The 144,179-nt window shown below is 47.7% G+C and overlaps 1 protein-coding gene and 1 long non-coding RNA gene across 7 annotated transcripts; one reads left to right on the top strand and one right to left on the bottom strand.

Annotated features, from left to right (window-relative positions):
- Positions 1-50,015: 50,015 nt before the first annotated feature.
- TNC (tenascin C) lies at positions 50,016-115,400 on the top strand. 6 transcript variants are annotated; one of them, XM_075579428.1, is made up of 24 exons: positions 50,016-50,310; positions 67,800-68,360; positions 70,938-72,251; positions 73,555-73,818; positions 74,346-74,461; positions 75,199-75,352; positions 79,216-79,479; positions 80,829-81,014; positions 81,370-81,459; positions 81,565-81,828; positions 85,606-85,878; positions 86,993-87,265; positions 89,032-89,304; positions 95,550-95,672; positions 96,163-96,306; positions 98,888-99,007; positions 99,139-99,282; positions 100,651-100,781; positions 106,183-106,315; positions 108,765-108,916; positions 110,224-110,320; positions 111,807-111,968; positions 112,698-112,861; positions 113,433-115,400. In XM_075579428.1, exons 2-24 carry the CDS (start codon positions 67,898-67,900, stop codon positions 113,541-113,543), a joined length of 5,415 nt encoding a protein of 1,804 aa, XP_075435543.1. In that variant the 5' UTR covers positions 50,016-50,310; positions 67,800-67,897; the 3' UTR covers positions 113,544-115,400. The 6 variants fall into 6 exon arrangements, with proteins under 6 accessions (XP_075435543.1, XP_075435545.1, XP_075435544.1 ...); XM_075579430.1 differs by lacking the exon at positions 85,606-85,878 and having other exon boundaries at positions 113,433-115,399; XM_075579429.1 differs by lacking the exon at positions 89,032-89,304 and having other exon boundaries at positions 113,433-115,399.
- Positions 107,569-133,461, bottom strand: LOC142472360 (uncharacterized). The gene is made up of 3 exons (XR_012789664.1): positions 133,322-133,461; positions 108,083-108,143; positions 107,569-107,742 (listed from the first exon to the last, which is right to left on the bottom strand). It is a non-coding gene; the product is annotated as an uncharacterized LOC142472360 (long non-coding RNA).
- Positions 133,462-144,179: the final 10,718 nt, after the last annotated feature.

Genomic DNA, 144,179 nt, shown 5'->3' with positions numbered 1-144,179 from the left:
GAGGCCAAGGTTTAAGTATGAGGTGTAAAGTATCAGCCATGGAGCTACTCATATGCTTCGTTAAGCTGTTGTGTTGTAAGTTGGGTCTTAAAGGTGGATAGAGAGGGTACTAGTCGGATATTGAGGGGAAGGGCATTCCAGAGGTGCGGGGCAGTCAGTGAGTGAGGTTTAAGGAGGGAGAGGACTTTGGACACAAAAGAGGGTAGAGAGAAGTCATCCTTGAGCAGAACGCAAGAGTCGAGATGGTGCATAGCGAGAAATTAGGGCTGAAATGTAAGGAGGGGCAGAAGAGTGTAAAGCTTTAAAAGTGAGGAGAAGAATTGAATGTGTGATCCTGGATTTGATCGGAAGCCAGGAGAGGGATTTCAGCAGGGGAGACGCTGAGACAGATTTAGGAAATAGTAGAGTGATTCTGGCAGCAGCGTTTAGGATAGATTGTAGGGGAGACAGGTGAGAGGCAGGAAGGCCGGAGAGCAGGAGGTTATAGTAATCGATATAGGAGAGAATAAGGGCCTAAGTCAGTGTTTTAGCAGTCGAGCAGCAGAAGAAGGGCGTATCTTTGTAATATTGCAGAGGACAAAACGACAGGTTTTAGCTACCTTCTGAATGTGAGCGGAGAATGTGAGAGAGGAATCGAGTGTGACCCCTGAGCAGCATGTCCTGGGTGTACGATAGTGCTTCCAACAGTAATGTGGAAGGAGGTAGTAGGGCCAGGTTTGGGAGGATTCACTTATACAAACTAGTCACATATCGCAGTGCCCACTGCTGGGGGCAAAGTGGACAGTTGGACACCCTTATTTCCACATGTTACAATATATTAGGGCATTTTGACGTCGGTTGCCCCCAAGTGAAGAATTGAACCTGATACGTTGCAACTTCTATTTCGCATTGTGTTACGGCAGCCCAGCACATGGCAAAGCCATCAGATTTCTAACTGTATTTTGCTTCCCCTCAAGATGTTTGCTTTTCCACCTCCCTCTCCCCTTTGAAAACAGTCATTAAAAAGCGTTGTAAATCGCGTTCCATTGCATTAACATGTTCATTACACATGTCTCCATGGCTGTTCCTTTTTATAAGCACATTCCTAGAAACTTCAGCTATCCGTGCAAAGGAGCAAGTGTACGGTTGTTTTGTTGGACTCCTGAGGCCTGCAGCCGTTTTATCTGATGTTTCTACGAAGTCCTGCAATGTTCTTTTACAGCCACGTCTCTGTTTGAACGACTTTTTCAATAGCCCGTCTCCCAATACTCAAGACACAAAAACGTTCCTTTCATTCGTCCAGCGCAGTGATTCCCCGCAGGGAGTTTGTACCCTCCCCAGGGGTTCGTGAGGGTGTTTCCAAAGGTTGTGGCAAACGAAATCTGTAATGGTGCACGCAATGCAGGTCTGTATCTCTGGAAGCAGGGGGTCCCGGGAGCTGAAATGAATGGGGTTCAGCGCTGGACGCACCCTGCTCCAGTCCTATGTTAAAAATAAAACAACATTAACATCGTCCAGTTTGTATTGTCTCTTTGAGTGTGTTTTCTGTCTACAAGCTCAGGACACACTTTTTTTTTTAAGCCATAAGTGAGTCAGGAATAAGATTTATTAATTAGGAATTCGCGGAACCACCATTCCCTACCAGGGGGTGCACAGTGGTTGGAAATCCACTAGTTCAGAGAATCGGGGTGCCGTGAGGGAAGGGAGGGTCATTGCTTTCAATATCCACGTATGCACTTCAATTATCAAATGTAACTACAGTACAGCATGCTGTGTCCAAGATCAAAGTTTTGCATTACTAGGTCCACTTGTGGCTATTAGATACTCACACAGGTATAAAACACTCATATGTTTTAAATATATTTGAGCTCATAATGCTCCTTTTCTGCTTAACATTATTTAAGCATTTCCTACTAGGGCCTAGGATAAAAACACTCTGGTTTTATTGGAGATCTGCTGCAGTGTCATATGGCGTGGCAGTATCAACTGACAAAGAGTTGTGCAAGCCCTATAAGTTCATAAATACTCCACATTTTATGGGTAGAATATAATTCTCGTCAGCTTTTCACTCCGTTTCTGAGGACTATAAAAAAAAAGGAGACTGGAATGTCTGAAGAACCATTTTTATGTCATTAGGGAAGCTTAACAAACTTATTTCAGAACTAGAACTCAAACGCATTTGTCTGAAGAATACAAAAGTCTCCATACAGTGCAGTAAGTAAGCAGGAAAATACAGTATATGAGAATAACATTCTACTTCTCTACCAGGTGTCATAAAAATGATCCCATCTGCGTTGTGTTGGTTTCCAGATGTGTGTTGTTTACACTACCCCTGAACAACGTCTAGATCAGGAGTGGCCAACTCCAGTCCTCAAGGGCCACCAACAGGTCAGGTTTTTCGGATATCCCTGCTTCAGCACAGGTGGCTCAAGTCAGTCTTTGACTGAGCCACTTATTGAGCCACCTGTGCTGTTCTTGGCCTTTGAAGACTAGAGTTGGTCACTCCTGGTCGAGTTTCTTAGAAGAACCTATTCTGCGTACACAAACAATGATTTATTCCCAGATATCAGGGAAGGAATGAAAGAATACTTACCTACAGTACAGTGCATATCCCAATGTGCTATATATATTCTCTATCACACACGCATAAATGGCTCTTATGGCATTGTAGTCACATTTGTACAACATTAAAGTTTCCTTAGTAACAGAGACCCCGGGATAACCACAGCCGCAGGGGACACGGTGCACAGATCTCAAAGTTGCAATCAGTCCAACTTTATTTGGACCTTATGAGAAATCAGACCACCCAGGACTAGTTTTCTCCGTGCGCACGGCGGGCTGTCATACGCAGACACGTGTCATTATTAGGTTGTCTACTTGAAGTACCCCAGTGTGAAAATTGGGTGTAGGGAGATTTTCATTTATTGATATTTTATTCAACCAAGTATTTCAGCTGACTGCTAGTTAGTGCGTAAACTGCCCCAATTCCCATCGATAAATACCCGCACTGCTGTGTAATCCACCCTTCCGCCAAATTCCAGTGTGGTCTAATGGTTTGATCCTAATTTAACATATCACTAGCTCCTTGATGAGAAGCCCTACATTAGCAGGAGCAACGCACATGGCTTGGAAGATGCAGTGTATCAGGTTGTGCTGAGACAGGGGTACCAACATAGTAACCAAAAGTTGTTGGTGGCACAGCAGATGACAGTGTGCACGCAGTGATAATAGGGATCTCGGGAAAACAAAGGATGCACACGCCCTTGTAAAACCAGAAAGCACAGCACAGGTCTCTAAAAGATTCAGGTCCCAAAATGGCAAGGGTATGAGCTTTGCCTGGGTTAGTAAGGTGCCACAGGAGGTGGTCACGTCTGTGTGTTTCACGCTTATCCCTGCCTTGCAGGGCTGATTGCATTTCAGAGGCATGTTAAAGATCCACCTAAAAGCAAGAACAGAATGATTTGAAGAAGAGAGAAGGACTGGCACTGAGTGTGAAGCAGGGGAACCTGGGAGAAGGAGCGGCTCAGTGAGTAAAGACACTGACTGGCACTGAGTGTGAAGCAGGGGAACCTGGGAGAAGGAGCGGCTCAGTGAGTAAAGACACTGACTGGCACTGAGTGTGAAGCAGGGGAACCTGGGAGAAGGAGCAGCTCAGTGAGTAAAGACACTGACTGGCACTGAGTGTGAAGCAGGGGAACCTGGGAGAAGGAGCAGCTCAGTGAGTAAAGACACTGACTGGCACTGAGTGTGAAGCAGGGGAACCTGGGTTAGGGAGCGGCTCAGTGAGTAAAGACACTGACTGGCACTGAGTGTGAAGCAGGGGAACCTGGGAGAAGGAGCGGCTCAGCGAGTAAAGACACTGACTGGCACTGAGTGTGAAGCAGGGGAGCCTGGGAGAAGGAGTGGCTCAGTGAGTAAAGACACTGACTGGCACTGAGTGTGAAGCAGGGGAACCTGGGAGAAGGAGCGGCTCAGTGAGTAAAGACACTGACTGGCACTGAGTGTGAGCAGGGGAACCTGGGAGAAGGAGTGGCTCAGTGAGTAAAGACACTGACTGGCACTGAGTGTGAAGCAGGGGAGCCTGGGAGAAGGAGTGGCTCAGCGAGTACAGACACTGACTGGCGCTGAGTGTGAAGCAGGGGAACCTGGGAGAAGGAGCGGCTCAGTGAGTAAAGACACTGACTGGCACTGAGTGTGAAGCAGGGGAACCTGAGAGAAGGAGCGGCTCAGTGAGTAAAGACACTGACTGGCACTGAGTGTGAAGCAGGGGAACCTGAGAGAAGGAGCGGCTCAGTGAGTAAAGACACTGACTGGCACTGAGTGTGAAGCAGGGGAACCTGAGAGAAGGAGCGGCTCAGTGAGTAAAGACACTGACTGGCACTGAGTGTGAAGCAGGGGAACCTGAGAGAAGGAGCGGCTCAGTGAGTAAAGACACTGACTGGCACTGAGTGTGAAGCAGGGGAACCTGAGAGAAGGAGCGGCTCAGTGAGTAAAGACACTGACTGGCACTGAGTGTGAAGCAGGGGAACCTGAGAGAAGGAGCGGCTCAGTGAGTAAAGACACTGACTGGCACTGAGTGGGAAGCAGGGGAACCTGGGAGAAGGAGCGGCTCAGTGAGTAAAGACACTGACTGGCACTGAGTGTGAAGCAGGGGAACCTGGGTTAGGGAGCGGCTCAGTGAGTAAAGACACTGACTGGCACTGAGTGTGAAGCAGGGGAACCTGAGAGAAGGAGTGGCTCAGTGAGTAAAGACACTGACTGGCACTGAGTGTGAAGCAGGGGAACCTGGGTTAGGGAGCGGCTCAGTGAGTAAAGACACTGACTGGCACTGAGTGTGAAGCAGGGGAACCTGGGTTAGGGAGCGGCTCAGTGAGTAAAGACACTGACTGGCACTGAGTGTGAAGCAGGGGAACCTGAGAGAAGGAGTGGCTCAGTGAGTAAAGACACTGACTGGCACTGATTGTGAAGCAGGGGAACCTGGGTTAGGGAGCGGCTCAGTGAGTAAAGACACTGAGTGTGAAGCAGGGGAACCTGGTTCAATTCCCGGTGTTGGCTCCTTGTGACCTTGGGCAAGTTACTTTATGTCCCTGTGCATCAGGCACCAAAATCATGGATTGTAAGCTCCACTATGTAAAAACTAGCAGCGCTATACATGAGCAAACAATTATTATTAATTATTTGCAACAAAACGCACAAAATGATGGCAATGTTTTCCTCCATTGTAACTATGGGTCTAATCCTAATAATCTGTTATGGGGGTTTCTGCCTTTATCGGACAGAAATCCCCATTGAAATCCCAGAGATTTTCAGCCCTCAGACTATATGGAATGACTCCTATTGTCCATCACGGAAGGATTAGAGCACTCTCACACACACACATCTCCCTCCCCACTGACACTCTCTCCCCCCCACTGACACTCTCTCTCCCCCCACTGACACTCTCTCTCCCCCCATTGACACTCTCTCTTCAACCACTGACACTTTCTCTTCCCCCCACTGGCACTCTCTACCCCCCCGCACCTCCCACTGACACTCTCTTCACCCCCACTGACACTCTCCCCCCACTCCCCCACTGACACTCTCTCTCCTCCCACTGATACTCTCTCTACCCCCACTGACACTCTCTCTCCCCCCACTGACACTCTCTCTCCCCCCACTGACACTCTCTCTCCCCCACTGAACCTCTCCCCCCATTGAACCTCTCCCCCCACTGACACTCTCTCTTCCCCCCTCCCCCACTGACACTCCCCCCCCCCACTGACACTCTCTTCACCCTCCTCCCACTGACACGCACACCACAACAGAATAGATACACACAGGACAGCAACAGAGCGCACAGACGCACAGACGCACAGACGCACAGACGCACAGACGCACAGACGCACAGACGCACAGACGCACAGACGCACAGACGCACAGACGCACAGACGCACAGACGCACAGACGCACAGACGCACACCTCCCTCTAGTCCATGCTGCTGCCTCCTCTTAATTGGCTGCATTAACCTGCAACAACCAATCAGGATGGAGCAAACTACCCAGCCCCCTAGCACCAGCCCTGCTCTCTCCCTGCTCTGGGAAGTCCTGCGGCCTGGGCTGCCAGCCCCACATTCTGCTGCCGTAGGCAGCCGCCTAGATCACCTAATGGTTAAACCGGCCCTGCCCACACCCACCCCTCTCTCTCACACGCACCTCTCATACAAACACCTCTCTCTCACACCAACCCCTCTGTCTCTCTCTCACACACACACACACACACCCAACCCTCTCATACACACCCACCCTCACACACACACACCTCACACACACACACCTCACACACACACACACCCCTCACACACACCTCTCACACACACCCACCCCTCTCTCTCACACACACCTCTCATACAAACACCTCTCTCTCACACCAACCCCTCTGTCTCTCACACACACACACCCCTCTCTCACACACACCTCTCACACACACCCACCCCTCTCTCTCACACGCACCTCTCATACAAACACCTCTCTCTCACACGCACCTCATACAAACACCTCTCTCTCACACCAACCCCTCTCTCTCTCTCTCACACACACACACACACACACACACACACACACACACACACACACACACACACACACCCAACCCTCTCACACACACCCCTCTCATACACACCCACCCTCACACACACACACCTTTCACACCCACCCAGCTCACACACACACACACACCTCTCACACACACACACCCCTCACACACACCTCTCACACACACCTCTCACACACACCCACCCCTCACACCCACCCCTCTCTCTCACACGCACCTCTCATACAAACACCTCTCTCTCACACCAACCCCTCTGTCTCTCACACACACACACCCCTCTCTCTCTCTCTCTCTCTCTCTCTCTCTCTCTCTCTCTCTCTCTCTCTCTCTCTCTCTCACACACACACCCAACCCTCTCACACACACCCCTCTCATACACACCCACCCCTCACACACACACACACACCCCTCACACCCACCCACCTCTCACACACACGCACCTCTCATACAAACACCTCTCTCTCACACCAACCCCTCTGTCTCTCTCACACACACACCCCTCTCTCTCTCACACACACACACACCCAACCCTCTCACACCCACCCAGCTCTCTCACACCAACCCCTCTGTCTCTCACACACACACACACCCCTCTCTCACACCCACACACACCCACCCCTCTCTCTCACACGCACCTCATACAAACACCTCTCTCTCACACCAACCCCTCTGTCTCTCACACACACACACCCCTCTCTCTCTCTCACACACACACACACACACACACACACACACACACACACACACACACACACACACACACACACACACACACCTCTCACACACACACCTTTCACACTCACCCAGCTCACACACACACACACACCTCTCACACACACACAGCCCTCACACACACCTCTCACACACACCCACCCCTCACACCCACCCTCTCTCTCACACGCACCTCTCATACAAACACCTCTCTCTCACACCAACCCCTCTGTCTCTCACACACACACACCCCCCTCTCTCTCTCTCTCTCTCTCTCTCTCTCTCTCTCTCACACACACACACACACCCAACCCTCTCACACACACCCCTCTCATACACACCCACCCCTCACACACACACACACACACCCCTCACACCCACCCACTTCTCACACACACACACCTCTTACACACACGCACCTCTCATACAAACACCTCTCTCTCACACCAACCCCTCTGTCTCTCTCACACACACACCCCTCTCTCTCTCACACACACACACACACCTCTCACACACACCCACCCCTCACACATACCCACCCATCACACACACCCACCCTTCACACACACCCACGTGGTTGGGGTAAGCAGGGGGTGCCATTGCAGACCACAACGCCTGTTGCCCATTAAGGGATTAGGGAGAAGACTGAGAATGTGTCGTTTTCTGTATTCAAATCCAGCCCAAATCCCTGCTCATCTCTAGGAATAATGTTCTGTCAGGACAAACAGGCTGCGGCACCGTCCCGGGACGTTTTGTGGGTGACTTCCAGTCCATCAGAGGGGCCTAAGTTACTTGAAACCAGCAATAAACAAACTTTTCCATGCACTGATTTATTTACAAAACCATTAACTGAAACCAATTAGACTACAACACACAGAATAAAAGTGACAGACACATAATGAGACGTATCAGACTCTGCGTCTCGCACACACATTTTTTCCCCTTCTTATATTCACATTTTTTTTAAAGCTGCCAGGTCTGAAGTGCCGAGGATAAAAAGGGATGGAAAAAGGAACGTCCCGCGGAAAACGAATAAAAGAAGAAGAGAACGGGAGCATGTGTCTAAGGTGGGAAACCCGAGAACACCTACAGCAGCAATAACACTAGAAATAAAAGAAGGCACCGCACACCAAGTAATACAAAACTCAATGATGTGCTGAAAAAAACTGAAAACAGCATAAAAATAATACAAAATATAAAAGTATTATGGCCGCAAAGCAATATACTATAACAATATTAAATACAGAGTTTCAATATACCCTTTGGGTGGGGATGAGCATAACGTTTCGGGGTACAACACCTCTGGTGGGTGACATTTGATTATGGAGCTGTACCCCGAAATCTTATGCCAATGCATTAATACACCCGCACTCTCTTTACATTGATACCCTCTCCTGCTAAGTCTTACCACGGAGGTTTACAACAGTGACAAAATAAGGGGCACTACAGTGAAATAACTAACAATAAGAAAAAGTGATTATTAGATTATAATCTGCGTAAAGGTTACCTCAAACAAGAAGATTTGTGGGTCCTTGAAGAAAGCTGGTGTTCTGCAGCCGGAGTAATAGGCGATCTCGATTCCCTTATAAACAAATAGGGGAAAAAACCCTGGCGCATAAACACAATTATCTCTGATGAAGCATTCAAAGCAAGTATATAAAGTATGAAAGACAGGGAGAAGGAGCGGCTCGGTGAGTCAAGAGGAACCTGGTTCAATTACCGGTGTTGGCTCATTGTGACCTTGGGCAAATCGCTTGGCACCAAAAACATAGATTGTAAGCTCCACGGGGCAGGGACTTGTGCCTGCAAAATGTCTCTGTAAAGCGCTACGTATAACTAGCAGCACTATACAACAACATGCTATTATTATTATTAAATACACATTTATTCAAAAATACACAATCAACAGTAAAAATATCTAGAATAGTAATTGAGATAACTGAACCGTACACAAGCTGAATGATATATAGCAATATTATGATCTAATATACATCCTACTTAATATATGTCCATATATCCTTAATCCATAGTGACAGGAGGTTACCCTCCCGATTTATCTACACAACATTTACCTCTTGTCACTATGGATTAATGATACATGGACATATATTAAGTAGGATGTATATTAGATCATAATATTGCTATATATCATTCAGCTTGTGTACGGTTCAGTTATCTCAATTACTATTCAGATATTTTTACTGTTGATAGTGTATTTTTGAATAAATGTGTATTTCATACTTTATATACTTGTTTTGAACGCTTCATCCTTAGGCCCCCCGGCACAGTAGGCTCTGCATTCGTTAGAGATAATTGGGTTCGTGCGCCAGTTTTTTTCCTAGTTACCACGGAGGTTGTTTTGCCGTATTTCTTTAATCTATTTTGTGCTAAGTTGGAGCCTGAATCTCCCGGGACGTTTTCCGTTCTTTCTTCTTTTTCTTAAAAAAAAAAAAAAAACAGTTCAAATATTTTTTTACAAAGTATTTATTTTTGACCGGAATCAAACAGATGTAAAATGTACTTTAGAGAGATTTCATTTTTACAAGGAGGTGGGGCATGTTCCCCGTGTTTGGCAGGGCTGCTGCTTTAAAGTCACTAACATTATACTTAGTATATTGGTATAATGCATTGGAGATGCTCATATTATTTCCAACATTCCAAACAAAATGTGCCCTCCGGGCTACAGCAGAATGCAAATCCATTTCTATCGGCCTTGTGCTTTTCCAGGACGCTTTGACAATTCTTAATTGTTGAAAAATCTGTTTTGTATATTTTTAACATTTTATTAATGAAATGTGTGTTTAAATGGAGGGAGTGTCTCGGGGTGAGAGTGATGGGATAAGCGGGATGTTAGGAGGATGGGAGCAATGTAGGTGAGTGATGGGATGAGGGGGATGTTAGGCGGATGGGAGCAGGGTAGGTGAGTGATGGGATAAGCGGGATGTTAGGGGGATGGGAGCAGTGTAGGTGAGTGATGGGATGAGGGGGATGTTAGGCGGATGGGAGCAGTGTAGGTGAGTGATGGGATGAGGGGTGTGTTAGGGGGATGGGAGCAGTGTAGGTGAGTGATGGGATGAGGGGGATGTTAGGGTGATGGGAGCAGTGTAGGTGAGTGATGGGATGAGGGGGATGTTAGGGGGATGGGAGCAGTGTAGGTGAGTGATGGGATGAGGGGTGTGTTAGGGGGATGGGAGCAGTGTAGGTGAGTGATGGGATGAGCGGGATGTTAGGGGGATGGGAGCAGTGTAGATGAGTGATGGGATGAGGGGGATGTTAGGGAGATGGGAGCAGTGTAGATGAGTGATGGGATGAGGGGTGTGTTAGGGTGATGGGAGCAGTGTAGGTGAGTGATGGGATGAGGGGGATGTTAGGGTGATGGGAGCAGTGTAGGTGAGTGATGGGATGAGGGGGATGTTAGGCGGATGGGAGCAGTGTAGGTGAGTGATGGGATGAGGGGGATGTTAGGTGGATGGGAGCAGTGTAGGTGAGTGATGGGATGAGGGAGATGTTAGGGGAGATGGGAGCAGTGTAGGTGAGAGTGATGGGATGAGGGGGGTGTTAGGGTGATGGGAGCACTGTAGGTGAGTGATGGGATGAGGGGGATGTTAGGCGGATGGGAGCAGTGTAGGTGAGTGATGGGATGAGGGAGATGTTAGGGGAGATGGGAGCAGTGTAGGTGAGAGTGATGGGATGAGGGGGGTGTTAGGGTGATGGGAGCACTGTAGGTGAGTGATGGGATGAGGGGGATGTTAGGCGGATGGGAGCAGTGTAGGTGAGTGATGGGATGAGGGAGATGTTAGGGGTGATGGGAGCAGTGTAGGTGAGTGATGGGATGAGGGGGGTGTTAGGGTGATGGGAGCACTGTAGGTGAGTGATGGGATGAGGGGGATGTTAGGCGGATGGGAGCAGTGTAGGTGAGTGATGGGATGAGGGGGGTGTTAGGGTGATGGGAGCACTGTAGGTGAGTGATGGGATGAGGGGGATGTTAGGCGGATGGGAGCAGTGTAGGTGAGTGATGGGATGAGGGAGATGTTAGGGGTGATGGGAGCAGTGTAGGTGAGTGATGGGATGAGGGGGGTGTTAGGGTGATGGGAGCACTGTAGGTGAGTGATGGGATGAGGGGGATGTTAGGCGGATGGGAGCAGTGTAGGTTAGTGTGGGGATGAGGGGGATGTTAGGGGGATGGGAGCAGTGTAGGTGAGTGATGGGATGAGGAGGATGTTAGGGGGGTGGGAGCAGTGTAGGTGAGTGATGGGATGAGGGAGATGTTAGGGGTGATGGGAGCAGTGTAGGTGAGTGATGGGATGAGGGGGGTGTTAGGGTGATGGGAGCAGTGTAGGTTAGTGATGGGATGAGGGGGATGTTAGGCGGATGGGAGCAGTGTAGGTGTGTGATGGGATGAGGGGGGTGTTAGGGTGATGGGAGCAGTGTAGGTGAGTGATGGGATGAGGAGGATGTTAGGGGGATGGGAGCAGTGTAGGTGAGTGATGGGATGAGGGGGATGTTAGGGGGATGGGAGCAGTGTAGGTGAGTGATGGGATGAGGGGGATGTTAGGGAGATGGGAGCAGTGTAGGTTAGTGTGGGGATGAGGAGGATGTTAGGGGGATGGGAGCAGTGTAGGTGAGTGATGGGATGAGGGAGATGTTAGGGGGATGGGAGCAGTGTAGGTGAGTGATGGGATGAGGGGGATGTTAGGGGGATGGGAGCAGTGTAGGTGAATGCTGGGATGAGGGAGATGTTTTGGGGGTGGGAGCAGGGTAGGTGAGTGATGGGATGAGGAGGATGTTAGGGGGATGGGAGCAGTGTAGGTGAGTGATGGGATGAGGGGGATGTTAGGGGGGTGGGAGCAGTGTAGGTGAGTGATGGGATGAGGGGGGTGTTAGGGTGATGGGAGCAGTGTAGGTGAGTGATGGGATGAGGGGGATGTTAGGGAGATTGGAGCAGAGTAGGTGAGTGATGGGATGAGGGGGATGTTAGGGGGATGAGAGCAGTGTAGGTGAGTGTTGGGATGAGCGGGATGTTAGGAGGATGGGAGCAGTGTAGGTGAGTGATGGGATGAGGGAGATGTTAGGGGGGTGGGAGCAGTGTAGGTGAGTGATGGGATGAGGAGGATGTTAGGGGGGTGGGAGCAGTGTAGGTGAGTGAAGGGATGAGGGGGATGTTAGGGGGGTGGGAGCAGTGTAGGTGAGTGATGGGATGAGGGGGGTGTTAGGGTGGTGGGAGCAGTGTAGGTGAGTGATGGGATGAGGGGGATGTTAGGCGGATGGGAGCAATGTAGGTGAGTGATGGGATGAGGGGTGTGTTAGGGGGATGGGAGCAGTGTAGGTGAGTGATGAGATGAGGGGTGTGTTAGGGTGATGGAAGCAGTGTAGGTGAGTGATGGGATAAGGGGGATTTTAGGGGGATGGGAGCAGTGTAGGTTAGTGTTGGGATGAGGGGGATGTTAGGGAGATTGGAGCAGTGTAGGTTAGTGTTGGGATGAGGGGGATGTTAGGGGGATGGGAGCAGTGTAGGTGAGTGATGGGATGAGGGGGGTGTTAGGGTGATGGGAGCACTGTAGGTGAGTGATGGGATGAGGGGGATGTTAGGCGGATGGGAGCAGTGTAGGTTAGTGTGGGGATGAGGGGGATGTTAGGGGGATGGGAGCAGTGTAGGTGAGTGATGGGATGAGGGGGGTGTTAGGGTGATGGGAGCACTGTAGGTGAGTGATGGGATGAGGGGGATGTTAGGCGGATGGGAGCAGTGTAGGTTAGTGTGGGGATGAGGGGGATGTTAGGGGGATGGGAGCAGTGTAGGTGAGTGATGGGATGAGGGGGGTGTTAGGGTGATGGGAGCACTGTAGGTGAGTGATGGGATGAGGGGGATGTTAGGCGGATGGGAGCAGTGTAGGTTAGTGTGGGGATGAGGGGGATGTTAGGGGGATGGGAGCAGTGTAGGTGAGTGATGGGATGAGGAGGATGTTAGGGGGGTGGGAGCAGTGTAGGTGAGTGATGGGATGAGGGAGATGTTAGGGGTGATGGGAGCAGTGTAGGTGAGTGATGGGATGAGGGGGGTGTTAGGGTGATGGGAGCAGTGTAGGTTAGTGATGGGATGAGGGGGATGTTAGGCGGATGGGAGCAGTGTAGGTGTGTGATGGGATGAGGGGGGTGTTAGGGTGATGGGAGCAGTGTAGGTGAGTGATGGGATGAGGAGGATGTTAGGGGGATGGGAGCAGTGTAGGTGAGTGATGGGATGGGGGGATGTTAGGGTGATGGGAGCATTGTAGTTGAGTGATGGGATGAGGGGGATGTTAGGGGGATGGGAGCAGTGTAGGTGAGTGATGGGATGAGGGGGATGTTAGGGGGATGGGAGCAGTGTAGGTTAGTGTGGGGATGAGGAGGATGTTAGGGGGATGGGAGCAGTGTAGGTGAGTGATGGGATGAGGGAGATGTTAGGGAGATGGGAGCAGTGTAGGTTAGTGTGGGGATGAGGAGAATGTTAGGGGGATGGGAGCAGTGTAGGTGAGTGATGGGATGAGGGAGATGTTAGGGGGATGGGAGCAGTGTAGGTGAGTGATGGGATGAGGGGGATGTTAGGGGGATGGGAGCAGTGTAGGTGAGTGATGGGATGAGGGGGATGTTAGGGAGATGGGAGCAGTGTAGGTTAGTGTGGGGATGAGGAGGATGTTAGGGGGATGGGAGCAGTGTAGGTGAGTGATGGGATGAGGGAGATGTTAGGGGGATGGGAGCAGTGTAGGTGAGTGATGGGATGAGGGGGATGTTAGGGGGATGGGAGCAGTGTAGATGAGTGATGGGATGAGGGGGATGTTAGGGAGATGGGAGCAGTGTAGGTTAGTGTGGGGATGAGGAGGATGTTAGGGGGATGGGAGCAGTGTAGGTGAGTGATGGGATGAGGAGGATGTTAGGGGGATGGGAGCAGTGTAGGTGAATGCTGGGATGAGGGAGATGTTTTGGGGGTGGGAGCAGGGTAGGTGAGTGATGGGATGAGGAGGATGTTAGGGGGATGGGAGCAGTGTAGGTGAGTGATGGGATGAGGGGGATGTTAGGGGGGTGGGAGCAGTGTAGGTGAGTGATGGGATGAGGGGGGTGTTAGGGTGATGGGAGCAGTGTAGGTGAGTGATGGGATGAGGGGGATGTTAGGGAGATTGGAGCAGAGTAGGTGAGTGATGGGATGAGGGGGATGTTAGGGGGATGAGAGCAGTGTAGGTGAGTGTTGGGATGAGCGGGATGTTAGGAGGATGGGAGCAGTGTAGGTGAGTGATGGGATGAGGGAGATGTTAGGGGGGTGGGAGCAGTGTAGGTGAGTGATGGGATGAGGAGGATGTTAGGGGGGTGGGAGCAGTGTAGGTGAGTGAAGGGATGAGGGGGATGTTAGGGGGGTGGGAGCAGTGTAGGTGAGTGATGGGATGAGGGGGGTGTTAGGGTGGTGGGAGCAGTGTAGGTGAGTGATGGGATGAGGGGGATGTTAGGCGGATGGGAGCAATGTAGGTGAGTGATGGGATAAGGGGTGTGTTAGGGGGATGGGAGCAGTGTAGGTGAGTGATGAGATGAGGGGTGTGTTAGGGTGATGGAAGCAGTGTAGGTGAGTGATGGGATAAGGGGGATTTTAGGGGGATGGGAGCAGTGTAGGTTAGTGTTGGGATGAGGGGGATGTTAGGGAGATTGGAGCAGTGTAGGTTGGTGTTGGGATGAGGGGGATGTTAGGGGGATGGGAGCAGTGTAGGTGAGTGATGAAATGAGGGGGATGTTAGGGGGATGGGAGCAGTGTAGGTGAGTGATGGGATGAGGGGGGTGTTAGGGTGATGGGAGCAGTGTAGGTGAGTGATGGGATGAGGGGGATGTTAGGGGGATGGGAGCAGTGTAGGTGAGTGATGGGATGAGAGGGATGAGAGCAGTGTAGGTGAGTGATGGGATGAGGGGGATGTTAGGGGGATGGGAGCAGTGCAGATGAGTGATGGGATGAGAGGGATGGGAGCAGTGTAGGTGAGTGATGGGATGAGGGGGATGTTAGGGGGATGGGAGCAGTGTAGGTGAGTGATGGGATGAGAGGGATGGGAGCAGTGTAGGTGAGTGATGGGATGAGGGGGGTGTTAGGGGGATGGGAGCAGTGTAGGTGAGTGATGGGATGGGGGGATGTTAGTGTGATGGGAGCAGTGTAGGTGAGTGATGAGATGAGGGGGATGTTAGGGGGATGGGAGCAGTGTAGGTGAGTGATGGGATGAGGGGGATGTTAGGGGGATGGGAGCAGTGTAGGTGAGTGATGGGATGAGAGGGATGGGAGCAGTGTAGGTGAGTGATGGGATGAGGGGGGTGTTAGGGGGATGGGAGCAGTGAAGGTGAGTGATGGGATGGGGGGATGTTAGTGTGATGGGAGCAGTGTAGGTGAGTGATGAGATGAGGGGGATGTTAGGGGGATGGGAGCAGTGTAGGTGAAAGGGATAAGATTAGGGGGACGTTACGGAGATGGGAGCAGTGTAGGTGAGGAAAGGGGAAGTGCAGACATGGAAAGGGTTTGGGAACGAAGGTCTCTGTTCTAGTAAATATAAAGAACATTTATTTATTTGGAGAACACATTTGATTTTGATTTGCTAGAACACTGTCAGACTTTTATTTGAACAAATGTATCGCGATCTAGATCGTTATTGCAATACATTTCTTAATATTGTTATCGTGGTGAAAATGTTGATATCGCCCAACCCTCGAGTCACCAAGTCCCACATGGTACCTTGTCTGAACCACTGGAATGTTAAACACCTACAATATAAGCCACATGGCCTTTTTAGAGAACAGGTTGTCTGTTTCATACGTACAGCTTAACATACTACTGGCAGTGACAGATTTTACAAAGATGAAACCATAACAGAACAGAAAAACAAGAAAGGAGCGCAATGAAGGATCGAGTAAGTAAAAAGATAATTTATAGACAAAAATAGCAAAATATTAAAAACTCACATACATCATTAGATTCATCGGAACACCCCCAGTAATCATCACACGGGCTGGTGTTAGTACGACCTCCTCGCACTGCGCGTCCCACATGGAGACGCAGGAACACTGAGGGAAACTGTCTCTAATGGGACAGTGTGGCAGGACGGCCTCCCAGTGTGGTCAGTAAGAGTCCCAAACAGTGGGTGAAGCTTTTAACTTCAGTGGGGGTTTTTTTCCCATCAGTCAAATCTACATTAGGCACACCGTCCCTTTAAGGCAAACACAAAACATAAAAAGAACATCTACTCCACGGTTGGGAGGCTAACTATACATATTCTGGAACCACAGGGAATACGCTGGGTAATATATGGCCAGATAGCTTAACTAGTTCCTTTTACAAGCACCACAAGTTCTTTGTCTTTTCTTCACTTTATTGAAAAGCAGCAGGTTTACAAAGTTACTTGTAGATGGTGATGTAATGAGAGAGAGCTTCTCTACAGTGAAAGTGCTTACAGTGGGGAAAAAGTAAAAACGATACTCTTACCAAGAGGTGTAAGGCATGAGTAGTGCTTGCTTAGCCTGCTGAGATTGAAAAAGAAAGAAAATGGAGGGCATCTCACAGGAACAGAACCTGGGCTGAGGAAACTGTAAATGCAGGCAGGGGGTAATGGAACAGTCCACTATGCAAGGGGAATAACAGGGGTTGTCATAGCAACCAATTTCAGCAAGCTAGGAGATAGAGAAAATAACTAATGTATCCATTTCACCTGCACTGGGAATAATAACTGCAGGGAAAGTACTTCTACATAAAGGGCAGGCAGGCAGGCAGAGCTGCAAAAAAGGGGGAAAAGAACAGAACTATGATTCTTGTTCCAGGACAATACAGTATAAAGCTAACTACGAGTTGGCCGACTAAACCGGTTACCAATGTAGCACTGTTTCCCCCACCCTCTGTGAGATGTACTGCTGGCTACAACGGTTGTTGGTGTGCATTCCTGTGAGGGTCAGGAGAGCTGAGCTGATCTGCGATGATAAGAAGATCAGGACAGGCTTTTGGTGTCATCTGGGTTCTTCATCTGTGGTTCAGCGCCTCCAGCTTCGGTGGGCTCCATGTAGAATGGAGGCAGTCCCCCTGAAGCACATCTCTCATACACCCTGCTACTGACTCAGATCCAGGCAGGTGTAAAACTAGCTGATGAAAAAAGAACAACGTTCTGTTGATCAGTGCTACAAATGTATGGTTGCAAAGTGTCAGTTTATGAACTGCTGTAATAAACTTGCTTGAAGACAGGATTCTAATGGCATTGTGAGATCTGGTGCATATTCACAGATAAATGCTCAGAAAAAGGGAAGGTATTGTATACATGTCCTGGTTGATATTACAGATGATAACTGTTGTGTGCAGCCCTCTCTGGTTCTCTTCCTAAATGGACTCCCTCCCTAGAGCTTAAAATAGTAATGTCCAGCAAAGTACTCCCACTGTATGTCACGGTTAGAGAGAATAAACGGAGCACAGCAGCAAAGAAGGGGCTACCATACTAGGGTGCTGTTAAAATCAATTGAATGAAAAAATGACACCGTGGCGTACAAGTGGTAGAAACACTCTAACGCGTTTCACGCCTAGCCTGGCGCTTCATCAGAGAGTGTCTCTCTTACCGGATTACTTGCAGGTGTAAAACTAGAACGGGCTTTATTAGGGCATTCTCTGCATAGATGGCATTACATTACAGTCTAAGGCCTCGTCCAGGGTTGCTGCTTGCTGGCGGAGGTGCGCTGAAGCGCGTTTCCGCTTGGTACTGAGCCCCTACAGCCGCAATTAGAGTGGCTTTAGTAGGGGCTCGCCTACGCTTCCGCAAGCGCGCAGAAGCGCAGGTCTTAGCAGATTTTTACATTTCAGCGCTCGCCGGAGCGCAGGTCCGGTCACGTGAGTGGTTCGCCCAATGAGGGCGAACCAGCTCCGTGATGTCACTGGCCCGCCCCTGACACGCCCCCTGACGGCGCACTGTCTAAGGCCAGGGAAAGCAACCGCTTTCCCTGAGCCTCAGCGCGCCTCAGCACGCCAGCGGTGAGCTTGGCCGAGGCCTTAGATGACTCCAGACATCTAGATGGTGCGTAACCCCAGATAGTACAGTGTCTCTTCTATTAGATCAGTTGTTACCCCAGCCCCAAGGGCTGGTGGGGAACACGCTCATCCCTGATGGGAGCGACTCACAGCTCTACTGGTCTCTTCCTCCTCCAGATCAGGACTGATTAAATTGTTCACTCCTTTCATGAGGAACCAGAAGGGGCGGGCTCATGGGCTGTACCTATACCAGATAGGCTGCACACAGGCCATGAGTCACCACCACACTTCTGTCACTCATAAGAGGAGCATGAGAGGGGGGTCAAAAACCCACAGATTAACCTGTCACTGCCCAGACTGCTTAGGACTGATGTGACAGGTAGGAGAGACAGGTAGAAGGGACTTACCATGTTACACCAACTTTAAAGCAGCAGTTCAAGCAATATCCTATGTGTGTTTTAATAAATCAGTTCTGTACTATGAGAAAATAATTGTAGCATTTAAAAAAAAAAGGAATGTTTTTAAGACATTTTTAATGTTTCTAATGTAGGAAGCATTTCCAAAGTGACAGCCCCTTCCCTTTCTGATAGGCTCTGGCTCTTGAGCCCCGCCCTCTGTCTAGCAGTGCACCAATTGTATCTAGTAGCTGCCAAGTCAATCATATTCCAGAACTACATTGCCCAAAATGCTGTGCAAGAACTGAATTAAATAACCCTGAGCAAGCGATTGATTACAGGAGAACAGATCGATCTGCAGTTTAGCTAATCACTTGTCAGTGTGCAGATTGTATTGATGCACGTATTGAATTTTTAAACGCCAGTTTGAACTGCAGCTTTAAATGACAGATTCTTTTATATATATATATATATATATATATGTAGTCAGGTCACCTCATGGCTACTATTCTGCCCTTGGGCTGGCAGTAAACCCTGGTACAATCAGGTTGCCAGTAGTTGGTATGGGGGTTTCCCCCTCTCCTTTGGTCCTGCACTTGAGTGATAGCAGAGGGTGGTACATCCTGTTGTAGCTGGGACAATGGGGTGCCCACCTCCTGGCTTTACTTAAGGGCAGGACCACCCTAAAGTTATCAGTGGCTTCCCCCACTTGAGGAAGGCAGGTCACACAGTGGAAAGGCTGAGATTGGGCCTTCTCCAGCCCTCTTCCCTCCGGAGGAGAGTGAGTGTGGACCATACCTCTGCCTCTGCTAGGGAGGTGGGGAAGAGCTAGGACAGCTGCGGGTGCCCTTGGCCTGTAGTGGCGGTCCAGGGTCCATCATCCGGTGAATCCTGAGAGACTGTGTTGAGCAGATTCTGCCTTGTTCCTGTTTCTGCAGAGTGTAGTAATAAACCCATTCCTGTTTGCAATATACCTCCTGCCTGGTGCGTGACCTTACTGGGGGGAGAGGTAATAAATTCTACCGTGGGAGATCACCTTCAGCTCCTGGAGCCTACGGCAGATGGAGGCGCTGAACTGCTAAAGAGATATGTGGGGTATGAACCACAGAAGCCTGTTCCTGTGTCCCCACTACCACCATTGCCAGCAGGTATATGCACCACACACCCTTTAATGGCCCCTATCTGCGATAGGGTGGGGGAAACACCGTTACATATATAAAGAAGAACAATGTCTTATCTCGTTTTGTGGGGACTCCTGTCCTTAGCGAGCATTCAGTCAATCTTTCAGGATTCAGCAGCCCAGACAGGACAGCTCGGGTGTATGAGAGAACCCACCTACTACCAGCAGTAGCCTCCCTATCAAGCTGCCTGACAGCTGTGTCAATTCAGCTCTGATTGTTCAGGTACCTCTAACTGGGTTAACCCCCTGACTGCTGGCATACTCAGGAAAAAAGAGAGATCCAGCGCTCCACGGATTTCAAGATAAATGAATTTATTGTGGCACAATAAATTCATTTATCTTGAAATCCGTGGAGCGCTGGATCTATCTTTTTTCCTCAGTGTACATTGGAATTTGCCTGGCAGGTACTTCCTAGAACCAGCAGCACCGGTAAACTGTATGTATTCATTATATTGTGGTGTGCAGCCAAAACCCTTTTACATTGGTCCTAGGCATACTCCTCAGCAAGTGACTTCACCCTGTCACAGACAGACAGTCAGCAGCCAAGTGGAGACACTAGTAGGATGACGTACAGGGTGCAGGTGAGGCTGCCACTACGCGTTTCGCATCATGGGGCAGTCTCATAAAACCACTTTAGCCGCCATCTATAGGGACTATTAAAGTGGTAACACATGGTAATCAATTGCAAAGAAAACTACAAGACCCTTCACAAGAACAAGCATTCAGCACACGTGATACATTGCACAACAACAGAACGACTGTTTCATATAAGCAATAAAGGCAACTCAGGACTCAGCACTGGCTTACTTCAAGTACAGAATCAGCAGCAACTTAACAAGGAGTTCAAGGGGAAGCTGCGAGGAAAGGAACCCTCCTCATCCAGTCCCTGGGCTCAGATCTCATTTCCGTCACTAATTTTGAAGAATAAGCAAGTTCACTCTTCAGGAATGCTGCGCAGACCACAGAGCCGGCCTCAGTGAGCGAGTCCAAGTAGAGAAACAGACTGCTCGTTCACAACGAAAGGAATACATCACACCCTGGCAAGGACTGATACCACACAAACACCCACGCCCCCGGGAGGGAACCTGCTGATGTTCATCCATAAGGACATGACAGCTATGATTCAGAGCACCAGAAACCACAGGTTACCGAGATGTGTGTCTCAGCTTCCAGTGCATCTTGGGCCTCATTCTCAAAACAGCGGCTGATGCAGTACCTGGGGAGAGAGGTATCCCCCACACAGATACCGCAGGCTATACGGATTCTATATATTGTACTAGCTTAGTGGGTGGAGCAAGTCTGCAGGTAGATATTTTAACAGGCCAATTAGTTAAAAAAAAAAAATATATATATATATATATATATATATATATATATATATATATATATATAGCAACTGTAAATATTACTGTATGTTCATTTGCATATATATATATATACACAAAAAATGAAACAGCGCCTAATTGTCAAACATATGTTGGGTGCCGGCTAGGGGTTGTGATGGCTAAACCCTAGTATTCAACCAGTAAAGAAAATAAAACCTGTGAGGAGTTAGCCAAATGGAATAATTAATATTACTAATTGTAAAACATAAACTGATGCAATATTCTAAATAATGAATTAAGGTTAAATCTGCCAATAACAATGTACGTAAAATAAATTCAGTGAAAACAATTGTAACGGGTATTCCACCCCACCCAATCGCAGATGTAGTGTGGGTGCGGAGAACATACAGTGTTACCAGGTGTGGTGCTTTACCTGTTAAGCTCACAGGAGGGCTGAGCTTCCGCCACGGGGAACCTGGGGCAATTATATTAGTAGTACTCTGTACTCGGTGCAGCGCCTCCACCTGCGATGGTTCCTAGCAGAGCAGGAATTGTTCCTCGCAGGACACATACAAAATAACTCGCACACCGTAATGTATAATAACTAAGGTCTTTACTTGAGAACAGCATACGACACAATACCATACAACATAACAACTGGTGTCCCTCTCTAGAGGCGACACTGACTACGGCGTCGCGCACAACGCTTTCCCAACACCGGGTGATCCCCACCCTGTGTCCATATGATCCCCATCCAATATCCCGCACTCTTGTAGAGAGATAGGATATGGGTGACTGCGCAGTCACTATTAAACTACTGGGCCCGTTGGTGCACTTGTAGATCTAAAGTACCTGCCCGAGCACTCCCGCGCTCGGATCAGCAACTGGCTTCGCAAAGGATCCGGCGACCGAAGAACACAGGAACCACCTCCAGGACGATCTCACCCGGAGAACTGCTGCAGCCGCAACGACGAACTGCGCCCAACCTTCTGCACGGATGCGCAGCGTCAAGGGAGTCCCTAACTGACTCCGTGAACTAACGTGACACTCGCTGTACTATAGGCCGTCCCTATAGCACAGCAACCTCACTAACTTAAGGGCAGCGTCCCTAACCTAGGACCGTCCCTTGTCAATTACCCACTAGCCTGAGAGTGAGTTGGGCCTACCTGGGATATGGGGGACCTTACGCGGTGCAGGAGCTTCACTCGCTCCTTACACCCTTCCTTCCCCTTCTGCTCCCAGCTCCAACTGACGTAAGTGACAGGGTCCCTATCCTGAGGGCTATCCCTGTCAACACTCACTCTACTAGGTGAGTCAGGGCTATCTCGGTCCTTGGGGGTTGCTGGCCTAGTACAGGGAGTCACTGACTCCTGTACCCTACCTCCTTCCCTTGGCTGCTCCTGGCTCTGACTAACTGCGTAGTCCCAAACCCACACAATGTATCTACTTGCTCCTGCAGAGTCATCCTCCAGCCCTATTGGCTCCCTGGGGTCATGTGGCTCTGCCCCTATGCACCCTGGGGGCTGACAGTCCTGCACTGCGCATGCGCGAGCTGTCTGTAGGCCTCCCGCGCTATCTGGCTCCTGCGCATGCGCAACAGCAATCGCAATGGCGGCGCCCTGCTTCCTGAGCCGCCGGGACTCTTGCGACGCAACCGCGGCCCTAGCAACGGCCCGATCGCGTCCCCGGCAACCGGCCGCATCTCGGAGGAAGCGCGCTACTCCCTGCTCCGGCCCCCACCTTTGGAAGCAACCGTCGGGTCCGTCGCTGGCTCCGGCGGCACCCGCGACCACGCTGCTCAAAAGGAGGGGGGTCTCTAGGAGCTGCTGGAGACCAGGGCTACACAATAAAAATTGTAAATGTGCAAAAATGTAACAAGAAAAATATGTGTGTATATATATATATATATATATATGTAGAAGTATCAGTACCGTGTTAGCCGAGCTTCAATAATCAAAAAATAAATAGATGATACCGTTCTGTGGCTAACGAAATGCTTTTATTTGTGCGAGCTTTCGAGATACACTGATCTCTTCTTCCGGCGATGTTACAATACAATACAATACAATATATATATATATATTACAATGCCATAGGGCAGGGGTGCTCAACCCCAGTCCTCATGAGCCCCCAGCAGGTCAGTTTTTAAAGGTATCCCTGCTTCGGCACAGGTCACGCAATCAGTGGCTCAGTCGAAGACATTGAGGAGTGAAGTTGGCCAACGACTGGGCCACCTGTGCTGAAGCAGGGATATCCTTTAACCACGACATGTTGGTGGCCCTTGAGGAGTGAACATGGCCAGTCAACGACTGAGCCACTGATTTAGCCCTCTATGCTGAAGCAGGGATATCCTTAAAACCTGACCAGTTGTGGGGTCTTGAGGACTTGAGTTGAGCCCTTCCCTAGGCATTATTGTAAAACAATGAATTGGTTGTCATTCGGTCTGTAGTGATATAGAAATGATTTGCACAAAGACCTAATGCATTTTGACATTTTTGCTACAAAAAGATCTGTATGTTATTACTAGGGAATGCTTTTTTATGTCGCTCAGCAGTGAAACAGTCAACTTGACTACAGAATTATTCATGTGTGTCAAAGTATATGTAACATGTGGCCAGCGTGGTACCTTCCAGCCAAACATAAACAACTACTGAACAGAGCAAACAGTGACAGGTTTGTATTAATGGATGAGTTTCGAGTTTCACACCCCAAGCCCTCCTGTACTTCCAACAATGGTCTACTGGGACAGAACTCACCAATGCAAACATGCACTGCAGAGGATCAGCCTCTCCATTGTCGAATGACGGGAACGAGGACATAAGACTGGTGGCAGTCTATGGCAGAGACTCACCAAGGTGATCACTGGCATTGGTCGTGTTTTATAATGGCTTCGAGATGAATTAACAGTTCCGTTGACTACAACAGGTTCCAGACATTACAAACAATGACCTCTTGCATTCAGTAGCTCTATCATCAGGTGGCCAAAGGAAAGACTTTACTAGGAATATATACCTAAACTATTTCAAAACCGGCCAATCTATAACGAAGTCGCCTCCAGACCGGCTCCTCTCTGTTTGATTTCAGATTCATATAAATAAAATGCTAAAGTGGCGTTTAAAACGTTTTAAAAATATTGTCAGTAACACTTACTGTAATTTCCAATATAACACACAGAATAGCACCTAACAACCAAACGCAACTATTCTTTATTTCACCGACCCACTTGATAATTCTTAGAATATTACAGCTCCAAAATAATCTCATTGGGAAAACATCTCTTGTTTATGGATGGATTGGACCTGGTTTTTTTCAGTAGTCAGTGACCTCATATAGAGTCTCAACAGAAGAACTCGGGGGAAGAATTGTCCCTTGATGATATTCCCGGCATATGAGGTTCGGAACAGCTGTCCAGAAGTAGTGTCAAGTGTTGAGTAGTCATGTCTCCCCCATAAACCGCACATCCTGTTCTCTCCAGCTGTCTAGGGTTAACACTCTCGTCTCATCTCCTGAAGGCATTCCTCATGGAATATCCATCACGGATCAGTGATTGATGCGCACAGAGGTAAATTCTCCATTGGAATTGGTGAGCGCTATTTCCAGGATTCAGAGGACAATACTGCCATGTGAATTTATCATTCACAATACTCTCCAAGTCTGTTTGCTACAGAGATACTTTAAGGATGAAGTCACAGAGCATATTCCCTGACTACGATGAAAGAATGGAGCCTGACTTACACATACAGTCACAACACAGCCAACTTCAACAGAACAAGGAGCAGTCAATAAAAGATGCATCCACAATCACATCCGGAGTCTTGCAGTGGCCAGAAGTTTGGCATAGAACTGGTTTTGGACCAGACAGCCGTTGTGATCCAACAGCTATAAAAAGTAGTACAGAATTATTGTTCGGTTGTCTGTTTAAGGGTTGATCGATGCTAAATATACTGTACTACACATTTTTATCAGCAGATGTTTGATCCAGTTCTTGCCAACAACTGCAACATCTAACAGCTGACTGGTTTCCCAAGTCGAGAAGGCAGATGGAAAACACACTTAACCTACAGCTTACATTTCAATGATAATATAGTGCATGTGCTTCTATTTAACCAATGCAGCCACTTACACCAAAAAAACGCTTATGGTACATCTTGGACCCCAATCTTACATAACATAGAGCATCCTGCATAGTTTCAGGGATATATGGCTCGATGCAGTAAGCCCCGATAAAATCTTTTCGGCAAGTGTGGCGGATAGGTGGCGGATAGGGCTTTTTTTGGCGATTTGCCCTCGCGGTATTCAGTAAGGGCCGAATCCTTCCGATCCCTGCCGAATCACTGCGAAAGCAAAGCTGCCGATGAGCCTGTGCCGATACAGCCTGGCTCCCGATAAGCCTTCCCATACGCCTTGTCTGCCGATACATGTTTGCAGCAGAGAGAGACAAGCCGCTCTCTCAGCGCAAACATCGGCAACAAATAAAGTATTTATAAACAACTTTTATTGATAGTGTACATGTGCAGGGGGTCTCCGGAGCTGAACTGCATTGATTTCAGGTCCGGGGACCCCCTGCTTCCCGAGATACAGGCCCCAGGGTTAAGGTGCATAGCCAGAAAACCAGAAAACCACCCACAGACAGCTGTTTCGACCTTGATGGGTCTCATCAGTGTGGGGTTGATTTTAACTGGATATGCATAAGAGGCTATGGGATAGGCTATACCATAATATACCATAATACTGAGTTAAGTTATGGTGAGTAAAAAAAGTGACAAAAACCCTGGCTGTGCTCAAAGCTGTGACCATGCAGCAAGCTTAAGCCTATAGGGAACCATGTTAAAAATGGTTTTTGAGGCAAAAAGTGACACTGTGTGCTCATTTGCATGTCATTTCCCAGAATCCCTTGCTGCAGTGGAAGTGCTGTATGCTGGGTGATAATGGGGAAAGGCGGGGTTGCAGACCTGCCTAAGACATGCAGATGAGCATACAGTTGTATTTGCATATATATATATATATATATATATATATATATATATATTAGAGAAAAAGAGAGAAGAAGCGCCCGATCCTTGTGTAAAATCAGATGAACAAAGTTTTAATATCTCCTCGGTCTCTTCTTTGTGTGTGAGTGTCAGTATCCCCTGATGAAATCCGCAGAGTCGGAAGAAACGCGTAGGGATATCTGGCAGTGAGCCTACGGTGACAGGGCAGCTCCCAGCACCAGCGTGAGGAGGCAAGGACTTGCCTGAAGATTTTTTTCCGGTTTCAAGTGTGAGAAGAAAGGCTAATGGCGGCCGCATGTGGAGATTGAATGCTCACAAACACTAAGGATTACTCCCCTGGAGACAGAAGCTGACAGCAACATCCTTTTTGGAGCCAATACTGACACTCACACACAAAGAAGAGACCGAGGAGTCCTCAGTTGGTGCATGGGCAGGTCCCATAACATGCTTTATTTTATCAGACAAATTGTAAGTGTGCATTTGTCTTGTCCATGAGATATTAAAACTTTGTTCATCTGATTTTACACAAGGATCGGGCGCTTCTTTTCTCTTTTTCTCTAATAGGTACTGTGGGAGTTCGGTGAGCCCAAGAAGAAGCAGCCTGGACCTTTTGCAAATCAACTTATCATGGACACATGTGGACTTAAGTATTTTTAATATTCACTGCATTTATGGGTTCATAATCGTGTATTGAATTTTTCATTGCTTATCACATGAACCCATTTTTTATATTTGCATTTTTTAGTTAAGTCCCAGTGACACTCAGTGTCATTTTTACCCACATTAATTGGCAATATCTTTTTTATTGCTTTTTTTATTTTTATTTTTATATGTTATGCACACTTCTTTTTTGCTTTTGTGTTTTTATCTAATAGTCACTTTTAGTTTTTCCTGCCAGAATACAATTAGTTATTTTCACACCACTGTTTATTGGGCATATTTGCCTGGTGCAATTTCTTGCCACATCTATCAGGGCTGCAGCAATTTAGGTGTAGTGTGTGAAGGGCGCTGTCTATATTTTCTGTCACACTAATATATATATATATATATATATATATATATATATATATATATATATATATATACACACACACACATGATGAACCAATATACAAATAAATGTAGAAGGGTTATCAAAACCATACTGTACTACAAATAACATTTCTCCATAAAGACACACTACAATAAAATTAATTTCCTTTCATAATCCTAACTGATCTTACAATCACAATCATCAAATGCCAATCAAATACCTCTAATGCCAATCAATACATTGCATTTACATTGCATATATGATGCATACAATCTATGCATCATATACATTCTGCAAATGAATGTTAACAATAAAATTGCAATCAAAATAGAAATACCTCCAAACAAGTAAACTATTTTATCCAATCCAGTAAACATAAATCAATTACCATTCATTAATGAAATCCCTAAACAATTTACATTCCATCCCTAACAATTAAACAATTAACAATTTCAAGCCTTTAACATAACAATGTAGCCCGAGAAAAAATATATGTACCAACAAGAATACAAAATACAAAACGAAGCCTAACCCTGACCTCAAGAACACAATACAATATCAACAAATACATCTATCTAATTGTAAAATACTATAAACACACAATAAAGCATAGCAGCATAGACAAATTATTTAAAAACACATCAAATCAAGCTTTTAAAACAACATCATTTCTTACCCTGTATGTATATATCTCTCTAGACATACATACATACATATATACAGTGGCAAGAAATTATAAACCACCAAAAAAAAAACCACATGTTAAAAAAGCTTTAAAAAAAATTAACAAGTTAAATAAAATACATTTCTTTAGTTCACTTACCATTACTTGGCCCCACCGACTCCCGTTGCACACTTTACTCACGTACAAAACCACCAGGCACAGGAGCCCATAAAATAAAAAACCATAAAATAATAAACATTACACTAAAAATCCAAATCAATCCACGGGTCTTCTATTTGTAATCCATCTTCATCTGTATTCTTCTTTCTTCTACCTTCTTCCGGGGTCTTCTTCCCATCTTCGGCCACGCCCTGTCCTTCTTCTTCTGTAGGAGGTCCTTCCTCCTCGGCGTCTGGCTTCAAAATGAGACGACATAGGCTTTTAAAGGCCTATGACGTCACATTTTCGTCATGGTTCCCACGGTCCTGATTGGGCCGTGAAAACCATGTGTTTTGGCCGATAAAAAAAAAATGGTGACGTCACTTAAAGGCAATGAAAGCACAGCCAATAAGAATGGCTTTGCTTCAATTGCCTTTAAGATGACGTCATTAAAAGAAACATGACTGGCCTCACATGGTACGGTAGCCAATCAGAGCGTGGGAACTCCATCCCTACTCTGATTGGCTCTAGTATACCATGTGACAGAGGCTTGGGGGAGAAAGGATGTGACGTCATTGAAAGCCTGTCACATGGTACGGGAGCCAATCAGAGTAGGGATAGACTTCCCACCAACAGGCCTCCAGAACCTGTTTGAAAAGGGCTGCTGGTACCCTGTAGGTCTGTCAGGTGCCCCGCCAGCCCACCGGGGACTCACGTGAGGCTGCGTTATGAACCCTGTATGTAAAAGGATAAATCTTGTATTTATGGGGGGGCACAGGGGGTGGGTAATGTATTTAATAAATATAATGATGTTTATTATGTATCACTGTATTGTTTTTATTGTGGGTACTGGGGGTGGGGGGTATGTGGGTAGGCCTCCCTTGTGGGTAGTGGGTGAGGGTGGTTAGGCCACATGGGGTGGGGGGTTAGTGTGGGAGGGTATGTAGGCATCCCAAGTGGTGGGTGAGGGTGGGTTAACCCCTTAATGACTGTAGCGGTTAATAACCGCTATGCTGATTAAGGGGTTAGGGGACATTACTTTGGATGTTTTCATTCTTGTGTCTGTTTTGCAGCAGCGGAGGGGACCATGGGCAGGATGAAGAGGAGGATGGCCTTCATCGTGGCAGCCGGACATGGGTGGTGAGTACTATATGTATTTAATGTATTTATTGCTGTTTATGTATTTAAAATGGGCACATTCACTATTATCCCTTTGTGGATAATAGTAATTGTGGCCATTACTATACTGTATGTTAGGGCGGGGGGGTTATTTCTTTATAAGTATGTATGTGTTTAGACATTAATTTGGGGGGGCACATAATTGGTACTGCAGGCCTGCGGGTAACACCCGAGGGCCCCGCTGGCCTATAGTATCATTGATTAGCATATATGTGTATGTTAGGGGTTGTTGGGGTTATATATATATATTTATTTATTTATATAGAGATATTTATTTATTTATATTTATTTATTTATTTATTGTGGGACTGGTGTGTGTGATTATTTTTTATTGTGGGTAGTGGGGGTGGGTGAAGGAGGTATTAGCTCCAACGGTGGTAGTTTAGGGATTGCAGGGGGGGGGGTAGCGGGAGGGCTTAACCCCTTCATGACCGTAGCGGTATTAACTGCTACGGTCGTGAAGGAGTTAAGTGCACCCGCAACCCCCCCGCAAGCCCTAAACTCACACCCAGGGCCAAATACCCCCTTCACCCACTCCCGCTACCCACAATAAAGCTGGCACGGTGGGTTAACCCCTTCATTGCCTTAGCGGTTAGCCGCTAAGGTAATGAAGCGGCCTGTACATGCATTTTTCCTGCCTCGGATGCATGCCGGGGGCCTCCGGTGCGGGTATCAGCTCCGGAGACACCCGGCATCAATCACAGACAGGAAAAAGGGCTGATTTTTTCTAAGTGTCGCCCGTGCCGATGCTTCTCCTCCACCAACTTGCCAACTTTAGTTGGCGGGAGGATTTCCCGATAAACTCTCCATTCCGGAGTGCCGATCAGCACCGAAAAGCTGATCGGGGCTACCTGAATTCAGCCGGGTTCAAAAAGTGCCGATAAGTGGCTTATCGGCAGCCGGATCCCGATAATTTGTTATCGGGATGAAAAGTTGCCGATAATTCCCACTTATCGGCGCTTACTGAATCCAGAGGGCAAAAAATGGCGAAAAAATGCCGAAAAAGCCTTATCGGGGCTTACTGCATGAGGCCCATAATCCTTACACATGCAGTTCTTTACACTACTGGTCAACCTTATTCACTGATCGGGTCATGTGAATAATATGTTTATGTAGCCTCCTTTCCCCCATGTCTAGGGAAACAAGGTGTGGTGCGTTACCTGGTTGGCTCACAGGAGGCCTGATCCTCCGCTGCAGAGAGTCCTGGGTGTACCTCATTCTATCTGGTTACAGCGCCTCCACCTGGGAGGGATCCAAGCGCAGTTGGATAACCCCTTCCCAGGAACACCCAGTGGAGAATAATTATACACACAATGATATAATAACTGATCTTTACTGGAACATACTAACTGATAATACAGAACCGTACAAGCCTTGCACGGCTGTACCCACACAGTGCCCCACTGTCCAATCCCCACCTTTTCCACACCCTGGTGAGGATCCCCCAAGGCCCTGGGCACCTAACCACCCGGTCTCCACAGAGCTGATCCCACCCCAAAGTGTTCAGTAGCACTACCCACAGAATTAGGGTTGCCATGTGGCTTCTCCAAAAATACTAGACTCAATACTGATAGGTGCGTCAGGTCACTATGTCCAGGGAGGAAAATACCGGACACATACATTACAGTACCTCTCATTTTTTACTGGACAGAGTATCCAAATACAGGACAGTCCAGTTCAATACCGGACACCTGGCAACCCTACACAGAATGTGTGTGTGGCCGGTGCTCCAGCACCTGAGTACCGCCGACTGATGAAAGGATCCGTCTGATCCAACGTATATATGTCCGCCTCTGCGTGGGGTGAACTCCCGTTGGAGTGTCTCACCTTTAACAGTCTCTCACTTGTGGTGGAAAAGAAAGAAACACAAAAACACAGCGCACAACGCTCATAGTGCATTAAAAGAAATATTATTCAAATTACACAGTAAGGTGAGTATTATGCGTACATCAGGGAAGAAAAAACCAGCATGTCAAGGGTTAATGTTACCCATGCGCCAACCGGATCTCCAACAAGATGTCATCGGGTATTTCATGGCTTGGCGCCTCTGGGTCTTTAAGTCCTTGAACAATGTCTGTAGTTTCGTCACTAGTCCTACTCGTGTGGGTGTAGATATCCCAGCAGACTTGCTGTATATTGGTGATGAGGATTCCGTTGGTGAGAGTAGTCACTCACGGCGGTTTACTGCGTACCTGCAGCCCTCCGCTTCTCCGTCTCACAAACGGTGACGTCACTCCGCGGCGACACCGTCAAGTACGCCACAATCTTCTCACCAGTTTGGGGATCGTGCCAGCAGCAAATGTGGATGAAATGTTCACTGAAGTATCACATCAAAAGTACTATCCAACGCGTTTCGAAACCGCAAGGTTTCTTCATCAGGGAATAGCATATATTAATTCGTATGGCATTGAAATACCCCACGCTCGACCAAAATTGGTCCGTGGCTCGTGTCCTCCAGCCAATCCAGGACGAGCGGGGAGGAGTCAATGACCCCACATCCTTGTACACTGGGCAGTGTCAAACAACAATAAAACACACAATCTTTATTTAGATACAAATACATATTCAAAACCCTAAATAGCAACAATAATGTGCTAAAGGGAGCTAGAATGGAAAAGAAAAAAAGGTTAAAAACATAATTTAACCAAAATACAATAAATAAGCTTAACTAAAACAATATAAAATTAAAATTAAAAATTAAAGAAATTGAAAAAACAAAGCACAAAATTATATATAAAAATGGACAGAAATATATATAATGTATAATGATCAATATCAATCATGAGACAATGTCATCTCCTCTCAGATTCATGAATTATGGATGAATAAAACTAGTTCCCTGCATATCACAAGTAAACTCAATATAGGGACCAGATATCAATATCCTCATTGAGACCCCCTGGATACAAGGTGTTAAGCCTTTGGGCCTCATGCAGAGAGCAGCGCTAATTATAATTGGAGAGGGAAATAAAATTTACCTTTATTGGAGAGTTTTTTTCTCCATATGCAGAAAGGGCATAAAACTGCATTTACAATCCTTTCTGCATATGGAGAGTTTCAACCAGCGCTATAAGCGCTATAAGCGCTGGTGAAACTAGTGGGGAAAAAATCGATTTATTTTTTTCCCCCTCCACCGGCCGCGGAGCGCCAGCTGCTTGGTGGAGAGGAAAAATGTTGAAAATCGCGCCATTTTTTTGGCGCGAACAGCCACTAGATGGCGTTCGCGGCTCTCTGCATACGGCAGAAAAAAACACTGGAGAGATTAGGATCTCTCCAGCCGCGCGGCGAATTTCAAGGGAAAAAAAAATGGCGCTTTTTTTAAAACTTGCCTTTTTCTGCTGCTTTCAGCTCGATTTTCGCCGTAAAATGGCGAGATTGCTATTAGCGCTGCTCTCTGCATAGGCCCCTATGTGTCCAGAAGGTCTCTTGCATAGACAGTTCTTTCACCCTATCACCACCCTTTCCATTTCTTGGGACATACTTGATACCCCTAAAAAGGAGTGATGATGGGTCTTTGTTATGATGCGAGGCATAATGTCTAGAAAGGCTGTGTTTGACATATTTTTATGTTCCGTATGTGTTTTTGGATGTGCACTTTTAAACAACGTTTTGTGCGGCCCACATATTGTGAGCCACAGGGGCATTCTATTAAATACACAATATGGTCCGAATTACAATAGATGAAGTCAGTGACCTCAGAAACCTCTCCAGTGGAACTGCATGTAAATGATTTTTTATCTGAGTGAAGATATTGACACACTGAACATTTCCCACATTGGAAGTTTCCCACCGGTTTGGTAGTGAGTCACATCTTTCCACCTAAACAGTTGTTACTAGTGTTAATATCTCACTTGTGGTGGTGGTGTGGTCCCAGACCACAGGCCGCCCGTCACTACACGGCGTCTCTGCTGTGTCCCTGACACTATTGGGCTAACGGGGCATGTCCCTATCTGAGGGGCCCTTCCCTAATGCACGCACAAGCTAATGGGGAGTCGGGGCCTAGCTGGGGTCTGAAGGGGGACTCTAGGCCTAGTATCATGGCCACTAGAGACACTACCTCACCCTTCTCTGTCCAGCTCCCGACTGGCGTGGTCTCGCAATCGCGCCAAATGTATCCTTTTGCCTGCGGGAGAATCCTCCCACCCTATTGGCTGTTGCGCGCCCTATAGCGGCGCCGCCGTGGATCTCCGGTGAGCCGCTTGCCCCCTGACAGTCGCGGCCCTACAAAGGGAGGGTCCCTACTGTCCGGCTGGTCTGCCCGCAGCCCCGGCAGCACCCGCACACCTCGCCGGCCAGCCACAGCCTTTCCCTTCCCCGCAACCACATAAAGGTACGGGGAACCAAGAAACGGGTCTGCATATGTTTATCAGAGAATGATCCTCTACATCCTCTACATCAGGGGGGCTCATCTCCAGTATTCAATCCCCCCCCCCCCCTAACAGGTCAGGTTTTCAGGATATCCCAGATTCAGCACAGGTGGCTCAATCAGAGGCTCACTGATTGAGCCACCTGTGCTGAAGCTGGGACTGATTGAGCCACCCGTGCTGAAGCAGGGATATCCTGAAAACCTGATCTGTTGGAGGGCGGGGGGGAAGGCTTGAGGACTAGAGTTGAGTCCCCCCTGCTCTACATTACCATACCCCCAACAGGACAGGTTTTAAGGGTATCCCTGCTTCAGCACAGGTGGCTCAATCAGTGGCTCAGTCAACGACTGAACCACTGTTTGAGCCACCTGCGCTGAAGCAAGGGCTGATTGAGCCACCTGTGCTGAAGCAGTGATATCCTGAAAAAGCTGACCTGTTGGGGGGGGTGGGGGTCCTTCAGGAATGGAGTTGAGAACCCCTGGCCTAACTAATCAGAAACTGATCATGATCAAAGCCTGACTCCTGGGAAGGAAGAGGACTAAGAACTAAGCAAACGTTTGCACCTCCACGCAGCCGCTTGGGCTCTAGGGCACATCAGGAAGGACGCCCCTGCCTGCTGCAGAGGTCATACTGAGATGTATCACATGTGGCGTCGCTTGCGTGTCAGGTTTTCTTCCTTCAATCTGCAGGGAAACATGGCCAGGCTCAAGGTGACATTAGATACTGTAGCCCTCCGTACAGGTGTACGGACCAGTGCACGGATAATCGTGTACGGCCCGCTTTCTCTGCCCCAGCACTGCAGGAACCCCGGAGAGTATCTTCAGTCGCTGTCCTTCAGATTCCATTTCCAACGGAGAACTTGTACTGCACATGGTACCATTATAAGGCGGGCTGATGGTGCCTATCAGGTGGAAATATTTCAGCGTTGGTATAATTAGATTGTAAGTTCCACGGACCAGAAAAAATTTGCCAGAAAAATTCTACACGCTGAGGCAGTAATGTGTGATATTTATGACTAGTATTATTACAGCGGCTTCTGTGTAAAACACCGCAGAGTATAAATAGCGTGTAGGGCAGCTTCGGGCTTTTTTGAGGACAGAGTTGGTGTTTAATATCAGCGCACCTCCGCCTCTCCGACACTTCCAGTCCTATAAATAACATTGCAAATCCAAAGTCAACTGGCTTCTGGGTTATAACACACACACACACACACACACACACACACACACACACACACACACACACACACACACACACACACACACACACACACACACACACACACACACACACACACACACACACACACACACACACACACACTGTAATATATTATTTGTATTGTTATTGTTCTGAAACACTGTGCAGATACAGCATTTACAGTAACACGACCAAATGACAATAATATCCCAAAATACCCAACTTTTTAAGCCCCCGATTGGACTCTAGGACATTTGGCTGCGGCTGTTTCGCTGCTACTCCCCCACTACCGGCTACTTCACCGCTAAGGTAAGTGCTTAAACCCCCTACCCTATGCCCCATACCCTACAACCCCTACCCTAAGCCCTTACCCTAAAACCCCTACCCTAAGCCCTCACCCTAAATCCCCCTACCCCAAGCCCTTACCCTAAAAAACCCAATACCTTAAGTTCTTCCCCTAAAACTCCTACCCTAAGCCCTCACCCTAAATCCCCCTACCCCAAGCCCTTACCCTAAAAAAACCAATATCTTAAGTCCTTCCCCTAAAACTCCTACCCTAAGCCCCATACCTTACAACTCCTACCCTAAGCCCTCAACCTAAAACTACTACCTTTAGCCCTTATCCTAAGACACCCTACCCTAAGCCTTACTCTAAAAACCCAATACTCTAATAAGTCCTTACCCTAAAATCCCTTACCCTAACCACTACAACCCCTTAAATTAACCCCCTGTTCTAAACTTTAATAAAACTTCATTAAAGACTCTGACCATTTTGCCTGATTCTTTCCTGTAAATCATGACACTCTCTGCACTCCAACAGCTCACAGCGAGCAGCGGTGGCAGCATCGTCTTCCCAGCTCCTGGAACTTGGCTCTTGTCTTCTCTCAGATACTACTTCATTTCCAGTTGTCGGATCCCGTGAGCGGGGATCTCTTGGCCAAAGTGATTGCGGTTGAAGACATGTCATTATGTCAGAGGTTCTCAACTCCAGGCCTCAAGACTCCCCCAACAGGTAAGGTTTCCAGGTTATCCCTGCTTCAGCACAGGTGGCTCAAGCAGTCCCTGCTTCAGCACAGGTGGCTCAATCAGTGACTCAGTCAAAGACTATCATTAACACCTGGCTTGTTGGGTGGCTTGAGGACTGGAATTGAGAACCCCACATTATGTAACATTGTTACTTTTGTAATAATATACTGCCAAGTACTGGATGCTGGCACCATAGGAAGAGTAGTAACAGCTTTCAGTTGAATGTGATGCAGAATTCAACCTCAACAGTTCAGCCGAGAGCCTGGAATAAAGGACTGCGTGTCACTGCAGAGAAATTGGAATAACAGCTCCGGCCGTCATTTGCAGAAGAAAGGAAATGAAAAAATATATAGTTGTAACAATGGTACCAGCTGTTAGCAAAATTCCATTTTCATCAGTGATGTTAGAACCAGATACTGTACGTTGTTTATTTAAATGATAGGGTAGATCGTCCTTTTCATTATAGGAAAGTCAACGCTCACGGAGAGGCCAAGAGCAAAAAGGAGATTTAATACACAAAGGCATCTATGGCAAAGAAGGATGGATCACCCGGTGGTGCTTTCTTCCATAGGAGGGAGAGGGAGTAGGGGGTATGAGACCTTTTATTGGACAAACAAGTACAGGCTTTCAACGTCTCAGGATCAGTTACCCGATGAAGGACCCTGACAGGTTCGAAAGCTTGTAACCTTTCAACTACTGGTTGGCCCCAACAAGGAGGGAGAGGGAGTGGGGGTATGGGACCTTATATTGGACCAACAGAGCAATACGCACAAATCTCAGAGTGAAGAAGGGGAAGATTTAGGCCGCGGCCCCAGTACCTTCAAGGCGTGCGCTGTGCGTTCAAGCTCCGCCCCCCCAGTCAGTCCGGTCCCAGTTACTACCCTGTCGCACACATTTCCCCAGCGGTGTGTGACAGGTTTTCACTGAGACAGGGGAATATAAGCTCAGAGTTTGCGACGGAGGAGTGGCCACGCGCCCGCCGGCGGTTCAGCCAATGAGGGCGAACCAGCCATGTGAGGTATACAAAACGGGTGAATCAAATTACTGACCCTCCAGGCGCTCAGAATAAGACACAGTCCTGCTGATAAGAAAGTCTGAAATAGATACTGAGACCCAGGCTATGGACAACCGTGATAAGGTAAGTATAATGCACTGTCTTTTCCCCCAACCGGCTCACCATGAGCACCATGAGGTTGGGACACGGAAAACTCACGTGTTAATCATTGGGGTTGTATGAACCGAGCCTGTCTGGTCTTCCAGCGATGTGAGAACTCCTGCTGGTGAACTCCTCCTGGATAGAGATGTGGTGCCTCGGCCTCACGAGCTGTCCTCTTCACCGCCAACCCGACATCCGCAATAGGCCGAATGCGTCAAGAGGACTCGCTTGCACCTTGTGCAAATAAAGCTTTTTTATTCCCATACATCAGCCTTCACTATTTCATTTTCGGCTGTGCGGCGTTTTTTCTCCCATCGAGAGGTTTTTCACAGCCATGTGAGGTGATGGTCACAAGCCCTGCAACCCCCCCCCCCCCCCGCCATGCCCACTCCCGTCGCAAACTCTCCCTCTGTCCCAGGACCGCATATCGCGGTGCAGCGCTGTGCACGGGCCGCACCCCCGCCGGGCGCGCGTGCTACAGTGCTGACTGGGATTGCAGCCTTAGAGTAATCTTCGTGGCATTTTGCATACAGTAGTCACCTATATATTTGCCCTATTTTCTTTTTTTCAAGAATTGTAATCAGTTTAGTGTTAGGAACTGCAATATTTGGTCATGCTTTGAAGTGGCTTGCAAGCTTAAAATGCTTTGGCCAAAGGGTTTAACTAAATGACCCATTTTTCAAGAAATATATACAGTAGGTATTTCACTGTATATTTTTGTCATATTGGATGTAGCTGTGGGCTTCTTTGTTTTTTATTAAATAGAAATACAAGCAAATAAAATAAATTCAATGCACGATGATGATGATGATGATGATGATGATGACGATGACGATGACGATGACGATGACGATGACGATGTGATTGTCCTTGTATGAGAATCCTAACGTCAGTGCCATCATTCCCATTGCAGAGCTGGGATGACCGAAGAAAAGAAGCTTGTGTTTTGCAGATTCAGATATAATCTGTATTCAGAGCTGTCCCCTGATCCTGTTTAGCTTCTCTGTGAATAGAAACATGGGGTGGGCCGTAGTTGGCAGAATACCAACGTGAGCAGAGCTTCAGTCGTGGTGTCTGTGGCATCACAAAGGCGGAGCAGAGCGATGCCACCACCCATACCATACAACAATGCTGGGGAGGAGGGTGAGAGACGCGGCCTCTCCCAGCACAGTACCATACAATGTCACTGCACACTGCCTGCTGCTGGCACTGCTGGGGAGGAGGGTGAGAGAAGCGGCCTCTCCCAGCACAGTACCATACAATGTCACTGCACACTGCCTGCTGCTGGCACTGCTGGGGAGGAGGGTGAGAGACGCGGCCTCTCCCAGCGTGAGAGACGCGACCTCTCCCAGCACAGCACCATACAATGTCACTGCACACTGCCTGCTGCTGGCACTGCTGGGGAGCAGGGTGAGAGACGCGGCCTCTCCCAGCACAGCACCATACAATGTCACTGCACACTGCCTGCTGCTGGCACTGCTGGGGAGGAGGGTGAGAGACGCAGCCTCTCCCAGCACAGTACCATACAATGTCACTGCACACTGCCTGCTGCTGGCACTGCTGGGGAGGAGGGTGAGAGACGCGGCCTCTCCCAGCACAGCACCATACAATGTCTCTGCACACTGCCTGCTGCTGGCACTGCTGGGGAGGAGGGTGAGAGACGCGGCCTCTCCCAGCACAGTACCATACAATGTCACTGCACACTGCCTGCTGCTGGCACTGCTGGGGAGCAGGGTGAGAGACGCGGCCTCTCCCAGCACAGTACCATACAATGTCACTGCACACTGCCTGCTGCTGGCACTGCTGGGGAGGAGGGTGAGAGACGCGGCCTCTCCCAGCACAGTACCATACAATGTCACTGCACACTGCCTGCTGCTGGCACTGCTGGGGAGGAGGGTGAGAGACGCGGCCTCTCCCAGCACAGTACCATACAATGTCACTGCACACTGCCTGCTGCTGGCACTGCTGGGGAGGAGGGTGAGAGACGCGACCTCTCCCAGCACAGTACCATACAATGTCACTGCACACTGCCTGCTGCTGGCACTGCTGGGGAGGAGGGTGAGAGACGCGGCCTCTCCCAGCACAGTACCATACAATGTCACTGCACACTGCCTGCTGCTGGCACTGCTGGGGAGGAGGGTGAGAGACGCGGCCTCTCCCAGCACAGTACCATACAATGTCACTGCACACTGCCTGCTGCTGGCACTGCTGGGGAGGAGGGTGAGAGACGCGGCCTCTCCCAGCACAGTACCATACAATGTCACTGCACACTGCCTGCTGCTGGCACTGCTGGGGAGGAGGGTGAGAGACGCGGCCTCTCCCAGCACAGCACCATACAATGTCACTGCACACTGCCTGCTGCTGGCACTGCTGGGGAGGAGGGTGAGAGACGCGGCCTCTCCCAGCACAGTACCATACAATGTCACTGCACACTGCCTGCTGCTGGCACTGCTGGGGAGCAGGGTGAGAGACGCGGCCTCTCCCAGCACAGTACCATACAATGTCACTGCACACTGCCTGCTGCTGGCACTGCTGGGGAGGAGGGTGAGAGACGCGGCCTCTCCCAGCACAGTACCATACAATGTCACTGCACACTGCCTGCTGCTGGCACTGCTGGGGAGGAGGGTGAGAGACGCGGCCTCTCCCAGCACAGTACCATACAATGTCACTGCACACTGCCTGCTGCTGGCACTGCTGGGGAGGAGGGTGAGAGACGCGGCCTCTCCCAGCACAGCACCATACAATGTCACTGCACACTGCCTGCTGCTGGCACTGCTGGGGAGGAGGGTGAGAGACGCGGCCTCTCCCAGCACAGTACCATACAATGTCACTGCACACTGCCTGCTGCTGGCACTGCTGGGGAGGAGGGTGAGAGACGCGGCCTCTCCCAGCACAGTACCATACAATGTCACTGCACACTGCCTGCTGCTGGCACTGCTGGGGAGCAGGGTGAGAGACGCGGCCTCTCCCAGCACAGTACCATACAATGTCACTGCACACTGCCTGCTGCTGGCACTGCCGGGGAGGAGGGTGAGAGACGCGGCCTCTCCCAGCACAGCACCATACAATGTCACTGCACACTGCCTGCTGCTGGCACTGCTGAGCTGTGCCATGGCAGAGAAGGGACGTCTGCCCAAGTGGCGGCTCACAGGGGTCCTCTTTCTGTACCTCATTATGCGAGTACAATATCTTCAAATACCCTATAGCTACAAATACCCTATAGCTACAAATACCCTATAGCTACAAATATTCTACAGCAGAGGCATAGGTGCCCATCCATACTGCACACTAACCCAGGGGGGCTCGACTCCAGGCCTCAAGCCCCCCCAAAAGGTCAGGTTTTCAGGGTATCCCTTCTTCAGCACAGGTGGCTCAATCAGTCCCAGCTTCAGCACAGGTTGCTCAATCAGTCCCTGCTTCAGCACAGGAGGCTCAATCAATCTTTGCTTCAGCACATGTGGCTCAATCAATCTCTTCTTTAGCATAGGTGGCTCACACAGTCCCTGCTTCAGCACAGGTGGCTCAATCAATCTCTGATTCAGCACAGGTGGCCAACTTAATCTCTGCATCAGCACAGGTGGCTCAATCAGTCCAGCTTTAGCACAGGTGACTCAATCAGTCCAGCTTTAGCACAGGTGACTCAATCAGCCCCTGCTTCAGCACAGGTGGATCAATTAGTCTTTGACTGTGCTGAAGCAGGGATATCCTTAAACATGACTTGTTGGGAGATCTTGAGGACTGTAGCTGAGCCCCCCTGCACTAAGCCTTGCCTCTGGCATTATAATTACAGCATGCTCCTATGACAGTAGAGGAGCACTCGTGGAGGCATGTTTACTGAGCAGGGCTTTGCCATAAGGCTGCTTCAGCACATTCGCTTGAACAGGTCATAGCGAGTTTTGCGGTGCAAGAAGACCTCATGGAATAGCACTGCTTAATAAATATGGGCTTTAGTCCCCTGTACAAGGTGTTTGTTACACACATTGCAACATGACACTAACACTAAAGTGACTTACACAACACCGCACAAAGATGGCGCTGCCCTAGAGCGCGGCTCTCACGCTTCAAAGGTTATTACGTTACTGGCTCTAACAAGAGAGAGATACCCGGCTCACCCACATAGGGCTTGGTAAGTGGGTAAGATAGAGGGGCTATCAGCGGGTAACGACTGAGTAACGACTGAGTAACGACTGAGTATACAAAAAGAACCCTATTGATGCTCTCTGGATCTGCCTCTGGTAATTAATATATAACTTTCATTTACATAAAGCAACGTACAAATGATATCAGGAAAGCAATACATTAGTGCAAGTTTATATTGATTTGTGATATGTGTTTGTTATTCAGTAAACCCAGGGGGGCTAAACTCAAGCAGTACTCATGCCCCCCCCCCCACCAGGTCAGGTTTTAAGGATATCCCTGCTTCAGCACAGGTGGCTCAATCAGTCCCTGCTTCAGGCCTGTGCTTCACTCTCTGCTTCAGCACAGGGGGCTCAATTAGTCCCTGCTTCAGCACAGTTGTCCAATCAGAGGCTCAGTTGAAGACTGAGCCCCCTATTCTGAAGCTGGGATATCCATAAAACCTGACCTGTTGGGGGCAGGGGGAGGGGGGGCTTGAGGACTGGCATTGAGCGCCCCTGAATAAACCCAAAGTTTATCCAATATATCTGATTGCTTCGCTGAAACGAGTATGTATTTTGCTATGTTTGTAGCTCTCGGACCTACAACCTTGATTGAGGAAGTATTCTTCCTACTCTGGTTGGTCTCCACATGGTGAGGACTCCTTAGAGAAACATTTGCATTATTTCACACCTCCAAACTCCACAGACACACATATGATCTCATGCTGTCTGAGCAGGCTTGCTTGCAGTAACCCCTTTGTTTCCGAACTAGGTTTCCAGTAACATGGGACCTCAGGCAATGGAATGGAAAAATCTGTCTTCACTTCATAACTTCCCCCCTAAACACCCCCATTCCCCCAACGCAAAAGTTCTACAAGGCCCATACAGATAGCTGCTCAGGAATCTGGTGTATGAGTGACTCACTGGGAAACTCAGAGCCAGATACCCTAGACGTTGGTAGGTGTTAAGGAAAAATGGATGGGGGGAGGGATAGGAGAATCCAGCATTCCAATGGGTGATTCCTCATCGTTGGACGTCATTACTCAATTCTGCCGGAATTAGCTGGAAATGCTGTGAAACACCATTAATTACAGCAGGCCTGGAAGCCACAACTGTGTGTGCAAAGACAAGAGAAGGGATGTGTGCCATGTGAAATAACTCCAAGGCAGTAGTCCCAAATAGGGAAATGCTGTATGAATATACTCTGTTATTCAGCTTTGTGCAGGATTCCAGCAGACATGTCACAAGAGAGAACGGCAAGTGCTGACTCAGTGGCAAATGAATCTATTAAAAAACCTTTGCCACAGGATGAAATAGAAGGCATGTATAATAAGCTTTCTGGTAACACAGCACATTACAACACTTCCCTGCTGGTAAAATGCAGAAACCGCACACAAAAAAAGCACCTTAGACATGTTACTGTGATTTCTCTGTTCATGCTATTAGCAGAAAATAGGTTCAGTTCTCCCAGATATAGCAATTGAAAATGAATCGCTGCTGGATAATTGGCACACTTTCGGTAATCACAGAAATCGCTCGTTGCAGAATGGGTGCTAATCTTAAACTGAGGTTCTTGGGGTTAAAGGGTCAGGTTGTCCCTAGTTTGCTCTGACGGAGGGTAACGATGCTTGATCTTATATGCCACTGTGTAAAATTGATGGCTTTGCAATAAACTTCATGGAGCTGCAGAGTTCTCCTTTCTGTGGGCTGTGCTGCAGCGGATATTGCCGCTCCCCTGGGGACTCACCACCGAGCAGCCACTGAATGAAAGCATTCTTCCAAGGAGATTGAGTTTGCATCTGTCTTTAATAAGAAAACGGGGATCTGGTTGTGCAAAGGTGCAGACCAAAGTTTTCAGGCCTCCTTTTGTTCCTCCCAGACACTTACCTTCTGACTCCAAGTAGAGCGACATTGCTAATGGCCCCACGTCGCTGTTTTGCATCACCTCTCGTTTGCTATAAACCAGAGCACCCCAACCGTGGTAATGAAACGCAACAAGCGTGCTGGGGATGTGGGAAAGATCGGACTGGGCTGTCTTTTCCTAGTCACTATAACGGTTTCATCGACTTGGATGTTCTAGCTCCGGGGCGGCCATCTCCAGTCCTCAAGGGCCACCAACAGGCCAGGTATTGGGGTTATCCCTGCTTCAGGCAGGCGATGTCCCTGGGATATTCTTGTAGAAAGCAAGATCCAGGCACACAGGCTTCAATATAGCAAATTTAATCAGCAAAATGAACCAACGTTTCGACTGCCACGCAGCCTTTGTCAAGGTGTCCTGTATGTCCTGGGTTATTCCTGCCCAGGTATTGGGGATACCCCTGCTTCAGCACAGGTGGCTCAATCGAAGGCTGAGCCACTGATTGAGCCACCGGTGCTGAAGCAGGGATATCCTGAAACGTGACCTGTTGGTAGCTCTTGAGTAATGGAGTTGGCTTCCCCTGCTCTAGCTCAATTTATCTGTACCTGTATATGTCATTAGCAGTGTTTTCCGTGCTAGTATAGCATGGTTAGGCAACCCCGAGAGACTGAATCTGTCTCCGTTAGTTTAGGCTTCGTTCTCTGGCTTCCTCCTGCACGAGTAGAATTGCAGGGAATAGGCCTGGAGCAGAGTCCAACAGAAAGTCACTATGGTCTTTACATCCTCCCAACCTATTTCTGGGCCCTCGAGACTGGAGACCACACAGCCACTCCACTGTATCCCAAACAGAAACCAAGAAGGGCAATAGACAACATCAAGATCAAAAGTGTCATTTGTTGTGTGTGTCACAACCACACTTTGACCTTCTGCCAGCAGTGTGCAACAGTCACATGTTTATAACATGGAGCACGGGTGACAAGTGCATTGTTCAGTAGTTATTAATTACACTCTTTGTACCAAGACAGCTTGGGTGGTCTCCCTGTGCTGCATGGAATGTACAAGTATCCCCCCAGTCTGGCTATTGTGTTGCCATGTGTTACATAGAAGTAATGAGCTTCCTGTTATATTTGCATGGGGGGGGTACAAGGGTCAGTGAGTGCACTATCACCGTGCTATATGAAGTACTTTCTCGTAGTACTCTGTACTCATGGAGCGGGGGAGGGAGGTGGGTGACTGATCCCTGCAATGGTCTAATTCCTGTGTCCTTGATAAGGTGACAAAGAGCCTCTTGAAACCCCCCAGTGCAGATGCTGCAGACCCATTGTGATGGGGCGGAAGCATCACCAAGAAATTCGTACTGAGATGTCTCTGAACAGGTCGCTGAGATCGTTCCCCTTCCAACAGAAAGGTGCTCTCGGAGGGGTAACGTCGGCTCCCCCCATCCTGCAATAACAACAGCACCATCACATAATGTTTCATTCCTTAGGGCAGGAATGCTCAACCCGATAAAGTGCCTTTCCGAGGTCAAAAAGTTCACACTCAGCTTTAAACTGGGGTCCCCTATATCAAGGATCAATACATTTACCATTGTTCAATCCTGCCTCCTCGCATTTATTCGGATATGCTGGTTCTCCCCTCACCTTCCAATTGCTACTTTTTGCTGCTTCTTTGTCGGCAACTTGATAAAATACAACCTGTTCTCTGATTCTCTACTGCTAAAACATGAATGCATGCCCTCATTCTCTCCCATCTGCACTACTGCAACCTTCTCCCTACTGGCGTCCCGACCTCGCAGCTTCCAATCTCCCGATCTATTAAAAATGCTGCACTCTCCCCTTGTTTAGACTCTGCTTCTCTCCTCTGTTAAACTCTGCATTCACTGCAAAACTCGTCTTCTCTCGTTCAATGTTCTCTCCTCCTTATATCTAGAGAGGTATGTATGTATGTCTTTATTTATATAGCGCCATTAATGTGCATAGCGCTTCACAGCAGTAATACACAATCATGTCAATCATATAAATAACAAATAATACAATTAAAACACATAAAGAGGAGAAGCGCTTCAGACATAAAAGTAACATTTAGGAAAAGGAGTCCCTGCTCCGAAGAGCTTACAATCTATTTGATTGGTAGGAAGAACGTACAGAGACAGTAGGAGTGCATTCTGGTAAATGTGTCTGCAGGGGGCCAAGCTTTATGTATGAGGTGTAAAGTATCAGCCACAGAGCTACTCATATGCTTCCTTAAGCAGGTGTGTTTTGCGTTGGTTCGTAAAAGTGGATAGTGAGGGTGCTAGTCGGATATAGAGATGGGGGAACCTGTATGAATCCGAATCCTGGAATTTTTCAGGCCAATTCCGCTCCACTTTAGACCATCGGATTTAACGTAAATCCGGTCTGTGGAACACGTTTTAATTGAATTTCACATAAATCAGACCTCGTGATTGGATTCCGATTGTGGGGTTCGGATTCAGTTTGAAGGTTCGGATTCCCAACCCGACGGTCGGATTTTCGGTAATAGAAAAAAAAATGCAAATCGCCCTTTTTGAAACTAATATGCGAAAAAATGCGCGGCTCAGAGGAATCGGACAATCCGCAGCGGAAAATTCAGCCGTCTCTATTTATATCTCGGTTTCAATCTCTCGCTATACTCCTCCTCGCTCGCGCTCTGCGCCATGCTCAGATGTAGCGGATGCTATTGAACTCGCTGGAGCGGTGTTGCGGGATATACACCACGCACAAGCGGAAAAAGCAGCAATCTATATACAGTATATAAAAAGGCTTAGGTATGTTTCTGTACAAAGGTTCAGCTGTTATAAGGTTGCTGAGCAACAAGTTGTCTGTAACACATTATGATGTCACCAGTATGATGTCACGTGCCAGATATATAGCCTGCCAGGTACAACACCCAGTGGCTGACCTGCTTAGAGAAATGGTGGATGGCGGATAGGAGGCGGAAGAGGAGATGGGCGTCCCGGGACAGCGAGGAGGACGGAGAGGGTGGTTGTTATAGGGAGGGTGGGAGTGAGGGAGCAAGCGCAGGGTCCAGACAGGTTTTTGGGGGTAAGAGTCACACAGTTGATGAGGGTGATGTAGGGGTCACACAGGTGATGGGGAGATATTGGGGGCACACGCCAAATGGGGGAGAGGTGTAGGGAGTGATGGAGGAGAGGTACTTTATAGGGGGCGATGGGGGAGAGGTGTAGTGGGTGATGGGGGAGAGGTACTTTATAGGGGGCGATGGGGGAGAGGTGCAGGGAGTGATGGAGGAGAGGTACTTTATAGGGGGCGATGTGGGAGAGGTGTAGTGGGCGATGGGGGAGAGGTGTAGGGAGTGATGGAGGAGAGGTACTTTATAGGGGGCGATGTGGGAGAGGTGTAGTGGGCGATGGGGGAGAGGTGTAGTGGGCGATGGGGGGAGAGGTATAGGGAGTGATGGAGGAGAGGTACTTTATAGGGGGTGATGTGGGAGAAATGTTGGGGGCAATGGAGGAGAGGTGTAGGGAGGAATGGTGGAGGTGTAGGGTGATGGGGGAGAGGCGTAGGGAGCGATGCAGGAGAGGCATAGGGGCGATGGAGGAAATGTAGGGGGCATATGGGTGATGGGAGGGATGTAGGGGATACACGAGTGATGGTGGAGAGGAGTAGGGGCGATGGGGGAGAGGTGTAGAGATGATGGAGGAGAGGTATAGGGACGATGGGGAAGAGGTGTAGGGGGTGACGGAGGAGAGGCGTAGGGGTGATGGGGGAAGGTGTAGGGTTGATGGAGGGAGGTGTAGGGATGTTGGAGGAACTGTGTAGTGATGATGGGGGGGAGATGTAGGTATGATGGAGGAGAGGCATAGGGAGCGATGGGGGAGAGGTGTAGGGGGTGATGGAGGAGAGGCATAGGGAGCGATGTAGGAGAGGTGTAGGGGGTGATGGAGGAGAGGTGTAGGGATAATGGAGGAGAGGTGTAGGGGTGATGGGGAGAGAGGTGTAGGAGCGATGGGGAGGTTTAGGGGGCAATGGAGAGGTATAGGGGCCATGGGGAGAGGTGTAGGAGTGATGGGGAGGTGTATGGGGCAATAGAGAGGTGTAGGGGCCATGGGGAGAGGTGTAGGGGCAAAGGGAAGGAAAGGTGTAGGTTGCAATGGAGGAGAGGTGTAAGGGATGATGGGGAGGTGTAGGGGCGATGAAGGGAGAGGTGTAGGGGGCGATGGAATGGAGTGGTGTAGGGGGCAATGGGGGGAGGTGTATGGGGCAATCGGAGAGAGGTGTTGGGGAAAGGTGTAGGGAGGGGGTAATGGGGAGGTGTAGAGGGCAATGGGGTAGAGGTGTAGGGGGCGATGAGAGAAAGGTTTAGGGATAATGGGGGAGAGGTGTGGGTGATGGGGGAGAGGTGTAGGGGCGATCGGGGAGAGGTGTAGGGAGAAATGGGGAGGTGTAAGGGCAATGGGAAGGGAGGTGTAGGTTGCAGTGGAGACGTGTAGGGGGCGATAGGGAGGAGAGATGTAGGAGGAAATGAGGAGGTATAGGGGGCAATGGGAAGGAGAGGTGTTTGGGGCGATGGGGAGGAGAGGTATAGGGGCACATGAGTGATGGGGATATATGTAGGAAGCACATGGGTGATGGGGGGAGGTGTAGAGGTCACATAGGTGATGGGGGGAGGTGTAGAGGGCACATGGGTGATGAATGGTTAATTAATAACCTGTAAGATCTGCTAGTTCTGCGTATGTTACGCTGGGTACAGCTAGTTGCCTTAAATCACCTGCACATGAAAAAGGGGCGGGACCAATGCACTATTTTACCCGCAGGGCGCGCTCTTGTACACGCTCCAACCAACAAGCTTACTGCTTCTGTTTCTGCTAGTCTCCCCGTGTGCCAATTAGATTGTGAGCTCTTCATTTTTACTGTATTGTTGGTGCTATAAAAAATTAAAATGTACATGCTTATACACAGTAACCCAGTATGGGGACTCTCCCACCTGCTGGGGGATTTATGAATGATATTAAAATCAATTTTAATCCATATCCAAGCTAAAATAATGGGTATTAAAAAAACAATTAAATGCAAATTGGATCCAATAAGTGAAATCACTGAGGTAGGTGTTCTGGAGCGACCCAGTGCTGTGAATACAAAGGCAATCATTTTCTACACTGTATTCAAATAATGAAAGTGTGAGTATAATATCCACTGCTCTTTGGTTGAGGCAAATAAGGAGTGTAGCTTAGTAACCACTATCACTGAAGGGGCCCGCCTATACGTGCCTTGAGAAAGCGTAATTACGCGAAACGCGCGTCGGCTTCTGTGCACGCACAGGGTTCCCGCGCCTACGCTTGGAACCTTACAAGCAACATTGTTGCGAGTTCCTGCCCGTGCACCCCGTGCTGCGCCTGCGTTAGAGACCCGGCGGTCTATAGGAGCTTGGGAGGGATGTGACTTTATTACCACGTGATCCACGCCCCTGGCGGGCACTCTCGTTCGCTAGAAGTTGCATTTATTATATTTTATGTTATGTACTATTGAGTCTGCTTTCACAAGCCGTCTATTAACCAGAGCCCCTCTTAGGAAGCAGGGGGAACTGGTCCCCACATCGCACAGTCTTTCCTGTGCCCTGGCTGCTCCAGCTGACTCTACTGCTTAATTAAGGTGGGCAATTATTGGTGCCGCCAAGTACCTCGTAATAGTTACCAGACCGGTGTGACTGGAGTCAATGCGCAGCCTCACGAGCCCGCCTTACCTCCAGTGACTGAATCCTTACACCATACAGCAGGGCGCGTTTACATTTGCACACTTCCTCGCTCCGTTTACACACGTTACATACTGCTACTCTTATTAATACTGTTGCACCCATTCTATACATTGTCAGTGGGTAGCCAGTATACTTCTTTTCTCTCTGTATACAACATCAGGGTGGCAGACCAGGCAAGGGTAAACAAGTTATATCAGTAGCAAGGGTCCTGCTGGAAGGATCTGGGAGGTTGCCGCATGGTTGGGACCTCTTCGGTGATAGTGATTGTGGTTACTAAGCTACACTCCGTATTTGCCTCAACAAAAGAGCAGTGGATGTAATACCCACACTTTCATTATTTGAATAGAGTGCAGAAGAGGATTGCATTCGTATTCAACAGCACAGGTCGATCCAGAACACCTACCTCAGTGTTTTCACTTATTGGATCCAATTTGCGTTTAATTATCATTTTAACACCCATTATTTTAGCATGTATATTGATTAAAATTGATTTTAATATCATTTATAAATCCCCCAGCAGGTGGGAGAGTGCCCATACCGGGTTTCTTTCTCTTACTCAGTTTTGATATATACCCTTCCCAGGGGTCACCACCACCACACCATACTGCAGCTGACGCTGGGGTACCCTGCTAGTATCCACAAGCGTATACATAGCCTGCTTGGCCTCCAATCAGGCATCCAGGTGTGGGCAACTCCGATCCCCAAGGGCCACCTACAGGTCCGGGTTTCAGGATATCCCTGCTTCAGCACAGGTGGCTCACTCAATCAGTGGCTCAGTCTATAGCGGTAGGGGCACAGGATCTGAGCACAACCTGGATCCAGTCCCTGATTCAGCACAGGTGGCACAATCTGTCCCACCTTCAGCAGGGATGGCATCAGAGGCTCAGTTTTTGACTGAGCCTCTGATTGAGACACCTATGCTGAAGCTGGATATCCTGGAAACCTGACCTGTTGGGGGGCTTCAGCACAGGAGTTGAGCACCTCTGTGTTACACTACTACTGATGTGCCTGAGCAGATGCAAACACCCAAACGTAACTAATGGGAAGCTGATGTGCATACAATACCCTGAGCGTCTGATTGTAGGGGGTCTTTGCCACAAGGAAAAGGAAATCTCACGCTAAACCAAGTGAGACTGACAAAGAAGGAAGACTGGGATTGCTTTGGGGAACTTTGGAGAAAATGCCTGTGTGATTTGGTAAGGAAGCAGCATTTCGGTGTCACTTCTGCAAAGCTGAGTCATTTGCAATTCTGACATGAAGCTGGATTTGCTTTCTGCAAGATCCCTTACATGGTCAATAAGCAAATACCTTTGTGTATGTGTGTCCCACTCTGAGAAGCTGAGGCAGCTCCAGAGAGGGGCTGTGCCTTTAATAGAGAGTGGAAAGCCTGCCTTGAGGCATCCCATTACAAAGAAGTGAGCAACTCACCCTGGCTACTGGTGCAGCTATATAAACCCTGGTGCTGCTGCCTGGATGTGCAGAATTCTCTGAGTCTTATTCCCAAGCATCTCTCACACAAGCACCTTACCCATGTACCAAACTTCTCCCAGCTCACTGAGAAACCCTGCAGGAGGGCAGCTGGCTACTTCCCACTGAGAATTATCCATCTCATAGATGCTGTTCCCAGCCACATCTAATTCTTTTCAGTGTGTTCAAGGTAAGACACTTTCAAACCTTGAGCTCTGTGTTGTTGGATTGCAATGTAACTGCTGGCAATTTGTTGCACTTTTTGAAATGCAAGTTACCTGGGCTGAAACCACACTTCTTCATCTTATGATGAGTAGTGGTTGATTTCATTGTAAAAATGCCTTTGCTCTGGCAGGAAGACGCATGTTGGGAAATGATAAGTCCAGACAATTAAAATAGGATTACACTTCTATTATATGATGAGTGCCTTTGGAAGAACATGCCCTTGTTAAAGTAATGCCTTTTCACTGGACACAAATAATTGGAGATGTTCTGGTTTGGCAAGATGTTTGTTTTTTTATCACTGAGGATGTTCTGAAATCGGTTAGGAAGCTGCTTGTCAAAGCATCCTTAAGTGGAATATGTGTTGAGCTTGCTTATCTGCAATGGGAAAGAAGTCTTTGGGGGGGGGGGGGGGGGGGGGGTTGTAATGATTTTGTACTTGTAGAAAAGTATAAGAAGTTACAGTAGTAGTCTGTGTCAATATGCCCACAGATTATCAATTGTTGACTGTCAAACTCCAGTCTTCAGGGGCAACCAACAGGTCAGGTTTTAATGATATCCCTGCTTCAGCACAGCCATTGATTGAGCCACCTGTGCTGAAGCAGGGATATCCTGATAACCTGAACTGTTGGTAGCTCTTAAGAACTGATGTTGGCCACTCCTGGCATAGAACATTTGGGTTGCGACAATTAAGAAAGGCGTGAGCGGCGTTAACGCTTTGTGCTTGCCTATAGTGGTACCGGCTGTATTTGAATTTCTGAAGCTTTGAAATGATATTGTTTTCGGGGGGACACCTGAAAATGAGCGTAATGTACCCATTGTCTGGGAGACCTAGTCACAAGACGGTGATTCTCCTCCTCCTCCTCCTCCTCCTCGGGTAACTCAGCAGGCGTCCTCTTACCGTTGCTACTGGTCTAACAGAACAGTTCTCAAGAGCTACCAACAGTTCAGGTTATCAGGGTAACCCTGCATGGTTAGCGGTCAGCTAAAGGGTCAGTCCCACCTAAGTCACAAAGTGACCTCGTGATAGTGGCATCTAATTGCAGGTGAAGGGTGACGTTGATTGATTGTGAATCTGAGAATCTACAGGTAAATTGTCAGTTGAAATTGTCGTTGTTTGTTTATTTTCTTGCTAGCTACGTTGGATTGTTCCTTTTGCTTACAAAAGACCTTCCCCGCGTGAGACAGATGTAACGTTTTGTGCTTAGAGGTTTGCCAGTTCGCCCCAGGGCTGCCTAAGTGAGAACCCCAACATGCTGCAGATATTTATTTTACATTCCAGCTTCGGCTACTGTATTTTAACCCTCTCACTGCCAGGCAGCTTGCGGCGATTAGAACAGATATGGAAAGCACGCCCAGGTGACATGACTTAATCCCGCTCTGCATGGGGCCGTGCAATACATTTGTTCTGCTTTACAATACACCGGGGTGCCCCCAGCATTGGCGTGTGTTACACCTAGGAGAGGGTCTGACTCCAGCTGTTTCCCACGTGGAAGCCCCTTAGTCATATGGTTCTGTTGCTGAGGCAGACCATCAGTTTGGGAATAATTATCCTCGTTAAATCTTCCATAAAACTGGTTAGAAACTGAAGTGAAACACCTAGGGCAGGGGCTGCCGACTCTGGTCCTCAACAGCCACCAGCAGGTCACGTTTTCAGTATATCCCTGCTTCAGCACAGGTGGCTCAATCAGTGGCTCTGTCATTGAACAGGGGCCATGACTCAGTCAATGACTGAGCCACTGATTGAGACACCTGTGCTGGAACACGGGTATCTTGAAAACCTGACCTGTTAGTGGCCCCTGAGGACTGGAGTTGCCCACCCATGCTCTAACCCCACCCAAGCATTGTTTATTTGTGTGTGACAAAGATGCTGACACACACACACACACTGCACAACACACACACACTGCACAACACAAATAACATTGATTTGATACATTGACGCACAGCGACACGATACATTCCTATTCTTCTTTGCGTCTGTTTTACGGCAACCTCACGTATAGCGATGCTTTATACACAGCCCCCTAAATACATCCATGACCGCATTCTAGATATTCGGGGTACATAGAATCTCCGCCCAATCAATGCCAGTTATCATGACACATGGAACGGCCAAGTTCTCTGTCCCTATGCAATGTGCTGCAAACGTGTTTCTGCAACACTGGTCATTGTGCCAGGTTTGAGGCACCCTTAGGTGACAGGAAATACACGGTTGACACACCATGATTTGGTATCCCCCCTACCTCGCCTGCGTTACATTGTCTCCCTCCTATTGCTGATGTCATGGAGACCGTCGCGTTTGAGCTGAATGCACGGTTTAGCAGTTCTAGTTTCACAGGACTTCTCTCCTTCTGGCCCGGAGAGTCCTGTAGCAGCGGCAGTAGCTTTGTTTAAACAGCTGATCCTCCTTGGCTTTCAGAAAGTACTTTGTATAGCCAACATATGATATGCAGGGCTATATTTCTGCGTTTATAGCCACTACGGATGCTTTGACAGACGTCCCGTTGGCATGAAGGACACGTGCATTGGTACAGCTTACCAAGACAGTGAGAGCAGGCGATTGATCCTACCGGCTCAGTCACCGTGGGATGCCTGTACCCCAGAGAAGATATTTAAGGATAAGCATCTCTGGCATACTGAGAGACGGAGATTAGGAATGTGTTGAAAGGAGATTAGGAATGCTTGAAAGGAATAAAGTGTCAAATGGTTGTCCTTCCTGAAACAAAGGAGTAAAGAAGTAGGAACAAGAGTAGGGCGCTTCCAAACTAAGTTACTGTACCATAACCATGTACAAAACGGGCACATGCGAGTGAATAACCAATGGGTTAAATAAAAGACACTGTCCTGTGTTTGTTTAATTTCGGCTTTAAACCAACAATGCACAACACCGGGGTTAGTGTCACTAGTCATGTCCATAAATATAGTCTACTGCAGGGGTGGCCAACCCCAGCCCTCAAGGGCCACCAACAGGGCAGGTTTTCAGGATATCCCTGCTTTGGCACAGGTGGCTCAATAGGTGGCTCAGTCAAAGACTGGGCCACTGATTGAGCCACCTGTGCTGACGAATTGACTGATTGAGCTACCTGTGCTGAAGCATGGATATCCTGAAAACCTCACCTATTGGTGGCCCTTGAGGACTGGAGATGGCCAGTCAACGACTGAGCCACCTGTGCTGATGCAGGGATATCCTTAAAACCTGACCTGTTGGCGGCTCTTGAGGACTGGGGTTGACCACTCCCGGTCTACTGAATAAAAAGCTTTATAATCCCCCTGTATAAGGGATTTATCACTGTTTGAGAGAAAATGCCTCTAAATCCAGCATTGTGCTGGTTAATTGCACACAGACAGTCAACCAGACTCCACCTGACTGATTAGGACTTTTAGAATGCCTGATGTGAGAAACAGGAGAGATATTCCTTAGCTCACATTTGGGCTGACAGAAGGAGAGCAGAAAAGCCTGCACACAGACCCTGTCTTGAGCACAAAGGTGTGCTGAGATCAAGACATCCCGACACCCAGACACCTATATTTCCTGGACACAGAGACTGCCAGAGACTGACATGGAGGGCCACCTGCTTAAGGTACCTACTGAGACTTTGGGGTGATAGGCTGGTAATGGGAATATCCCTCCAGTCCTGCAGATAGGGTCTGGAGATGTAAGTTAGTCCTTACACAGGGACAGGGGTTTGTTATTTTGTTGTTTTTGTATGTTTTGCCTGGATAAAGGAACAGGCTCAATAAAGCCAAGATATAATTTCACTCAAATCGGTCTCCATTATATGTACCCCTGCACACACCTCTTACACCCCCTTTAACTTCGCCCCTTAACTGTTACATAAATGCTAATGAAAGAGGCAGGGTGCCTTAATAACCAAACCCCAATAATAAGGACCCTGCTTACCAATGTTTTTTTAATAGCCCTCTGCCTGTCAGACGGATCTGCAATGCAATGACCCACTATAGTGTAAGTTGGTGACTCATCTGACCCCAAAGAGGTTAAAATGCAAAGGTTAAAGAGTACAAATATACTGTACTAAAAACAGCCCCCGCGTGTTGAGTTGTGTGTGCCCCTCCCAGCTGCTCTCTGTTATCAACTCTGTATACAACTCTGTATACCACTCCACTTTGTTACTTAGTTACAGAACTTACATTCATAGCTGTGTACAGTATCTGTCCATGTGTAGTATTTCTATGCTATGGGAGAACCTGCAGTGTTTGTATCCGTTACAAAGAGCAAAAAGGCCCGTGTTTACTAAGCAGCGCTATCCCACAATCTCTATAATGTTTTCATTACCCCTTCCATATATCGATAGAGATATCTTTGTAGTAATGATCACCCTTCTTCCTATCTCTGTATAACAGAAGGGAGTGGACAGCCGGGCTCAAAACAAAATCGACACGCTAGACTTATCAATAGTTTGTGTGTTGGGGGTAAGTGTGTCTCCAGCTATCTCTCAGGAGAATGAACAGGGTTAGTGTGGAAGTGTAGAGAGGAGCTTGGTAACATTATGCAGAGCAGCAAAGTTCATTTCCAGTGGATGGATTTTTCCTTCAAGAATGTCAACTGTGTCTCTCTGCTGCCGCTGGCAACGATCACAGGGAACGGACTCAAAATAAATGTTAGGTAGGCTCAATGCACAGAGCACCTACTATGTACAGTATGGCTAATTGGATAAGAAAGATTCAGTAAACTCTACTGGTAAATGGGACGAGCCATGTGTCTGTTCAGATGTCCCATGGATTCACTGAAATTGGCCTTACAGAGTACGCCATCTTTAATAATACGACTCTGTAACCGGAAGCCATGCATTGTGCACATGGAACGCCCTACACATCCCTGCTATCAGACACTGTACAAGGGACGTTGTTCAACCAACTCTATTTCTGCAATGTTACTCAATACATAAATATAATTCTTGCTGGGATTTGAACCTGCGCATAACACTGCGCGCATTGCATTCAACACCTGAGTTACCTCTGTGCTTAGAATATAAAGTTAATATAACATAATACCAGAGTATATAAGCCTTATATACTCTGGTATGAGCTAAACGCTGAAGATGGCTATTGGCGTGCACCTCTCTATCTATAACTCATACTTTACTTTGCAGTTGTTTGGAGCCCAGGATAAAACTATTATGCACCACAAGGATTGATAGCGAGGCCGACAGAGAAGGCAATGTTTGTGGAATACTTTATTTCCACACTTTGGGTGACAGAGCAGGTGCAGGACCTCACCCTTTTCACCGTCAGCCTCGTTAGCGCCTGCCTAGAAATTTATTAAATGGCGGATACATGCTGCGCACCAACAAACTATACAAAAAGAAGATACAGTTATCGGTGCTCCTGGTCCCAGGGAAGACCTGTAAATAATCCAGTGTATCCAGTAACCAGATGAACCAAGACACTTCGGATTTTTTAACAAATGTAAACTTTATTGTGCCATAAGTACACTCAACGTTTCAGCCATAGTGAAGTCGCATAGAGAGGCCGAAACGTTGTGTGTACTTATGGCACAATAAAGTTTAAGTTTGTTGAAAAATCCAAAGTGCCTGGGTTCATCTGTTTACTAGGAATTAATTTAAACCATGAGTTTGGCGACACTTCTAATATCCCATACAGTAGTTTTAGGACCAAGGACAGGGAAACGTTGGGCTCAGATAGCAACGGACGACGGTGTAGGTGATGCAAGCTTGTCTAAAAAGTGCTGAGAAATGCACGAGGGAATTATTGTTTAACTCTCATTTTCCACAGTGGCATAAAACCCCATTGTTTTTGCAATACATTACATCACTCTCTATACTTTCTGCACCTCAAGGTTTGGAGCTGGGATTAAGCCATTGTTCTACCCACTTGTAATTCTAGCAGCATATCACTGTCTCCGACATTGCAGGAAACTATTAGAGCATTGGATGTAACTTTAGCCTTTGCAGCCGTAGGAGCATTAGTGCTAAATATGTTGATAAGAAATAATGACAACTAGTAACTAATTTAGCTGTCAACAATATTACCAACCAGACTATGTCATCATTAGTTTCTTCCGAATATCTCATGAGTCTTACTTACTTTATATTCTCATGGATAATGCAGTGTTGTACAAATAGACTGGACTGGTAATTTGGTTGGTATTTGTATCTAGGGTTGCCAGGTGGCTTCTCCAAAAATACTGGACTCAATGGTGAAAGGTGCGTCAGGTCCCTATGTCCAGGGAGGTAATACCGGACACATACATGTCCAGTATTACAGTACCTCTCATTTGAAACTGGACAGAGTATCCAAATACAGGACAGTCCGGTTCAATACCGGACACCTGGCAACCTTATCTGTATCCAGGTCCGAGAAGACCTGCAGGAAAGGTGACGTGACTAATTGAAGGGCCCCAACCACACAATGGATGGCACAGATACAGACGTGGCAAGACTTACTGTCCTCCGTGTGGCTGCCACATGTGGTTACGCGACCGCTGCGGTCTGACGCAATGGACCCCCATTGAGAAGCATGAACCCCCTGTAGCTTCATTGCGTCAGACACTGTCCCAGTCGCCGCAGACTGTGGGCGCCGAGTCTTGCTACCATCTGGACCGGAACATGAACGAACCAATCAGATCAGTCTGTATTTTGATTATTGTTTTGGAGCGTTAAATATCCAGTCACACTCCCACTTCAACAAGAAATCCCTTTTCTGCCCAAACACAAGCACAAATGTCAAATATTTTGTTTACAAAAAGTCAGAGAACGCCAAGTTCCTTTAACTTGCAGATGCATATAAGGAAATGCTGTGGGAGGCACAGTATCCATCTGTTAGCAGATTTACAGCATCAGAGTGAGCACGTCCAACATTTACATACATATTTATTAAGTGGCATATATATATATATTTATATATATATATACACACACACACACACACACACACTAGCTGAAAACACACAGCGTTGCTTGGTAATTGTAAGAAATCAATCTCATCCCTCCCCCCTCCTCCTCTCACCCCCTCTTCTCTCACCCCCTCTACCCCCTTCTATTTCTCCTTTCGCTCTCTCCCTCTCTTTTCTCCCCCCACCTCATCTCTCTCTCTATGAATTTTGTTTATATACACACTTTTGTAAGTTCGGCAGCTTCCCTCCCTCACGTTCATAACATCTTTTGTTGTTCATGAATCATACATGGCGTCAGCTGTCACTATGCTAGAAGCTGATGTCATCTGATTGCAGAATTGACTTTTAACAACTGATTTCCATCTTGGTCTGTTGCGTGTGACTGGTCATATCTCCCCATTAACCCCCACGGATTGAAGCCGCCCGTGTCTCCATCGGGAGCTAGGAATCCAGAGCCCTGGTACCCAGCACATCCTCACATTTCTAACAATAAGTAGCTCTTTGATACAGCACTGCCAAGACGTGCTACATATTACATACATGGTAGAACAACACAGACACAAGCCCGAGGCATGGGAGGGGTTAAACAGAGCTGGTAACGGACCAGCTCCTCCCACTTTCCATGTCAGAGTTTTATTTGAAACTTGCCCCTCCATGTGATGTGTCAACTTACTTATTAATGAATTACAGCTGTGCCTCTCTGCCACCACGGCCCTGCTAACACATTTACTGGTCATTTGAGTGCGTCACAAGTCTGCTCAGACATCAACCTTTAATTACAAGTCACAAGCCTACAGTACAAGACAACAAACATTTTTTTACATAAAAACAACGGGACATAAATATATTAAAGCCAGAGGCTGAAATTCAGAAGGGTACGCCGGTATTTAGAAGGCCGAGCTCATTCTGAACCCTATTGTACAACAGTGTGCATCAAAAGTCTGCACGTTTTTGCGGGCACAGTTAATGCCACTCTCGCCAACATTTCTTCTATTTCAGTAAGTTCAAAAAGACTATTTTTTAAATTGAACAAAGGCTACACCTCTCACAGTGACGCTGGGCCAAATTCCTGACCCTTATACCTGAGTGCTTCGCACCACTCGGGACGATGTCCACAGCAGGATTAGACTCATCTGTAATGCAACACACAGCGGAAGAAACGTCTCAGAGGAATTTGTTCCAATTCTTTGTTCTCAGAAAAGCAAACGAAAGCGTGAGGAGATAAAAGAGGTGCCCTGTAATCACCGGGCTGTGTCCGCTCGCGGCAGGAAGGGAACATTCCGTTTTACTCGTTAAAATGGCAAAGAGACTGAGAATATCTCAACGAAAAGGCTTTCGGAGAAACAAAAAATTCAACTGTCTAATAAAAGGCCCATGTCACACTCAATACACTGCTCCGTTTTAAACACGAGATCAGCCCTAGGGAATCCGATCAGGCAAAAGATCTCGTAACACTTCGAAAAACGTTTTAAACCAAGTCAGAGACGTACTGTACTTGAACACGGAACTATGTAAAAAGACAATCTGGCACTGGGGATCTTATTCTAGGGCAGTAATGGACGGAGATGTAGGGACGTGTTTACTAAGTCTGTCTGCTGGGGTAAAATCACAGCGAAAGGCTTGCATGGGGGAAAGGAGAAATGGTGTCGCTTTTAATGGGATTCCTTTCTCGGATAAATATTTGGCTGCTTGCAGCTTGGCTTTTGCACCTGGGAGACCAGTAAAAAGTAAAGAAATGACCAGAAGCCAGAAAATAGCAATTATTCCAAAATAACACACTCAGGGTTACATAGTTAGATAGTTACATAGTAGATGAGGTTGAAAAAAGCCATATGTCCATAGAGTTCAACCGGTGTTAAATTTAGACGACAGATACTTTATTCTATATTTTTATTTACAGATCCAGAGGAAGGCAAACACACAAACCCCAGTGACACATTATCCTATGATGTCATAAGGGGAAAAAATTCATTCCTTCCTAACGCCAGCAAATAAAAATGGCACATTTGCATGTCTCAGACAGGTCTGCAACCTGCCTTCCCTGTTATCTCTTAGCTCGTGCCCCCCCCCTTAGCTAAAATCCGGCGTGACGTCACATGACCCGCGGCGTCCTTTGGCGCGTATTGCCATGGAGACGCGCCACGTCGCGTGACCCCATGGCGTCATTTGACGCCGCGTCGCCGAAGACAAGGTAGGAGACACTGCAGAGGCCTCACGCGATCCCCCGGCACTTAATTTAAATGCCCTAGGGGAAGAGCGCGGGGCCTCTGCAGCCACTGCACCCCCCAGATTTCTCCCTGGATCAACATCCTTCCCATGTTTTAATGTAACCGTGTATTGTTATAACTCTGTGCCTCGGACATACGTGAAAACGAGACGTATCTCTCAATGTATTACTTCTAGGTAAAACATTTTTATAAATAAATGTATACTTATTTGGTATATCCCTGTATAGATTTCCTTTCTAAAAAGATGTCCAACTTTTTTTTGAAGATATCAAATCTCAATTTCTCCCACCTTAAGGGATGGCCCCGAGTCCTTTGTACTGCCCGTGGGATGAATAGTTTTTTTGAAAGCTCCTTGTATTGACCCCAAATATATTTGTATATAGTTATCATATCCCCTCTTAGACGCCTCTTTTCTAATGTAAATAAATCTAATTTAGCTAGCCTCTCCTCATAAATCAGATATTCCATCCCCTTTATTAATTTGGTGGCTCTTCTCTGCACTCTCTCTAGTTCCATAATGTCTTTTCTTAGGATTGGTGACCAAAGCTGTACTCCATATTCAGGGTGGGGTCTTACTAATGCTTTAAACATTGGCAAAATTAGGCTTTCTTCGAATTTGGCAAATATAAAGCATCTTATTTATTGTAAAGAAAACAAATTAAAATGCTTGTTATAGACCAGTAAAAGTATGTGGACAGAACAGTCATTTTGTACTTATTTGGAATAAGTGACTGTAACTGTAACTATAGACGGTCTTCAGGGATCGCGTGAAGATTCAGTGATTTTAAAGCACAAATCAGTCATGTATTCGATTTCTATTTAACGGCATGTACACTATTTAAATCAATGCAATTGCCATGGAAAATAACATTCTAATAGCATTAGAAAATCCCCAGCGCTGTATACCCCAATTCCAATAAAACCTGTGAAAAAATATAAACTTGTGTCGCACTGCCCCCCCCCCCCCCTCTCTGGGAGATGTTACGGCTGCTACATGTGTTGTGGTGCTGTGGCGTACCTGTGAGGGTCAGGAGAGCTGTGATGTCCGCGTTGGTATGGGGACCAGGACAGGCTTTTGTGATTCATGATGTTCAGCTCAGGGTGTCAGCGCCTCCAGCTTCAGGGAGCTCCAGGATGCCCAGAGATAGATCCCCCCAAAGCACAGTACTTCCATACCCGTCCAACACACTGCAATCTCAGACAGGAGTATATAAAACAAAGGGCTTTATTGCATGCAGTCACTGCAGTTGGTCTTTACAGCGTTGCAGATTAATGTCAGAGGATCCCAGGCCTATGGATGGTGCAGGGCCCTCTGGTAATCTTGAGGCCTCTGTTGTAATTTAGGTGTTCTCCCAGCCCCCCTACGGCCTGGGGCGCACACTCATCCCGGATGGGATAGACTCACAGCCCTTCCAGTCTCTCCAGATCAGAACTGACTAACTGTTTGGCACTTCCTCTCTGAGATCTGGAAGGGGAGGGCATAGTGTCTGCACCACTATTAGCTGTACACAAACACCATGTCACCTGCTCTCCTGTCACTCAGAGAGTAGCATGAGGGGGGTTCAATGCCCCTTGGAATAGCTTGTCACAACCTGCAGCGCTATCAGGGCTTATGTGACAAGGGAAGAGAGGCAATCTTGACCAGCCATGGGTCCCGCTTTCTGACTGTCGTCTCCGATGCGGGTTTGCGGGACGCATTGTGCCGGAGAAGTGAGGACTCCCTGTATAGCGCGACAGAACATAAACGGGAGCGGGCATCTATATCAGGGGTGGGCAACTCCAGTTCCCTCCCCCTCCCCCAACAGGTCAGGTTTTGAGAGGATATCCCAGCTTCAGCACAGAGGGCTCCCGGGCCGCCAACAGAAATCTTGAGAACCAAGACAAATTAAATGTGTTACTTGTATATTGTGTATTAACCTTCACAACCCAATGTTTATACTTGCCATTGTTGACCCAGCTTTTGTAGGTCCATAAAAAAAAATTTTTTCATTTTGCTAATTATTTTTCCTATCACACGTCTCCATATTGGAATGGTTCCCCCTGAATGCATAACTTGGAAATGCTGCGCTGGGCCCACGTAATGAGCCCTTCTTACAGTAAATGGTTTATGTAATGACAGCTGCATCGCATACAGTAGCTCCTGCTTATAATTACCATCACAAGGAACCCAGTTCCCGTCCTTAACAGCGGAGACCTGGAAAGTCTCTGGCCTCTTTATTGTACATGATCTGAAATTCTTTCCTCATTTTACTGCTGATGTGGATCTTTTCCATCCAATTTCTTCCCTTCTAGCCACTGAAGGCGTTTTCTTGGGTCCCGTCTAGTAAACCACAGGCAGACTAACTTGCAGTGCAGATGGAAAAAGACTTGGTGGAAAGGAAATGAATGTGCTCTCCCGGTTTGGTTTGGTTCCTCTGCACGGATCCTTTCACGGCTCGCTTCTAACACATCATTCTCACCTTTTCAGAAATTCCTCTTTTATATGGATTAAAGAAATGTGTGCAGAGCTCCTCTTCCAAAAATGTAAGGCAGTCACGGTGACCACTAAAGATTTGAACTGCCCTCTCGGGGGGGGGGGGGGGGGGAGGGGAAGGGATGTGTTGATGCTTGGCATGACCTGAGCCTCCATACCCGTGATCTGGCTCTGTACATTATATCCAGGCTGGTAATGGTCATGCTAGGAGATTTAGAAAGAGATTAGACTGACAGGTAGACAGATATATATTGTGTGTGGGGGGAGAGGGAAGAGAGGGGAGAGAGAGAGAGAGAGAGAGAGAGAGAGAGAGAGAGAGAGAGAGAGAGAGAGAGAGAGAGAGAGAGAGAGAGAGATTGAGAGAGAGAGATTGAGAGAGAGATTGAGATTGGAGGGAGGGAGGGAGTGAGAAAGATAATAGATAGATAGATATTGGAGGGATAGATAGATAGATCGATATTGGAGGGAGAGAAAGATAGATAGATAGATAGATAGATAGATAGATAGATAGATAGATAGATAGATAGATAGATAGATAGATAGATAGATAGATAGAGAAGATAGACAGATATATACAGTATATGTGTGTTGTATAAATCAAAGCGACAGACTCTGAGTACAAAACATGAAACAGACTTTTTTACTCTACGTTTTGTCCTTTTTCAAGAGCTCCTTTGGGAGCTGAAATGTCGAGGAATAAAGTTTCACGTTTTATACTCATGGAGGGCCTGTCGTTTTGATAACTATATATTTATATATAAAGACTAAGAGACAGATATTTAATGCATAGTAAGATGATAGATAGAAGGCATGAATCATGCCCTTCCATTTGCAATGCATATATCCTCTCTGCTCCTCAAATCAACAAAATGATTCTGTACAGTTTCTCCAAAACGCTGTACATGGGATAAGAGGCGCCCAGGGACTTTCCATCGGAACACTATGTCATCAAAAAGGTGAGTATCAGCCAACTCTATCCACTCCAGCAAATCTATGGACGCCAGATGGTCAAATATTTACATGCAAATCTGTCTTACTTTCCGAAAGCACCTGGGCAAAAAAATACTACACCTTGAAATGTCATTACACTTGTCATTCATTACTCTTGTGATTACTCTTGTTATTACTCTAGTCATTACTCTCGTCATTACTCTGGTAATTACTCTGGTGACGGTCATTACTCTGGAGGGGACATTGTGCAGGAAGCAGGGTAAATTTGGAACACTCTCGCTTTTACCCCAATCAGTCTTCATCTTATGTAAAGGTAGATCCTTCATATAAATATATTGGCAAGTGATATTAAAAATCCATGTGCATGTCCTGAATACTCAGAATACCCATAGGAAAAGCAGGAAGTTATAGCTTATAATGTAATCAACCCCCCACAGCCACAACACACTGGAAATTATATTGTGTTCTTTGTCGAAACTGTCTCCGGCAGAGCCTTGGTGTAACCCGGCTTTACTTAGCCGAACTCATGAGGTCTCTCTCGCCAAAACACAACTATTGGACCATTAGATTTAGCATGAATCCTTATGAGCATCTTCTAGGTCATGCGACCCTCTTGTGCCTCTCGGAGGCTCTTCTCTCCTTGACAACACAGTGTGAGGTCTCCCGGGTTCCTGTAAAACCATGGAAACAAGAGCAGGAGAGATCCCCAAAAGCTTGTGGTGCACGGCATTAAGTCAATAGGAGGAAGGTAGCACAGTTGTAGCACAGAGTAACATGGACATGTATGCTTTACTTCATGTACAGTATTGAAGGTAGTTATCAGCACAGGTCGCTCTGGACATGTGTACTGCCCTATATATAATGTGATAAACTGGGGGCAATGGCCGTAACTGAACATGGCATATTGAGGTCTCATAGTCTCCCAACCTAGCTCTGAAAATTACTGAGACACTTTCCCAATTATTATACATTACATTACACATTATTATACATTATTATATATTCTTATACATTACACATTATTATACATTATTACACATTTCATTATACAGTATTATACATCACATTATAGATTATACATTACATTATTATACATTACATTACATTATACAGTATTATACATTAGATTATACATTATTATACTGTACATCACATTATACATTATTATACATTACATTATTATACATTACATTATTATACATTACGTTATACATGACATTATACAGTACTGTATACATTATTATACATTACATTATTATACATTATACATTATATTATACATTACATTATACATTACATTATACATTACATTATTATACATTATACATTACATTTTACATTATTATAAATTGATGATTGCACTGACAGTTTTGCTTTGCTCACTGTGTTTTCTGATCACATATTAACTCTTTGAGTGCCGGAGGGCCCGTGGCACCAAAGCGTCATAGCCCCCGTGGCGCGCATCACGATCACGTGATCTGCTTCCCGGAGCGATCACCTGATTGTGACATGACTGACGATGGGAACAGAAGTTCTCCTCTTCTTCTGCCGGTCAGACCCTGTCCTCACTACGTCATGGGGGTCCCAGGGGCCCCACACTATCACATGGCAGCTACTTTGTGGGGGGACCAGAGGGTCAACACGCCAAAGTCACTGATAAGGCCCCAAATAGGATCAGATACACAAAGTACATTCAGCGGATACAGCCTGAAAGTCATACATAAACATGTCTAAAAGTCTCTTCCCCCTTAAAGTGTCTGTTTTTGTTTGACATATACACAAATATGTGCCGAGAGAGAGGGAGAGGAGAGAGAGAGAGAGAGAGAGAGAGGGAGAGGGAGAGGGAGAGGGAGAGGGAGAGGGAGAGGGAGAGATGGTCCCACAGTGGGAGTGAAATGTTGGCTGTATTTGGTTGTTTCAATACAGTCTTTTTGATTATCATCATTGCAGCGCTCGCTCCTGCTGATTTGGTTTGGTTGAAGTATCTCTTTATTTTACTGTTATGATTCGTGCACTTGTCCTTTTTTTGATAGTTGCTTTGCCGAGGTGTCTCTGTCTCTCTCGTCTCTCTCACCAAAAATGTGCAAAACAAATTCTTCTTGGTCCAACGTTGGTCCCAGTTGGCGTGCGATGGGACCTTCAGTTAGCCCAGGGCGGCTTCAATTAGCTGGGGGGCTTCAGTCGGCCCACTGTTGGGCTGGCGGGCCTTCAGTCGGCCCGTGGTTGGGCTGGGGAGGAGCCTTCAGTTGGACCGTGGGGGGGGGGGGCTGGGGGAAGTTAAGTGAGCCAGGGGAGTCCGGGGGAGGCTTCAGTTGGCCTGTTGTTGGGCTGGGGGGATCTTCTGTTGGCTGGGGGGGAGGTGGCTTCAGTTAGCCTGGCGGGGGGATTGAGGGACCTTCAGATAGCCGGGGGGGGGGGGTCCTTCAGTTAGCCTGGCGGGGGGGGGATAACATACACTCTACTATAGTGCATTATCCTGGGATATAAACTGATAAGCAAGGTATGCAAAGGCAAAGGATTTAATACATATTAAAAATGAGTAAAAATACACATGTGAGCACACACAACGTGCTCACAGCAAATGACAATGATGGGTAATGAACTTGGTGACTGGTGTCACACCCTCCTCCGCCGTGGGTAAAAATTGGAAACCAACTCACATCAAGTGGCTAGGTCTCAAGCCTCAATGTGGACAATCTCACACGCAGAATGGACTTTCCCCCGGAGCACCATCCACAGACGGGGAAAGTCCATTCTGCGTGTGAGATTGTCCACATTGAGGCTTGAGACTTGGCCGCTTGATGTGAGTAGGTTTCCAATTTTTACCCATGGAGGAGGAGGGTGTGACACCCCAATGTATTAAACCCTTTGCCTTTGCATATAGTACCTTGCTTATCAGTTTATAGCCCAGGATAATGCACTATAGTAGTGTGTATGTTATTTTTGTCTCCTTCTCCTGAGGTCACGTCATTTCAAAGATCCAAGCTTTTCACCATCATAGCCCCATCGTGCCTGTCTGTACCTCAGCGCCAGAGAGGTCTGTTTATGTTTTTTATATATCTGGAGTTACCACTTTGTGTCCGTGTTGACGAACCATGCGAAGTTGGCCCTTTGCCAATCGTTCCGAGCTCAGTAACGGTCAAAACTTACCAAACATTTCACTTATTGATGCTAACTCCCGTTCAAAGCACTTTTGCTGGAGAGAAAAGCATGTGCAGGCTCTGGCAAGGTGTTAGCATCGTTAATTTAAATTAAAATCACTGGCAAATCCCTTATTCATTGGCAAAACAGCGAGTTGATGGAGGAAGTGTGTGATTTCTGTGAAACTTTTAGCCCTTAAAAGTTCAGCCAACTGGCTCGCCGGGAATCCATTCTGGCAAAATAAGAAGAATTTTGGAATGTTTTGCACTTCTTTAGTTATCACACCATGATCCCACGTTAACTGCATTTCAAGTCAATGGTAGTTAACACGGGAACGCAGTGCAACACCTAACCCTCATCTGATTTCCAGCATAAGAGCTTATACTTCAAGCGTTACGTGAGTGACATCGCTGCATCCAGATGTGACATAGTCAAGAATCGGGGGTATTACTATTATAAGACTACCCTATATTTGGAGACTCTGTCCAGTAAAAAAATGAGAGGTAATACTGGACATGTATGTGTATACCGGTATTACCTCTCTAGATGTATTCACCTACCGGCTTGGGGGTCTGAAGGGTTTCCCAGAGCAGGGCAGTTGCTAAAGGGCTGGGCAGCTTCCTCCATCCTGATTTGGCTGCTGCTGGGTAATTCAGGCAATCAGGAGGTGTCAGGAGCTTGAGAGTGGGCCAAGGAGAGCAGGAAACCGCATGGACTGGATAGAGGTGTGTTTGTGTCTCGAGTACGCTGCACCTTTCACCATTCTGTCCAGTATTCTCAGAGAAGCCACCTGGCGACCCTAATTATAATACAATGGGCAAACTTATATGCCTTTACGGACCAAGTTGAAAAATTATCTTTACAATTGTTTAGAACAGATTTGTCCCAACAAGGTCAATTGCTGTAGAGTGCGGCTTTCTTTCATTCTTCAGTGAATGCTAACAATGGCAGGAAAGAATTAGGAGGCTCATTAAAGCCCTGGAGAAAAGAGCCCTCGTGTACTCGAATTGTGTTCTTATTTATAATGCATACAAAGGGGTCAAAGGTCAGCCACACGTGTAGTCCAGTATCATAAAATACCAGACAGGGAAGCGCCCGTCTCATTGTTCCGCACGGTGAAAACTGCTGGTGATAACAGACGGACATCAGCACGCTACTCAGGTGCAAAACAAAAGGCCGTCTGAGAACCTGCGTAGAATGCTAGTATGAGCTGCTTCTTTCAAATCACATGACATCTCGGCTGCAATTTAGGCCAAGAAACACAAATGACAGGTGATGGGATTACAAAAACAATACAGTATGTCAAGCCAGGGGTCATTTCTCCATTCTCTTTATAATCCTCGGACCAGGAGCAAGCTGAGACACAGCATTGGGGTTGGCTTAAAAAAAATAACTACTCTGAAGCTGGGCGAGGCATCTGAAAGCGGGTAGACACCTTCACAGTATATCTCCATCAGCCAGAGGTCATTTAGAAACCACACAATGCTCCTGCTCTGTAGCCGCAGGTGGTGTGCGGGATTGACTGAGGGGATCTTTCATGTGGGTTGGGTAGAAGACACAAGAATCCAGCATTCCTTTTGATTCCACTCACTGGTAGGAGAGCTGGATTCTTCTCTCTCTCCATGGCAGAGGATATAACCAATTACAGAGCTCAGTGCCACAACGTTTCTGAAAACAGTGAGAACCCATTTGCAGTTGAATCTGTTTGCTCTAGGGATGATCTGCAATATACTGCTCTGGTTAACCTGATTTCTCTTCTTTCTTTTTAAAACATCTTTATTTTCTAGAGTAAAGGGGGAAGAGGAGAAAATACTAACAACTTACTGCAAAGTGCCACATCAGCAGGACAAAGACCCAAGGATAAATAGCTGTACTGGACATCACCATGGGGCCTCCCATACAGGCATTTGCCTGTCTCATGTTTCTGCTGAGTTCTCAGGTGGATGGTGGGCTTATAAGGAAAATGATCCGCCAGAAGAGAGAAAGCGGTTTCAACATCACCTTGGCAGAGGATAACCAGCCTGTTGTCTTCAACCATGTGTACAACATTAAGGTTCCCATGGGCTCCCTGTGCTCCGTCGATTTGGACCCAACCAGTCGGGAAGTAAATGAGCTGAAGCCCCAGACTCAGATTGAGAAAAACTACCAGGAGCACACTCTAAACGGTGAAAACCAGATTGTTTTCACGCACCGTATAAACATTCCACGCCGGGCGTGCGGCTGCGCAGCGGCACCGGATATCAAGGACCTCCTGAGCAGGCTGGAGGACTTGGAAGGGGTGGTGTCCTCTCTTAGGGAGCAGTGCTCTACTGGAGCAGGATGCTGTTCCACCGCACAGCCGGCACAAGGTACGTACACAATACCCTCCGGGGAACAGCTTATTAGTGTATCCAATGCAGATCTTTGCATCAATAAAGCATTCAAAGTCACAAGACTCTACCAGGACGGTATAGCAATATAGTTGGAATATAGTTGGAATATAGTAGCGAGAAGGAGTGGCTAAGTGAGTAAATACACTGACTGGCCCTGAGTTTGAAGCAAGGGAACCTGGTTCAATTCCTGGCTCCTTGTGACCTTGGGCAAGTCACTTTATCTCCCTGTGCCTCAGGTACCAAACACATAGGTTGTAAGCTCCACGGGGCAGGGACCTGTGCCTGCAAAATGTCTCTGTAAAGCGCTACGTAAAACTAGCAGCGCTATACAAGAACATGCTATTATTAATGCATCCACTGCTGTTATTGAAAATGATTTGCCGTAGAGACTGTATTTTGCAGCTCTAAAAAGTGGATATTACATACTAAAAGTAGGGCGATATCAAACATCTAGATCCTACCAAGCGGTAATTAATAGCACAAGGCTATGAGATGGCACCTTGCCCATTTATATATACACAAGATGCAATGAAAATACATAGAATTTGACTTCAGAAATATTTCCTGAAGGGAGAAAATCAGATAAATTCTAAGATGGTATTTTTAACATCCGGCTTTGTAAGAAACCATAAGAATGTCCGTTCTGAAACCCCAAACACAGCTTTCCCTTATATGCGTGTAACCATGTGCTGAATATCATCGCTGAACAAAATGATTCCAACAGTCTCCGTACAGAGTAAGGTCAAATTGAAGCTCTTTGCCCACAAAAGGCAGCGTCCCGCGTGTCATTCCCACCACCGTATATTCTCGTTCTTTCATTATCGTGGCCATAGTTGCAAACAAGTTCAACGTTAAATTGGCAGAGCGGCTTAATGATTAAAGTGGCCCGGCCCTTCAACTACGTCAAAATTGAGGCATGAAACCTACAGGTGCAGCCACGAGTATTTTAACACTTGCCTTGGAAAATCTGGGGCAATACCCTGTAATGCTGCAACATTTCTGCAGACAGACTAATGGCCCATTGGATTAACACAGCGGTGGTCCCCGGCAGTCCCATTCAAACTGACCAGGGATCCCTGCTGTGTTAATCCGATGGGCCATTAGTCTTTCTGCAGAAATGTCAGAGAAATGTTGCAGCATTACTGGAGAGATTGCCCCAGATTTTTCAAAGCAGTGTTAGAATACTCGTAGCTGCATCTGTACGCAGGGTTAATCCAAGTGGGGAATCCTTTTCTTCTGTGCCGTTTTTGTTACGTACGCTCAATGCATCTTTGCACCATATGTGTCAGTGAATTTTCAATGAGCGGTGATCTATTTGAACCCAGCGAACACAAGAAAGTGAATCTGTGTGCAGGGTTCCGAGGTCAGGCTGCCGCCACAGGACTGGCAATTCTGGTCACAGACGGGGTATAGGCAGTATTGAGAAGCTCATCAAAAACAATCACTCAGTCGGGAGATTGAAGTGTAAAATGATATTGAGTATCCTTATAGACTACAGTGTGTTCATTTACTTGTGGGGAGAAGTTATTCCCTTCACACTGTAACACCTCCAATTATATGTCAGATATTGGCAGCTGCTAAAGGCTTAAATAAAGCTTTAGATGCAAACTGAGCAACCTCAAGTGATGGAAAAAGTGCAATGTGTCAGCTTTAATACTCATTCCTAGACTATCAGGAAGTGAAACGATCATTGTGAAGCATACTGTGTTTGAACAAGATTGGGCCTTTCTTAGAATTTAAGTCTGACACATGTGGTCTAACAGACAACTAAAAGCGTGTTTGTAGTTTAGAATGTTTTTCCATTGGTTCTTGACAAGTACTGTATCCCCCCCCCCCCCCCCTTACTGTAGATGTAAGTGGGCCAATCCGTACATGTGAACAAGTTAAAAAAAATAATACAATAGAACAACTTTTTAAAGCAGCAATCTAAGGTTTTTTTTTCTTTTCTTTCTTTTAAAAAATGTTAACACAGGATTTTAGCAGTGGGTCTCTGGAGTGGAACCCCATTCATTTCAGCTCTGGGGACCCCCTGCTTCCAGAGATACTTACCTCCGAAGGGGGTGCCGGTATCTCTCTGTAGTTTAAAGCCCCCGGTCACATGGGCCAATAGGAAGCCGTACTGGATGAGGTCACAGCTTCCTATTGGCCCGTGTGGCCTGGGAACATTGACATCTGCTATAATGTGAGCCCTTGAATGGCTACCTACCGGCACCCCCTCCTGAGGTAAGTACTTCCGGAAGCAGGGGGTTCCGAGAACTGTAATGAATGAGGTTCAGCTCTGGAGACCCCCTGCTTCAATATTGTATCTTTAATAACTTTTCAAGCAAAAAAAGACTAAATATCTGACTTATTATCTGTCTTTAAACAAAAAAGGTCAAATATCTTGAAGAGTTTTCCACAGCAGCTCATGTGTCAGATCCTTGAATTAATTATGTAGCCGGGTCTGCCATGTGAATGCAGAACATGACCCAAATTCTGTAGGCATTGTGTAATGTGTTCTACCAACTCTATGCACCCGCTGTATTGGTAACGATGTCTCATTGATTGCCACAGGTTTAGTGGACACAAAACCCTACTGCAATGGACGTGGGAATTACAGTACAGAGACCTGTGGCTGCGTTTGTGAGCCAGGATGGAAAGGACCAAACTGCACCGAAGCAGACTGCCCGGGGAACTGCAATGATAGGGGCCGCTGTGTGAATGGAAGATGTGTCTGTGACCAGGGCTTCACTGGGGAGGATTGCAGTGAATTGACCTGCCCCGATGACTGCAATGATCAGGGAAAGTGTGTCAATGGAGTCTGTGTTTGCTTTGACGGCTACAGTGGAGAAGACTGCAGTGAAGAGGTGTGCCCGCTGCCTTGCGGTGAACATGGAAACTGTGTGAATGGACGGTGTGTGTGCGATGAGAACTTTATTGGAGAGGACTGCAGTGAGTCCCTCTGCCCAAACAACTGCAACAAGCGTGGACGATGTGTGGATAATGAGTGTGTATGTGATGAAGGTTACACAGGAGAAGATTGCAGTGAGTTGATCTGTCCTAATGACTGCTACGACCGTGGCCGTTGTGTAAATGGAGTGTGCTACTGCGAGGAGGGTTTCACCGGAGAGGACTGTGGTGAAATTGCTTGCCCCAACAACTGCAACGGCCGTGGTCGCTGTGTGAATGGGGTTTGTGTGTGTGATAGCGGCTTCGCTGGAGACGACTGCAGTGAACTGAGCTGTCCAAATAATTGCAATAACAACGGGCGCTGCGTGAATGGAAAGTGCGTGTGCAAGGAAGGCTACAGGGGAGAAGACTGTGGGGACCTCCGATGCCCCAACGACTGTAACAACAGAGGACGCTGTGTCAATGGGAAGTGTGTGTGTGAAAATGAATACGTGGGGTCTGACTGTAGTGAGCTGAGATGCCCCAACGATTGTGACAACAAAGGACGCTGTGTCAATGGGCAGTGCGTGTGTGACGAGGGATTCATGGGCTCGGACTGTAGTGAGCTAAGGTGTCCCAACGATTGTAATAATAAGGGACGCTGCGTTAATGGTCAGTGTGTGTGTGATGAGGCATATATAGGCGAAGATTGCTCTGATTTAAAATGCCCCAATGATTGTAACAACAGAGGACGGTGTGTTAATGGGCAGTGCGTGTGTGACAATGTATTTGTGGGTGATGACTGCAGTGACTTGCGCTGCCCTGATGACTGTAGCAACAGAGGACAATGCGTCAATGGGCAGTGTGTCTGCGATGAGGGATTCACAGGGGACAACTGTGCTGAACTAAGCTGCCTCAACAACTGCAATAACCAAGGCCAATGCGTTGATGGACAATGCGTCTGCGATGATGGCTTTATTGGAGAATACTGCTCAGAAGGTAAGTACTTAGGTAGCACACCACCGCTCTGCCTTTACATGTTAGGAAAATGAGCCATTACTGCAACTCTCTGACCTACAAAGGTTGGATTTACAAATACTGAGGCCAACCATGCTTTCATACAATCACTCAGGAAAGAAGGACCCAACGCTCCACGGTTTTTTAATTAAAGTTAATTTATTGTGCCACACAACGTTTCGACCAATAGGTCTTTCTCAAGTGACTAGTCACTTGAGAAAGACCTATTGGTCGAAACGTTGTGTGGCACAATAAATTAACTTTAATTAAAAACCGTGGAGCGTTGGATCCTTCTTTCCCGAGTATTGCTTTGGAACATACCTGACAGGTACTTCCTTGAACCAGCAGCACTGGTAAACTGTATACTTTCATTTATTATTGTGGAGTGCAGCATACCCCCCTTTAAATTCATACAATCACAACATCAGTCCTGGAACGGTGTTGCAGAAATATCAACATTGTCTATTGCACTGTACATCGTAAATGTCCAGCCTACATAATGAGACAGCAGATGTAAAATGGTAATGTGGCCCATTGAAATGTAGTCCTGGGTGGTCTACTTTTTACCGAATGTCATACCACTGACACTGTATTAAAAGAACACTAATAGATGATAAGCATGAAGAAAACATCAACTCCTTCTCCATTGCATTTGGGAAAACAGGATTAACCGAGACTTTTTTGCGTGCTAAAAAGGCAATTCCTTCTCACTTCTCCCATCTTTGCCTCTCGAAACAAGATTTTATTAATTAGGTCATGGTTGTCTTCTGTAAGTAATAGCCATGCTCCACGCCAAACTGAGAAGCAGCCATTTCACACCAAGCTCTTGCGGTTTATTGATTGGAACGTCTGACGGTTCCTCTCCTCGCCACATTCCATAAAAGATGGTGATGACAGAAAGCTTGAGCACCTGGGAAGTGAACCCTAGTTGACTATGCAGTAACAGTGCTGATGAATTACTACTAACCGTAGAATGTACGTGACATGCAATGTTTAATGTGACAGTACATTACTCAACTGCTGAGAGCCTTCAGAACATAATGCTCCTGTGAATACATGCTATTTTATAAACATTGATCTCTTAACACTTTACAATTTAGCCAGTTGCCTTGTTACCCAACTGAAGGATCTTTCCTCCACCTTCAAGATGCTTCATGATTGAGATTGTTCTCAAGTAATCTTTCAGTAACCTGATCAAAGATACACTTGCAATACGCTGCGGGGTAAAGGAAGGAAACATTAATATTTTAATCGCAATGCCTTAACGTTTGCATTTTCTCATCAGTTTCCCCACCGAAGGACTTAAAGGTGACAGATGTGACCACCAAAACCATGAACCTCGAATGGGTCAACAAAATCAAAGTCACCGAATATCTTGTCACATATGTTCCCACCAGCCCTGGAGGCCTTGAGCTGAATTTCAGAGTCCCAGGGGAACAAACGGCTGCCACTATCAATGAACTTGAGCCTGGTGTGGAGTACTTTGTTCGGGTCTATGCCATCTTGAAAAACCAGAAGAGCATTCCAGTTAGTGCCAGAGTTTCAACACGTAAGTGAAACCTTGACTCCAGTCCCGTCGGAAAACTCTATTTGGAAGCCCGGCCTTGTCGCTTCTATTCCCCACATCTTGCTCACAGATGCTCCATGTCTTTTCCTTCTTTGCATATTCATTTCCCATGGGGTGAATAATATATTGTGAAGCTGTGCATAAATCACAGCATACAACGAAGGAACTGGCCTTCGCTTTAATTAAGTATGGCTTGAAGACGTTGCGGTGTTATGGCGATTTGCTTTAACCGATGCATTTGGCAAATTGTTTGCATAGAGACACACTGAGAGGCGTCCAACTCTCTTGACTTTAAAATTCCTAGTAATATGAACCAGATGCAGTGCAATTCAAACCTCATTGATGCACACATACCTGCATCTTTCTATATAATATTATACTAAATCAATTTGCTAGAAGAACATCAGGTCTTTCCTCAAGATATGTTGCGCTGTATCTTACTGCTGCAGTGTAATTGTGTCCTGAAGCATACAGTTCATCGAGCAAGAAATCTTTATTCCTTTTGACAGACCTGCCCACTACTGATGACTTGAGGTTCAAGTCTGTGAAGGAAACATTTGTTGAGGTGGAGTGGGAGCCTTTAGACATCTCGTTTGATACCTGGCAACTTATTTTCAGGAACACGGTGAGTAACGAGGATTCCTTTCCCACCCACACGTATTTCTTTCAGCTATTCTTTCGTTGTCTTGTTTCATTTCTGGATTGTATGTCTAATTCAGAATGCAACCGCCACGTCAAAATGTAGTCTCCTTAGTTTTACCGACATATCTCTCAATACAATATATCAGCTTTGATATCTTCAAGTACTTACTTTCAAAATCCTTGTCTTTAAATATTAATACTATATACAGAAAACCTGACCGCTCAGCCTTAATTTCAAATGTATGGATATTTTGACCAGTGTGTCATAAAGACACTTGGAGGTGCATACAGGGAGAAAGTCGCTGTATTAGCAATAATGATCCCCAAAGGGGTCACAAAAGATCCCCATTATTTGCACTCACACAAGGTATTAAAATAGTAGTAAAGGTAATAAAAGCATTATTGCTAATATCTTTACATATTAAGCCAGACTCCATCTTGGATTTCATATTTATCTTACTCTACATTCTACCCACGTTCTACTCGCCTTCCAAGATACATTTCTTGGACTAAATGTATTGGTTCCCTAATTATTCTAATGTAAATATAATTGGTTCGCAAATGTGTATTTTAAAAAGCAATGTAATACAAAATCTACAGTGTCGCCGGTTTATGTTGGAATGAAATCTTCCATGTTTAATTCCGGCATAAATGTCCAGCGTGCATGAAAAATAATATTTGTTATAAAATGTAAAACTGGCCCAATGATGTCTATTGCAGAAAGAAGACAATGGAGAGATAAGCACCAGCTTGAAAAGACCGATCACCTCCTTTGTGCAAACAGGACTGGCGCCAGGAGAGACCTATGAAGTGTCCATCCATGCTGTTAAAAACAATACTATAGGGCCAGGCTTGTCCAGAATCACCACCACAAGTAAGCAGTTACAGGTTTAGAAACAGGATATATAGGATCGTATTTATGAAACTATGCTATACCATGGCCATATTACCAAGCTATGATATGCCTTGGCCATATTACCAAGCTATGATATGCCATGGCCATATTACCAAGCCTATGATATGCCTTGGCCATATTACCAAGCCTATGATGTGCCTTGGCCATATTACCAAGCTATGATATGCCATGGCCATATTACCAAGCTATGATATGCCATGGCCATATTACCAAGCTATGATATGCCTTGGCCATATTACCAAGCTATGATATGCCATGGCCATATTACCAAGCTATGATATGCCATGGCCATATTACCAAGCTATGATATGCCATGGCCATATTACCAAGCTATGATATGCCATGGCCATATTACCAAGCTATGATATGCCATGGCCATATTACCAAGCATATGATGTGCCATGGCCATATTACCAAGCTATCATATGCCATGGCCAAATTACCAAACTATGATATGCCATGGCCATATTACCAAGCTATGACATGCCATGGCCTTATTATTACCAAGCCTACAATATACCATTGCCATATTACCAAGCTATGATATGCCATGGCCATATTACCAAGCTATGATATGCCATGGCCATATTACCAAGCCTATGACGTGCCTTGGCCATATTACCAAGCTATGATATTCCATAAGACATTTTCCAGTTCCAGCACACGCGACTTTTAATTTATTTTTCTTATATTTTATTTTATTTATAAAATATTTTACCAGGAAGTAATACATTGAGAGTTACCTCTCGTTTTCAAGTATGTCCTGCAGCGCTGTACATAGTATATTGCAGGAACAATTAGTCCCTGTCCTGTAGAGCTTACAATCTAATTTTGGTGCCTGAAGCACAAGGAGATAAAATTACTTGCTCAAGGTCACAAGGAGGTAAAAAGACTTGCTTAAGGTCACAAGTAGAATGGATACTGGGAAATAAAATTCAAAAGCAGGGACATCAGACATCACCCCTACTACTCCTTCAGCCCAAATGAATATGTGAGAAGGCGTCTTCTCGCTCCAGGTGTCTTATTGCAGAGCACCATTTAGTAATATAGGCCATTGTAAGCTGAGACAGGTTCTCAAGGTAAACCTTTAGATTTACAATGTAGTACAGGGGGCTGAACTCCAGTCCTCAAGCCCCGCAACTGAACAGGTTTTCAGGATATCATTGCTTCAGCACAGGTGGCTCCTGTGCTGAAGCTGGGATATCCTGAAAACCTGGCTTGTTGGGGGGGAGGGGGGAGGCTTCTGGACTGGAGTTATGAACCCCTGTAGATGGAAAGGAAGAGCTGAGAATGTTCTGACATAACCCCAGACATCTCCCTTCCTACATCAGATCTACCCACCAGTAACAAAGAGTTCAGTGTTACAAGCTTAGGCCTGAATGGGAAGCACATGAGTATAGTCTCCAATATACTGGGGGTGATGAATTATACAAGTCAGGCCAGCTGTCTGGTCACACAATGTAAAAATATCAATCACAACCTCTTTCTCTCTGGATCCAGCCACATTCCTTTTAAACAGACCAAACACCAAAGTGTCTGCCCCCCCCCCCCCCCAGCCCCGTCCGCCCCCCATGCTTGCCATAACGTGTGAATAAATATGAGTGCTATAAATCACTAGCTCTGTAGGACCCTCAGTCAGAGCAGAGGTGGGCGGGAAAATCAATCACGTTTTATGGCAATGTATTTCTACACCCCTCACTTCAATTCCCCAAACACCGGCACACAGGACTTTACAGCCATACCCAGGCACACACACACACCAGCACACACACACAGGCACACACCGGCCCACACACACACACACAAACACCGGCACACAGGACTTTACAGCCATACACAGGCACACACACCAGCACACACACACAGGCACACACCGGCCCACACACACACACACACACACACAGGCATACACCGGCCCACACACACACACACACACACAGGCATACACCGGCCCACACTCACACACACACAGGCATACACCGGCCCACACACACACACACAAACACCGGCACACAGGACTTTACAGCCATACACAGGCACACACACACCAGCACACACACAGGCATACACCGGCCCACACTCACACACACACAGGCATACACCGGCCCACACACACACACACAAACACCGGCACACAGGACTTTACAGCCATACACAGGCACACACACACCAGCACACACACACAGGCATACACCGGCCCACACACACACACACACAGGCATACACCGGCCCACACACACACACACAAACACCGGCACACAGGACTTTACAGCCATAACAGGCACACACACACCAGCACACACACAGGCATACACCGGCCCACACACACACACACAAACACCGGCACACAGGACTTTACAGCCATACCCAGGCACACACACACCAGCACACACACACAGGCATACAGCGGCCCACACACACACACACACACACAGGCATACACCGGCCCACACACACACACACACACACACACACACACACACACACACACACACACACACACACACACACACACACAGGCATACACCGGCACGCACACACCCAGGCATACACCGGACTTTACAGGTCTGAAGTAGATAAATGTGGAGAAACAGAAGGTTTCTCATGCACCAACAAATCAGGACATTCCTAGGTAAAATCATACACACACACACACAGGCACACATAGACACAGACACAGGCACGCACACACACACACACACACACACACACACACACACACACACACACACACACACACACACACACACACACACACACACACAGAAACACACATACATGCACACACACACACACACACAAAGATACACACAGACACACATGCACAGATACACACACACAAATATACACACACACACAGACACACACTACACACACACAGACACACACAGACACAACACACACTTCATGTTATTATTCATCTACGTTCTATCATTGTTTTCACATTTTGTCCTCGTTCTTAACTCTAGATCGGCCACACGTACATTGTCTCCTGTCCCCCCACTCTCTATCCCTGCACCTTCTCTTTTTATTTTGTTTTGACCTCACAGGAAACATAGGACCGAAGTTACACGATCCTGGGGCTAGGGCGGGTAAATAAAGTGACAAGAACCTTCCGCCGTTCAGCAAATACCACTTAAGAGCACATTGATATCTCAGACTATCCCAGCGTCACATTGCAGGGCCAGTATAACCAGCCTCACACTGGTGAGCCCCAAAAGATTAAAGAGGCTGTCTGTGAGTAGGGTTACTGGCTCTGCACTTCTGTAACCCAGGCTGTGTAATATGACAGGCGTAAGCTTATAGGGGTTCCATGTTAAAAATGGATTTGAAACAAAGTTGTGCTCATTTGCGTGTCATTTCCCAGAATCCCTGGCTGCAGTGGAAGTATGCTAAGAGATAATGGGGAAAGGCAGGGTTGCAGACCTGTCTGAGATGTGAATGTGCTCACAGCGTGATCTTTTTATTTGCATAACCCTATGGGAAATGCTGCTTTTGCTTTCACTTTTGACATTTAGTAAAAGGCAGCAAATGAACCATGGGAACCATGGCGCTCTGCAGCCTCTACTCCCACCCCATTCCAGTAACACAACAGCTCATGAAACAGGAATGTGACTTGTCCTGGACATTTACTGTATCACGAGCTTATTCAGCAAAACTAGCCATGGGACATTGTACAAAGTGACCACGGATCTACTGAAGGCTTAGTTAGCACCAAATAATCATATTCTTTATTACACCTTCATTCCCAGGCAGGCGGGCACTTTGGCCAATGTGACCTCCCAACCCTCTCTGAGATCCGTCTTTGCTCTTTGTTCCAGGGTTGGACGCTCCCAGTCAAGTCGAGGTGAAAGATGTTACCGACTCCTCCGCTTTAATAACCTGGTTTAAGCCCCTGGCTGAAATTGATGGCGTTTCCCTGTCCTATGGAACAGGAAGCGACCCGAGAACCACGGTGGAACTCTCTGAAGATGAGAACCAGTATTCCATGAGTAATCTGAAGCCGGACACTGAGTATGAAGTGACGCTCATATCTCGCCGTGGAGAAATGACAAGCTCACCTGTGTCCGAGACTTTCACAACAGGTATGTAAGAGAATCTACAACCTGCTCTGGTTCGTTTAATAATGTGTCGTAGATATATAAAGTAGGCGCATCTCAAAAAGGCACAGGTCATAGAAAATAAATATAGAAACACTTCACCCACACACCAGATGCGATGGAGGACACTCGGCACTCCAAAATAGGTGTTCAAAAGCAAACACTCTTTGTATCAAGACAATCCAACGTCTTGGTCCAACTATGGTACATTCATCAGGGCTATATACATGTCCCCTTCCTACCCCCCACCTCACCCCCATGCTGTATGTATTTATATTTCAACATCACTCTTGACTGTACGTAACCCTGATGAAGTTCCCATATTTGGACCATTACGTTGGATTGTCTCAATACAAAGATTGTTGGCCTTTGAACACCTATTTTGGAGTGCTGAATCTTCATCGCATCTTTTGTATGGGTGAAGTATTTCTATAGTTTTATAATGTGTGATATCTCTGATTTCCTCCTCGTGGTAGTTCTTCATGAAAGTACTTCATAATGTTGCAGTAGCTTGATATCCAACCCTAGGCTCCTCAAAGCAAACCACTGGTAGTGTCACACAATACTCCAACAGCAGTAACAATTACTAGGTAGTCTACTCCCCGCCAGCACTTTGTAGGAGTACCATAAGGGGTCTTGCAAGCCAACGGTTGGCCATTATCTTAGTAATACACGTTCATCAACTAGGCAACATTTTAGCTTTCTTCTTCTATTTATGACCACAAGCTACTTTCAATTCTGTAACTCCACCTCCGTACGCCAAGGTAGACAGCCACGGGTTCTCTGATAATAAATTATTAGCTGTAATGCAAATGTTTATTCTTCTACTAATACATTATAAAGTGCCCTTTCTTTATACAGAAAATAGACACACTCTATTATACAGACCAAAAAAGTCCATTTAACCTTCATCTTATGCTGCTTAATAAAATAATGTTTATATGCCCCGGTCAGTATTCTCAGCACAGTACATGGAGAAAAACTAGACACGCAATGATATAGATTGTAAGTTAATTTGTTAAACATTGCGTGAACTAGTCCACAGCATTAGCGTCAGAACTTACATATTGGTACCATTATTAGACAGTATAACTCAGGGTTGGGCAACTCCACTCCTCATGGGCCACCAACAGGTCAGGTTTTACGGATTTCTCTGCTTCTGCACAGGTGGCTCAATCAGTGGCTCAACCTGTGCTGAAGCAGGGATATCCTTAAAACCTGACCTGTTGGTGGCCCATGACGACTGGAGTTGGCCACCCCTGGTATAACTTGGTAGAGGCTACATTCACTGCTGTTGTGTATAAACTGTATGTTACCCTCTTCTCCCCAAAAAGATCTGGACACCCCCAAAAACCTGAGAAAGGTTTCACAGACAGACAACAGCATCACTTTGGACTGGAAAAACAGCCAAGCCAAAGTTGAATACTACAGAATTAAGTTTGCACCCCTCTCTGGGGGTGATCATGAGGAAATGACAGTACCCAGGAGTAACCAGGCTACAACCAAAGCCACTCTCACAGGTCAGATTCATTACGTCACATCAAAGCCACTTTTACAATTGGCATACCCCAACGGGACACCTTCATGCAGGAGTGGCCAACTCCAGTCCACAAAGGCCACCAACAGGTCAGGTTTTAGGATATCCCTGCTTCAGCACTGGTGGCTCAATCAGTGGCTCAGCCAACGACTGCGCCACTGATTGAGCCACCTGTGCTAAAACAGGGATAGCCTCAACACCTGACCTGTTGGTGGCTCTTGAGGACTGGAGTTGACCACTCCTGCCCTGGTATGTTATCTAGCCTTCCAAGCTGGACGATAAAGTATTTCCAATGTCTAAGCTTTATGTATGTAACATGCCTGTACATCTCTATCTAGGTTTGAGGCCAGGGACAGAGTATGGCATAGGATTGACTGCAGTTAAACAGGACAAAGAAAGTTCCCCAGCTACAATCAATGCTGCAACTGGTAAGAGAACAGAAGCCACTCCTGAGATATGACCACTTTCTATTGTAATTGTGAATGAAAACCTGATGGAGTCAACGTTAACCAAGCTAACATTGTTTCTTTCAGACCTGGATGCGCCCAAGGATTTGGAGATCACCGGAGCCACTGAAACCACCATTAACCTGCGATGGAAAATACCCGTGGCTAAGTTGGATCGCTACCGACTCACCTATACCACAAGCACCGGCTCGGTGAAAGACATCCAAGTCCTGGGAAATGCCAACTCTTATGTACTGACTGAGCTGGAGCCTGGCAAAGAATACAGTATCTCCCTTGTGGCCGAGAAAGGCAGACACAAAAGCAAAGCCGTCTCTGTGATCGGGATTACTGGTAAGTCGCTCCATGCAAGGAATGATGAAATGCTTTGTTGAGAGAGACACGCTTGGAACATGGCTTAGTGTCTTCAACCACAAACTTAACTCAAACCTTTCCTTTGCAGCAAGCAGTGATTTCTGATTTCGCAATAGTCATTTGTTTCCATTTCCTTAGCCCCAAAGCATTACTAAAAACACCCTTCCACCCGCCGTCCACTTAACGACTTCAAAATTAGAACATCAACAGAAAGAAGTCAACTTAGACCCAGATCCAATCCACAAAGCTTCCTTTTGTTTGTTTGTTTTACAGCTTTTGCTGACCGTCTGTTTTCCGCAGTAGGAATTGCAGGAACGCGTAACTAGAAATGAACATTAACATCCAAGGTTGTCTACAGTAGGCACTGGAGCTCGGTCTATATTTATTTTCCTTTCAGCAGTTATTTTATTATTACAGATAATGTTCCATGTAGTAACACAGGAGGGAGAGGGAGTAGGGGGTACGATTCCTTTTATTGGACCAACAAGTAGTTGAGATGTTTCAAGCTTTCCAACCTCTCGGGGTCTTTCATCGGGTAACCCCAGGTCCAATATAAGGGATCATACCACCTTCCCCCTCCTTTGTTACTACTTGGAAGAAAGGACCAACACAGTGACCCACCCTTCTTTGCCAGATAATGCTACAGACACTCGAGGACGTCCAAAAGGCCATTCTTCCGGCGGAGTTATTTTCTTCGCTATGTTTCTTTTTCAAGAGCAGATTTGAAGGTGTTTATACTGAGGCGGAAGGCAGCGTTGGGATATCTATTCTGCTAGTATCAATGCTGTAGTATCTCTCTAAAAGTGAGGTGTCCAACCTATACTGTGCACTAAGACCAGGCAGCCGTGGCGCTGCAGCCGGCCATGCTCTAAATACAACGCATGAGACTAGATGGACAAGATAAATACTCCTCTTATTCTGGAGACATCTACATACTCGAGTGTATAGATGCTTCATCAGATTGTATTAAGTCATATTCTCGTAGCTCCGAAGTGTGCCCATCCGCTTGTACAGTGCCCTTTCCGATGGGATTGGCATACTTTGCTATTCTGTAAGCCCTTCTTGCTTACCCCATAAGTCAGAGTGGGGATGGAGTTAGCACCACCTCAGGTCACTCCACTTCTAAAGCAGGTACAGGCCGGGGGGGTTGTCCCTTGTTATAGGCGCGGTTAGAAGAGGCGATGTGCAACAGAGAATAGGCTTTTTTTCTTACATTTCATTCTGCTCCTTCTGAACATGACAAACTGCGCGGTTTGACACTGACAACTTCGGAGCTACGAGAATAAGCCCCTATGGCTTTTTTAAGTAGCACAGAACAGGTGGAACATATTGTACATAAAATAGACCAAAACATATAAAATATTAAAGCAGTGCACAGATGGCTTCTTTGTTCTGACAGATAACCCAACGTGCTGAGGTACACATCAGAGAAGCCCAGAGTTTCCATACGATTTAATGGTAATATTGCTGCAGAACACTGCAGTACCGTGTACCTCCCCCTCCCCCCCCCCCTCCAACAGACCCCAAAAGAGAGAACAATGAAACCTGCTACATCTGTACTTCTAAGAGAACAAATACATAAGCTACTGTAAGCGCGTCTACTATAATTTGATGCCTCTGGCCACACAGTTATGCAATGTTTTTGACTATTAACATGCCAGAAGGTAAGCCACTTGTACAATCACTAAATTACTTTTTGCTCTTATAGCTTACATGCCACAGGTTATTTCCAAGCACCCTGCTTCAGCCTGCCACTCACAATAAGCCAATCCCAACTGCAACAGGAAAAACTGTTGCAAGCCTCAGAATGACACCGTGCCCCTCCCTGAAACGGAGATGCGCAGGAGTCAATATGCTGAGCCGGACCTGTGCTTTCATCTCCTCCTGATGAATGCATCATGTGAGATAAACACTGATGTTCTGTCCAAATGAAACAGAGCTGGCCATCCAACCCTTCGTGCTCCAGTAACATGCCCTGGGGTTCTGGTCCTAGGGGAGACAGTGGACCCTGGGAACCAGCAAAGTGGAAAAAATGATTAAGGTTACAAGAAGAAACACACAAGGTTGGGACTGAAGCAGTTCTTTGTTTTAGTGAAGACGTTTCTCAAACATTTGACCGCATGGGAGTCCCAGCTGAACCATATTAATACAATACTTCCATTCACAAGCCAATGGAATGTATTCAGAAGAAGTGTACATTTATTTTATTGAAGTTAATATAATTCTTCCTCGTGTGAGAAAGGAAGTAAAATAGTCAAGAGTTAGGGGCTTCAATGCACCAGCATGATACACTCTTATAATCCTCTCAATACTATATACCGTACGTTCAAGGGGCTACATTTCAAAATAATAAACAAATACTGCACGTGTTGAAGTTAAAGCAGCAATCCTGCTTTCCTTTTAAATTTGGTTGATGCAGGGGGTCTCCGGAGCTGAACCGCGTTCATTTGGGCTCCGTGGACCCCCTGCATCCCGAGATACTTACCGCTGTAAGGGGGCGCCGGTAGCAGATCCAGCTTGGCTGTTTGTGGCTAACATAATGGCAGCTTAAACGTCCTGCATCACGTGAGCCAGTAGGAAGCCGTGACGTCATCCCTTGCGGCTCCGTACTGGCCCGCGTGACAGAGACATTTAAACCTGCGGAGCTGCTACCTGCGCCCTCCTACGGAGCTCAGTATCTCGGGGAGCAGGGGGTCCCTGGAGCTGAAACGAGCGCGGTTCAGTCTCGGACACCCCCTGCTTCCCACCTATTAAAAGAAAACAACATGTTCTGCATCTTTAATGTTACATTTTCACCTCCCGCTTGCACGATATTCCGGAAGTTTCTTACATCTGGGACAAATTTCTGTCAAACGAAAATCAATCTTCTGTGACCCTTTGCATTCCTCTAAAGACCTTCACAGCACCCAAAAAGCAGCCCTTACATGTTTGCAAATAGGCAGTTGTTACATACCTGTTAGGAAGGTATAATTTGCAGGGAAAGCAGATGTTGCTGATGTGACTGTCCCAGCCATGAAACATTCTAACGATGGAGCAATTATAGCAAAATCCTAGGCTGGGAAAATCCCACCAGAATATACAGGTGAAACGAACGCTAAAGATATGGGTCAAACATTCTTTGGGGGTGAACAATCATGATACTTGCAGCAGTTACTTTCTTTATATACAGATGTAGCTATCCTTACTGTCTCCAGTGTCACAGTCACCGACCGCGGCGGTCTCGAACGGGGATCTCATTCAGATGCATAGTCCGCCCACCTCTCGATTTGTGGCAACGACTGTCCCCGAACTTTTGCTTCTTTGACCGAGATGCCGGGGACAGGAGCCTGGCTACATCTTTAACATTAGTGTTACCGTTAGTCCATATTAAAAAAAGAAGACACCAAAAGTCACTTGCGCATGCGCGGTCGGCTTTCGTTCGTGCCTGCGCGGTCGGCTTTCATTGGCGCCTGTGCGGTCGGTGTACTCGGACAATTTTAACTTGATTTCAAAATTATTCCCGGACGGCGACCTCCAATCAAATAGCCGGACGTGTCCGGGAAAATACAGCCATATTTTAACCCCTAGTAACATATCGATTTGAAAGTTTATTTGGTCGGCGGTTTGTCTCGCCACGATTGTTTTATTTTTCCCCTAAGGGAATCCGATCAGAGATAAAGGAATATCGGAGCATAATCCACGGTGTTTCATTGTAAAACTTGTTTACTTTGCTGGCCGTAACCAGACTAACGTGACTCCTCATATTCTCATGTTTAGAGGTGACGCGTGAGCTGGGGCGGTTACTGGTGTCCCGAGTAAGCTGGGACTCTTTCACACTCACATGGACGGCCCCCGACGGCGACTACGACAGTTTTATCATTCAGGTGCTGGACTCTGATCAAGAAGAGAAGCCTCGAGACATTACAGTACCCGGGGCGCTGCGCTCGGTGGAGGTGTCGGGATTGAAACCGGCCACACCTTATCAGATCACCCTCTATGGTGTGACTCGGGGATTTAACACTAAGCCTCTGTTTGCGGAGACACTTACAGGTATCGTTTCGCCACACCGTTAATACTCGCACTTTGTCACACTCCAGGCACGGCCTCCTTTGCGGCGCACGAACCACGCACACTTCGTGCAATGGCTTCTGTCCCTTCGGATCACCGCGCTCTTTGTTTTTGTCTTTGTTGCTTTTTACCTCTGCTTGACCAGGAGCGCTGACTACATGGCTTTGTCTGGGTTTATCCTTAGTGGTACTGTTAATGCATCCCCTTTTTTGATTGTTGATATTTAGGCCCTTATCTACTAAGTGGTAATATTTCCTGAGAGAGGCTCACGTCCTCCAGGAGCACTAACAGCATAGGTTTTAAATCCAACCCCTGCATGAGCACAGGTGGTTCAGTGAAAATGATTGGGCACCTGTGCTAATGAGAGGGTAGCCGTAAAACCTGCACTGCCCTTGAGGACTGGAGTTGGAAAACAGATTAGGGCCCATTGCAGTAAACCCGTTAGGGCTGATAACTACAGAGCTACTATCTGTGAGAGGGATGCAGGCGTAGCGTGAGCTGCTGCATTGGGTCACAACGTTGGTTGTTGCATTACTAGCTGCTTGTGTGTGTTCTGGGGATTGCAAAGTAGAAGAACAGGGACAGGAGGGAGGTCAGACAGATGTTCTGGAATTTTTATTATGCTCGTCACTGCATAAAATATAATACTACGCCAAGCCTTTATGGTGGCGAAAAGGTTGGTCAATTTACATCGGACTGTATGCATGTAAATATATATGTTACTGAATACCGGTTTTTTTTTCCCCACCAAATTCATACCGTTCGGTAGGACAAACACGTTCGATGTTGGCCGCGATAACCTGAATAGGCTCCTGTGTCTTTCCCTTTATATTTCTTTACATCTACGCAGAGGATCGAGCTTCTCTTCCACTCTTGCTTCACTCTGCATGATTTCGCAACGCTCAAGCATGCAACCTCCATCCACACAAGTAGCCTCCCGTCAAGTTCATTGATTAATCACTGCTTGCTGGCTGCCACACTGAAATTCGCTCCAGACGGTTGTCTTCCAATCCAGCTTGTGAACATGGCACAAAAATTAACTTTGTAATTAATTCCTTTAATTCATGATTTCCTCCCTCCCTCCCCCCTCCTTCAGAAAACAAGCCAGAAGTTGACGACTTAACAGTCCGCAGTGTAACGCCAGAAAGTTTCGACCTGTCATGGACAGCGACAGAGGATTCTTTTGAGGGATTTGTAATAGAAGTGATTGATTCTAACAGGTTACTGGAGCCAATGATATTCAATGTCTCCGGGAATCTCAGGACAACACCTATCTCAGGGCTACTACCCAACACTGATTATACCATCAACCTCTATGGCATTGTTCATGGCCTTCGTACACAAGCTATTAGTGCTTCAGCAACCACAGGTATTGGATCTTCCTTATTTAACCATTTTTTTTCTCATCTTCATACTCTTTTCCTAGGTGCCACCAAGACTTCTTGACCAATTTTAATCTTCCTATTTTACTTCTCCAGCATGACAGTTACAGGATGTTTGCAGAACACCGTCCAGTAAATTACCAAGCCATGTCCATGCAATAATCCATTTATTTTACTGGGCTGGGCTGAATGACATATGAAGTAGGGGATCTCTGGAGCTGATCCACGTTCACTTTAGCTCCAGGGACCCGCAGCTTCCAGAGATACCTACCTCTCCGTAGGTCATGTTTAAAGGTCCCATGTGACATGAGTCAATAGGGAACTGAGACGTATGCGGCCCATGTGATGTGGGACCTTTAAACTGCCATATTGCGTGCCCAGCTGGGGCTCCTACCGGCATGACCTACGGAGGCATCTCGGGAAGCAGGGGGTCCCCTGAGCAGAAATGAACGTGGGTCAGCTGCCTCACGAATGTACAGCATATGTCTTATCATTTGCAAAGAACCGCCTTCAATATTACCAGTGGTGACACATATTTACAGGCACGCAAATAATACCGTGGCGTGATCTAGGACATTTGTTTGCGCCCATTTAGCCGCAACCAAATTTCCGCCGGTGTATTAGCCACTTACCTCGCCGCAGGGACCTCTCGCCGCTAAAGTAAACCCCTAATCTTACTCCTTACCCTTAAAACCTTACCCTAATTTCCCCTGACCTAATCCCCCTACCCTAAAAACCTAACCCTTTACCCTTATCCCCCTACCCTAAAAACCTAACCCCTTACCCTAAACCCTTTACCCTAATCCCCCTACCCTAAAAACCTAACCCCTTACCCTAAACCCTTTACCCTTATCCCCCTACCCTAAAAACCTAACCCCTTACCCTAAACCCTTTACCCTTATCCCCCTACCCTAAAAACCTAACTCCTTACCCTAAAAACCTAACCCTTTACCCTAATCCCCCTACCCTAAAAACCTAACCCCTTACCCTAAACCCTTACCCTAATCCCCATCATAAAAAAACAACCTTTATCCTAATCCCCCTACCCTAAAAACCTAACCCCTTATCCTAATCCCCCTACCCTAAAAACCTAACCCCTTAACCTAAAACCCCTATCCTTAAACCCCTACCCTAACCGCTAAATTAAACCTGAGATTGACTTACCTTGGAGAAGCGCCCGGCGGTGGAGGTTCCAGCGGCGGAACGACTGAGGCAAAGGGTCCCTCTGCGGTCAAACGCCGGCGGAGACATACACCCAAATCACACCACGTAGACAAGTGTCACAATGCAGAATGAAGAAGTACACAACTTACATTTAAGTGTTAGGAAACGCTCAGGCAAAGTGAATCAAAAGTTCTGAATGTCAAATTTGTAACCACAACTGTAGCAGATAACTATAATTATTAAATATTCCCCAAAACGTTTGACAGGTTACCATATAATTGTTGTGGATGTGCAGAGATTAGTATGTGTGTGTCTATCAAAATCTAAATTCAAGTTGCACATCGGAGTGATGTTTTAACCCTGATGCATATTACTTCCCTTTTAATTCCCCCACGTCTGTGTAATGGTGATCTCATGGGCGTTGGCCGGATTTATTTTTTGACTTTTCCAGGTATTTTTGTCTATTGCTGTGACTTGAATAGCGAGTCTTTCTTTGCAGAGCTGCTTTATCTTCTCTGGAGCCGGGTGACTGATGAGTGGCAGTTAAAAACTTTCTGTGTTTCTTTCCTTTGCACGGTGTTCTTTTCAGAAGCAGAACCCGAGGTGGAAAACCTTCTGGTTTCCAACATTACCCCAGACAGCTTCCACCTCTCATGGACGACAGGCGAGAGCGGCTTTGACAACTTTATCCTTAAAATAAGTGATGCCAAACGACAGTTTGAACTGATGAAGCTCACAGTGCCAGGCAGTGAACGCGCATGGGTGGTAACGGGATTGAAAGATGGCACAGAGTATGAGATTGAGCTCTACGGCGTTGCCAGTGGTCAACGCTCTCAGCCAATAAGTGGAGTGGCAACCACAGGTATTTCAAACCGCACACCAGGCACGCCAATAGTCAGCAGGTATAAACATGTACAAATACAGAACTCACCATGGAAAAGCATCATGGACATGCTGATTATTTATAATGAGGTCCTATGGATATCTTTAAGAGTTAAACCAAACTGATGTGTAGTCAAGATTGGAAGCATAGAATGGTTCTGCTCATCGTCAATTTTATATAAGTTTTTGTATCTGTGCAGACAGCATTGCTTTTACACTAGCTTGCTAAACACTGGCTGTTGACAGGCAAGGTGCACTAGAACATCATGCAAGAAGTATATGAGAATTAGCTCCCGGGACCATGCTGCCTGGGGCAGCTACTTGTACTGTAGCTTCAATCATTGAGTGCGTTACACCCAACTTTCCATTATACTATTTTAGATACAGTAAGACTTCTCGCTGCTTTCTGTTTGGAAACCAGGGCACACCTGTATACAAACATTGTTTAACACACCCCAATCCTTCTGTCCCCACATGGAGCCATGCTGTATTTACAAAGAAGTAAGGCACATTCTGATCCATTGTGGGCTGTGGAGGGTCTTCCAGCGCTGGACGGTGTCTCATGGCAGAATACTGCTTAGCAAATATGTGACATAGTAGTCAGTTTGTGTGGCTGGTGTGGTTTTGGTTAAATCTAGGCCCATACATTTGGCTTTTTTGACACAATGAAACTTTTGAGTCAAAACAAAGGGCATACTTTTTCATCATTATTAATGTAGCAGTGACTATAGATTTTTGCTTTGCCATATAAATATCCAAAATGTTCCATAGACGGCTCCAGAATTGTTCCTCTGAGGAAATGCCTTTTCAATTATGAAGATGTGCAGATAGGGTACAAGGAATGTAAGATGAGAAGAGAGTTTTGAAGATTAAAGGACAGAAAAGGAGAAAGATTTCAGTATTGAGGACAGCAGAGTAGTTCTTGGTCTCCGTCATGTTTGAATGGGAAGTCTGGCAGTAATTTAATCGGTTCATCTACAACTAGAAGTAAGACCCACCCCACCTAGCGAGATCAAATAAGTTTGGGACTTCTTTTATACGGTACACACGCCTGCAGATTCCACAGTATCGCTGGTCTCTGTGTGTCCTACCAATGCCGTCGGCCCAACTGTTTCCAGATCAGATGGACGTTACCTCCCGGAATAGCCTGTGTTTATGTGACCCCACTGAAAATTCCAAGAGAAACCTTTCACCTTGAGCACGAAAGGTCCATGTAGTTTAGTAAACCATGAATGCCTTGATCCTACTCACATTGCAATATGGTGTTTCTATTTACTCTCCATGACAACTGAATAAACAGCCCAGATATATTACTTTTGGCTCATGTTATACTGTCCCTAACGCCTAATACACAAACCGACTAAAAGTTATGCCAAGCAAAGGCAAATGGTAAAGCCTACGTCAAGGACGGACAAGTCCAATATTCAAGAGCCACCAACAGGTCAGGTTTCCAGGATATCCCTGCTTCAGCATAGGTGGCTCAGTCATTCTGACTGAACCACTGATTGAGCCACCTGTGGTGAAGCAGGGATATCCTGAAAACATGGCTTGTTGGTGGCCCTTGACAACTGGAGTTGACCATCCCTGGCTTATGTGAACCTGAATTGGTCATGGTCAAATCAATATCAACGATCCGACTCTACATTATCTTGGGCTCAAGATATTAAATTCCTAGTGTAGGCCTCTTGGAGAGCAGTATTACTGTGGCCTGTCAGATGAACCTCTCCTCTCGCTGTGAAAAACCTGAAAATGTCTTTATTCTGGCACTTCAACCGAGAATAATGTCCTCACCATCCGTTGTTTGCTTTGCTTTTAAACAAACTTGTTGAATCATGACGCAGAAGTGTCTCACAAAGACGACTTTAATTCTTCATGAGAAGGAACATCAGACAATGTAGCAAATACCTGAGAAAAGACTTAAGCAATTCTTGGTTGGTGTGTGACAGAATGACATTCCATGAAGTGACATTACGCAGAGTGGGGAATAGCGAGAATGTCATATAAGATGATGAACGTGGCGTACGTGGAATTTTATGAGCAGATGTTTAATGTTTAACCAGAGGCCAAATCATTTCTCACCCAGAGAAGCTGCAGACCTTGCCTCTGCTTCGATTTCCTAGCTATAAATGGCAACGCGGCACTTGGATGCAGCGTCAGGTGAACGCACTCCATTATCTTGATGTAAACAACGTGCTGAAGTCGCTCTAGGGAAAAATGTTACAGTAGAAGACATTTGCCTGCAGAAAGGGAGGGGGGGTGGAACAGAGGCTCGAAACGAGGAAGCAGAGGCAGAAGGAGAAAGAGAATCGGGAAGGAATAAAAAGCCCACACGGGTAGGAAGAAGAACGCTGAGATTGGAAGGGGGGAGGAATTGTGTGGAGAGAAGAGAGCGCTAATGAAACAGCAGGCAGAAGGGCTACACCCGGGGTGGCCAACTCCAGTCCTCAAGGACCACCAAAACGTGCAGGTTTTCGGGATATCCCTGCTTCAGCACAGGTGGCTCAATCAGTGGCTCAGTCTTTGACTGAGCCACTGATTGAGCCACCTGTGCTGAAGCAGGAATATCCTGAAAAGCCGCCCTGTTGGTGGCCCTTGAGAACTGGAGTCGGCCACCCCTGTGTGTCACTATGTCCTTCGGTTATTCGTGGCACAGGCCTTCCTTGTTGGTCTCATCTCAGCAACTCTTTGTTCCGAAGGTCTAAAAAAAGATTAAGGGCCTGTCACATTCAGCAACCGGAGACACGGAAAAGAGTCATCTAAAAAAAGGGAGTCTGCAGATAATTGAAAAATCTGCTACATCCATAAATTCTGGACCAAATTAGAAGCACAGACAGACCGGGAACGCCAAGAGGAATTCCGGCAGGCCATGGACCCCTCCGGGGAGCACAGATCCTTCCAACAACTTTGTACTTGGTGCAGTAATAGTAGTATAACATATTTGTGGTTGTAATAAGTGTTGTGCAAGGGACCTACATCAGATATAAAAAGCTGGCAGATGAATAGCTGAACGCTATTGATGCTGTACAAAAACACACAAACGCATTAAAACTTGGATGGAAATAGCGCAGTTTTTAGATCCCTCCCCCCCGCGGTTTTCCCTGGAAGATTGAGAGCATCCCCACGCATTGACTGCTTGGATAAAACTAAAACAGAATGCAGTTAGGAGTAACCCTCTGCGCTCTAAGGCTCCGCTGAGGACTTGGCATTACCAAGCAGCAGGACAAGGAGCGGCTCAGTGAGTAAAGACGCTGACTGGCACTGAGTTTGGTTCAATTCCCGGTGTCGGCTCCTTGTGACCTTGGGCAAGTCACTTTATCTCCCTGTGCCTCAGGCACCAAACACATAGATTGTAAGCTCCACGGGGCAGGGACCTGTGCCTGCAAAATGTCTCTGTAAAGCGCTATGTAAAACTAGCAGCGCTATACAAGAACATGCTATTATTATTATTATAGTGCAGTGGATCGTTAATGGCATGTTAATATGACACCTGGATGACTCTCCCCATTTCTGGCGCCCCTTCCCACACATCTCACTCTCACTCACTGTGAATGAAATGTTTGACAGATCGAGTTGGCCACCACACTCACCTCTCTTCAGACGCTTACAGTTTGCACTCGCCTATCTTCAGAAGCTTACAGTTTGCACTCACCTATCTTCGGAAGCTTACAGTTTGCACTCACCTATCTTCAGAAGCTTACAGTTTGTACTCACCTATCTTCAGAAGCTTGAAACATTCCTCCTTTTATTAGATATACCTGGTGCATTGTAGCACGGTAGGCTTTGCCCAGGTCGTACGTTGAATGAATCTACACAATACACCTTGCATCATGCTTGTTTCCGCATCTCCAGTTTATGTATGTACTGTATGTTTATATATATCATATATATATAACATCACTTTATTCCCTATAATGCACTGTTATGAAAATGTTTACAGACTGCTCACTCTTCATCCCCTTTTATTTCGCTTTTCTTTGCTATTCTTTTTCACTGCTGCATACGAGAGATTTCTTCCCACAGGTTGTATGAGTAACTGCTCACTTTCCTGCAGCTGGATCGCGGTCGCACTCACACCCAAATAACTCCATCTTTTCTCTCACATCCCCCTTCCCCGCCCTGAAAACCAGCAATACACATTGTGCTTTTGATCTGTGATGATAACCCGAGTATTCTGAGAGTGTTATAATGCAAGACGCTATGGGGGTTTTCTCAAATGAGTCATAGTTCCATATTTTGTCAGAATAAACTTAAATTGTTAACCCCGTTTATTTTAGCAATATGGCTTTAACATTCTGATTGCAAATGCACTTTGCCTAAACACGTACATGCTTGTGTACAGTAAAGCTGGTTACTTTCCGGATGTCTCATACTAGTCACTCAGATGTCACAGAGAATGTCCGTAATGAGTCACTTAAATGTCAGGCCATCCTTTCCAAGGGGTTGAACATTCAGCTCTGGAGAGGAGAATCAGGTCACAGAAAGATTTTTTTTACATTGGTCTGTAAAGACAGTTCAATAGGGACAATGGTTCAATAGGAGCAACCATTTCGGGTCACGCTCGCCCCATTTTTCTGCTCGTTTACTTCCTGTCAAAGGCTGGCAGAGACGCCGGGCGATTTGCACAAACTAGTAGGACCATGCGCTCTGCTGATGCCAATCTTGTCTCTGAGGTTGGCATAGAAAATAAGTAACTAAATATCTCAGCCAAATGTATCAACCGTGGAACATCAACAATTTACACTTCCTTGGGTTGTTGGACATGGTTTGGGGTTGTTGTATAAAGCTTGGGACTGATTAAGTGCCCCCTTTAGCTCAACCATCTCTCCCGTCTGCTTCTGGCCATCGCGCGGAGGATTTGAAGTCTGAGAATCCCTTTTTGTATCTTTCACTGCTGACTCCTTCTTTCCAAATCCATTTTAACTCTTTGCTCTTCTATAACCCTGGCAGTCCTCCACCGACCCTTTTAATGGGGTTTGTTTGGGTTTGCTCGCCATTACTAATGAACTTCTCTTGTGCGGGCTATTTATTCTGAAACAAATCGCCTGTCTTCTTTTCCTTACAAAAGATCCATCCAAAGTCAGATTAAAGGAGGCAGAACAAATATATTGCAGAGCCGAGAACAAATTGTTTGGTTCAGAAATAAAAGAGCGATTCCTGCAGCTCAGATAGCTCTTAACCCGCTGAAACCTTTTCTAGATAAGACGTACTAATTAGGAGATAAAGTTAAAAAGCTTTTAATCAGTCGGATGCTTGAACACAAGAACTTCCCGATATTAAATACAAAACTTCTGTGCCTGATAATACAGCAGTGGGAGTGGAGCAGAAGAAATCCCAAACCATAGGCAGCTTAGTGAAGCAGAAGCTGCACTATTCTTGGTTACCCAGTGCCATCAATTCAGGAGGTTGACAAGAAAGACATTGAGATGACATCAAAGTCGTTTCTTTGTTAGGAACTTGCTGTTAATTTATTTAATTCTTGGCTCATTATTACTATTCCTTATCCAAAGGCAGAGGGAAACACCAATCAGAAACACTTTGAGACATTGCTACCCCTTTCAACACACATCACTCCAAAGGCTTACACACAATAAGGTTCTATCTCTTATTTACACATATAGAAGTGCACGTATACTAAACATATACCAGTTCTCCCCAGAATGGGAAGCGCAGTATAGTATAAGGCCAATATGCACAACCCTCATTGATTTCGGATTACCAATGATTTGGGATGAAATGGGATTTGCACATTTAAATGAAACATCGGTGTTCCACCCTCGGTGGGACCACATCTTCACACAGTCTCCATCTCATCGACTAAGGCAGGGGTTCTCAACTCCAGTCCTCAACTCCCCCCCCCCCCCCCCCCAACAGGTCAGGTTTCCAGGATAACCCTGCTTCAGCACAGGTGGTGCAGTCTACATTTTAGCTACTGATTGAGTCACCGTTGCTGAAGCAGGGATATCCTGAAAACCTGACCTGTTGTGGGGAGGGGACTTGAGGACTGGAGTTGAGCACCCCCCTGCCTTACAATGTTCTAAAGACATGGCACAAACAATAACAACCGTAGTTAGGAACAAAGACACGTTGGAGCCACCAGCAACCGTTGAGGTTTCTAGAATGGAAATGTGCCGTGTTTACAAATCCCCCATGAGGACTACTTGCCGTGTGTCACTGGATTTTCTGTTAATACACTATTTTAAAATAGTTGTGCTTCTCTTTCCACAGCTCTGGGGTCTGTTAAAGGGCTCTCTTTCTCCGATATAACTGAGAACTCTGCCAAGGTCACCTGGGTCGCCCCGAGGTTCCGGGTGGACAAGTTCCTAATCTCTTATGTTCCGATCACTGGAGGTAAAAGAACATATCCGATGGAAACACCAACCTGCTGCTCGCGTGCAGCACAGGTTCTATGTGGGGGATTGGTTAAATGATGATAGCCTAACGCCTGCGGTGTGGGATGATTACTAAATCAGAGATAACAAGGGTCCAGCAGCAGAGGGCCATCTATTCTAGATGACTGAACTGTTCTCATGGGTAGGAGCACAACGAAAGTCACATTGAAACAAGGTCCTAGAAGTCTCCTAACATGGTGGAGCTCAGCCAACACACAGTCTCCCTTTATTACGGAGGACAGTCATTTCTTGATGAACTGTTTTCACAAGTATTCATTTGTCAGAGCTGTAGGGTGAGGATAGTGGTTGAGGGCCATGTGGTTTCATGTTTCCCACCAATGGTTTACAGTAATCCATACACAGATTCCAAGGGGAATAAGAGGTCACAGGAACATGTGGTAACAGATGACAGGAGACGTCCTTCTTATGTCTCAACATTTTCCCATCAGGTGCCTCCAACACTGTGGAAGTTGATGGAACTAGTACGCGGACCACTTTGCGCAACCTCCTGCCAGGTGTGGAGTACACGGTTAGCCTTATAATTGTGAGCGGAAGTGAAGAAAGTGAGCCAGCCTCTGGAGCTCTGACCACAGGTACACTACAAACGTACAACGACCGAGGTGTGCACATCAGAATAATACTTAGGGATGCTGTACAACGAGTACATGGCCAACATCACACTCACTCTGAGGGCCCCTGTTTTATATGCTGTAAAACAGTCTTCCAAGCACCAGAGAAGGGTTCAACTCCACAGAAAGCGATGGGACCTTCTCTAGCTCAGGGAAGACGCGCCAGAGAATGTTGTCTGGAGACCGTGGTCCAGTTTGTAGCAGGCTGTGATTACTAAGGCCTGGGACATAGTCCAACAGACCCGCTGAGCCGTGCTGAGCAGATGAACTTACCCCCTTCATCTGTGATCAGCGTGGCTTTAGCAGCCGCTTCCGCATGCGTTCGGAGGCGTGTGGAAATGCAGGAGACAGGCAAGTTTAAATTTTGCCACTGAGGTAAGCGGAGGGCCCGTCACGTGACTGCCAAAAGCCAATGGCAGTCCGTGACGTCGGCGCCGTGACGTGGCGCACAAGCTCCGCCACCCGCCCCGGCTCCCGCATTTAGAAGCGCGCACACTGACGCTCATGCAGGGACACTAAAAAGCTCCTGCTTGAGCAGGTGAGCATGAGCGTCAGCGCTGCCCAGCGCTCTTCTTCTCACCGTGTCCGAGGCGTAAGGGTGAGACCCATCACTGGGGTGCTGCCTCTATAAGATTACTGGTGTTGTTGTGATTGATAAAACTTGACTGGTTTTAGTTTGGGATTGAAAAAAAATATTGGAAAAATATTTTTTTTATTATTATTATTACTTCTTTTTTAAAAACATTGAATTTTTTTGCAAAAAAATGGTTTTCAAAAAGTTTCACCGTTTGAAGAACAAAAAAAACCACACACACACCCGCACGCACAACAATGGAAAGTAATATGCCCTGAGTCGCATCATCTGATTCTCCGTGGTTCGACACGGCATTCGATTTGAACAAGGAAATCCGTGACGTGGATTTCAAAGGATCTTGAACGTGAAAAAAATATAATAGTATCTTAAAAGGTGCATTACCCCGTAAAAGAAATTGATACAAAGGAATTCAAAATAGTCTTTAAAAAAAACATATTCAACATTTTCAAATGTTTAAATACTGTATCTGGTTAGAATCCATATTTGATGAATTGAGTCACTAGTCATCAAAACTGTCATTTCCTCTGGAGGAAATAGTGGCTATTTATTTCTACCCCCAAAAATCTAAAAATGATGAGTAGATTCAGTATATTGACACAGATACATCATCAGAAAAAGGAGAAGCTGACATCCCGGGCAGAATATAACAGTATTTATGAACGGTGAAGTTAGGTAACATTTCATTTTTTTAAATAGGACAGCAGGAATTGCACCAATGCATAAACACTTTAAAGCTATAATGATACTTTCCCTACAGTATATATGAATTCCCCTATATTATATGTCCTCTACAGTATATTACACTTCCCCTATATTATACTTCCCCTACAGTATATTATACTTCCCCTATAATATCTTATACTTCTCCTGCAGTATAATACACTTCCCCTATATTATACTTCCCCTACACTATACTACATTTCCCCTATATTATACTTCTCAAAGCAGTATACATCCACTACAGTATATTATTCTTCCCCTATACTGTATTATATTCTCCCAACGGTATATTATACTTCCCCTATATTATACTTTCCTTATGGTATAGTATACTTCCCCTATATCATACTATTATACTTTCCCTATGGTATAGTATACTTCCCCTATATTATACTATTATACTTTCCCTATGGTATAGTATACTTCCCCTATATTATACTATTATACTTTCCCTATGGTATAGTATACTTCCCCTATATTATATTATTATACTTTCCCTATGGTATTGTATACTTGTATCTTACACTTTCCCTATAATTATTCCCCAGACAAAATAGGATTTAACAACAATTTTAAAACACTTGAGAATTAGATGTGAACCATCGCAATAAACTGTTTTAAATTAACTAAACCATGTACTTATTGCACAAGACGTCATCCTGACACATAGGAACTATCGCATTATGAATGTACACGATGAGCCCAACCTGCGCCTCTTGTTCTCTCTCCCTACAGCCATACAGTAGCTTTGGCTCTGGACCAACATATGTCTTTCATCTATCTCCCCATCGAATCTCCCCCCTCTCTCAGAACAATTAACTGAGATGTAGGCAACAAAACATGCATGCCTACAATAATATCAGTGGGAGATGGTAATCATTTCTCATAACCCCACCCTAAACTTCACATTCACTACAACCAACACCTAACATGCCTTCATGCCCAAGGGGAAGACTGGGGAAGGTATTACAAGCCATCTCACGTACTTCTGATTACCCACATTTGTATTCAGCTCTTACATGTAGATACCACTTATCCGAACATATTCCTGCCAACTTCTCCGGTTACAAAACTCAGAGGCATTTTTGTAGGTGTGAAAATAATCTATGATAACCCCTCTGGGCATACACTCTTTCTTTTAAACTCAGGATGTCATTAATGTTTCAAAATGATTGACGCCCATTACCTGCGATTACAGTACCTCTAATGACTGAAGTTGTATTTCTCCAGCTTTGGACAGTCCATCGGATCTGAAAGCCATTAACGTGACGGAGTCCGAGGCCCTGGCACTATGGCAGCCGTCCTTGGCTTCGGTGGACAGCTATGTCTTCTCCTATTCTGCTGAGAACGGTAAGGGCGCTTGGTTTCGGTCAGCCTCGAGCTAGCATTTCGTTGTCACACCTCAGCCACAGGCAAGCGGGCTATATTGGGACTCCCCTCGGCATTGGTTTCTTAACGCATTTCTCTGCTGGGTTCTGCAGCCCCCGAGATGACTCAGACGCTCTCAGGAAACACGGTGGAGAGCGATGTCGTTGGCCTGCAGCCTGCCACTGACTACACTTTGAAAATTTATGCCGTTAGAGGACCACTTCGAAGTGCTGAAATCTCCACCAGGTTCACCACAGGTACGGCCTCGGTCCTTCCACAACCATTTCCAAAAATGCCTTTTTTGTAAAAAGATGCACAAGTGTATTAGAAGCTTTTAGCAAGATCCACGCACTCAGCGTCTTTATGGAACAGTCTAGAGCAGGAGCGGCCAACTCCAGGCCTCAAGGGTCACCAATACGACAGGTTTTCAGGATATCCCTGCTTCAGCACAGGTGGCTCAATCAGTGGCTCAGTCGTTGACTGGCCAACTCCAGTCCTCAAGGGCCACCACCAGATTAGGTTTTCAGGATATCCCTGCTTCAGCACAGGTGGCTCGATCAGTGACTCGGTCGTTGACTGGCCAACTCCAGTCCTCAAGGGTCACCACCAGATTAGTTTTTCAGAATATCCCTGCTTCAGCACAGGTGGCTCCATCAGTGGCTCAGTTCGACTGAGCCACTGATAGAGCCACCTGTGCTGAAGCAGGGATATCCTGAAAACCGACCTCTTGGTAGCTCTTGAGGGCTGGAGTTACCCCCAGCCCCCTTCTTGAGGTCCTGCTGGCATTTAGCTGAAGGGCTACACTGATGGAAATAAAAAGTATAGCGATTAAACACACCAGGTGTTAACAAGGATCACATCTGAAGGTAGCAGTTAGATTAAAAAAAGCTAAGCCCGGTTTGGCAGCTGGAAGTCAGCAAAGCAGCAATTGTTCTTTATTACTGTGGGACACTGAGCCGGAGGGAGCTGTGTGAGTACATTTAATCATTGACATCTGCCCTGGATGTGAGGAAATACAAATCCGCCTTCACTAAAAGCAGCAGGAGACGAGAATCCTGAAGCTCATTCAGTGAATATGAGCAATAGGTTTATTTCATTATACAGTCCCTACTTTATTTTATATAGTGCTTTCCTCCCAATGGGACACAAAGCGCGTCACAGTTACCATATAATGTGACGTACGAAGCACATAGGAATGTTACATACACAGTTCCTCCCCCACAGAGCTTACACTCTATTTTTGGTGCCTGAGGCACAAGGTCACAAAGAGCCGACACCGGGGATTGCACCAGGTTTAACTCCCTGCTTTTTACACAGTTAGAGTCCCTGCGTCCTTTGTGACCTTGAGCAAGCCACTTTATGTCCCTTTGCTTCAGGCGCCCGCATTAGATTGTAAGCTCTGTGGGCCAGTGACTCCTTGTGTCTGCAAAACTCAGTGGTATATAAAGAAAATAATAATAATTATTATACTATCCCACATTAGGATAGGTACCAAAGTGTGTAGGGCTTTCTGGACACTACGAACCATGTCCCGAAGCAGTGCTAAGCCATTAGGCAACTCATAGCTCAGCACTTAATAGTCTAAACTGATTGGCAATTAACACCTTTCCATGTACTTGACACAGCCTTGGATGCTCCCAGAGACCTGACTGCTAGTGAGATCCAATCCGAATCGGCGCTGATCACCTGGAGACCCCCAAGGTCAATCATCACGGGGTTCTTGCTGATGTACGAGTCTGTGGATGGGACAGTGAAGGTAATTCTATTCCTGGCATTCTTTCAACTAACACGGGAGAGACATGAAAAGTAGGATCCAACTGTCTCTGCTGTGGGCCAAGTGAATAATTTATTCGGCGTAGCGGTTAGAATCTTCGTGTTCCAAAACATTTTAATTACACAATAATTGTGTTAACATCAGTCAGAGATCAGGAAATGGCCCGCTAGTTATGTGTGTCACTGTCTAGCTCATTAAAAGGATCAGCTTTCTGCTCTGGAATTGCATAATCACACATTATCGCCTCTCTCTATTACACCCTAATGTAGCAGGCAGTCTGGCAAGCGAAGAGCTCCTGAGTCATTCCATGTTTTGTACACTCTCATCGCCGTGTAAAAGCCCGCACAAGTTGAACCCAATCGGGGGCTTCTGGCTGTCCTAATCACAGAGAACATTATAAGTACAGCACGCAAATAGCCCCGAAAGTTAAATAGAAAGTGCTCCCGCCAGTAAAATCGAAAAATGTCTAAAAGGGAGTGAAAAAAAATTAGGATTCAGTCACCATCAAATGTGTGTTAGTTATTCAGTTATTAGTTAATCATAATAACTATGACTAATCATTTTAATTATAGCCATTTATGTAAAAAATATATATATATAATACTGGTGCTAATCACAACAAAATGGACCTCTGACCTGTAACAGATTTGTGCGTTCAGTCTTCTGGGGGAAAATCTCTTAAATGTGGGGAGCGCAGATATATCAACCCAGAAGTAAATGGACAAAAAGATTCTTATAGTGACGTTCATAGCCATATTATGTGTGTAGACCCTAATATATGTGAGTATTTGTTCTGTTGGGGTGTGTGTGTATTTGTTCTGTCCTGTTGGTGTGTGTTTTCTCTGACTCCCCTGTCCTCTCTCTGTCTATCTGTATCCTGTGACTCCCTGCCCCCTCTCTCTGTCTGTCTGTATCCTGTGACTCCCTGCCCCCTCTGTCTCCTGTGACTCCCTGCCCCCTCTGTCTCCTGTGACTCCCTGCCCTCTCTGTCTCCTGTGACTCCCTGCCCCCTCTGTCTCCTGTGACTGCCTGCCCCCTCTGTCTCCTGTGACTCCCTGCCCCCTCTGTCTCCTGTGACTCCCTGCCCCTCTGTCTCCTGTGACTCCCTGCCCCCTCTGTCTCCTGTGACTGCCTGCCCCCTCTGTCTCCTGTGACTCCCTGCCCCCTCTGTCTCCTGTGACTGCCTGCCCCCTCTGTCTCCTGTGACTCCCTGTGACTCCCTGCCCCCTCTGCCTCCTGTGACTCCCTGCCCCCTCTGTCTCCTGTGACTCCCTGCCCCCTCTGCCTCCTGTGATTCCCTGCCCCCTCTGCCTCCTGTGACTCCCTGCCCCCTCTGTCTCCTGTGACTCCCTGTCCCCTCTGTCTCCTGTGACTCCCTGCCCCCTGTCTCCTGTGACTCCCTGCCCCCTCTGTCTTCTGTGACTCCCTGCCCCCTCTGTCTCCTGTGACTCCCTGCCCCCTCTGTCTCCTGTGACTCCCTGCCCCCTCTGTCTCCTGTGACTCCCTGTCCCCTCTGTCTCCTGTGACTCCCTGCCCCCTCTGTCTCCGGTGACTCCCTGCCCCCTCTGTCTCCTGTGAATCCCTGCCCCCTCTGTCTCCTGTGACTGCCTGCCCCCTCTGTCTCCTGTGACTCCCTGCCCCCCTGTCTCCTGTGACTCCCTGCCCCCTCTGTCTCCTGTGACTCCCTGCCCCCTCTGCCTCCTGTGATTCCCTGTGACTCCCTGCCCCCTCTGTCTCCTGTGACTCCCTGCCCCCTCTGTCTCCTGTGACTCCCTGCCCCTCTGTCTCCTGTGACTCCCTGCCCCCTCTGTCTCCTGTGACTCCCTGCCCCCTCTGTCTCCTGTGACTCCCTGCCCCCCCTGTCTCCTGTGACTCCCTGCCCCCTCTGTCTCCTGTGACTCCCTGCCCCCTCTGTCTCCTGTGACTCCCTGCCCCCTCTGTCTCCTGTGACTCCCTGCCCTCTCTGTCTCCTGTGACTCCCTGCCCCCTCTGTCTCCTGTGACTCCCTGCCCCCTCTGTCTCCTGTGACTCCCTACCCCCTCTAACTCCCTGTCCCCTCTACCTGCCCCCTTTAACTACCTGCCCCATGTGACTGTCTGTTTCCCTGTTGTGTGTTTTCTGTGACCCTGTCCTGTTGGGGGGGGGGGGTGCCTCAGTAACTGAACACTGTGATTGGGGGTGCCCAGAGAGAAAAAAAGGAGGTATGGGCATGGAGGGGGATGGGAGGGGGTATAAGGAGGTTTGGACATGGATGGAGGTGTGAGGGGGTATAAGGAGGTATGGGCATGGAGGGAGGTGGTACGAGGTTTGGGCGTGGAGGGGGTATAAGGAGGTTTGGACATGGAGTGAGGTGGGAGGGGATATAATGAGGTTTGGGCATAGAGGGAGGTGGGAGGGGCTATAAGGAGGTTTAGGCATGGGGGAGATGGGAGGGGGTATAAGAAGGTTTGGGCAAGAAGGGAGGTGGGAGGAGGTATAAGGAGGTATGGGCAGGGAGGGAGGTGGGAGGCGGCATAAGGAGGTTTGGGCAAGGAGGGAGGTGGGAGGGGGTATAAGGAGGTTTGGGCATGGAGGGAGGGGGTATAAGGAGGTTTGGGCATGGAGGGAGGGGGTATAAGGAGGTTTGGGCATGGAGGGAGGTGGGAGGCGGCATAAGGAGGTTTGGGCATGGAGGGAGGTGGGAGGTGGTATAAGGAGGTTTGGGCATGGAGGGAGGAGGGAGGCGGCATAAGGAGGTTTCGGCATGGAGGGAGGTGGGAGGGTGAATAAGGAGGTTTGGGCATGGAGGGAGGTGGGAGATGGTATAAGGAGGTTTGGGCATGGAGGGAGGGGGTATAAGGAGGTTTGGGCATGGAGGGAGAGGGTATAAGGAGGTTTGGGCATGGAGGGAGGGGGTATAAGGAGGTTTGGGCATGGAGGGAGGTGGGAGGCGGCATAAGGAGGTTTGGGCATGGAGGGAGGTGGGAGGTGGTATAAGGAGGTTTGGGCATGGAGGGAGGTGGGAGGGTGAATAAGGAGGTTTGGGCATGGAGGGAGGTGGGAGGTGGTATAAGGAGGTTTGGGCATGGAGGGAGGGGGTATAAGGAGGTTTGGGCATGGAGGGAGGCGGGAGAAGGTATAAGGAGGTTTGGGCATGGAGGGAGGGGGTATAAGGAGGTTTGGGCATGGAGGGAGGCGGGAGAAGGTATAAGGAGGTATGGGCGTGTAGGGAGGTGGGAGGTGGTATAAGGAGGTTTGGGCATGGAGGTGTATGGGAGGGGGTATAAGGAGGTATGGGTGTGGAGGGGGATGGGAGGGGGTATAAGGAGGTATGGGCATGGAGGGAGGTGGTATAAGGAGGTTTGGGCATGGAGGGAGGTGGGAGGGGTATAAGAAGATTTGGGCATGGAGGGAGGTGGGAGGGTATAAGAAGGCTTGGGCAAGGAGGGAGGTGGGAGGGGGTATAAGGAGGTATGGGCATGGAGGGAGGTGGTATAAGGAGGTTTGGGCATGGAGGGAGGTGGGAGGGGGTATAAGGAGGCCTGGGCATGGAGGGAGGTGGTATAAGGAGGTTTGGGCGTGGAGGGAGGTGGGAGGGGGTATAAGGAGGCCTGGGCATGGAGGGAGGTGGTATAAGGAGGTTTGGGCATGGAGGGAGGTGGGAGGGGGTATAAGAAGATTTGGGCATGGAGGGAGGTGGGAGGGTATAAGAAGGCTTGGGCAAGGAGGGTGGTGGGAGGGGGTATAAGGAGGTATGGGCATGGAGGGAGGTGGTATAAGGAGGTTTGGGCATGGAGGAAGGTGGTATAAGGAGGTATGGGCATGGAGGGAGTTGGGAGGGGGTATAAGGAGGTATGGGCATGGAGGGAGGTGGTATAAGGAGGTATAGGCATGGGCACCCCCTTCAGAGGTAAGTATCTCAGAAAGCAGGGGGTCCTCTGAGCTGAAATCCACGTGATTCAGCTCCGGAGACCCCTTGTGTCCCTAGGAATGCTGCTTTAGCAGCGCTGAGTGTAACCTTCATAGGCCTCCAAATAACTATCGCATCAAAGTGATCTGCAACACGAAAACGTTTGAGACCCCCGTGGGAAGACAGCACAAGGAGTTCTGATTTACAAGCGAACATCGGAAATTCAAGATTAAAAAAAGCGTATAACAAATAAGACAAACAGCACCACCTAAATCGATAGTTATGCCCTATAGGGCTAATATAGATAAGGTGCAGGGAGACAAGGGGTCCCCGCCAACTCCGAAAGGGGCATATATTAGAAAAAATGGCAACCCCGCACTCAAAAACACTTTAGTCAGAAATACTGTGCAGCTATAGCATACAGGTGACAAAGCAAACAGGCCCGGGGTGAACATAGAAGACAAGGGGAAAAAAGGAAAAAATCTAAAGAAAACCATTACAACACAAAAATATTCAAAAACGTGGTCAAGGGGGCATCGTTAACGTCTCAGGGTGACGAACCCTTTCTTCCGGCCCATTCCCACATTATAGCATGGAGTACTACCCTCAATCAGATCAAATCTATCTAACAACCAGCAAACAAAGTCCCATCCGGAGCATCGAAAGGGTTTGTGCTGATACTTAGGCTAGGTCCCCAGTGGCCACGGCGTGGCACGCCACGGCCGTGCGCTACACACACCAGGTACAGCCCTCTTATCGGGCAGGCCCCATTAGATGCGGCGCGATCACGTGGTCGGTGGGCATCCCCGTCATGGCCACGTCCCTGTCCCCCCCAGTGTCATGGCTGTGCATAGCCCCCCCCCCCCCCCGCGCTTCCCATCGCTCCCCTACAGACCGCAGATTGCAGGCGAGCGTGCAGCAGTAAACGCTGGGGCCATGGTGACCGCGCGCTCGCGTCCGTGCGCGTGACGTCACGTTTTAGCTCCAGCGATTTGAGGCCAGGGTAGACGCGACGGGGACGCGTGTCCGGTGTTCCCCACACGTCTGGCGTGAATATTGCCCCCGTGACACGTTTTGGAATATTTTTGTGTTGTTATGGTTTTCTTTAGATTTTTTCCTTTTTTCCCCTTGTCTTCTATGTTCACCCCGGGCCTGTTTGCTTTGTCACCTGTATGCTATAGTTGCACAGTATTTCACTTTTATACTCATTCCTAAGAGCATTAGTAAAAGATACTATTTGAAGTATTTCGGAATAAAGCGTGTTTTAGTGCGGATTGCCATTTTTTCTAAGATTCAAAAAATTAAAGAATATTATGTGGTTTCTAGCTTCTATTTTTCCAACGTTCCAGTTTCAGAATTAATTGGGACAAGATAAGAACGGCTACAATACCGGCCAATTTAATTTGATGACATTTCTTTTCAGGCTTGAGCCATTCACCTGACACTTGTGGCTATAACAACCTTCATTATTTTGTACTGTCCCTGCTTTGACAGGAAGTCGTTTTGGGACCGGATGCCACTTCTTATAGAGTGTTTGACCTCAGCCCATCGGCTCAGTATACTGTCCGGCTGCAGGCACTGAATGGGGATATGAGAAGCCGGATGATCCAAACCATATTTACAACAAGTAAGGAGAAGATCAACTATTAATAGCAACCAAATGCAAGGTCTCCATGTGGCTATGTGTCTAAGTGTTGAGAAAGGGCAGCCTCGTGTGCGTGCCTCACGTAGGCTTAGAAAGCACACCTTTTTTAGCTCTGCCCTTTGGCAACAAAGTATCACAAACATATGTTGCTGTGTTTCAAACAGCAGACTGTCTAGTACTCTGAAAGCTGTAACAATAATGTGTTACACTAGTAATATAATGTTACCTATCAGCTGCAGCATTTCACAGACTGCAGCCCAAAGTAAAAAGGCGGCCATTTAGTTAGCCACAATATCAGGATTTTGACAGCTTTATAACAGGAGCACCACACGAATGCCAGCTTAGATAAGAATGTATTTATATTATAAATTGTCACACGCTTTACATATACAAATAAGAATAAAAGAAAACCAACAAAGGATGGAATGTAGAATTGTGGCTTTAAATATCTATTTTATTTCTTTTTCTAACTGTTTAATTTTTATAGTTTCATAAATTATAAAGGTTAATCGGGAGAGATATTAAAAAAAATAGTAGGTGTAAGGAAAGGGAGGGTGAGGTGCATGGTACAAGTCCTATACATTTCTATTTGATCATACATTTACTACCCATATAAAATAAATCCACATCTTTACGTGATCAAATTAAGATATATTGGGAAGATTCCCAGTGGAGCCAAATCTCACAGAATTTATAAAAGATCCATTTACCAGACTAGGGAGACGTAAAATCATAGTCATTAGTAGAGACCGGCGAAGCTGTCACAATCCGTTTCGTGGAATTTCCAGCGCTTTCCATTCAAAATCCGTTGCGCTGTATAAATTCCGCCGACGGATTGTTCCAGTCTCAATCCGTGCGGATGGATCCAACATCACCATTAGATACAATCGGCAGATTGGATTATCGGTGATAAAGAAGAAAAAAATCCGGAAATGGCGAATCGCCCGTTTTGAGACTGATTCGCGGAAATCAGCAGGCCAAAGCAACCGGACGATTGGTGGCGCATCCAAATCCGCCCCCAGAAATTCGCCCATCTCTACCCATTGGTGGAAGTTCTCACTATTTCCAGAAGTTGGCGTTGGCGCATCTGGTGGCCAATAACATGTGTCAAGCCAATATTTGGAAACGTTTGGTTATGTTTTGGGATTTTTTACTAAAATAATGCTGTAAATGGATCTCTAGAAACAATATACGATGGGTTAGTTCTTCGATCAAATCAATTATCTGGGACCACGTTTTTGGGAAATTTTGGGTGAAGACCACCCTCTTTTATTTTTTTAATTGACTTTTTAGCATTGAAACCTGGCTGTTTAATTGTCCATGGAGGACACCAGTATCTTGGGATCCGTGGGGTACACGGGAGGTAACAATAACACTGTTCTGGTCCGGATTACCCCCTGGTTCCAATGCTGTAAAAAGAAAAAGTGAATTGTCAGGTGTTGCTGCTTTAAGAAGAACATTCTAATAAGTGTTAATATAGTGAAAAGTCTGTGTTGTGGGTCGATCAAGGTCGTTTGTAGCTTGACCCCACGTGCTATATACATTATTGACAGTCTGACTCGAGTGTGACCTGCGGGTGTTCCACATTTCTTCATATATTAAGTAGAAAGGCAGTCATTTTTTAAAAGAAACACATGTTTGGAAGAAAATACTGCTGGGGAATGGAAGCCAACGTACTTACTGCTGGAAGCTACAGACACACTACAAAGGGCTGGAGAGCACAGAAGGAATTTGTTTGGGGACACTTACCTTGCCTTGGCGCTCTTTCAGACGGACGGGATATGATCCCAGTTCTGGTCTCTTCATTGTACTGAAATGTAAACCAGACACATTTCTTAGTTAATCACAATAAAAGGAACAACTTGCATCTTCTAGCCATTTGCTGGTACTAGAAAATAAAAGAAATAACTATTTATTATTGTGCATAAAGTTACAAAGGAGGGAGAGGGAGTAGGAGGTATAATACCTTTTATTGGACCAACAAGTAGTTGAGATGTTACAAGCTTTCCAACCTTGGGTAGGACCTGATGAAGGACCCCGAGAGGTTGGAAAGCTTGCAACATATCAACTGATCGTTGGTCCAACAAAGTAGGTAAAGGGAGTCGGGGTACAATACCTTTTATTGGACCAACAAGTAGTTGATATGTTACAAGCTTTCCAACCTCTCATGGTCCTTCATCGGGTGGGGCAGAAATAACGAAGCAAAATATCATACGCAGTGTTTGTAAGAGGGATATCTGGTTGCAATGGATGTTGAGAAGAAGACATAAAGGGGGCAGTGCAGGGATAAGACGTAGACTTTGAATTCAAAAGGTGTGGAAGGGGATAAGTTGTGATGGATTTATCCATGAGAGTAGACCATTTGCCAATGACTCATTTCCCAGCCTGTTGGAAGAGAAGATAAAGTGCTGGTCTCTCGCTCTCTCTGCAGCTGGACTCCTCTATCAATACCCCAAAGATTGTTCCCAGGCTCTCTTGAACGGAGAAACCGCCTCTGGCATCTACACAATTTACTTGAATGGTGACCAGTCTGAGCCCGCAGAGGTGTACTGTGACATGAGTGTCGATGGAGGTGGATGGATTGTAAGTATTGATCTAGAGCAGGGGTGGTCAACTCTAGTCCACAAGGGCCACCAACAGGTCAGGTTTTAAGAATATCCCTGCTTCAACACAGGCGGCTCAGTCAGTGGCTCTGTCATTTTGCAGTGGCCATGACTCAGACAATGACTGAGCCACCTGCGCTGAAGGAGGGACATCCTTAAAACCTGACACGTTGGTGGCCCTTCAGGACTCAAGTTGGCCACCACCGACGTAGAGTTTTGAGGCTATGAATGTGTCATCTGCACTTTAACAATACAAGTCGGCAAATGTGATTCCTAATGCAATGCATCAAGATCCGCAGAGCAGCACAAAGCATGTTCCAGTGGCAGCTAAAATATGGTCATGCAAAACGGGTCAGGATGCTGAAAATGAGTGTTTTAATTCCATGTAAACGCTGAAGAGGTCCCCAGCAGCCTCTCTGATGTATGCTGTTAATCAATGAAGTATGGGGAACCTTTCAAAACTGCTGGAAATTCAAAGAGCCTAAGCACTGGGGGGGAAGAAGGACACCCTAGGGTGCCACGTATCAGCTCCTCTGCCCTGGGCCTTGAGGCAGATCACGTCCTGCCAATAAACGTATTAAGAACATGTTTCCATTTTTTAAATACAGGATTGAAGCAGGGGGTCTCTAGAGCCGAACCCCGTTAATTTCAGTTCCCGGGGACCCCCTGCTTCCGGAGGTACTTACCTCTGTAATGGGTCCCGGTAGCCACTCAAGGGTTCGCATAATGGCTGCTTTTCAAAGCTCCCAGGCCCTGCGAACCAATAGGAAGCTGTGACCTCATCCAGTGCGGCTTCCTATTGGCCCATGCGACCGGGGGTTTTAAAGTGCAGAGAGATACCGGCACCTCCTTCGGAGGTAAGTATCTCTGGAAGCAGGGGGCCCCGAAGCTGAAATTAACAGGGTTCCACTCCAAAGACCCCCTGCTAAAATCCTGTGTGTCAAAATGCAGAGAGAGAAAAATAGCAAAAGATCCCGGCTTGGATTTCTCCTTTAATGTGCCTTTTATTACAAATGGTCAATACTAAAAGAAATATAATACAGCAATCAAAGTGAAGGCACCATTAAGTGTCCCATAAATATAAAAGGTGCATAGTGCTTCTGGTGCGATGAGTAACACGGCGCAAGCTTTGGTTACCCTAACGCACCATCATTTTGCATTAGATTAAGGATAATTGAAAATGCGACACTATATTAAAGGTCTTCCTGTGTGCTGGAAAGAAAGGGCATTGCTTCTTACTGCCACTGTGGCCAAAGGTAATGACCGCCGGTGTTTCTGGGTCACTAGGTGTTTTTGAGGCGAAACGACGGGTCGGAAGAATTTTACAGAAACTGGAGGACGTACAGTGCGGGATTTGGGAATCCCACTAAAGAATTCTTCATGGGTAAGAGCAACAAAGCATTTGTGGGACACAGTGTGGTCGCTGTCTCTGTTACACGTTAAGACCCTATACACATATTTACTAAGTGGCGCTAAGCAATAAGCCACCTTCCAACGGGAATGAATGGGCCATATGATGCCCCACAGAGGGGCCCTGCCTTGTAAATCCGCGCCTGTAGGTCACGCAGTGGGAAGTCCAATATAATATCACTTTTGTGTATTATTTAGACACATGGATGCTAAAAGAAATCATTGGGGGAAAAAATACTTATACACTCATTAACGGAAAACTAAACTACAGGATTACATTGTGTCAGGCAAGGCCCATATCCCATTTTGTCTATGTTAGACTGCGGCCCCACAGCCTGCGCTGCACGCGCGCCTACGAGGCTGGCGGCGCGTGCAGCCGAGTCCCCCGGTCTGCAGAGAGCTGCAGGGGGAAAGACACGGGGGGTGGAGGAGTGACGGGGGAGTGATGGGGCCGCGGCCGTGACGTCACCCGGCAGGTTCACCCTCATTGGCTGAACAGCCGGGGGGTGTGGCCTAGCGCTCCGTCGTGAGTCTTGATCTCAATTCTCTTGGGAGCAGGAGTTTCTGTCGCCGCAGCGCAGCGGCCCCCCCTCACAGCAGTCCCGGCCCCACTGCGGGCGGCTCTTGTCCCTGCAGCATCCGCCACAGCGGGCGCTGAGCCAGCGGGGACCTGGCCTAACACTGTGGCTGCGTAGATAAGGTTCTACATTAGGCTAATTCTAACTTTCCTGAGTTCTACTCGTAGTGCCATCGTTGGTACGGGGTCACTCCATGGCCTCCGTAAGCATTAAGAACTTGCTTTGCAGAGAGCTCGAGTTGGGAGCCTAAAGCTCAGCATTCCATAGGGTATCCATTCCATAGGGTGCTTGGAGTCTTTGTTAATGCATCATAGCGCTTTGTACATACTGCATAGTACGGGGATGGCCAACTCCAGTCCTCAAAGCCCACCAACAGGCCAGGTGTGTATGTATGTATGTCTTTATTTATATAGCGCCAAAAATGTACTCAGCGCTTCACAAAGAATACAGTACAGGGAATTATAATAATACAGTAAGCGCAGCAAAATCAGACAATAGGAAAGGAAATATCCCTGCTTCAGCACAGGTGGCTCAATTAGTGGATCAGTCGTTGACTGGTCAACTCCAGTCCTCAAGGGCCACCAACAGGCTAGGTATTAGGGATATCCCTGCTTCAGCTCAATGATTGAGCCACCTGCGCTGAAGCAGGGATAACCTTAAAACAGGACCTGTGGGTTGCCCTCGAGGACTGGAGCCCACAGAGCCATAACAGAAGTAGCAGATTTCCCAGTTACAACGATTCATTGCATTCATATTATTTCACCTACAAAGGTTAAGTCAATGTGGTCACTAAAAATCGGGGACTAAATGCCTTCATCAGGGTTAAAAAGCCATTCCTAAAATAATGGTGCCCTTCATGATCCCGTGCTTCTGTTTTTACAGGTCTGGAGAACCTGCACAAGATCACTTCCCAAGGTCAATACGAGCTACGAGTTGACCTCCGCGACCTGGATGAGACGGCTTATGCTGTTTACGATAAGTTTAGTGTTGGCGATGCCAAGAGTCGCTACAGGTTGAAGGTCGATGGCTACAGTGGAACAGCAGGTGGGAAATTCCGTGTACTGCAAGGACTAAATATGCACTGTAGCATCAACTGCACGGCTATCTGGTGAAACATCGTGCAAGTCACTATTCTAAGTAGCTAAAACATTATTCCATTATATTCGATAAAAATAACAAGAGTTTCTCTAACACCAACCAGAGACGGAAACGTAAATGATTGTGTTACCAGATACAGTTCGGGGAAACTGAAATCATGCAATACTCAGAGGAAAATATGTCAATGTATTATATATTATATTTACCTGCACTGTATTATATATTATATTTACCGGCACTGTATTATATATTATATTTACCTGCACTGTATTATATATTATATTTACCTGCTCTGTATTATACCCGTGCAAAGTCTTCTCCAGCGGCAGCCGCCGGGTTTAGACCCCTCGCCTTGAAAAAGCTGTGGCTGTCTCACAGTAACTCGTGAGAAGGTCCCGAGCAGGCTGAAATGGCCCATCGGATTAACACCGCGGGGGTCCCTGTGTTTGAATGGGACTCGCAGCCCGGTGGGATACACACAGCGTGAGTCCCATTCAGATGCAGGGACCCCTGCTGTGTTAATCCGATGGGCCATTAGTCTGGCTGCACGATCTCGCAGTGTTCCTGCGAGGTAGCCACAGATTTTCCATAGCAAACGGTGTAAAGCCGGCGGCTGCAGCTGTACGAACATCCATAATATTTCCAGTGACCATCCTGTTACTCTTGTCCCTGTAGGAGATTCCATGACCTACCACAATGGCCGTTCCTTCTCCACTTATGATAAGGACAACGATTCCGCCATTACCAATTGTGCTCTGTCCTACAAGGGGGCTTTCTGGTACAAGAACTGCCACAGAGTGAACTTAATGGGCAGATACAATGACAATAACCACAGTCAGGTGAGACGCTGGACTGAATATAGCATGGAGCTTGTACATTCTCTCTGTATCCGGCAGACTATTATTATTTAACAAGGAGCACTCTTCTGGGTCTTGAGAGAGTAATAATTCAAGCACAAGAAAAAGCAAGCGCCCTGCCAGCTTCCCCACCGTCTACCAAACAAGTCCTGTCTATATCTTGTGCCAAACAACCCCTCCCCATGATGATCCCCGTCCTGCCAAACCTCCTAACCTGCTGACCAACACACCCCCTGTGCGGATCCCCCCTGCTGCCAGGACTACCCCATTAACCAAACCCTCCCCCATGCTAGCTTTCATCAATTCTTGGAATGACTGTAGCATTCATTCCACACACTGTAGGCATATCCCTAGGCAACAGCATTATGAGGTCATTCTGTGACATCATAAGTGATTGTTAGTTAAATACTGCTGTGTACCATGAACAAGCATACAGAAAGTTACTTTCATTATAATAGACTGTACGTACAGATCATAAGAAGCATTATATAACCACTGCTAATTATTAGCTTATATAATATGCTGTCGCATAATCATGTTATGTCTTTTGTAGGGCATCAACTGGTTCCACTGGAAGGGGCACGAGTACTCCATTCAGTTCGCAGAAATGAAGATAAGGCCTGTCAGCTTCCGGAATCTTGAAGGGAGACGGAAGAGAGCTTAAGGACTCAGGGAAGGGAAAGGTGGAAGGATTGCCTATGATAACCACTTACAGCAGCCAGCTCATCCACCCCAACCACACAACTCAATCCCCCCCCCCCCCCCCCCCAAACAAAAGAAGTGTCTTATGGAAATACCACAGTGTCTTAAGTACTTCATTGCTGGGCGGTCCTGCAGGTATACAGCTCTGCACATCTGTCCAGCGTAATAGCAGTTGCAATTCTACAGATCAGCTTTCATTGTCTGCGGCTCAAACAGCACCAAAGACTTTCTGATGCAGCCGAGCGCGCCGAACGCAGCCTCCTCGCGTGAGGCCGGCAGGGAGAGTGGGTGAGAATACGCAGGGGAGGACAGGGCAAAGAGGCAAGGTGTACAGGGGTAGTTTTAGATACCGTCATATTTTAAACTAAAGCTATTGTTTAATATTTGTGTCATACGTTTTGGTTTATGTGGTGGGATGGGGAGGCTTTTATATCAAAATAATATACATTTATATAATGTATCAAAAAATAAAACATTTGGGGGGGTGGTATGCCGGCAATTTTATCAACAGTAAAATAACCACAATTACATTTTTATAAGCTGCGTCTCAACAGTGCTGGGTACCCCAAAACCCATAAGACCATGTTGTAGTGTAAATGGCATTTGTAACAGGCGCGATAAGTTACAGGAAGACGAGAGCGTCCATATCTGGCTTGTCACATGTCCCATTGAAAACAGCATGAGTTACCCCAAATATGGCGATCATTCGCACACAGAAACGTGGCTGTACTTCAAACGCATGTTCAAACCCCGATACCATTATTTATACAATTATATGTATACGGCACAGGGGTGCCCCGAATAATGCGGAATATACACACCGCAAGTTCCTTTTCGCATAGAATGTTCCAAGGTCACTTTCACTTCCGTCAGACCCCAGGCAGTGTGTGCAACGGGCAGTGTGTGCAGCGGGCAGTGTGTGCAGCGGGCAGTGTGTGCAGCGGGCAGTGCGTGCAGCGGGCAGTGCGTGCAGCGGGCAGTGCGTGCAGCGGGCAGTGCGTGCAGCGGGCAGTGTGTGCAGCGGGCAGTGTGTGCAGCGGGCAGTGTGTGCAGCGCGCAGTGTGTGCAGCGGGCAGTGTGTGCAGCGGGCAGGGGTGTGCATACGGAGCAGATTGAATTGGGACGTTTAAACTCAGGGGTAACAGGTCTGTCATTTTTCTAGCATACTCTATTAAAAGTACACAGATGTAGTAAGCAGTGGGTAACAGAAAGTGGAATCTCATACCAGATTTATGACGATCTACCGATGAGGTGGCCAACTCCAGTCTTTGAGCCACCTGTGCTGAAGCAGGGATATCCTGAAAACCTGACCTGTTGGTGGCCCTTGACGGCTGGAGTTGGCCGCCCCTGATCGACTGTATTGAGATATTTAGGCGTCCACTGCAGAAACCGTTCAGTGCGTACGCAATTTGCACATGTAACACTTCACATGAGAACACCACCAGTGCTCAGCGGGGTGCCAGGAAAGTACTTAAAGCTGTTTTACTCTAACAAAATGTGCTACCATTTGCAATAACATAACAGCACTTATCATGGTGTCACACAGACATGCAATGTTTCAGCCCAGCGGACAAGACACTAGTATTGGTACGTTCAGGCGGTGATGCATATCAGGGTTTGAACAGCACTTTTAAGTATGATTCAGCAACTCGCTTGACTGTGGGTGTACGCAGTGTGACTGCGGGTGTACGCGGTGTGGGTGTGGGTGTACGCAGTGTGACTGTGGGTGTACGCAGTGTGACTGTGGGTGTACGCAGTGTGACTGTGGGTGTACGCGGTGTGGGTGTGGGCGTACGCGGTGTGACGGCGGGTGTACGCGGTGTGACTGCGGGTGTACGCGGTGTGACTGCGGGTTTTCGCGGTGTGGGTGTAGGCGGTGTGGGTGTATGCAGTGTGACTGCGGGTGTACGCGGTGTGGGTGTACGCGGTGTGACTGCGGGTGTACGCGGTGTGACGGCGGGTGTACGCGGTGTGACTGCGGGTGTACGCGGTGTGACTGCGGGTTTTCGCGGTGTGGGTGTACGCGGTGTGGGTGTATGCAGTGTGACTGCGGGTGTACGCGGTGTGACTGCGGGTTTTCGCGGTGTGGGTGTACGCGGTGTGACTGCGGGTGTACGCGGTGTGACGGCGGGTGTACGCGGTGTGACTGCGGGTGTACGCGGTGTGGGTGTACGCGGTGTGACTGCGGGTGTACGCGGTGTGACTGCGGGTGTACACGGTGTGGGTGTACGCGGTGTGACTGCGGGTGTACGCGGTGTGGGTGTACGCGGTGTGACTGCGGGTGTACGCGGTGTGGGTGTATGCAGTGTGACAGCGGGTGTACGCGGTGTGACTGCGGGTGTACGCGGTGTGACTGCGGGTGTACGCGGTGTGACTGCGGGTGTACGCGGTGTGACTGCGGGTGTACGCAGTGTGGGTGTGCGCGGTGTGACTGTGGGTGTACGCGGTGTGACTGCGGGTGTACGCGGTGTGGGTGTACGCGGTGTGACTGCGGGTGTACGCGGTGTGGGTGTACGCGGTGTGACTGCGGGTGTACGCGGTGTGGGTGTACGCGGTGTGACTGCGGGTGTACGCGGTGCGGGTGTACGCGGTGTGACTGCGGGTGTACGCGGTGTGGGTGTACGCGGTGTGGGTGTACGCGGTGTGACTGCGGGTGTACGCGGTGTGGGTGTACGCGGTGTGACTGCGGGTGTACGCGGTGTGACTGCGGGTGTACGCGGTGTGGGTGTACGCGGTGTGACTGCGGGTGTACGCGGTGTGGGTGTACGCGGTGTGACTGCGGGTGTACGCGGTGTGGGTGTACGCGGTGTGACTGCGGGTGTACGCGGTGTGGGTGTACGCGGTGTGGGTGTACGCGGTGTGACTGCGGGTGTACGCGGTGTGGGTGTACGCGGTGTGACTGCGGGTGTACGCGGTGTGGGTGTACGCAGTGTGGGTGTACGCGGTGTGACTGCGGGTGTACGCGGTGTGACTGCGGGTGTACGCGGTGTGGGTGTGCGCGGTGTGACTGCGGGTGTACGCGGTGTGGGTGTATGCAGTGTGACTGCGGGTGTACGCGGTGTGGGTGTACGCGGTGTGACTGCGGGTGTACGCGGTGTGGGTGTACGCGGTGTGGCTGCGGGTGTACGCGGTGTGGGTGTACGCGGTGTGACTGCGGGTGTACGCGGTGTGGGTGTACGCGGTGTGACTGCGGGTGTACGCGGTGTGGGTGTACGCGGTGTGGGTGTACGCGGTGTGACTGCGGGTGTACGCGGTGTGGGTGTACGCGGTGTGACTGCGGGTGTACGCGGTGTGGGTGTACGCGGTGTGACTGCGGGTGTACGCGGTGCGGGTGTACGCGTGTGTGGGTGTGCGCGGTGTGACTGCGGGTGTACGCGGTGTGACTGTGGGTGTACGCGGTGTGGGTGTATGCGGTGTGGGTGTACGCGGTGTGACTGCGGGTGTACGCGGTGTGGGTGTACGCGGTGTGGGTGTACGCGGTGTGGGTGTACGCGGTGTGGGTGTACGCGGTGTGACTGCGGGTGTACGCGGTGTGAGTTACTCTAGCAGTGTTTGGCCGTCTGAAACTTGTTACAGAGCCTTTCGACAAAAAAGGGCAAAAGAGACAAAACTCCGCACCAGGATTGCGTGGGTATTTTCTTATTATTTTGATCATTTTAGAGCAAAATGGTGAATTTATTGATGTACAAAATGACGCAACAGAAGCTCATCCAAGAGGCCGACTGTGTGTAATCTGAAGCGTATTACTGACTTGCAATGTTTGGGTGTTTAAAGCCACGTGCCAACGATGGTAGCGAGTATTACTCCCGCCTTTAAAAAAGATACCAAGTGTCCCCCCCCTTTGCATTTCCTATGTACCATACTTTTATTAATGACAATAAAAAGAACCGTTGTCGTTTGTGACCTGCTTTGCCCCTTTCTTATCACTCAGATGCAGATTTAGCCACGTCGCTTAGCGTAGGTGCGTTGGCGGAAAAGTGGGACCCAATTCTGGATCTGTAGCACTTGCAACGAAGCCCCAACATTACACGTCCTGGAGGTTCAGTGTGGGGGTCAGAACAGCTTCTGGGAAAACACTTTCACATCGTTGTGTCAACGTGGCATCTCCATGTTAGTGATATCATCATTGGCGCCATTACAGAGCTGTTTGGTGGCCCAAACGTGGTTCTTGCTAATGTTCTTGTACATCACAGTCTAGCACATACCTTTCTCCAGTCAGGAAGGCAGGAATAGGTGAAGGAGACTAGGAGTAATCCAGGGGGGCTCAACTCCAGTCTTCAAGACCCCCCCAACATGTCAGGTTTTGAGGATATCCCAGCTTCAGCACAGGTGGCTCTATCCGCCCCTGCTTCAGCACAAGTGGCTCAATCAGGCCCTGCTTCAGCACAGGTGGCTCAGATTGAGCCACCTGTGCTGAAAAAGCGATATCCTCAAAACCTGATCTGTTGGGGGGTCTTGAGGACTGGAGTTTAGCCCCCTGTAAAGAAAGCTTGATTATATTTCATAGACATATTGTATGGCACTCTACAAATAAAATATTAAAATATCAGCTGTACCCTCTGTAGGGCATTTTGCTGTCACTAACAATTTGTTCTGTGTCCATTCTAACAAGACTAGCAACATTTCCCCAGCTCGGGAGATGCTTTTCAGGATCACCAGCAGATGGCACCCTACCATCATCTTTGCTAATACTTTTACTTCATGCATCAAGGGAAGGTTCCTACAATCTAATCTGGATTTGAATTCCTCCAGGGATAAGAGTTTGTGACTTTGCTTCTGACATAATTGCAGTACCTCATCTTTATCTCAAAGGTATACATTCTAACCCGCAAATATTGCATTATGTGATTTCAATTTTGTGAAATGTAGCAAGCTTGAGAAATGGGACATTCCAACTAATGTTTAAATCAAGAAACCCGTTAAATGACATTAATGACGAATCCTCAGGAAATTGAGTGATTTAATAGAAATAATGTCTGTACTGGAGCACATTAGGGACCAGATCCACGAAAACCTTAGGGCCCAATAAAAGGTATCATACCCCCTACTGCCTCTTCCTCCTGTGTTACTACATGGAAGAGAGGACCAGCACGGCGACCCACCATTTGTAACCTCACGTGGTGAGACCTGACTTAACGAAGCTCTGTAAATCTAGGATAGGTGTATTCTAGTAGGGGCAACCAGTTTCTTCTATCTGTTCTGACTTGCAACATCTATATTTAGCTCTACTACCACCTACTGCCCAAGCAGACTCAGCACCAGATACTTCTGTTGAGGAGAACACCTGCATATCATATCGTTTTACTATTCAATATCCAACGTGGAGAATAGACTGACAATGTATTGCATCCCACATGGGAGAACCGCACACAATGCCGAGTTTTGCCGCACACATGAAGGCCCATCTTACCGGAAGTATTGCCACAGGGGGGAAGTAGACTGGTGCACTGTCTAATAACGATGGAGGCTGGATCACGTGGAAAAAGAATTTTATTCTAACCTGGCAACATATAAAAATCAGGGAACGGTAGAGAACACTCTAACGCGTTTCGCGCTGTCCAGCGCTTTATCAAAGAGGGTGTTCCTCTTCCTACTCCAGGTGATACACGCCCCTAGCCACATAGGGATCCGTCCCTGTCACACTTCAGTGATTCTATGGACAGTCCCCCTGGGCAAACATCATGGAGCTTGTAGTCTTTCCACAATAGGAGTTATTGATAACATTATACCTACAGAATATTTTAAACACAGATTTACCTCAATTTAATTTCATCTATTACAGTCATATCTGCATGGGCCTCATATACATCACACATTGCGGACCCACAGTTGTTGTTATTTTTCTGAAGCACTGATACTGTTCTTTCTGCTCTAGGATTTTCTATGAGGTCCATCTTACGGCACATTTTGTGCAAGGTTATGTTTTCCGAAATGAGTCCTATAAAACTTCCCCTTATGAGTCACCTACTGCATTGCTTAGCTGGGACCTACCTCTGTAGCCACCTTCACCCACAAACAATGCTTATACGTTTATAAACCGAGGTTGGAAAGGGAATACCCCAGGTGGAACAATGAGACACGGGTAAGGAGATTTTTAGATAAGTAATTTACGTAGAAAAAGAAGCAGGTCAGAGGATAGAGGCGGGGGAAAGCAGTCCTTATATTCGGTGCCTGTTCCCCTAAATACAGCCTTCTTTGCAAAGGATAACTCAATGTATCCCAAAACAATGCAGATTTAAAGTAAACATGTTTGTGACGTCACCTCAACTCAATAAATAGGTCATTTTTTTCACCGCAAAGACGCCCATATCATGACAGTGCTAAAAGAGAAGCCCACCGATGTAACAAGTAATCCTCACTTCTCTGAACCACATCAAAAGACGCTCTGATTCATTTCTACATTCTATGTCGGATATACCCCAGATCATCAGGTTCGCTGCGCATGAGTTCCGGAACATGACCGGAAATCTGACTTCTTCGCTTCTCCAAAGAAGCGATGACATCTTCCACCTGAAATCCTCAATCGGAAAACCTCCTGCCGCTACCATAATACAGAGTGCCTGCTAGAAATCTTTAATCATCTCCAAATCCTCGCTTCCTAGCCAGACACTCTCAGAAACACACCAACCTTCTCTCCTTCCTGCATCACAATCACACCGGCAAAATTATAAGCCAGGAGAAAAAATAATCTGGGTTTATTTTAGATTGTATACAGGAAAGCACAAATATATATATACTGTATATTTGGTTTATTACAAGCCGAGGCTTGTTCCAGGTTGTGCTTGGCTTCAAAGAGAGCTTAATTGGGGGGGGGTGTATCCTGTATAGGCTCACTTCAAAGGACCAGATGGGTGATAGAGTCGAAATAAGACTTGGGTGTAAAATATGGCCCTGTGACAACTTTCTGTAAACATTGTCTCCATAGACTCTATATGGCATAGAGCAAGCTTCAAAGGCATTCACTAGATGGTTCTGCAAGGTTCAAGAGGTGTGGCTAAGAAAGTATTCAATATGAGAGTGACTGTATTAAAAATGAGAATATCCTATGATGTCAGCTCCTCTGTATAATAAAAGTAGCAAATCTGTAACTGTGTCACTGAGGGGCACGTTCTTACATCACACACTGTATGTTTAAGAGAGAGTAAGTGACAGATATCGATGTCACCTAGATTTAGGATTAAGACGGTCACATTTACACTTGTCGCGTCCGCAGTGAGTGCCTGAATGTATTGTTGTGTCTCACGTGTGTGTCAGTATTACAGAAGTGAAGTTGTGAGTGCAGTTATAGACTGAGGCACAATTCAAACGTTTGTAAGAGTTTTTTTTCCCCTCTGATGTAAAACCGTCCATCTCACAGCTGATATACGACAGGGGCTCGGTGTAGGTTGTGTTCAATGGGAAAAAATTGTATTTAAGTTTGAGCAAGGCTTATGAAGATCAGATCCTGCCAGAGGAGTGTTTTGGATAAAACACGTAGATCTCATATTCTAAACCAGCGACCTCTCTGGGGAAAGTCTATGGCATTTGGTAATGTATAGGTTTTCTTTTATGTTTTGCCCTTTTATTTTAAGAAGCTGTTCTGCATTTTATTGTAACTGTATGGTTTTTGTAATACCTCTTTTCTGTAATCTAAGCACTATATTTTTATATATATTAAAACATTTAATAAGTGATGCTTTGGGCTCTGAATGAACTGTTGCACGATCTGGACAGAATATTTACGTTTTCAGACACATTTTGCTACAACGGATTTCTGGTGTGTTAAAGTGCATATTTTTTTCTATAATAAACAGGGACCTGGGGCCCTCGCAAATATTAATTTTACATCTTATTTGTATACCCCAGGTGGTGGTAGTGTATAGATATAATTTGCAATTGAGTAGGGGTTAATATTAACTCACTGGAGGTACCTTGCGCAGGTGAAAGGTGAGTTGGTTAGAGTAGCCGTGTGTATTAACCCTGGTTGCATATCTAAGTCACGTGTTCACTTGTGTGCTGTTCGTGGCGGGGGTATATTGGGACGGATTTAGGAGAGATACAACTCATTTGAGGGACCTCTGCGGAGGTGAAAAGTGATCATTGATCACCACAGGAGGCACATAAAGATGATTGTGGGAATAAGAAGGCAGTATACACATTGCCCCACATTACACATGGATGAAAGCACTAAAGGAGGAGTGATTATGGAGAAAAGGGGGGTCCCTGTCGTCAAGAACTTATCACAGAGCATAATAGAGATCATTGGCTCCGCCCCACGTCTGGAGGGACTGAAAAAACCATGGGCGTCAGAGGAAGGGCAAGATGGGACGTCCAGGAGGCGGACCTACGTTGGATGTCGAACGCGATGACGTCACACGCATCACAGCACTTGGAGGCTGGAAGAAGCACCGTGATGACGTCACAGATGTCGCAAGATCCACATGAAGAAAAGCCTGTTGCCCATATTTCAATGGAGGACAATCAGGGACACATGTGGTGGGGTGTATTTAAGACACATTTTAATGTTGTTTTTTTATCATGCCATTAGCATTTGAGAAAGGCCCTTGGGGCCGAAACGTCATCACACTGGCCCACTAATACATTTTTTCATAAGCAGAAATCCGTAGTGCCAGGCTCTTCCTTCCCATCAGGCATAAAAGTAACATTTAGGAAAAGGAGTTCCTGCCCCGAAGAGCTGACAATCTAGTTGGTAAGTAGGAAGCACGTACAGAGACAGTAGGAGGGCGTTCTGGTAAGTGCGTCTGCAATGGGCCAAGGTCGATGCATAAGGTGTATAGTATCAGTCACGGAGCTACTCATATGCTTCGTTAAGCAGGTTAGTTTGAAGATGGGTCTTAAAGGTGGATAGAGCGGGTACAAGACGGATATTGAGGGGAAGGGCATTCCAGAGGTGTGGGGCAGTCAGTGAGTGAATTTTAAGGAGGGAGAGGGCGTTAGGCACAAAATGAGTACAGAGAAGACATCCTTGAACAGAACGCAAGAGTCGGGGTGGTGCATAGCGAGAAATTAGGGCTGAGCTGTAAGGAGGGGCAGAGGAGTGTAAAGCCTTACATTGCATATAAAAATTAGGTTGACTTCATCTAGTCAGATGATGGATTTAGGGGGAGCTTTTGCGAGCACGGACGGCAAAGAGCAGTGGACATTGGTATCTCGAAAAAAACCGAACTGACAGACCCCGATAAGCCCAATCTAATTTTCCACGTGTAACCCACACGCTCCCGCACGCCGCATGGACGCGATCACTGCCTTAAGGCAATCTCATCACTCAGCGCGCGAACGCCTCAACACGGTCTGCGGCACCAAGGCCCCAGCCTTAGAAGCTTGAAAAGAAAAGCACATAAGGTCTAATGTAGTGTTTTAGTATAGAGACTTGAAGTTAATATAAATATCCCCACAAGTATGTAAGCCCCCCCCCCTCTAAAGGGTTACTACAATGGATAGTGTGTACCGGGCCCCACCCTGTGTTGTCATGGGATCATAACATGAGTACATAAGGGGAGGGAAAAGTTTAGTGCGTATGTTCCAGGAGGACAAGAGGAGAGGAGCCTCGGGGAGGAGAGATAGGGATATTCATAATACAATAGTACAGACCAGGCCCACCTCTACTTTATTATCTTGATGCTAAGGACAGTACCCTGGTTAAGTTAGGATCCCCTGCAGAAGATGAAGGGAGTCCAATATAAGATTAGAAGTATGAAAACGGCATGCCACAGTTGGCCTCAGTACCGAGGACTCCTGGGGGCTTTAACCGCGCATCTGCATTAACAGTCCTCTCCGGTGGCAGGGAAGTGGCAGTTCCCACTACGACAACAGGTATTGGGGTCACTTGTACAGGACTTGCTAGGATTCCCAATGGGCAAGCAATACTGGGATAATACATAGGGGTATCTCGAACTGAAAAGGAGGGGATCGGGGTAGCTCTGTTGCTGATACTTTACACATCATACATCGACCGTGGCCCCTTATAGACGCACTTACCAGAACACCTTCCCATTGTCTCTGTACGTTCTTCTTACTTACCAACTAGATTGTAAGCTCTTCGTAGCAGGGACTCCTTTTCCTAAATCTTTCTTTTATGTCTGATGCATTTCTCACCATTACGTGTTATTTGTTATTTATATGATTGTGACGTGTATTACTGCTGTGAAAAGCTATGTTCATTAATGGCACTATATAAATAAAGATATACATACATACAAATAGAAATGTATATGAATTGTACCATGTCCCCCTCACCCTCCCACGTCCCTATTATTTTTTTGTATCCCTCCCCATTCAAATTTATAATTTATGAAAACGTTCAAAGTAAACATAGTTACATACTGTAGTAGATGAGGTTGAAAAAAGACATACATCCATTAAGTTCAACCTATGCTAAATTTAGACGACAGATACTGTATCCTATATCTGTACATTGATCCAGAGGAAGGCAAACAAAACCCCAGTGACACCTAATGATCTCATAAGGGGAAAAATACATTCCATCCTGACTCCAAGAATTGGCAATCAGATTACTCCCTGGATCAACATCCTTCCCATGTTTACTTATTTGATACTAGCTGATATAGGGAGGGGGGGGCGTGAAAGGCAGGGGGGGGACGGGGGGTGTGAAAAGCAGGGGGGGACGGGGGGCGTGAAAGGCAGGGGGGGGTGAAAGGCAGGGGGGGTGTGAAAGGCAGGGGGGGGCTTGAAAGGCAGGGGGGGCTTGAAAGGCAGGGGGGGCATCAAAGGCAGGGGGGGCGGCGTCAAAGGCAGGGGGGGTGCGGCGTCAAAGGCAGGGGGGGCATCAAAGGCAGGGGGGGGCGTCAAAGGCAGGGGGGTCGTCAAAGGCAGGGGGGTCGTCAAAGGCAGGGGGGGGCGTCAAAGGCAGGGGGGGATGTCAAAGGCAGGGGGGCCTCAAAGGCATGGATTCCTCCCCCTGCATTTCCTCACCTGGCAGCATGCCGCGCTCCTCGGGCTGCCACTGGTTCTCTCCCCCCTCGTGGCCTCCGCCGACTCCCGGTGGCACAAAGGAGGTATTGCGCGGCCGCAACTCCCTGCCGCCCTCCTCCTGCTCCTCGGGGATGTTGAGCCATAGAGAGCGTGCTCTGGGGGGTGGGGGGAAGTGGGAGAGACACACACACACACACCCTACCTCTACTTCCGGCCGCCGCCATCTTAGGCACTCGGCGCCGTGAGGGAGGAAGGGGGTCCTTCCGGGCGCCGCCATCTTAGGCACTCGGCGCCGCGAGGCAGCTGCAGCCTGCCTGGCCACTGCCTGTTCCCCCGCCGGGGAGGGAGGTGAGTGGAGCACCGGAGAGGGAGGTGAGTGGAGCGCCGGGGAGGGAGGTGAGTGGAGCGTCGGGGAGGGAGGTGAGTGGAGCGCCGGGGAGGGAGGTGAGTGGAGCGCCGGGGAGGAAGGTGAGTGGAGCGCCGGGGAGGGAGGGGAGTGGAGCACCGGGGAGGGAGGTGAGTGGAGCGCCGGGGAGGGAGGAGAGTGGAGCGCCGGGGAGGGAGGTGAGTGGAGCGCCGGGGAGGGAGGTGAGTGGAGCGCCGGAGAGGGAGGTGAGTTGAGCGCCTGAGAGGGAGGTGAGTGGAGCGCCGGAGAGGGAGGTGAGTGGAGCGCTGGGGAGGGAGGTGAGTGGAGCACTGGGGAGGGAGGTGAGTGGAGTGCCGGAGAGGGAGGTGAGTGAGCGCCGGAGAGGTAGGTGAGTGAGTGCCAGAGAGGGAGGTGAGTGAGCGCCGGGGAGGGAGGTGAGTGGAGCGCCGAAGAGGGAGGTGAGTGGAGCGCCGGAGAGGGAGGTGAGTGAGTGTGATGGGGGGGGGAGAGGACAGAGAGAGTGTGTGTGTGTGTGTGGGTGTGTGGCCGAGGGGGAAGACAGTGGCAGTTGGGTGACGTCAGACCCACCAATCTGATTGGCCAGAGGCTGAGGACCAATCAGATTCACCGCAGATAGCACTAACCTTTTGATTTTATATATTAAGATATTCCTGTATACCTTTTTAACAAATCTATTGTATCTGCCATCACAGTCTCCATGGGTAATGAATTCCACATTGTAACTCCCCTTAATGTTAAGAACCCTACAGTTCCACAAAAACTATATTCAAATTGATATATACAGTATATATCTAATGAAAAATTGAGGTTTTTTTTTCTAGCACACCATTTTCAACACTGTCTTTCGTCTTCATCATCTTCACCTTATATACAACCTCCTTTAATTAATGATTGTAAGCTCTTCGGGGCAGTAGTCTCCTTACCTACTCTACCAGAGGGCATGTCAATGATGATATTTTATTGTTCTCGTCTTCCAGCCCCGCTGTGTCTTGCCAAGGAATAGGCTGGGGCTTTATAAATACATTATTATTATGTATATATGTCTTTATTTATATAGCGCCATTAACGCACATAGCGCTTCACAGCAGTAATACACAATCATATAAATCACAAATAATACAAATAACAGATCATGGGAATAAGTGCGTCAGACATAAAAGTAACATTTCGGAAGAGGAGTCCCTGCTACGAAGAGCTTACAATCTAATTGGTAGGGAGAACATACAGAGACAGTAGGAGGGAATTCTGGTAAGTGTGTCTGCAGGGGGCCAAGCTTTATGTATCGTGTATAGTATTAGCCACGGTGCTACTCATATGCTTCTTTAAGCAAGTGTGTCTTAAATAAAATAAATATTATTATTATTATAATAATGTGATACTGTAGCAACACACACACAGGGCAAATGGGTGAGCTGGGGAGAAACGGGAAACAGATCGGGGAAATAAAAACAAGCACAGTAGGAGCATAAATTAATGGAAATAATGTTCGATGCAAGGAAAAGATTGAGAAACCATGAGTCTGTCTTTCTTAGAACCGGACTGTTCTCATGACAGCGACGGGCAGGTTTTCCACTGTTGACCGTGCAACACAAAATGTTACATTCTCTCGGAAGAAACAGGAAGTTTAAATGTTAATAAAACCAAGTGATGCATTTAGGAAAGGCAGAGAGAGCACAAGAGTGAAAGTTTCCATCTCACACGTACCACGGATATTGGCAGCGTAGGTAGAGAGCATTTCCAGACGCAGCAAAAGCTGGCTTAGCAGACAGATGTTTCAGGCTAATCGTAGCTCTATTCTAGGGGGGAGGGTAGCAACTCCAGTTCTCAAGGGCCACTGACAGGTCGGGTTTAAAGGATATCACTGCTTCAGCACAGGTGGCTCAACCCGTGTCTCAGTCAATGGCTGGCCAACTCCAGGACCCAAGGGTCATGAACAGGTCGGGATTAAAGGATATCCCTGCTCCAGCACAGGTGGCTCAATCAGTGGCTTAGTCAGAGCCACTGATTGAGAAACCTGTGCTGAAGCAGTGATATCCCTAATACCGGACCTATTGGTGGCCCTTGAGGACTGGAGTTGGCCAGTCCTGCCCTATTCTGACTGGCGCATCCAAATGCCAGAAGGGAATAATGTCACCAGGACCAGTCATTTCATTCCAAACACACATATTACACTCTAATATTTATATACATACATATACATACATACAGTACATACACATACATACATACATACATACAGGACCCCTATAAGCTCATATTGAACCCCCAAAAAGCTTCAGTCAGACTTAGAACTATGCAACTAATTTTGACAGATTTACTATAAATCCTTCTTCCTGGTAATGCACAGGTTATTAAGAATTTAAGTTACTGTTAGGACCCTTGAGACGTGGCCTGCCTTGGAGGGGCTCAGGGGCTTACAACACTGGCCAAAGGGTTAAACTAAAAGACAATTTTATTCAAAAGATCTCTATACATATATATTTAGGCACTGTACCGTGTGTCTGTGTCACTGGATGTGCACTGAGCTCTGTGTGTTTCATGTTCTGTCTCTGGTTTTAAACTCTAATATTTAGTCAGCAATGTGGCCAGTGACAGCTCTTCAGGTTAGTGATAAGATCTACAATAGAACAAATGTCTGTGACCTGGAGCAGGGTGCGCAGACTTTTTAGACTGCACCCCCTGCCTGCTCACCCCCCACCCCACGGCTTGCGCCTCCCTCCTTACCTTTCCTCCGGCGTCAAATGATGCCGCGGGGTCATGTGACGTCACGTGACCCTGCTGCATCACTTGATGCCGCATTACCATGCCGATGTGTCGCAGAAGAATAGAAATGCCTCGGGAAAGAGCGCAGGACCTCTGCAGACGCCGCGCCCCCTGGAAAATCTTGCGCCCCCCAGTTTGCGCACCCCTAACCTAGAGTATTAGAAAAATGTCCTAATGCAACTTTCCTACTAATAGGGAGAAGGCGTGGCTCAGTGAGTAAAGGCTCAGTGAGTAAAGACTCAGTGAGTAACAGCTCAGTAAGTAAGGGCTCAGTGAGTAAATGCTCAGTGAGTAAAGGCTCAGCGAGTAAAGGCTCCACGAGTAAAGACTCAGTGAGTAAATGCTCAGTGAGTAAAGGCTCAGCGAGTAATGGCTCAGCGAGTAAGGGCTCAGCGAGTAAAGGCTCAGTGAGTAAAGGCTCCGTGAGTAAAGGCTCAGCGAGTAAAGGCACAGAGAGTATAGGCTCCGGGAGTAAAGGCACAGCGAGTATAGGCTCAGCGAGTAAAGGCACAGCGAGTAAAGGCTCAGCGAGTATAGGCTCAGGGAGTAAAGGCACAGCGAGTATAGGCTCAGCGAGTATAGGCACAGCGAGTAAAGGCTAGCGAGTAAAGGCACAGCGAGTAAAGGCTCAGCGAGTAAAGGCACAGCGAGTATAGGCTCAGCGAGTAAAGGCACAGCGAGTAAAGGCACAGCGAGTAAGGGCTCAGCAAGTAAAGGCACAGCGAGTATAGGCACAGTGAGTAAAGGCACAGCGAGTATAGGCTCAGCGAGTAAAGGCTCAGCAAGTAAAGGCTCAGCGAGTAAAGGCTCAGCAAGTAAAGACACCGCGAGTAAAGACTCAGCGAGTAAAGACACTGCGAGTAAAGGCTCAGCGAGTAAAGACACCGCGAGTAAAGACACTGACTGTAAACAACAGCACTGAGTGTGAAGCAGGGGAACCTGGTTCAGTTCCTGGTGTCGGATCTTTGTGACCTTGGGTAAGTCACTTTATCTCCCTGTGCATAAGGCACCAAAAACATAGATTGTAAGCTCACCTGCGCAGGGACTGTGTCTGTAACAATCCTATGTGCTGCGTATCGCGCTGTACTGTAATACGCGCTTTGTGTCCCATTGGGAAAACACGCTGCATGAAATAAAGTTATTAATATGTATGTCTTTATTTATATAGCACCACCCAGGTACATAGCGCTTTACATTACACGTGACATAATAATATAACGCATAGTGGGAATAAGAGTTTCAGACATAAAACAGTAGGAAAAGGAATCCCTGCTCCGAAGAGCTTACAATCTAAGTGTTAATTAGGCACAACTTACAGTAGGAAAGTGTTCCGGTAAGTGTGTCTGCAAGGAGTAAGTGTGTCTGAGATATATAGTATCAGCCAGCGGAGCTACCCATATGCTGCGTTTAGGAGGTGTGTTTTAAGATGGGCCCTAAAGGTGGATAGAGAGGGTACCAGTCGGATATTCAGGGGAAGGGCATTCCAGAGGTGCGGGGCAGCCAGTGAGAAAGGTTTTAGATACAAAGGGGGTAGAGAGAAGACATCCTTGAGCAGAACGCAAGAGTCGGGATGGTGTATAGTGAGAAATAAATATTTACATTACTAGCTGAGAGATGAGGCGTTGCCCGTGAGTTAAATTTCCCGCTCCCTTCTCTCCCCCTATTTCTGTGCTCCCCCTCTTTCTCCGTTCTCTCCCCCCCCCCCCAGAGGGGAGGGACGGACAGTGGACAGGAGGGGGGGGACAGTGGAAAGGAGGGGCGGACAGTGGACAGGAGGAGGGGACAGTGGACAGGAGGGAGTGGACAGGAGGAGGGGACAGTGGACATGAGGAGGGGGACAGTGGACAGGAGAGGGGGGACAGTGGACAGGAGGGGGGGACAGTGGACAGGAGGGGGGGCAGTGGACAGGAGGGGGGGAGTGGACAGGAGGGGGGGACAGTGGACAGGAGGGGGGGACAGTGGACAGGAGGGGGGGGACAGTGGACAGGAGGGGGGGTGGACAGTAGACAGGAGGGGGGGACACAGTGTCACATACACACACAGTCACACACACTGTCACACACACACTGTCACACACACACGTCTCAGTCCCGTTCGGCGCTCAGCGGCGCCCTTCTCGGGCGCAGACCCCGCCCCCCGCAGTTCCATGCGGCGCCTTTCTAGGGCGCAGGCCCCGCAGTTCTGTGCGCGCCTTTCTAGGGCGCAGGCCCCGCAGTTCTGTGCGCGCCTTTCTCGGGCGCAGGCCCCACCCCCCCACAGTCCCGTGCGGCGCCTTTCTCGGGCGCAGGCCCCGCCCCCCCCGCCGTTCCGTGCGGCGCCGCACCCTATGGGTGAGGGGGGTGGTGTGGTACGTGTGAGGGGGGTGGTGTGGTACGGGTGAGGGGGGGTGGGCTGCCCCCTTCCGGCCGTCCGTTCCGCCGCTTGGTCCCGGCTGGTTGCGGCGGGAGGGACCGGGGTGAGGGAGGGGAGGCGGGAGGTGGTGTGTGTGGTGCTGTGCGGAGGGGAGGCTGGAGGCGCAGGGGTGTGAGGCGGCGGTTTGGGCGGGAAGTGGTGTGTGTGTGGTGGTGTGTGTGCGTGTGGCAGTTGGGTGAGGTGGCAGTTGGGTGACGTCATAGAGCCACCAATCTGATTGGCCAGAGGCTGAGGACCAATCAGATTCACCGCATCTAGTACCAGACTCACAACATTCACTTTTATTATATACTAGCTGAGAGACCCGGCGTTGCCCGGGATGTAATTTTGGGGGGCGTACGACAGGGTTAGGCTCCCCCCCCCCTTGACAGCTAGGTGGGTGACTGAGTTGACTGAGTGTGTGGGTGACTGGGTGGGTGACACTTGACTGAGTGGGTGGGTGGGTGACTTTGGGTCGGTTTGACTTTGGGTCGGTGGGTGGGTGACTTTGGGTCGGTGGGTGGGTGACTTTGGGTCGGTGGGTGGGTGACTTTGGGTCGGTTGGGTGACTTTGGGTCGGTTTGACTTTGGGTCGGTGGGTGGGTGACTTTGGGTCGGTGGTTGGGTGGGTGAGTTGGGTCGGTGGGTGGGTGACTGACTGGGTGGGAGACTGACTGGGTGGGAGACTGACTGGGTGGGTGAGTGGGAGACTGACTGGGTGGGTGAGTGGGAGACTGACTGGGTGGGTGAGTGGGAGACTGACTGGGTGGGTGAGTGGGAGACTGACTGGGTGGGTGAATGGGTGACTGGGTGGGTGGGTGACTGACTGGGTGGGTGACTGACCTTGACTGACTGGGTGGGTGGGTGGGTGACTGACTGGGTGGGTGACTGACTGGGTGAGTGGGTGACTAACTGGGTGGGTGAGTGGGTGACTGACTGACTGGGTGAGTGGGTGACTGACTGACTGGGTGAGTGGGTGACTGAATGGGTGGGTGGGTGACTGAGTGGGTGGGTGGGTGACTGAGTGAGTGGGTGGGTGACTGACTGGGTGACTGACTGGGTGGGTGACTGAGTGGGTGGGTGGGTGACTGAGTGGGTGACTGAGTGGGTGGGTGACTGAGTGGGTCGGTTTGACTTTGGGTCGGTGGGTGGGTGACTTTGGGTCGGTGGTTGGGTGGGTGAGTTGGGTCGGTGGGTGGGTGACTGACTGGGTGGGAGACTGACTGGGTGGGAGACTGACTGGGTGGGTGAGTGGGAGACTGACTGGGTGGGTGAGTGGGAGACTGACTGGGTGGGTGAGTGGGAGACTGACTGGGTGGGTGAGTGGGAGACTGACTGGGTGGGTGAATGGGTGACTGGGTGGGTGGGTGACTGACTGGGTGGGTGACTGACCTTGACTGACTGGGTGGGTGGGTGGGTGACTGACTGGGTGGGTGACTGACTGGGTGAGTGGGTGACTAACTGGGTGGGTGAGTGGGTGACTGACTGACTGGGTGAGTGGGTGACTGACTGACTGGGTGAGTGGGTGACTGAATGGGTGGGTGGGTGACTGAGTGGGTGGGTGGGTGACTGAGTGAGTGGGTGGGTGACTGACTGGGTGACTGACTGGGTGGGTGACTGAGTGGGTGGGTGGGTGACTGAGTGGGTGACTGAGTGGGTGGGTGACTGAGTGGGTGGGTGACTGAGTGGGTGGGTGACTGGGTGGGTGGGTGACTGAGTGGGTGGGTGGGTGACTGAGTGGGTGGGTGGGTGACTGGGTGGGTGACTGGGTGGGTGGGTGACTGAGTGGGTGGGTGACTGAGTGGGTGGGTGTGTGAATGAGTTGACTGAGTGGGTGGGTGGGTCACTGAGTGGGTGGGTGACTGAGTGGGTGGGTGGGTGGGTGACTGAGTGGGTGGGTGGGTGACTGGGTGGGTGGGTGACTGAGTGGGTGACTGGGTGGGTGGGTGACTGGGTGGGTGGGTGACTGAGTGGGTGGGTGACTGGGTGAAAGTGGGTGACTGGGTGAAAGTGACTGGGTGGGTGTGTGGGTGGGTGACTGAGTGAGTGGGTGGGTGACTGAGTGGGTGGGTGACTAAGTGAGTGGGTGGGTGACTAAGTGAGTGGGTGGGTGACTAAGTGGGTGGGTGACTGAGTGAGTGGGTGGGTGACTAAGTGAGTTTTTGGGTGACTAAGTGAGTGGGTGGGTTACTGAGTGGGTGGGTTACTGAGTGGGTGGGTGACTGAGTGGGTGACTGAGTGGGTGACTGAGTGAGTGGGTGGGTGACTGGGTGGGTGGGTGAAAGTGACTGGGTGGGTGTGTGGGTGAGTGTGTGGGTGGGAGAAGGTGGGTGACTTACCTTGACCCCGTGGCATCTGGCTGGGGCAGGAGGTGAGTTCGGGAAGCTGGGGGGGGGCAAGAGTGGTTTGGAGACCCGCGCCGCGCTTCCCCTCCGTCCGGGAGCCGGCGCACGTGAGGGGGAGAGCTGGAGGCCCGGGCCGCGCTTCCCCTCTCCGGTAGCGGCGCACGTGAGGGGGAGAGCAGGAGGGCCGGGCCGCGCTTCCCCTCTCCGGTAGCGGCGCACGTGAGGGGGAGAGCAGGAGGGCCGGGCCGCGCTTCCCCTCTCCGGTAGCTGCGCACGTGAGGGGGAGAGCAGGAGGGCCGGGCCGCGCTTCCCCTCTCCGGTAGCGGCGCACGTGAGGGGGAGAGCAGGAGGGCCGGGCCGCGAGGGGGGAGGAGCCTGGAGTTTTCTGCTGAGCAGGAGGGCCGCGCTTCCTCCGCGGCGGACGGTGAGGGTGATGGTGCGGCTGGGGATGTTGCGGAGCGTGGGGATTTGGGTGAGGTGGGGAGGGGGGAGAGAGTGAGGGGCACCGGGAGAGGAGGAGGGGGGGGGAGGGGGGAATTTGTGTGGAAGGTGAGCTGCGGTCCAACTGACGGGGGAGAGTGTGTGTCCCTGTGTGTGTGTGTGTGTCCCTGTGTGTGTGTGTCCCTGTGTGTGTGTGTGTGTGTGTCCCTGTGTGTGTGTCCCTGTGTGTGTGTGTGTCCCTGTGTGTGTGTGTCCCTGTGTGTGTGTGTCCCTGTGTGTGTGTGTCCCTGTGTGTGTGTGTGTCCCTGTGTGTGTGTGTCCCTGTGTGTCCTTTGGCCCGTCACTCCGCCTCAGGCCAATGAGAGGTGTGCGGGGGCGGACCAAGGGACCAATGAGATTTCCCCTAGGGACACCGGACATCCAGGCAGGCAGGCAGGCATACAGTGCTTTCACTAATATAGTATAAGATAGATCTCCTACTTTCTGTAGTTCACAGGCAGTGTACACAGGGCCGCCGCCAGGGGGGGTGGGGGCAGCTAGGACTCCTGTCCTGGGCCTGGTGAGTAAAGGGACCCGGCCCCTAACAGCAAACCTAATCTGGTCTGATCCGCAGAGGTGGCCTGCTGGAAGGTGTCTGCGGAGGTGCCTGTCCAGGCGGCATGCTGTAGACTGGTGGAAGGGAGGTTCCCCTGACAGGCACCTCCGTGGGCACCTTTCAGCAGGCAGCTCGGCAGGCCCCCTCCACAGGGCTCTTAATAGGACTCCTCAATCCTCGAGGGCAGCCAGTAGGCAGTGGGACACACTCACATCCTCTCCTCTCTTCCAATGTCCCTGTCCCCTCTCTCTTCCCCCCCGCTCTCTTTCTCCTTCCTTGTCTCTCTCTCAACCCTCTCTCCTTCCCCTCTCTCTTTCCCCTTTTCTCTCTCCTTCCCCCTCTCTCTCCTTCCCCTCTTTCTTTCCCCTTTTCTCTCTCCTTCCACTCTCTTTCCCCCTCTCTCTCTCACCCCCTCTCCCTCCTTCCCCCACTCTCCTCCCCCTTTCTCTCTCCTTCCCCTCTCTCTCCCCTTGCCCCTCTCTCCTTCCCCCTTTCTCTCTCCTTGCCCTCTCTCATTCCCCTTTCTATCACCCCCTCTCTCTCCGTCCTTCCCCACTCTCTCTCCTTCCCCATCTCTCTTCCCCCATCCCCCACCCCACTCTCTCTCTCTCAAACTTTCAAGAATGTCCATCAGTTGAAATAAATGTCTTTTGAAAATTGTAAAATGTCAATTTACCATTTCAATATGCACAATTTCTAAAAGACGAATCGAAATGTGTACTTTTTCTTAAGTTGATGTTTTCGATGTGTTTTGGACCTTTGGTCTTTAGTATCTGTGCTTTTTTGACGAATGTTTCTTTTTTCAGATGTTGCCAGTGCGATTGGCTAAAGTGATTAACACAACATACTGTATTACAGAATGACAGAAATAAACAGCACAACGTGTCACAATATATCCTGCCAGAACGTGGAATTCGTGTTGTATTATAGACAATCAATGGCGTGGAAAGCTGTGGGTTTTGAAGTACAATGTATATAAAACTCTGAGCAGTCACATAGTCTTGTGAAGGAACATAGGTGCATACAAGAGCACTTCTCACTTAAGGGCTGGTTCAAGAATCCCCCAAACCACTCCCATTGGCTGGAACTGGAGTTTTCGGCTAATCGCAGTTGGATCGGTTGCTCCGGAACTTATTAAATCAGCCCTTAAAGAGGCAATCGCAGGTATAGATGTTTTGTTTGTTTTTAACATAGGATTGCAGCAGTGGGGCCACGGAGCTGAGCCCCATTCATTTCAGCTCCGTGGACACCTCACTTGCAGAGATACTTACCTCCGCAGGGAGAGTCGGTAGACGCTCCACATGGCTAGCAGGGTTCATGTAATGGCCAATAGGAAGCCGTGACATCATCCGGTGCAGCTTCCTATTGCCCCGCGTGACGCGGGAGCTTTAAACTTTGCCGCGATACCAGTGCCCCCTTTTGAGGTATGCATGAATGACTCCTTTGAGGTGCTTATTCACAAAGTCACACTAGCTGTGGTACACGCTTACACACTCAAGTGAATGGGCTTATTCACATTACTGTACAGCTACTACTGGTAAATGTCACGATGTAGGGTTTCAAGGTGTCCAGCATAGAACCGGACTGTCCTGTATTTGGACACTGTATCCAGTAAAAAATTAGAGGTAATACTGGATGTATATGTATACCGGTATTACCTCTCTGGGCGTGTATACCGGTATTACCTCTCTGGGCGTGTATATCGGTATTACCTCTCTGGGCGTGTATATCGGTATTACCTCTCTGGGCGTGTATGTGTATATCGGTATTACCTCTCTGGGCGTGTATGTGTATATCGATATTACCTCTCTGGGCGTGTATGTGTATACCGGTATTACCTCTCTGGGCGTGTATGTGTATATACCGATATTACCTCTCTGGGCGTGTATGTGTATACCGGTATTACCTCTCTGGGCGTGTATGTGTATACCGGTATTACCTCTCTGGGCGTGTATGTGTATATCGGTATTACCTCCCTGGGCGTGTATGTGTATACCGGTATTACCTCTCTGGGCGTGTATGTGTATACCGGTATTACCTCTCTGGGCGTGTATGTGTATACCGATATTACCTCTCTGGACGTGTATGTGTATACCGGTATTACCTCTCTGGGCGTTTATGTGTATACCGGTATTACCTCTCTGGACATGTACGTGTATACCGGTATTACCTCTCTGGGCGTGTACGTGTATATCGGTATTACCTCTCTGGTCGTGTATGTGTATATCGGTATTACCTCTCTGGGCGTGTATGTGTATACCGGTATTACCTCTCTGGGCGTGTATGTGTATACCGGTATTACCTCTCTGGGCGTGTATACCGGTATTACCTCTCTGGGCGTGTATGTGTATACCGGTATTACCTCTCCGGGCGTGTATGTGTATACCGGTATTACCTCTCTGGGCGTGTATGTGTATACCGGTATTACCTCTCTGGGCGTGTATGTGTATACCAGTATTACCTCTCTGGGTGTGTATGTGTATACCGGTATTACCTCTCTGGGTGTGTATGTGTATACCGGTATTACCTCTCTGGGCGTGTACGTGTATACCGGTATTACCTCTCTGGGCGTGTATGTGTATACTGGTATTACCTCTCTGGGCGTGTACGTGTATACCGGTATTACCTCTCTGGGCGTGTACGTGTATACCGGTATTACCTCCCTGGGCGTGTACGTGTATACCGGTATTACCTCTCTGGGCGTGTACGTGTATACCGGTATTACCTCTCTGGGCGTGTACGTGTATACCGGTATTACCTCTCTGGGCGTGTACGTGTATACCGGTATTACCTCCCTGGGCGTGTACGTGTATACCGGTATTACCTCTCTGGGCGTGTACGTGTATACCGGTATTACCTCTCTGGGCGTGCATGTGTATACCGATATTACCTCTCTGGGCGTGTATGTGTATACCGGTATTACCTCTCTGGGTGTGTATGTGTATACCGGTATTACCTCTCTGGACGTGTATGTGTATACCGGTATTACCTCTCTGGGCGTGTACGTGTATATCGGTATTACCTCTCTGGTCGTGTATGTGTATATCGGTATTACCTCTCTGGGCGTGTATGTGTATACCGGTATTACCTCTCTGGGCGTGTATGTGTATACCGGTATTACCTCTCTGGGCGTGTATACCGGTATTACCTCTCTGGGCGTGTATGTGTATACCGGTATTACCTCTCCGGGCGTGTATGTGTATACCGGTATTACCTCTCTGGGCGTGTATGTGTATACCGGTATTACCTCTCTGGGCGTGTATGTGTATACCAGTATTACCTCTCTGGGTGTGTATGTGTATACCGGTATTACCTCTCTGGGTGTGTATGTGTATACCGGTATTACCTCTCTGGGCGTGTACGTGTATACCGGTATTACCTCTCTGGGCGTGTATGTGTATACTGGTATTACCTCTCTGGGCGTGTACGTGTATACCGGTATTACCTCCCTGGGCGTGTACGTGTATACCGGTATTACCTCTCTGGGCGTGTACGTGTATACCGGTATTACCTCTCTGGGCGTGTACGTGTATACCGGTATTACCTCTCTGGGCGTGTACGTGTATACCGGTATTACCTCCCTGGGCGTGTACGTGTATACCGGTATTACCTCTCTGGGCGTGTACTGCTGCGGCACAGTTTATTCGAGCATTTGCCCGTTCTGTGCCGCAGCAGTAGCCTGGCGCGCGCCCGAGTGTGACGGGCGCGCGCCGAAGCAGCGGAAGAGCGCCCTCCGATCGGGGCGCTCTCCCTACCGCTGCCGGGTCCGCCGGGTCCCCCGGAACCCCCTGCCGCTGTCCCGCGATTGCGGGACACCAGGGCTCCCTCGGGGAGCCCCTGGACACGCGTGCAGGGGGCGCACGCTCCCGATGACGCGTGACCGCGCGTCTATGACGCGCGGCACGCCGAGGGGCGGCCACTAGCAAGCCGGGAGATTTCCCGGCTTGCGGTACCGACCACACTTCTATAAAGTGTGTCGGTAGTGTACGTGTATACCGGTATTACCTCTCTGGGCGTGCATGTGTATACCGATATTACCTCTCTGGGCGTGTATGTGTATACCGGTATTACCTCTCTGGGTGTGTATGTGTATACCGGTATTACCTCTCTGGACGTGTATGTGTATACCGGTATTACCTCTCTGGGCGTGTATGTGTATACCGGTATTACCTCTCTGGGCGTGTATGTGTATACCGGTATTACCTCTCTGGGCGTGTATGTGTATACCGGTATTACCTCTCTGGGCGTGTATGTGTATACCGGTATTACCTCTCTGGGCGTGTACGTGTATACCGGTATTACCTCTCTGGGCGTGTACGTGTATACCGGTATTACCTCTCTGGGCGTGTATGTGTATACCGGTATTACCTCTCTGGGCGTGTACGTGTATACCGGTATTACCTCTCTGGGCGTGTACGTGTATACCGGTATTACCTCTCTGGGCGTGTACGTGTATACCGGTATTACCTCTCTGGGCGTGTATGTGTATACCGGTATTACATCTCTGGGCGTGTATGTGTATACCGGTATTACCTCTCTGGGCGTGTATGTGTATACCGGTATTACCTCTCTGGGCGTGTGTGTGTATACCGGTATTACCTCTCTGGGCGTGTGTGTGTATACCGGTATTACCTCTCTGGGCGTGTATGTGTATACCGGTATTACCTCTCTGGGCGTGTATGTGTATACCGGTATTACCTCTCTGGGCGTGTATGTATATACCGGTATTACCTCTCTGGGCGTGTACGTGTATACCGGTATTACCTCTCTGGGCGTGTATGTATATACCGGTATTACCTCTCTGGGCGTGTATGTGTATACCGGTATTACCTCTCTGGGCGTGTATGTGTATACCGGTATTACCTCTCTGGGCGTGTATGTGTATACCGGTATTACCTCTCTGGGTGTGTATGTGTATACCGGTATTACCTCTCTGGGCGTGTATGTGTATACGGTATTACCTCTCTGGGCGTGTATGTGTATACGGTATTACCTCTCTGGGCGTGTATGTGTATACGGTATTACCTCTCTGGGCGTGTATGTGTATACGGTATTACCTCTCTGGGCGTGTATGTGTATACGGTATTACCTCTCTGGGCGTGTATGTGTATACGGTATTACCTCTCTGGGCGTGTACGTGTATACCTCTCTGGGTGTGTATGTGTATACCGGTATTACCTCTCTGGGCGTGTATGTGTATACGGTATTACCTCTCTGTCTCTCTGGACATAGTGACATGACGGGCTTGGGGGGCAGCAGAATTTACCCACGCAGGGAGAGAGCGGGGCTGTGGTTAGGCGGTTGGGCAGCGTCTTCCATCCTGATTGGTTTCTTTAGACAGTAGCAGCCAATCAAGAGGTGTCAGCAGCCTGGTGGTGTGGCCAAGGAGAGGAGGAAACATCATGGAGTGGGGAGAGGGGTGTGTGTGTGTGTCTCAAGCATGTCACACCTTTCACCATTGTGTCCAGTAGTTTCAGAGAAGCCTCCTGGAAACCCTACCAGGAGGCCACGAATACAAGCTGAATGCCGCCAGTGTTGGTTCCACCTACATGGTTTAAACAAGCCTCACAATGCTCCTTCCCATGTGATGGAGAAAACAGACGCTGCGCTTAATTCCTTTTGCACATTGATTGAGCTTCCGCTGCTAACCTGTCTTTCACTCTCATAGCCGTACGGCACACCTGGAAATAATAATTACCCAGGGAGCAGAAGAAACAGAGACAGGACCAGGACATAACGCAGCCCTCCTTCCTGATTTCCAGTAAGAATGCACCAGCTGGAAGATACCAGCAAACACACGCCTGCATAGCGTATGAGATCACTGTTATTGGAGTTATTTCGAGCTTTGCACTTTGAGCTTTTCAACCACAAGGCGTTTATCCTCCAAGACTCCAGCTCTCAAGACCCCCAACCGGTCAGGTTTTCAGGATATCCCTGCTTCAGCACAGGTGGCTCAATCAGTGGCTCAGTCGAAGCAGGGGTATCCTTAAAACCTGACCTGTTGGTGGCCCTTGAAGACCGGAGTTGACAAATCGTTGACTGAGTCAGTGATTGAGCCACCTGTGCTGAAGCAGGGCTATCCTTAGAACCTGACCTGTTGGGGTGGAGGGGAGGGGGATCTTGAGGACTGGCTTAACAGAAACCCGTACCAAATACGTCACAGCCAATGTGATCTCTACAATCAGCTTTCTAAATTATTATTTATTTATTTATAAATGACCATATTAACTCTGTGTGTGCCCAGGACATACTGTACGTGAAAACGAGCGGTAACTCTCAATGTATTACTTCCTGGTAAAACATTTAATAAATAAATAAATAAAATAAAAAATTATGGCTGCCATTTACTGTTATAATGGCATCAGTTACCCAGTACTAACCCCCTAACTAGATCCTCAGAAGAAGTGCGCCATTAAACAGAATGGAAGCCGAAACAATATGATCCAGGAAATCCTTATATTAGCAATCTTTTGGGATTGAAGTAAGTCATTTAGCAGCAGGCAATGAAAATGCAACACATTACGACAGGGGGTGCGCAATCTTTTCCCCCTGCGCCCCACTGTCTGCACTCCCACACCCCCTGCTCGCGCGCCCCTCCTTATCATGTCTCCGGCGTCAAATGATGCCGCAGGGTCACGTGACGTCAGGTCAGGGCTGCCAACAGAAATCATGGGGCCCGGGACAAATGAAAGGAGTAGGGCCCCCCCTCCCCGAACAATAGCGCACCCCCCCTCCCCCAAACCCATAGCGCAAGTACCACGAAAAAATATCTTTTAGCGCGCAACTTTTACTTAACTGTTTTCTTATTGTGATACAGAAAAAAACATCACAATGCAACCTGTTTATTTTTATATTTTCAACAAAAGACAGGTGACTGCCTGTCTGGGTGGCTGAGTGGGTGGGTGAATGACAGTGGATGGGTGAATGACAGTGAGTGGGTGAAAGACAGTGGGTGGGTGGGTGAATGACAGTGGGTGGGTGAATGACAGTGGGTGGATGAATGACGGTTTGAATGACGGTGGGTGGGTGAATGCCGGTTTGAATGATGGTGGGTGGGTGAATGACAGTGGGTGGGTGAATGACAGTGGGTGGATGAATGACGGTTTGAATGACGGTGGGTGGGTGAATGCCGGTTTGAATGATGGTGGGTGGGTGAATGACGGTGGGTGGGTGGGTGAATGACGGTGGGTGGGTGGGTGAATGACGGTGGGTGGATGAATGACGGTGGGGGGGCGAGAGGTGGACTCGGGGGGCGCGCGGGAGGTGGACTCGGAAGGCGCGCGAGAAGCTGGCCACAGGGGGGGGGAAGCAGGCCGCAGGAGGAGCAAGTACTTCCCCCTCTGTCCCACGTGTGGGGGGGGGGGGAGAAGCGGGCCCTGCGCATGCGCGTTGGGACCGGGAGGGGGGGTGAGCGGGCCCTGCGCATGCGCGCCGGGACCGCGGGGGAATCGCCACCATTTTTTTTTACTTTTTTAAAAAAATTATTTCATTAACTGGCGCCCAGCTGCGCCAAATAACGGGGCCCGGGACGCCATTGCCCTTTGTCCCCCGCTGTTGGCAGCCCTCCGTCACGTTGCCATGGCAACGCGTCGCCGGAGACGAGGTAAGTGAAGTAGCAGAGGCCTCACGCGATCCCCCGGCATTTCATTTAAATGCCTCGGGGAAGAGCGCGGGGCCTCTGCAACCGCCCGCGCCCCCCTGAAAAATATGAATGCTAACAGTGTCAAGAGAGAGGTGATTTGGCCTGGGATTAAAGGGGTTACACCCCATTTGGCCACCCTCTACTCTCACCTGGGAAGCAAGGGGTTAACTGGACTGGGGTCCAGTAATGTGTTTTTACCTTGCTTCAGCAACCTAATGTATATTCCCCTGTAAAAATGTATTGTTTCTGTTCCAGTGTTGCACCAACACATACACTGGGATTGATGCGGGAGGCTTAAGGGGTTAATGAGCTACAGTTTAGGAAAATACAATTGTGTGGGGTCTTTTCAGAAATATCTGGGCTTCAACAGGCTTGATTGAAGTTGGGTGTGAAAAGTACAGAGGGGGTTTGGTGTATGTTAACACATATTGCTGGTAGAGACAGCTAGGACCCAGGCTGGGGCATTGGGTGTAAAACATAGCACCGGTGACAAATGTTCACTACACACAGCCCAGCTTCAAAGGATTTCTTGATGGGGGCCAGGGGTGCGTTACGCAAGGAGATCTCAGAATGAGTGACCTTATTAAATATAAGAATATTATGAGATGTCCTCGGCTGAACATGCTAAGAGTTACATATGTGTAACCGGGGGACCGAGCCGCAAATAATGATTACAGACACATGATGTCTAGCCGGTACTAAGAGACAGATATTAATATCTCTCTTAATTTTAGTACTACACGGTAATACTTAGTGTCATTGGGAGCGTCATGCGTGACGGAATGTATTAATATGTCTCGCGTGCCAGTAAGTACTACTTGTATATGGGATTTTGGATCTGCTCTGAAAATGCAGGCCCCCATCTGCTATGCTAATAGGGCAGGGAGAGCATCCTGAAAGAATTAGCATAGGCCAGTGATCAAAAGGTAACTGCCCTAATTGTTTATACTGGGGGCAGGAACCAAGGAACTGAGTGTTTTTAAGTGTGATACTTCACACCTACAATGGAAGCCAAAATCTGCTTCAAAGAGATTTTTTCTAGCCAACTCGGCATTTAGGGTTAAGAGATGGGTTTGAAATGGTATTTAAATCAGAGTAAGCTCTTACTCAAATGTCTTCATGTATAGTCTTCATGATCTTCATGTATTGCTGTGATGTCAACATCTGAACCTGAATTATGGAAGAAATGGCCCATCCTGTATCCTGATGGCTTTTCTTGTCCAAACCTTTAAGTAAGTGCTATATTTTGTCTATTATTTGTATATCTCGTGTGTTCACCTTTTTCAAGGAATAAATTATATTTTATCATATCTAAGTCTCGTCCAGTTCAACCCAGTTATATTTTTGGTGGTGTATTATTAATAGCCTGTCACAAAGTTACCGTCACAAACAGTCAAACAGGAGCGTTAGACGGGACCCGATAAAAGCCCCCAGAATAGAGCACTATCGATATAATAGGAGATGCCAATATCTCCATAACAACTCTACAACCATGCAGGGCATTGTGCCTTTTGTGGGAATAACGAAATGGCGGCTGAAATATCCCGCGCCACACGGGCCAATAGGAAGCCATGACGGCACCCGATGTGGCTTCCTATTGGCCAGCCAGACATTTACACTCCACAGGGATATCGGCAACCCGCTACAGAGGTAAGTATCTCTGGAAGCAGGGGGTCCCCGGGGTTCAGCTACGGAGACTCCCTGCTTCAACCCTACAGTAAAAAAACAAGCAATGAAACCAGTACTGCTGCTTTGAGTGGCTATATTTTTATTACAACTGTTTAAATCTAGTCAGTGTGCCTTTTGGATAAAGATATTTATCTTATCGTTACTAATAAATCAAGGCCCGGAGCAACATGCCTGTCTGACGTGTGTGGGATGAGGGGGGCTTATTGTTACGAGTTGGGGTTTGGGGAGGAGTAGGGAGGGGGCCTAGGTTATATCAGTGCTGGAAGGAGGATTTGCATACCTCTTTCAATCCAGACCTGTAAGAAGTCCCTTCCTGTTTATAATGTTATTATTTATGTATTTGTTGTGCTAACTTTATTATTTCGTGTTGCAGTTTTGCAGGAAGGCATTAGAGTGGGAAGAGACCCTGATGGGAAGCTGGCTCCTTGGGGGGGAGGTATAAGGTACCTCCAGTACTTATTGGGGGACGGTGGCATCATACTTGGTTTGGGTGGTCGCTATGACAGTTGGTGGCGTCTTCCGAGGCCAAATGGTTCGGGCAGCTACTTGGTGAATGGTTACAAGCCGGGGGTATTCCTCGGGCTTATGGATGGTGTCGGAGTCACTAAGCAGGGAACCCCAACTTTGGTTATTGTTTTAAGGTTAATAAAGCTGCGAACAACAAAAGACAGGGGTGCCCAGTGCTACATCCAATTGACAAAACATATAAAGTAATTAGTATAAAGTTTGAATACTTAATAATATTTACTTGGTTATTTAGTTAAACCCTTTGGCCAAGGCGTCATAAGCCTGCATACCAAACGTCAAATTAAACCAACATTAATGCAGGTCCTACACTACACTGTGAACCCTTCCCTTTACCTCTGTGTGAGGGGAAAGAACCATAGTAGATTCTGTTCTTTGCAGCAAAGTGAAAAGACCTCCCAAGTTAAATAAAGCTGCGACCTGTTTCTCCCAACCACGTGTGTGTCTCTTTAATAAAGGGGTGATTATAGGGGAGATTCAGGGCAACCCACAAGGGTTGAGGGATAGGTAAGTCATGTAATGGTGTCCTGCCCACTAGATGGGTGTCAGGCCCGTGCCCTGTTAGTTCTCTGAGCAGCTGATTTCCTGATCCCTTCTTGGGCTCTTTTTTGATACCTCACTTTTTTGTGACAATTTCCTAATTTCCCTGTTGGTGTTTTACTCGAATGAAATCCTGATCCTACAAGTACATCACCTTTCAGACATATTTTCAAGTACGTGGCTGTCCACGGTTATATGACACATACAGCGTGTAGAAGATGCCACACATTGTTATTAATGGAAAGACTTAATTTTCTCAGTGATAATATTCCATTATTTCTGGAAGGGGGACACATGACTGGGGAGAGATCTCCAATTGTAAATCGTTATTTAGGATTTGTGGCGGG

The sequence above is a fragment of the Ascaphus truei genome, chromosome 21 (genome assembly GCF_040206685.1).
Source record: "Ascaphus truei isolate aAscTru1 chromosome 21, aAscTru1.hap1, whole genome shotgun sequence".
NCBI lineage: Eukaryota > Metazoa > Chordata > Amphibia > Anura > Ascaphidae > Ascaphus > Ascaphus truei.
Note: the sequence above shows the minus strand (reverse complement) of the source record. Positions and strands in the feature narration are given on the sequence as shown.

What these genes read in the sequence shown, in the direction of transcription:
- TNC (XM_075579428.1), top strand. Translation starts at nt 67,898, where the DNA reads ATGGGGCCTCCCATACAGGCATTTGCCTGTCTCATGTTTCTGCTGAGT. An exon ending in GTCCAGAATCACCACCACAA is followed by an intron (nt 75,353 to 79,215) that starts GTAAGCAGTTAC and finishes TCTTTGTTCCAG; the next exon opens with GGTTGGACGCTCCCAGTCAA. An exon ending in TCGATGGAGGTGGATGGATT is followed by an intron (nt 108,917 to 110,223) that starts GTAAGTATTGAT and finishes CTGGGTCACTAG; the next exon opens with GTGTTTTTGAGGCGAAACGA.